The following is a 111,607-nucleotide window of genomic DNA, read 5'->3' on the forward strand; positions in this document are numbered from 1 at the left end:
CCAACCTCGAGTACCTCCCCCCCCACGCCGTGCTGCCGTGACAAAAAAAGAGACAAAAGAAAACATACCGACCTAATTCAACCAATACAATGACAGTATCCCCATTTTTTTTTAATTATTTTTTTTTAATAATTTCCTTGACTTCACCTATAATCGCCCCAAAGTAACCAAAAAAGGGAGGGTGAGTGGGAGCTTGCTTTCAGTATGGTGGGGGATCTAAAATGGTTACCCCACTGAGATGGCTGTTGTTCCTTATACTGCTCGTCCTTACTCCACCTCCTCTCACTATTACCCCTCCCCCTAGCCAAACCTCATTCCCCAATTCAAACTTGTTAACCCTTCCCTACCCAACTTTCCTTCTTTCCAATGCTCCCTCATGTAGTCTCACTTAACCCTGTCATGGCGTCCTCCCTTTGAAGGCCTGCGGCCCAGTACGGCCTTACTGTATGACCTATGCTTGCACCTTCCAATATGTCACAGCCTTTCTGAACCCACTACCAGCTTACCCATACCACCTATTATTGCTGGTCTCACAGTGATGTTGCCAGAAGATGCCTCCAATCTCATGAACATTTCTTTTGTCTTATATTTCAGATGTTTTTCCCTCTTCTGCTACTGCAGTAAAACAACTGATTGAAAAGTGAGTACCAAATGATAATGTCATTCTTTGCCCCGCATATTCACCTCGAATTTTGATGGAATATGATCACATAAAGAAAAAAAATGTTCAGTGCTGGGGAAAGAAGTCTGAGGACTAGTTTTGAGTAGGGTTGAGCGAAACGGGTCGACCATTTTCAGAAGTCGCCGACTTTTGGCAAAGTCGGGTTTCATGAAACCCGACCCGACCTGTTGTGAATTTGGTTTCTGGGCTCCCCCGGTGGTTTCTGGTGGTACTGCACTTGTGTGCTTCATCTCCTCTGTTCACCTGTTTCCATCAGGATGTGGGAGTTTTCTATTTAACCTTGCTCCTCAGTCATTTCTATGCCGGCCAACAATGTTACCAGAAGCCTTTCTGTTGCATGTTCCTGCTCCTAGACTACTATCAGCTAAGTTGGACTTGTAGTCCTAAGTTTGTTTTGCATTTTTGTTCCAGTTCTCTGCGATTGATTATTTTTGAGGCTGGAAGCTCTTGTGAGCTGAAATTGCCACTCTGGTGTCATGAGTTGATATTAGAGTCTTAAAGTAATTTCAGGATGGTGTTTTGAAAGGGTTTTCAGCTGACTGTGAAGTTCCCTTTTCTGTCTTCCTACTATCTAGTAAGCGGACCTCAATTTGCTAAACCTATCTTCATACTTCGTATGTCAATTTCCTCTGAAATCACCGACAATATATGTGGGGGCTACTGTCTGCCTTTTGGGGAAAATTTCTCTAGAGGTAAGCCAGGTCTGTATTTTCCTCTGCTAGGGTCAGTCAGTTCTCCGGCTGGCGCTGGGCGTCTAGGGATAAAACGTAGGCACGCTACCCGGCCACTGTTAGTTGTGCGGTAGGTTTAGCTCACAGTCAGCTCGAGTTCCCATCTTCCAAGAGCTAGTCCTTTTTGTATGCTTTACTATGTTCTCTTGCCATAGAGAACCATGACACCGACCCCTGTGTGGGGTCGGCCATGAGGTCGGCGATCTTCTGAATCTGGTATCGGAATTCCGATACCGAGTTCCGATATGTTTGCGATATCGGAAATCGGTATCGGAATCCACATTTAAGTGTAAAATAAAGAATTAAAATAAAAAATATTGATATACTCACCTCTCCGACGCAGCCTGGACATCGCCGCTGGTAACCGGCATCTTCCGTTCCTAAGATTGGCGCTTGAAAGACCTTTCGATGACGCCACGGCTTGTGATTGGTCGCGGCGGCCCACGTGACCGCTCAGCGACCAATCACAACAAGCCGTGACGTAATTCTCAGGTCCTAAATTCCTCATTCTAGGAATTTAGGACATGAGAATTACGTCACGGCTTGTGATTGGTCGCTGAGCGGTCACGTGGGCCGCCGCGACCAATCACAAAGCCGTGACGTCATCTAAGGTCCTTCACGCGCTCATTCTTAAGAAGGAAGGCTGCCGGAAAGAAGCAGGGCGCGTCCGAGAGTGAGTATATACCTAATAGGAATATACTCACCCTCGGCTTCTTTCCGGCAGCCTTCCTTCTTAAGAATGAGCGCGTGAAGGACCTTAGATGACGTCACGGCTTTGTGATTGGTCGCGGCGGCCCACGTGACCGCTCAGCGACCAATCACAAGCCGTGACGTAATTCTCATGTCCTAAATTCCTAGAATGAGGAATTTAGGACCTGAGAATTACGTCACGGCTTGTTGTGATTGGTCACTGAGCCGTCACGTGGGCCGCCATGACGTCATCGAAAGGTCTTTCAAGCGCCATTCTTAGGACCGGAAGATGCCGGTTACCAGCGGCGATGTCCAGGCTGCTTCGGAGAGGTGAGTATATCAATATTTTTTATTTTAATTCTTTATTTTACACTTAAATATGGATCCCAGGGCCTGAAGGAGAGTTTCCTCTCCTTCAGACCCTGGGAACCATAGTATCCCATTGCACTGCATTGGGTTTCGCGTTTCGGCCGACCCCGACTTTTTTATAGAATCGGCCGATTTCACTCGACCCGACTTTTGAGAAAGTCAGGTTTTGTGAAACCCGACCCGATCCTATAAAAATAAAAGTCGCTCAACCCTAGTGTTGAGCATTCCGATACCGCAAGTATCAGGTATCGGCCGATACTTGCGGTATCGGAATTCCGATACCGAGTTCTGATACTTTTGTGGTATCGGAAATCGGAATCGGAAGTTCCCAGTGTATGGTTTCCAGGGTCTGAAGGAGAGGAAACTCTCCTTCAGGCCCTGGGATCCATATCCATGTAAAAAATAAAGAAATAAAATTAAAAATAGGGATATACTCACCCTCTGACGCGCCCTGGTTGTAACCGGCAGCCTTTGTTCCTAAGAATGAGCAGTTTAGGACCCTTGATGACGTCACGGCTTCTGATTGGTCGCGTGCCGCTCATGTGACCGCTCACGCGACCAATCACAGGCCGCGATGTCATCGCAGGCCCTAAACTCCTCAATGAGGAGTTTAGGACCTGCGAAGACGTCGCGGCTTGTGATTGGTCGCGTGAGCGGTCACATGAGCGGCACGCGACCAATCAGAAGCCGTGACGTCATCGAGGGTCCTAAACTGCTCATTCTTAGGAACGGAGTCTGCCGGTTACAACCAGGGCGCGTCAGAGGGTGAGTATATCCCTATTTTTTATTTTAATTCTTTATTTTTTACATGGATATGGATCCCAGGGCCTGAAGGAGAGTTTCCTCTCCTTCAGACCCTGGGAACCATCAGGATACCTTCCGATACTTGGTGTCCCATTGACTTGTATGGGTATCGGGTATCGGTATCGGCGATATCCAATACTTTTCGGGTATCGGCCAATACTATCCGATACCGATACTTTCAAGTATCGGATGGTATCGCTCAACACTACTGAGGACAGCTGGGTGAGTTTCTGGATCAACTGAGGAGTATGTGAAGGAGATATAAGTGGAAGTGCTCCCAGTGAGTAATTGAGTGTCATGAGCAGGTTTTCTTAGAGGTGACAGAACAGAGTGACTTATACTGAGTAAACATTCTGGATTTCAGAGCTCTGTTATACTTGTCGTTCATGGTTGATAGCCATAATGTTCAATTGCCAATAGCCAGTCAATGTCGGCTGTGATTTGTGGCTTGATTCATTCTTCTAATAATGGGTTGCATATCTGTCATTTGGAATGATTGACTTTTCAATTATAGCACCCAACAATGAGCAAAACAATTTCACAACTTTTACACATATTTTTTCATTTAGTTGAATTTAGTGATGAGCGAAAGTGCTCCCTACCTGAGTTTGCTTCGAGTGCTCACATACACACCGAGTATCGTTGGTGCTCGAGTGACATGCTTGAGTTCCTGCCACGCATGTTTCGTGGCTGTTAGCCAGCCAAAAAGCATGCGGAAATTGCCCGTGTATGGCAGGCAATCCCTGCATGTTTTTTGGCTCTCTAGCAGCCTCGAAACATGTGGGGCGGGGATTCAAGCATGTCACTTGAGCACTCGAGATACTTGATGCGTACCCAGGCACCCAATGCAAACTCGAATAGCGAGCACTTTCGCTCATCACTAGTTGGAATCTGTCATGGTCATTCATATCAAGAAAAGGCAGATGATCAGAAGATGGTCAAAATCAACCCTCTTTTAAAGCAAACCTGTCAGCAGGATTTTACTAATTAAACTACAGGCATTGTCAGATTGGCAGTGTTAAAGTGATTAAAATGATAACTGGGGTGAAGAAATCTGTTTTGTTGTTTCTGTTGTAATCACTGTTAGAAGTTTTCAGCTAATGAGATGCCCATGCTCCGAGACTTATCTCCCTGCTCTAGGCCAGAGAAACCAAGGAAAGACCTGCCCACAGGCCGCCCAAAGAACAAACATGTTCCTCATTATAGAGACAGACTCTTTGTGCTTGGGGCAGCCTGTATCCATGTTTTTTCTTGGTTTCTCTGATGTAAAGCAGAATGATAAGACTCTGCCTACAGTCCCGCCCTGCCTGAAGCAACAGAATCTCATTAACTGAAAACTTCCTTCACTGATTGCACAAGAACCACAAGATGGATTTCTTCATCCCAAATATAATTTTAATCAGTTTAACACTGCCAACATGACAGGATCTATTTAACCACGTAAAATATCTAGTACATGGCCAGCTTAACTCAAGTTTGGAAAAATAATTGAGGTGCACCCTCTAGATAGTGAAGGTGGTTTTCTCCCAGACTGCTGCTCATCCTGTCTTTAATATTTAGTTTGTGAGGCTGTGGCCTCTGATACAGCTAGGGGGCGCTGTTTGTTCTCCCCAGAATGTGCATGCAGACGGATGAAGTCCATAGGTGTGCATGAGAGTCACGGATTTCCGGTCCGGGTTTTCCATGTGGCTGAAGGCCACAGGTTTGTGTGTGTTTAAAAACCCTGCAGTAAGGGGTATGGGTGTGTCAGGCCCTGCAGGCCGTGTCAGGCGTCTGGCCAGGTGTGTGAGGTGCACGTCAGTGTCAGTCTGGTGTGTGCTGGTCTGCAGAGTGCATGGAGGCCAGCAGAGCCAGCACCCAGGGCAGCTGAATAGCCTGGCACCCACAGCGTACACAGAGATGCAAGTCGTCCATGGTACTGGTCTCGGATGTGGACAGTCCTGTGCCCGGAGGTGGACAGTCCTGTGCCCGGAGGTGGATGTCCTGTGCCCGTAGGAGTCGGATGTGGACAATCCTGTTCCCAGAGGTGGATGTTCTGTGCCCAAAGGTGGATGTCCTGTGCCCAAAAGAGGACTAGCATGTGCAACGATTGCAAACAGGTGGATATGGTGCCCGGCTGCTATCCGGAGGATATCCTGAACTGTGTACGACTGTGTGAGTAAAGAGTCTGTAAGAGACTGTGACACAGCGATGCAGGACACCCACGAGAACTAGTCAGAGGAGGGCTGGCGTGAGTAGTGTCTGCAACATATGAGGCTGTGTGTATGGAGACGTATAGAGACTGAGATGGCGTGCGGTCGCCCAGGGAAACTGGACAAGGGAAGTCTGGCCTGTTTAGGGACCGCAAATCTAAAGCCATGTGAAATGTATTGCATTGAACTGGTGTAAACTGATCACTGAAGTTATATGCATTTATGTGTACTGGACTTTAATGCTGTGAAGAAACACATTAAAAGAGACTTTTGTTTTTGAATTTGTGGGTCACTGCTTCTTCACTGCGTACGAAGCTACTACAGCTTTACAGTTTTATGTAATAAAAGTTATACCTATTGCTGTTTTTAGACACATTTTTGCTTAACAATACAGCTGACATTGCTACACACTTAAGCACATACATCCCAGTGCATTTTCTGTTTGTTCTGGCACAGATAGAGGCTGGGTTATTGGCTCGTGTATCAGTATTTTTTTGTCCACACTGTTCCCACATGTGGCCATTCACGTACAAAAATCAGCACTTTGTACCTTCTGTTGCATTCCTTTAATTCCCCTAGTGTTATAAACACCTGTGGTAGTGATGCACTATAGTGGGTGCAAATGTTGGCGCAAAATGACAGCATTAAAACATAAAAAGAAAAATTGCGTAATAATTTATTACGCAATTTTCCTTTTTACGTTTTAATAAATAGCAATTTTTGATTGGAGAGCGCGGTTACACTTGAGGCCAAGGAAATCAAATTGTAACTCGATTTTACAAGGTTTCCCTCTTAAACTCTGCTTTGCGGTAACTTTATACTAATTTGCATATGGGTGAGGAACAGTGGTTGAGACCTTACTTGGCCTTTATTTTTTAGATATAAAAGTTGTCTTGCAAAGTAAAGTCAAAACCAAATTTCACTCATCTCACCAACACACAAGTTCTTATTTCCCCAGGATTTATATTCAAATTGAGGTTATGAGTAGTGATGAGCAAGTATACTCGTTGCTCGGGTTTTCCCGAGCACGCTCGGGTTGTCTCTGAGTATTTGTTAGTGCTCGGAGATTTAGTTTTCATTGCGACAGTGAGGAACGCCTGTTTGTTAGGGAATTCCAACATGTGTTCAGGCTGCCCAGCAGCCGTAAATCATGCAGCTGAGGCGACAAAAACTAAATCTCCGAGCACTAATAAATACCCGGAGATCACCCGAGAGTGCTCGGGAAAACCCAAGCAACAAGTATACTCGCTCATCACTAGTTATGAGTAAGGAAAATAAGGACCAAAAAATCGTTGGACACTGGTGGCCTATGCAGCTACATCAATGTGTAATATCTCACAAAACCCTTTCACTCAAGTGGTCCCTCAGGTTACAATGGAGTCAGGTTAACATACTGTGTAAACAACATACAATGGTCTCTTTGAGGCCTTTTTACCATGAAACCACATTTATCATGTAACACTACAGAACTGTGGATCTGTGACGCCTGTGATCTGTAAGAAGATGAACGCTATCATCAGCAAGGCCATTACCCTGGCAAATCACCAGTATTAGTGACCTACATGCCCTGGTTGGCATCTAGCAGTGCCTCTCTACAGTACAGTGCTACATGTTCCACTGACATGTGTTTCGCCACCTGTGCTGAACCCTCAGTCGTTCCTCTGCAGATAAACATCTGGCAAACAGAGTTTCAAATTGGCAGAACTCTGTTGATGTCACATGAAAGAATAAAAATGTCTTTGAACAAAATAAAACATACTCTATCAACAAAAAAGTGACAGAGGTGAGTGGGTCTTGTTGGGAAACATCTGTGTAAATAACACAAGGACATCTGATCTGCTCACTCAGCCGCCCCCTTATCAATAGAAAGCGAGTTTATAACAGGCAAAGAGCAGCTGGATGAGACGTTCTTCGTATGCTGCCTAGTAAGAAATGAAGATGACTCTCCGAGTGCTGCTATGTCTCTGCCTGTGGGGTAAGTATGTGTCCATACAAGCTCATGATGGAATATGTCAATTTGCATATTTAAAATGTTGTTTTTGCCACTGGTTCCCAGCACTGATAACCTCCGCAATCTGCTGTTATTGCTGATCCTGTCACTGTACAGTTATTCATGTAGAGACCTAAATCCTGCAAAGATATACATGAGCGTTAGTGATGAGTAAGTCTGACTATGATTGAATTCGACAGTTTGCTTGAATTTGGCAAGAAAATAAAATCCAGATTTAGTTATATTTGAAGCTAATGAAATGTATATTATTGTGCCCTGAGGTTTCTCCAGAACATAATAAACATATGTAAAAATAATTATACTTGGTGTCCCGCTGTGCAGCCGCACTCTGGCCCAATCCTTCTCTCCAGTCCATTCTTCACTGGGCTATCTTCGACATCTTCTAGCACACAGTATCTTTGGCATCTTCCGCCCACACTATTGATCGTACCTGATGAGTATTAATTTTCTTAAATGTTTTTTTAATCCCTACACTTCCTTTCCAGCTAGTAGCAATTTTGCTGGATTCGCATAAATGAAATTGCCAAAAAAAAATTCAGATTCTGACAAATCTGATATTTTTAAAAGACTCAAGACAAATTGACTTCACCTTAAAGTGATTTTCTCATTTCTATAATTATATTTTTTATGAATAATATTATCTTTACAGAGTAAAACAAAAATATATATTTTCCTCTGCATGTGACGTCACGTGTTTTAGAAAAAATATTTTATTTCTAACAATACAATTCAGGGCCTCACACTCTTGAATGATCATGATCCTCTGTACTTCTGTTGAGCACTCTGTAGCCTCTGATTAGATTCTTCTCTGGACAGTGAGCTGGCAAATACCTGATAGCAATAGATTGATCTCAACATGGGCAATTTTAATTTGTTTCTGTGGATGAGGTGATCATTGATAGTTTTGAATGTATCAACTGTGACTCACTATTTAACCAATATTCATTACTTTATGAATTCCACATTTCATTGGTAGCTCATGGGGATCTTCAGAGCACGACCACCCTTTCCCCAGCATGCATAACAGAGCTGCACATAGAATATCTGAGCTGTGCTGCAACCCACTTATCCGGGAAATAACAATATTACAGAAGGGTCTGGGGGATATTATTTTTTGTTTAATGGCTCATTCCTGCATTTGTTTTTATGAAGTAGATATGGTCATTAGGTGTAAATGTAGCTGGTATCAGAGGGATTTTCAGCATACCATAGCTGAGCTTTGCTTACAACCCAGATGTTAGATATTTTATTAGAGTAAAATAACAGGGCCCATACAACTTTAGTATTAATGTACAGATGCACAAATACACTAGGTGGCCAATATACAAAACATAAACCTACACTATGCGTAGTCCCAGATTGGCCATCTTCCTGACCTAGCAGATACCCGGTGGGCTGCAGCTCTGAAGTAAAAAGTGGGCCAGGGCCCTGTTTTGTGGCCGCTGGCCCTTTAAATGTTCTCCATGTCACACACTCTGCACAGAATTTACGGGCTAGCCCGATGCGTGTCCAAAATAGGGATGGCAGAGTTCGGGGCAGTCTAAGCTGCAGGAGGTGTGGAGAGCACGTGACCAAGCACGTGGTCACCGGGGGGGGAGTGGCCAATGGCGGAGACTGCACCCAGAAACCTGGAGAGCAAAGCTCCGGTGGAGGGAGCAGTAGAGATGTCAGGCAGGCTCAGGTCATGACCAGAGGATGGCACAGGTATCAGAGGGGACAGACAGAGATGTGTTATGAACTGGTGGTTTAGGAGCGACATGCGACGAGCTCTGAGCAGGTGGTAACTATACTGACCGCAGTTCCTGATCTTAACACAACACTAGAAGTAGCCGTGGGATGTTCCTGTCACTCCCTAGACACCTCGTCACAGCCGGAGAACTAACTACCCCTAAAGGTAGAAACAGAAAAGCTATCTTGCCTCAGAGAAAATCCCCAAAGGGTAGGCAGCCCCCCACAAATAATGACTGTGAGTGGAGAGAGAAATGACATACGTAGAATGAAACAAGATGTAGTAAAGGAGGCCACTTCTAGCTAGATAGATAGTACAGGACAGAATACTGTGCGGTCAGTAATAAAAACTAGAAAAAGTCCACCGCAGAGAATGCAAAAATCTCCACACTTGACTAAATGTGTGGAGGGCAAATCTGCTGCCCAGAGCTTCCAGCTTAGCTGAATAGATCCATACTGATAAGCTGGACTAGAAAGAAAAACATAGAATGTGCTGAACAATTAAGTCCACAACAAGTGACAAGCAAGGACTTATCTTTGCTGAACTGGTCAGAGTGTCAGGGAAATCCAAAAGAGATGTGACTCCAAGCAGGAACCATTGACAACTGGCACTGACTGAGGGATAAGGCCAGACTAAAATAGCCGAGCAGAAAGACAATCAGTGGAAGCAGCTGCTGATGCTAAATCCAAGGAGCAGCCATTCCACTTAAAACCACCGGAGGGAGCCCAAGAGCAGGACTCACAAAAGTGCCACTTACAACCACCGGAGGGAGCCCAAGAGCGGAATTCACAACAGTACCCCCCTTGAGGAGGGGTCACCGAACCCTCACCAGAGCCCCGAGGCTGATCAGGACGAGCCAAGTGAAAAGCATGAACCAAATCGGCGGCATGGACATCGGAGGCAACAACCCAAGAATTATCCTCCTGGCCATAACCCTTCCACTTGACAAGATACTGAAGCCTCCGCCTCGAAAAACGAGAATCCAAAATTTTCTCAACCACATATTCCAACTCCCCCTCAACCAACACCGGGGCGGGAGGATCAACAGAGGGAACAACGGGTACCACATATCTCCGCAACAAAGATCTATGGAAAACATTGTGGATGGCAAAAGAGGCTGGAAGGGCCAAACGAAAAGACACTGGATTGATAATCTCAGAAAACTTATAAGGACCAATAAACCGAGGCTTGAACTTAGGGGAAGAAACCTTCATAGGAACATGACGAGAAGATAACCAGACTAAATCCCCCACCCGAAGCTGGGGACCAACACACCGACGGCGGTTAGCAAAACGTTGAGCCTTTTCCTGAGACGTCAAATTGTCTACCACATGAGTCCAAATCTGCTGTAACCTGTCCATCACAGAATCCACACCAGGACAATCAGAAGGCTCAACCTGCCCCGAAGAAAAACGAGGATGGAAACTAAAATTACAAAAGAAAGGCGAAACCAAAGTAGCCGAACTGGCCCGATTATTAAGGGCAAACTCAGCCAACGGCAAGAAAGCCACTAGTGTTGAGCGATACCGTTCGGAAAGTATCGGCCGATACCGGCAAAGTATCGGATCCAATCCGATACCGATACCCGATACCAATACAAGTCAATGGGACTCAAGTATCGGACGGTATTCCTGATGGTTCTCAGGGTCTGAAGGAGAGGAAACTCTCCTTCAGGCCCTGGGATCCATATTAATGTGTAAAAGAAAGAATTAAAATAAAAAATATTGCTATACTCACCTCTCCGACGCAGCCTGCACCTTACCGAGGGAAGCGGCAGCGTTCTTTGTTTAAAATTCGCTCTTTTCTTTCCTTACGTGAAGTCCCGGCTTGTGATTGGTCGCATGCCGCCCATGTGGCGGCGATGCAACCAATCACAGCAAGCCGTGACGTAATTTCAGGTCATTCAGTATTTTAAAATTACGCTCCGGCTTTGTGATTGGTTGCGTCGCAGTCACATGGGCGACGCAACCAATCACAGCAAGCCGTGACGTAATTTCAGGTCCTTAAGGATTTTAAAATTACGTCCCGGCTTTGTGATTGGTTGCGTCGCAGTCATATGGGCGCCGCAACCAATCACAAGCCGTGACGTCACGGGAGGCTGGACACGCGCGCATTTTAAAATGGGCGCGTGTCCAGCCTCCCGTGACGTCCCGGCTTGTGATTGGTTGCGGCGCGGTCAACCAATCACAAGCCGGGAGGCTGGACACGCGCGCATTTTAAAATGCGCGCGTGTCCAGCCTCCCGGCTTGTGATTGGTTGACCGCGCCGCAACCAATCACAAGCCGGGACGTCACGGGAGGCTGGACACGCGCCCATTTTAAAATGCGCGCGTGTCCAGCCTCCCGGCTTGTGATTGGTTGACCGCGCCGCAACCAATCACAAGCCGGGACGTCACGGGAGGCTGGACACGCGCCCATTTTAAAATGCGCGCGTGTCCAGCCTCCTGGCTTGTGATTGGTTGACCGCGCCGCAACCAATCACAAGCCGGGACGTCACGGGAGGCTGGACACGCGCCCATTTTAAAATGCGCGCGTGTCCAGCCTCCCGTGACGTCACGGCTTGTGATTGGTTGTGGCGCCCATGTGACTGCGACGCAACCAATCACAAAGCCGGGACGTAAGTTTAAAATCCTTAAGGACCTGAAATTACTTCACGGCTTGCTGTGATTGGTTGCGTCGCCCATGTGACTGCGAAGCAACCAATCACAAAGCCGGAGCGTAATTTTAAAATACTGAATGACCTGAAATTATGTCACGGCTTGCTGTGATTGGTTGCGTCGCCGCCACATGGGCGGCATGCGACCAATCACAAGCCGGGACTTCACGTAAGGAAAGAAAAGCGCGAATTTTAAACAAAGAACGCTGCCGCTTCCCTTGGTAAGGTGCAGGCTGCGTCGGAGAGGTGAGTATAGCAATATTTTTTATTTTAATTCTCTCTTTTACACATTTTTACATTAATGTTGTTTCGATACCGATACCCGATACCACAAAAGTATCGGATCTCGGTATCGGAATTCCGATACCCGCAAGTATCGGCCGATACCCGATACTTGCGGTATCGGAATGCTCAACACTAAAAGCCACCCAATCATCCTGATCAGCAGACACAAAGCATCTCAAATAGGTTTCCAAGGTTTGATTAGTTCGCTCAGTTTGGCCATTTGTCTGAGGATGGAACGCCGAAGAAAAAGACAAATTAATGCTCATCCTAGAACAAAAGGCCCGCCAAAACCTAGAAACAAACTGGGAACCTCTGTCAGACACAATATTCTCCGGAATGCAATGCAAACGAACCACATGCTGAAAAAACAATGGAACCAAATCAGAGGAGGAAGGCAATTTATGCAAAGGTACCAAATGGACCATTTTAGAGAACCGGTCACAAACCACCCAGATAACAGACATCTTCTGGGACACAGGAAGATCCGAAATAAAATCCATGGAAATATGCATCCAGGGCCTCTCAGGGACCGGCAAAGGCGAAAGCAACCCACTAGCGCGGGAACAGCAGGGCTTAGCCCGGGCACAAGTCCCACAGGACTGCACAAAAGAACACACATCCCGCGACAAGGAAGGCCACCAAAAGGACCTAGCAACCAAATCTCTGGTACCAAAAATCCCAGGATGACCGGCCAACACCGAACAATGAACCTCAGAAACTACCTTACTTGTCCATCTATCAGGAACAAACAGCTTCCCCATTGGACAGCGGTCAGGTTTATCAGCCTGAAATTCCTGAAGCACCCGCCGTAAATCAGGGGAGATGGCAGAAAGAATCACCCCTTCCTTAAGAATGCCAACCGGCTCAAGGACTCCAGGAGAATAAGGCAAAAAACTCCTAGAGAGGGCATCCGCCTTAACATTCTTAGATCCCGGAAGATACGAGACCACAAAATCGAAACGGGAGAAAAACAGGGACCATCGAGCCTGTCTAGGGTTCAGCCGCTTGGCAGACTCAAGGTAAATCAGATTCTTATGATCGGTCAAGACCACAACACGGTGCTTGGCTCCCTCAAGCCAATGTCTCCACTCCTCAAATGCCCACTTCATAGCCAACAATTCCCAATTGCCGACATCATAATTGCGTTCCGCAGGTAAAAGCTTTCGGGAAAAGAAGGCACACGGTTTCATCAAGGAACCATCAGAATTCCTCTGTGACAAAACGGCCCCTGCCCCAATCTCAGAAGCGTCAACCTCAACCTGAAAAGGAAGAGAAACATCCGGCTGACGCAACACAGGGGCAGAAGTAAATCAGCGTTTAAGCTCCTGAAAGGCCTCAACAGCCGCAGAGGACCAATTCGTCACATCAGCGCCTTTCTTCATCAAATCGGTCAGGGGCTTAACCACACTGGAAAAGTTGGCAATGAAACGGCGATAAAAATTAGCAAAGCCCAAAAATTTCTGAAGGCTCTTCACAGATGTGGGTTGAATCCAGTCATGAATGGCTTGGACCTTAACAGGATCCATTTCTATAGACGAGGGAGAAAAAATAAAACCCAAAATAGAGACCTTCTGAACTCCAAATAGGCACTTAGACCCCTTCACAAATAAAGCATTATCACGAAGGATCTGGAATACCATCCTGACCTGCTTCACATGAGACTCCCAATCATCGGAAAAAATCTAAATATCATCCAAATACACAATCAAGAATTCATCAAGATAATTGCGGAAAATATCATGCATGAAGGACTGAAATACAGAAGGAGCATTAGAAAGCCCGAAAGGCATCACAAGGTATTCAAAATGGCCTTCGGGCGTATTAAATGCAGTTTTCCATTCGTCACCCTGTTTAACCCCTTCCCGACATGTGACGGAATAGTACGTCACATGTCGGGACCCCCGCTTTGATGTGCGCTCCGGCGGTGAGCGCACATCAAAGTCGCGACATGTCAGCTGTTTTTTACAGCTGACATGTGCGCGCAATAGCGGCGGGTGAAATCGCGATCAGACTCAGACAGCGGCATTTAACTACCGCATCCGGCCGTGCGGCCGGATATGAGCGCATCGCCGACCCCCGTCACATGATCAGGGGTCGGCGATGTGTCAGGAAGGTAACCATAGAGGTCCTTGAGACCTCTATGGTTACTGATTGCCGGTGGCTGTGAGCGCCCCCCTGTGGTCGGCGCTCACAGCACACCTGCAAATCTGCTGTGTAGCAGCGATCTTATGATCACTGCTGCATAGCAGAGCCGATCGGGCTGTGCCTGCTTCTAGCCTCCCATGGAGGCTATAGAAGCATGGCAAAAGTAAAAAAAAAAAGTTTTTAAAAATGTGAAAAAAATAAAAAAAATATAAAAGTTTAAATCACCCCCCTTTCGCCCCAATCAAAATAAATCAATAAAAAAAACCCCCAACCTACACATATTTGGTATCGCCGCGTTCAGAATCGCCCGATCTATCAATAAAAAAAAAGCATTAACCTGATCGCTAAATGGCGTAATGAGAAAAAAATTCGAAACGCCAGATTTACGTTTTTTTGGTCGCCACGACATTGCATTAAAATGCAATAACGGGCGATCAAAAGAACGTATCTACACCAAAATGCTATCATTAAAAACGCCAGCTCGGCACGCAAAAAATAAGCCCTCACCTGACCCCAGATCACGAAAAATGGAGACGCTACGAGTATCGGAAAATGGCGCAATTTTGTTTTGTTTTGTTTTTTGCAAAGTTTGGAATTTTTTTTCACCACTTAGGTGAAAAATAACCTAGTCATGTTAGGTGTCTATAAACTCGTAGTGACCTGGAGAATCATAATGGCAGGTCAGTTTTAGCATTTAGTGAACCTAGCAAAATAGGCAAGCAAAAAACAAGTGTGGGATTGCACTTTTTTTGCAATTTCACTGCACTTGGAATTTTTTTCCCGTTTTCTAGTACACGACATGCTAAAACCAATGATGTCGTTCAAAAGTACAACTCGTCCCGCAAAAAATAAGCCCTCACATGGCCAAATTGACGGAAAAATAAAAAAGTTATGGCTCTGGGAAGGAGGGTAGCGAAAAACGAAAATGGAAAAACGGAAAAAGCTCCGGGGGTGAAGGGGTTAATACGAACACGATTATATGCCCCTCGAAGGTCAATCTTAGTAAACCAACTAGCCCCCTTAATCCGAGCATACAAATCAGAAAGCAAAGGTAAAGGGTATTGGAATTTGACCGTGATCTTATTAAGAAGGCGATAATCAATACAGGGTCTCAAGGAGCCATCCTTCTTGGCAACAAAAAAGAATCCCGCTCCCAATGGTGACGAAGACGGCCGAATATGCCCCTTCTCCAAAGACTCCTTAACGTAACTCCGCATGGCGGCATGCTCTGGCACAGACAGATTGAAAAGTCGGCCCTTAGGGAACTTACAGCCAGGAATCAAGTCAATAGCACAATCACAGTCCCTATGTGGAGGAAGGGAACTGGACTTGGGCTCATCAAATACATCCTGGAAATCCGACAAAAACTCAGGAACATCAGAAGAGGGGGAAGAGGAAATTGACATCAAAGGAACGTCACTATGTACCCCTTGACAACCCCAACTAGTCACAGACATAGATTTCCAATCCAGCACTGGATTATGTACTTGTAACCATGGAAAACCCAGTACAACAACATCATGTAAATTATGCAACACCAGAAAACGGCAATCTTCCTGATGTGCTGGAGTCATGCACATAGTCAGCTGAGTCCAATACTGAGGTTTATTCTTGGCCAATGGTGTAGCATCAATGCCCCTCAAAGGAATAGGGCTCTGCAAAGGCTGCAAAGAAAAACCACAGCGCCTGGCGAATTCCAAGTCCATTAAGTTCAGGGCAGCGCCTGAATCCACAAATGCCATGACAGAAAAGGATGATAATGAGCAAATCAGGGTCACAGATAGGAGAAATTTAGGCTGTACAGTACTGATGGTAACAGACCTAGCGACACTCTTAGTACGCTTAGGGCAATCAGAAATAGCATGAGCAGAATCACCACAGTAAAAACACAGCCTATTCTGACGTCTGTATCTGCCGTTCTGCTCTAGTCAAAATCCTATCACATTGCATAGGCTCAGGACTCTGTTCAGAGGACACTGCCATATGGTGCACAACTTTGCGCTCGCGCTCTCGCAGGCGCCGATCAATCTGAATGGCTAGAGACATAGATTCGCTCAAACCAACAGGCGTGGGGAACCCCACCATAACATCTTTAACTGCTTCAGAAAGACCCTTTCTGAAAATTGCTGCCAGAGCATCCTCATTCCATTTAGTGAGCACAGACCATTTTCTAAATTTCTGGCAGTATAATTCTGCCACTTCCTGACCCTGACACAGGGCCAACAAGGTTTTTTCTGCATGATCCACAGAGTTAGGTTCGTCATACAATAATCCGAGCGATTGAAAAAATGCATCTACATTAAGCAATGCCGGATCCCCTGACTCAAGGGAGAATGCCCAGTCTTGAGGGTCGCAGCAGAGAAATGACTATTTTAACCTGCTGAATGGGATCACCAGAGGAACGGGGTTTCAGAGCAAAAAACAATTTGCAGTTATTTTTAAAGTTCAAAAACTTGGATCTGTCCCCATAAAACAAATCTGGAGTAGGAATTCTAGGCTCTAAAGCCGGAGTCTGGACAACATAATCTTGTATACTCTGCACTCTTGCAGCAAGTTGATCCACACGAGAAAACAAACCCTGAACATCCATGCCTGCGCCAAAATCCTGAACCACCCAGAGATTAAGAGGAAAAAAAAAGACAAAACAAACTACAGAAAAAAAAATGTCTCAGAATTTTTTTTTTCCTTCTTTTGAGATGCATTTAACTCATTTGTGGCCAGTTGTACTGTTATGAACTGGTGGTTTAGGAGCGACATGCGACGAGCTCTGAGCAGGTGGTAACTATACTGACCGCAGTTCCTGATCTTAACACAACACTGAAAGTAGCCGTGGGATGTTCCTGTCACTCCCTAGACACCTCGTCACAGCCGGAGAACTAACTACCCCTAAAGGTAGAAACAGGAAAGCTATCTTGCCTCAGAGAAAATCCCCAAAGGGTAGGCAGCCCCCCACAAATAATGACTGTGAGTGGAGAGGGAAATGACATACGTAGAATGAAACAAGATGTAGCAAAGGAGGCCACTTCTAGCTAGATAGATAGTACAGGACAGAATACTGTGCTGTCAGTAATAAAAACTAGAAAAAGTCCACCGTAGAGAATGCAAAAATCTCCACATCTGACTAAATGTGTGGAGGGCAAATCTGCTGCCCAGAGCTTCCAGCTTAGCTGAATAGATCCATACTGATAAGCTTGACTAGAAAGAAAAACATAGAATGTGCTGAACAATTAAGTCCACAACAAGTGAACTGCAAAAGAACAAGCAAGGACTTATCTTTGCTGAACTGGTCAGAGTGTCAGGGAAATCCAAAAGAGATGTGACTCCAAGCAGGAACCATTGACAACTGGCACTGACTGAGGGATAAGGCCAGACTAAAATAGCCGAGCAGAAAGACAATCAGTGGAAGCAGCTGCTGATGCTAAATCCAAGGAGCAGCCATTCCACTTAAAACCACCGGAGGGAGCCCAAGAGCAGAACTCACAAAAGTGCCACTTACAACCACCGGAGGGAGCCCAAGAGCGGAATTCACAACAGAGATGTAGTCAGGGCCAGGTCAGGGTCAGAACCAGAGAGATAGGTGCGGTACCAAAGGGGTCTGACAGAATGGGTATTCAGAAATCCAAGGGGAAGTCAAAACTAATCAAGCCAGCAAACAGTACCAAGACAGTATACGAACTCACAACACAGGGACCAACCGGGTCAGAACCAAGAGCTCAAGCATGATAACAGGCAGAAGGCACAGGCACACAAGGGTCAACCAACTCAGCCAAGAACACAAGTATAACTGACACCGGACATAGGTAGATTGGCAACTAAATAGCTGCCCACTGCCAGAGAGAGGCAGATACAATTAACCCCTGTCTGACCAGAATGGGATAAAGACAAAACCCTGTTCTGGATCATGACACTTTATATTGTCAAGGTGTACATGTGCACACACAAAGCTACTGTGGTACATGAGGCTGATTCTAAGCCTTTCCTTCTCTGTGCAAGGCAATGGATGCACTGAAGCCTTTCATCTGCCTTCATCTCCACGATCTGGGAAAGTCCTGAGATGGAGCCTTTTTATGTATACTTCTGTCCTAATGTCTCATTTATGTGTACACCAACCCCAGTGTCTCCTATATATTGTATATACACCAATCTCAGTGTCTTCTATGTAATGTATATACAAGAGTCTCCTAAATAATGTATTTATAGCAGTTGCAGTCTCCTATGTGATGTACAGTATATAGAGCAGTCACAGTGTATTCTGTATGATGTGACTTTTTGTTAAAAAATATTAACTAAGTACTTTATGTTTTTAATAGCTGAGTTCATGTATTCATTAATCACAGTGTGCTGATGTATAATGTATGCTTAGGGTCATTAGGGTCCTCTGAGCATGCTTGAATGACAGCACTATTGTTGGATGGATTCAGTAACAACAGGGTTTTTGAAGCTCCGGGGGATCATCATAAAGAGGGTAATAGCTGCAAATCAGTGCAGAATAAAATGTAGGTTTTATTGTCCCACCTAACATGGCTTACTCTGCATACATTGGGTACGGAAAGTATTCAGATCTCTTTAAAATTTTCACTCTTTGTTTCATTGCAGCCATTTGGTAAATTCAAAAAGTTCATTTTTTTCTCATTAATATACACTCTGCACCCCATCTTGACTGAAAAAAAACAGAAATGTAGAAATTTTTGCAAATGTATTAAAAAACTAAAACTGAAATATCACATGGTCATAAGTATTCAGACCCTTTGCTCAAACACTCATATTTAAGTCACATGCTGTCCATTTCCTTGTGATCCTCCTTGTGATGGTTCTCCTTCATTGGAGACCAGCTGTGTTTAATTAAACTGATAGGACTTGATTTGGAAAGGCACACACCTGTCTATATAAGACCTCACAGCTCACAGTGCATGTCACACCAAATGAGAATCATGAGGTCAAAGGAACTGGCCAAGAAGCTCAGAGACAGAATTGTGGCAAGGCTATGAAACAAAGAGTGAAAAATTTAAAGGGATCTGAATACTTTTCGTACCCACTGTATATAGAAAACTGGGAATAACCATATAGGTCATTGCCATTTTATGAAAATCAGCTCTTTTGAGACAAAAATAAAGGCTTGTTTATTAGAAATATACATTTTATGAATAATATGTCATTTCCTTGATTAATCTTTATTCTGACATTTTTCAGCTCTGAGCTCTGCAGCTCCCAATACAAGAAACCTACGTTGGTGTGTGACGTCAGATACTGAAGAACAAAAGTGCAATGATCTGGTGACCTCTTGTCATGTGGATGAGATTCTACTCACATGTGTGAAAAAATCCAGCACCGAGGACTGTGTGAGAGCGATCAGTGTGAGTACATCATCATGGAAGTCCACTTGGTAGAAGTGTCCATTGATGTTAAGCTGATCACATAGTGTCTCGCCTGCAGGGGCCAATGACTTTTGGGTGTAAACCTTGGGAAAATGAAGCATTACACAAAGCCCACTAAAATCAATGGCTTGTGTGATGCAGTACAGCATATGTCCTCCCAGGTGTGAGACCATCTTTGTAGGTACTATCCATTCTGGCGAATGGATGAAATTGGGTATATGAAACTGGAAAGTCTAACTGATTCTTTCCAACTCTCCTAAAATATCTGAAAAATAGACCTCAAGCATTTGGTTCCGGAATTGGCAAATCTCCTCTCGAAACTTTGCAGCATAAGGTTTCATTGAGTGGAGACCTGCCTCACAGTAAAGTATAACTATGGTATTAGCTTTTAATATTGATTAAAATAAATTTGAAAATGAGTAGAAATAAACCATTTAACACTGAAAGCGTGAAGATCTGGTGTATTCACTGTCTAGTCAAAGAAGCATTCCATCAAGGTTTTTATCTTCTTAATATATTGGAAAGTGAGAAGGACGGCACTCCTGTGAAGTTATATAGGGTAGGGTCCCAACCCGTTACGTATAAACAGTTCAAGAATCCAGCACCCAATCTGGTGAATTTATTTACAATGTGTGGAAGGTGTACAACATGTTTTGGTCATTAGACCTTCATCAATTTTTATACTAAATTGTTCAAATAGATTCAGAGAGATTCAAATATATAGCACATGCGTATCCAGCTCTTTTTTATTTCAAGCAAAAGCTTGTTTTAAAGATATGGTAAGCCTATGGTAGCCTGCCGCCTGGCGACTCCTGATGCTGCAGTGACCATTGCTCATTTTGCCTTTCTACCCAGCTAATTCTTCTCTTTTCCATTAGGTCTATGATATCAATTGATTAAAAAAGACTAGCTGAATCCATCTAAGCTCTATGTAGAAACAGGAAGTCTCTTTTCCCTGTATGAGCCATGAGTCACAGCAAAAGTCCCTGGCAGGAGGAAAGGACGGAGCAGCTGGGTCAGGAATTGAAGAGGATTTTTCCAGGGAAAAGAAACTCGCTGTTTCTATATAAAGCAGAGAAAATAGATGAATTTATTGGATAGAAAGGCGAAATGAGCGATTATGAGTACACTGTGCATTATACTGTAATATGATAATTGCAATGTATTAAGAGGATAAAAATTTTGATGAGAGTACTTCTTTAATGATGACCAAGAAATAAACATTTTTTTTCTGGTGTAAATATTACAAAATATTACAATAGAGCGGATTCCCTGATCAGGAATTTATTAACCAAAGCACATTATGGCTACAAAGGGTACCGCTCGCTCTAATGACTATGTAATATTTAATCTATCCTCTTGGGGCACTGCAGAAAATCAAGTAGTTTATTGGTATATTCACCTGATCGTTGCAGATTGTTGTGGTCATCTCATAGTCGGAGACCCTCTTAACAAAAGCAAATCATTATCACTGATGAGTCATGACCCTTTTGCTTTTTAGAATGGAGAAGCAGATGCTATTTCTCTGGATAGTAAAGACGTTTACAAAGCTTCATTACATCCTTTTAATTTGAAGCCCATCATGACTGAAGCTTATTCTGAGAGCGGTGAGTGCTAACCTTAGTAGTAACCTCTTATCTCTTCAGTGACAGAACTAAATTATTTTCCTTATCTAGAATCAACCCTCAACAATCAGAAATAAACATTATTTCTATGGTCGTATCCTAACCAAGATATTGGATTTATTAAACACAATAAAGTCAGTTCACCACTGCTAAGAAATTACAAAGAAGGTACACGCACGAAAAAGAAGACACGATAAAAGTCAGCAGAATTTCTATGGCTTGAACGGTTATATAAAACTTTCAACTTTATTTTGCATTTTTCTTTTTTTATGCTCAGCTATCCTTCAGGACTCCCGAATTTTAGTTTTTTTTCTACATTTAAAACTCCATTGCTCCTGATTCTGGAGTAATAGAGTTTTAAATATAGAAAAAATACAATTTTTCTGTAATTAAACCTTAGCTATTGATGAGTGGCACTATGTCATGAGTATGGTTTAATTGCCGAAACATAATAGCTTCATCAGAGGCTCCTGTTCTGTTTTCACGTTTTTACTGCAACAGGGAATGAAAGTGATGTTTGATAGGAAACGCCTTCATTGCTGGATTTTCTAATTTTTTTTTACCTCATATTATTAAAGCTGTAAAAATATTATGATTCATTTACTGTGTATAATGCATGGTAAGTATCCTAAAAGAAGTGTAAATTAAAAATGCCAGAATAGTGATTTTCTTGTGTCTTAAGGCAATGTTCATATTGTGTGCAGTCCACGTGTCAGTGTTTCTGTTGGGGCTTCTGTCTGAAGCCCTGGAAAACAGGATTCGGACAGAACCTCTGATGGAGCCATTCGCTGTGAGGCAGACATAGTCAGGTGACAGCTCTCATCTGTCTCTGTAATACTTTGGAGGAATTTACTTTTTATGTCAGTATCATGACAACTTATTATCTAGATCCTAAAAATCATGTAATCTTCAATTTGCCATGAAACATCATCTCTATTATGTGAATAGTTTTTCTTGTCTGATAATTTGTTTTATTTGGATAGAACATACCCCTTGTATGAGGCATCGGCAGAGTGTGCTCGGAGGAAAAATAATGAAAATAGGGGCATTTGTACCAGAATGTGAGGAAAAGGGAAACTACGCTCCAAAGCAGTGTCATGGCGGCACCGGTTACTGTTGGTGTCTTAACGAAAATGGTGAAGAGATCGAGGGAACAAGAACTCCACCAGGAAATCCGGGCCTAACATGTGAAGATAAAGGTACTAATCCATTCTATCAGTGTTCTCACCTCAGTCTCTACATTGGGTTAGTTATGCCCTTACTTACTATAGGTCATTCTTTCCAATTAGGAGTCAGTTAAATCATCTACAGTGGTTAGAGAAATACATTTCCTAAGGTTAGGGATGAAACATTCCACATAATAAATAATTAGTGGGGGTGAGTAGTGTTCTCTATAATGTATGCTACCACAGGGCTATAGGGTGGGACACCGGGGACCATCTGAAAACATTTATTCTGAATACCTACAGTATAAGTGATCTAATAAGTAAATGGCTCTCCTAGCCAAAATATATAACCTACTAAAAAGAGGAGTACTAAGCCAATGTAAAATATTTAATCTTTATTAATTACATAGTTAAAGAGAAATATGCAAACAAAATCATTTGAAAAGTACCATAGTACATCAGCAATATTCATCTCTAAAAGTGAGTACTAAGGCCGGGTTCACATTTGCGTCTGTGTGCCCAACCTACGATCCGATATGCGTACATATCTTTAACATTATGTACACAGTGACATGTTTTTGCATGCGTTCGCTTACGGATGCGTACGCATGGGTCATTTCGCGGTGTGCGGCGAGGTCCAGCGAACACATCATGCTGCATTTTTTGAGGCGTCAAATTTTTCGCAATCGTCCGCATGCGCCAAAAAACACATTACTGTCTATGGGAACGCATTGGGACTCAAGGACATGCGTAAGCATCCGTTCGATGCGCATGTGTACTTTAGACTGCGCATGTCCAGAAAATGATGTAATCGCCCCCACCATGCGCATAAGAAACGCAACTGCATGCCAAAACGCATTTAAATGTATGCAGCGTTTTGGTTTGCGTCATGTGCATGCAGACGATATGCTGCAGACACATATGCAAATGTGAACTTAGCCTAAGTCCAGTTCCCATATGGATGCAACCAAAAATATGTAGTGTCACCTAACGAACAGTGTAGGCCTATGCACATACACCGGTAATCAAAATATGTCCTTTGCCCAGAACAAAATACAGCTCTGATGTTACAATATTTTGGATAACAAAGTGTATATGACTACATGACAGTGGACTTTTTCTCGTTTTTAAATGATTTTATGTGCATATTTCCATTTAACTATGCAGTTAGTTAAGATTAAATATTTTATATTGGCTTAGTACTCCTCCTTTTTTGTAAGTTAAACATTTATTCTGAGTTGGTCAGTGTAGTTATCCCAGGTGAAGGAGAGAGGGTGAGGTTTGCCAACACTGAAGGGAGTAGGAGTGAAGATTGTATCCACCACGAGGGTAATGATTAGCTGCCCTCATAGGGAATATAAGGGGTACCACACCAGACGTGGCAGGATGACTGGTATATGTGTGAGGCGTACAGTGCAGCCTTCTAGTCATCCTGTGTCCAGAACTAAAAATCTTACTGTATTTTCCTTTTCCTTTGGGGTCTTATCTCTTCTCTGTACCACAATGATTCTATGTAACTGCTTTAAAGGAAATTCTCATTCGGACTCCTCTGCTGTGCCTTCGTATGCCTCTGATCTCACATCACATTTTCATGTATGGTTCCATATTAAGCATTGTTTTTTTTAGAAAGAAAACACATTGATTCGCCATACATACTGACTGTACTCCTTTGGGCTAAGGCCTCTTTCACACTTCCGTCGTTCGGGGTGCGTCATAATGCAGTGAAGTGACGTATCGACGGATGTTGTGAAAATAGTGGAAAACGTGTGCAACGCATCCAGTGTTATGACGGATGCGTCGAAGGAGTTCTTGCCTGCATTTTCAGGTATAAGATGAGAGAGAGAGATATTTCCCCTGACTTGAACATTCATTCCGGGCATGCTCAGAATAAAAAAACGGGATACGTCGCTGGATTCCTGTGTTTGACGGTAACGGATCCTGCGTCCATAGTCTTCCATTATAGCCAATGACGGACAGCGCAGGACCCGTCGCTGATGGTTATTCTGACATGCAGAAAAAACGTTCCTCTGAACGTTTTCTCCGCACGACGGACCTCTATTTTCCGACTGATCCAGTGCACGATGGATGAAACGGATGGCCAACCATCACAATCCGTCACTAATACAAGTCTATGGGAAAAAACAGGATCCTGCAGAAAAATTTGCAGGATCCTGTTTTTTCAAATCTCGACTGATTTAAACGGGAGGAAAAAGATGGAAGTGTGAAAGAGGCCTAAATCTTTACATTATATTAAAAGTAGCCATCAAAACAGAAACTGCAACTTTAAAGGGAACCTGTCACCCCCAAAATCGATGGTGAGGTAAGTTCACCGTCATTAGGGGCTTATCTACAGCATTCTGTAATGCTGTAGATAAGCCCCCGATGTTACCTGAAAGAGGAGAAAGAGACGTTAGATTATACTCACCCAGGGGCGGTCCCGCTCCGATGGGTGTCTCAGGTCCGGTACAGCGCCTCCCATCTTCATTCCATGACGTCCTCTTCTGGTCTCCACGCCGCGGCTCCGGCGCAGGCGTACTCTGTCTGCCCTGTTGAGGGCAGAGCAAAGTACTGCAGTGCACAGGTGCCGGGAAAGGTCAGAGAGGCCCGGCACCTGCGCACTGCAGTACTTTGCTCTGCCCTCAACAGGGCAGACAAAGTACGCCTGCGCCGGAGCCGCGGTGTGAAGACCAGAAGGGGACGTCATGGAATGAAGAAAGGAGGCGCCGGAGGGGACCTCAGACACCCATCGGACCAGACCGCAGTGGGACCGCCCCTGGGTGAATATAATCTAACCTCTTTTTCTCCTCTTTCAGGTAACAACGGGAGCTTATCTACAGCATTACAGAATGCTGTAGATAAGCCCCTGATGATGGTGGGCTTACCTCACCATCGATTTTGGGGGTGACAGGTTCCCTTTAATCTCTATTTTAGAAAAAAAAAACATGCAATGCTTCAGGACCTTCGTTCCCAAAGTTAAGATTATATGATACCACATACATAGCAAAAAACAGCTTCATAAACTCTTGGTTATATCCATTTTTAGCAAACAAACCTCCCTGCTTGAAGGAACGTCAGAAACTGCTCAGTGCTAAACCTTCACCAGCAGTTTTTGTACCGGAATGTGATGAAAAGGGCAACTATCGACCTCAGCAGTCCCATGTCTACTCCTGGTGCGTGGATGAATATGGGGAAGAGGTTTTTGGTTCCAGAAGTTTCCCTGGAAAACCACCAAAACCATGTGAAGCTTCTGGTAAGGATCTACTTTACCCTTCCATCCTCTCCCTGTGCATCGATGTTATTACAGGCAGTGATTACAGATATATCACTACACGGAGTCACTATAATGATTTATCACTGATACATTGTGACTATATAATTGTGTAAAATCATTGTTGGGCTCATTGTTATTATATGCTGAAGTGATAGAGAAGAAGGTGGATCTAAGCTCGGCCTACATCAGCTCTGATGGGCTGAGAAATATTTGATGAAAGTATGGTTTGAAGGTCATCCTACAATATAGTCAGGAATATACAGATAATAACACCAATTCTTCTATATTTGTCTTATCAGGTGAAACGCTCTGCATAAAAGAACGTAATAAAGTGCTCAGCGCAACAGAACCTTTACGAGGAGCCTTTGTACCGGACTGTGATGAAAAAGGCTACTTTAGTCCATTGCAGTTCCACGGCAGCACCGGATACAGTTGGTGTGTTACCAAGAATGGTGACGAGATAAAGGGTACAAGGACTGGACCGGGGCAGACACCCCCTACGTGTGCGGTCCCAGGTGAGGAACTACAGAGTATGCCAGGCATTACATTTGTAGGACACCGGCTGACCAAGGCCACTTTTCTAAGCCCCAACACAATTACTAAATGTACAATAGACAAAACGGCGGTCCGACACAAAGTCACAAAAAATACTACTTTTTGCTCTAATATACCATATTTTGCAACTTCTTAACACTATAAATCTGTCATAAAGATTTAATAAATTCTCTTCTTAAAGTTCAATTCAATATGAAAGATCACAAAAAATCTTTGCCCTGATTTTTATGCCCTCTTTTTGGACCTTTGCTAGCCACGCCCATCCATTTTTTAAATCAGAAAATCTTTTTATTAAAATGTTTTGTTACACAAACAGAAAAACACAAAACCCCCAATCCCGCCCTACGCTCAGCCATTTGGTGCTACAGTGAAGCATCATACCGCTTAACTGTAAAGTGCTGCGGAATATGTTGGCGCTGCAAAAATAAGTATTTTATACTGTGGTTATCTACTTGAACATTGTGCATGCCACCTTTGTCTATGCCATCTTAACCACTTTACCTGCCTAAGTGGATCAAGAAAGATAAGTACTAGTCATATCTATATATACTTACCTTGTAATGTCTTCACATCCTGTTCCATCCAGATGTGTCCTCTTCCCAGAATTCCAAGCGGCGTTAGTTCGCCGACCTCCATATTGGGACACCCAAGTGATGGATGTCTCAATATGGAAACTGCTGGAGGTACCAGCCTCTTGAGCGGTACCACCAGCTGCACACCGTAAACACCACACACACACATTGTATATGCCGTACGCACCACACACACACACACACACACACACACACACACACACACACAGTCTATGTCATATGCACCACACACACACACACACTGTATACACCTCTTGTGTGGTACCACCAGTGGAACACCGTCGCGAATACGTTGCTGCCGGGATCAGCCAAATGTTTCACTGACCGCCACCATCTTTGTACAGGAGGAGCGCAGAGCACATGGGGTAGAGAGGTAAAAAAAGAGACGAAAGACGGGAGAAGCCACAAATGGGGAAAGAGAGAGTGGATAGGTGGTTGAGCACATGGGGGGGGAGAGAATCTCAACGCTGCAAAGCCTGCCCTCATCGTGACATTACCGCCCTCCCGAAGCGATAGCATCAGGCCTCCATCAAGTTCTCAATATTTGCTTATCTTTTAGTTTTTGTTTTTATTAATGTAAGATGAACATAGCTCTTAGCTTTTGCCTGACTGTTCCAATTGAAACAATGATTACAGAGAAGCCTCATTCATACAACTGTGTTGCATGTCCGTGTTCTACCAGTGTTTTCCACGGATACAGCACCTACCCATTACAGTCTATGGGGCTGTTCACAAGTTCGTTTTTTACAGCAACACATATGAAAAAGGCCAATACAAGTCTATTAATATTGTAAAGTATGTGCTAGAAGCTTGATAATCTATTTATTTATCCATACGTGAAAAATACTTAAGAAACACTGAAGATACACTAACCAAATACTGATGACACATGTATTGAAACACTGATGGAACACAAAACCAAACACAGATGGCACACTGTGAACACTGATGATACACTGACTAAACACTGCTGACACACAAAACCCACTGATGAAACACTAACATAAACACTGATGACACAAAAGACCAAACACTGATGATAGACTTACCAAACACTAAGGGCATGTAAGCAGGTTGAACGGATGCAGTACGCAGGGATTGCAGAGCAGTACGGTATAATAATATTATTTATTTTAACAGTAAAGGTAAGGTAATCTCCTCGCAGGGAGTTAATGAGCAGTGAAGAAAATGATTTATAGAACAACAAGAAATAAATGAAATTATCAGAATGAGTGCGACAGTCTGAGTTTCAAATAACACTTATCGTAGCTCCTGATGGGGTCCATAGGCCATAGTCCGATGGGGGTAGTAGTGCCGGCAATGGCTGGTTTAGGGTCCTCAGATGAGGTCCATAGTTAACTATCCATCTTATGGCAGAAGTGGGCGGTCTCCGGTTTTACCCGTTGAGCCCCTAGTCCATTTATCTGCGGAGCAAAAGAGTAAAGCTCTCCACAAGGTTCCTCGTGGCACGTGTCTCTCTGAGCAGCTGCCGTCACCTGAATGGCTGCTCTGCACAGCTCTGCTCGGCGTGCGCTCCTCTATGTGCCAGCCGAAGTGAGGATTGCTGTCTTAGTCTCTGTCCCACATGGGTGTCGCTGTGCGTCTGACAGCAATGGGGGAGGCATCTCAGGGTTCTGCACCTGGCCCTCGCTCCTCCACATGAGCGCTGCACTCTGCTTAGCTGGGCGCTGTCTCTCATATTGCAAAGCGCGCCGCACGCATGCCTCTGCTCTCACTGCTGGCGGGAAACTAACTGTTTCTTTACGAGCTTTCTCCTCACTGCCTGGCTTAGTCACGCCCCCTCTTTCCGGGTCATGGAATCTGTCCTGTCCCCTATTCTTTTCCCCAGGCAACATGGGATGCAGACCCAGCATGATGCAGGCACACGCAGCCCGGTCTTCCTCCTTACAGTCCCTCTCTCCTTACCATACCACGAGTGAGGATTCTTTGTGTCGATTTTTTTCGGAGATGGGCCAGATGCCTACAGTTTTCGCACCCATTTCTGCCTCTCTTGCACTTCGTTTTGTCAAAGAAAATTGTTCTGCGTATATTGCATGGGCGGAACAGTATTTTGAGGCAAGTCTTGAATTTTCTCGTCATGAGTACTCAGAACTTCAGGTATCTCATACAGAATTTCGACATCGGGCTCTTCTCCATGGCATTCAATGTTCACCTCCACTAAGTCATCTGACTGCACTTCCTCAGCAGGCCGCAGCTCTCGGTTTTCTCCAGCCTCACAGCCATCCAGAACATGGAGTGACACCCGTATACTTGGTTCCTCCTTCAAGAGTGCAGTTCCCAACACCTGACTGTGCACTAGGTGTGAGTTCTACCTCCGCCTCTTCACTGGGGTCGCCGTCATCTTCAACTTCCATGCTCTTGGGTAATGCAGAAATCTTGCTGCAGGCAAATGACACCGTCTCCCTCACTTCTCTTCATCTGGGGCCATGGCTCTGCCTTGTTCTGGGTGAGGCTCCCCTCTGCTCACTGTACCATTTCTTCCAGTTACAGCATTCTCTCCAGTGAGCATGACCTTTGGTGGGGTGAGCGAATCTTCGCTGTTGGCTGTCTCGTGTAGGGCAACTCCTTGACATGTGTCCCATTTTTCCACAAGTCCAACACTCACTTCTGCACCTGTCTGGTGGGCGCGTCGGTCTAGTTCGCCATCCTCCAAGAGAGGCATACCCACTCTGTAAGCACTCTTCATGCCGGGATATAGGATTAGACTGCTGCTGGAGTTTCTCTTACACTTCGTATCTCTCCTCTAATTTCTCTTATCTCTTGCTGTAAGTTACACCGAGGTATGGGACTGGACTCCAAGGTAGCAGCAAAGGCTTCCATTAGCCTCCCTATTTCTGCCCTAATGTTTTGCATTTCCTGCCATAATTCATGGGACCACTCCGGCTCAGCCTCAGCAGTTCCGGACCCAGCATGATGCAGGCACCTGCAGCCCGGTCTCCCTCCTTGCAGACACATGGATCGAAATTACTGATCACACACTGACCTAACACTGATATGTGACCCATAATACTGTATGCAGCAGTATATGGGGCCCATAATACTGTATGGAAGACTATAAGGTGCACATAATAATGTATGGAGGACTATATGGGACCCATAAAAATGTATGGAGGACTATATGGTACCAATAATACTGTATGGAGGACTATATGGGGCCCATAATAATGTTCTGAGTCTGAGGATGATATAGGGATATAGGACCCATAATACAGTATTGAGGACTATATGTGGCCCATAAAAATGTTATAAGGATTGTATGGGACCCATAATTCTGTATGGAGGACTATATGGGGCCCATAATACTATACGGAGGACTATATGGGGCTCCTAATACTGAATGAAGGACTATATTGGGCCCATAATACTGTATGGAGGATTATGTGAGGCTTCTAATACTTTATGGAGGAATATGTGGGACCCATTATACTGTATGTAGGACTATGTGGGGCCCATTATACGGTTTTCATAACTATATGGGGTCATTATGCTGTTTGCAGGTATATGTGAAGGGGCCTTTATACTTTTTGCCTATCTATGTGTGGGACTATGTGAAGGCCATTATACTGTTTGCATGTCTATGAGGGGCTGCTATTATACTGTTTTCTATATGAAGGCACATTATGCCGTGTGGCGATCACAGTTGGGGGATCATACTGTATTAGGGTCAACATACTTTACCGAGTTTGCTACAGTAGGGTCTTCATGCCATGTGGAAGAATTGAGGGTACTGTGGAAGAATTCACTGTGGGTGTATCATACTGTGTTTCAGGGAGACACTATTCTTAGCATCATTGGGGGGTGCCCAATTAGAACTGATATAGTGATTTGTATGTATGTTCCTGTTCACGTGAATCAATTAGTGGATGTACTCGCAGCATGCTGGTATTGTTTTCTCATGCTACATCGGCATGAGAAAAAAAGCGTTGTTCAGCACCGCGCCATAGTATAACAGAGTATATTCTCTAATGCGAGAGAATCAGATCGATTATGCTTATGAGTGAGAGTTTGACACGAGTGTCATCTTACTGTTATCCATTTCTCGCGCATGATAGAATCACAGCACAGGTGTGGAGAAGATGGAGAACCTAATTTCTCCATCTTCTCCATTGTCTCTGTGCACAAACATCGGACTGCAATGATATTTTAAATGCAACCAGCTTGTTGTGATTGTCTTCTCTTGCTGATTGGCAGGAGAAAAATTGGGGCGAGTGCTATCCGATAAGATATCAGATAGGACTTGGCAATGTTATACATTAGTATGAGCAAGAGGCAGTAATGGCCGATATATCAGTATTTGAAAAAAGGCTGGATGCTTTTCTCTCAACAAATAGCATTGTGGGATATACAGTAGATAATCTAGAGATAGAGGTGAACCTGATGGGCCTGTGTCTTTTTTCAATATATGTAATTATATGTTGTTGTTTCAAAGCCTAAAAGGTGTTTCCTTTCTATGCTATTGAAGGTGTAGTCATGTAATCAAATTTTTTTTGTCCATTTTTTTCATGAAAAATAATTATTAAATGTTTATAACATTCTTATACATTATTGCCTCATTATGTATTTCAGCTCCTGTTACGCTGCACTATGCCGTCGCTGTGGTTAAAAAATCGAGTAGCTTCCATCTTGATCAATTGAAAGGCAAGAGATCTTGTCATTCTGCGGTGGGAGAGGCAGCAGGTTGGGTCGCTCCTTTGAATGTACTCCTTAAGAAGAAATTACTGTTGTGGGAAGAACCGGAACAAAAAACAATTGAAAAAGGTACAAGCGGGTACGGGTACAAGGGAGTATGAGGGAGAGATTAGGCTAACTTCATATCAGCGCTTACAAGATGAACGCCAATCAGCTTGCAAGTGCTATATCCTTCCCTATATCCTTTCCTCTGAGGTGGCCGGTAGACTAGGCAATGTGCAGTAAAATATAGAAGTAAAAATCCCTTCATTCTTGAGAACAAAAATATTTTGTCAAGTAAAAGCAAAGTAGCTTGTTTTTACAAGGAATTTGCAAATTCATCCATTTTAGAAAATAAGAAAATACTTTTAAGGATACCTTTCACACATGCAAAATTTGCAATCCATAGAAATGTATTGGCCCAGACTGCACACATGTGCATGGAGAATATACACTTCTCCACAGGGCACCAGACCGTCTCCTGGACCCTCTGCATGTCTAATGTATGGTTTCTTACACACCATATTATCATGTTGCGTGAATAGGAAAATTTGATTAGTAAATATCTCTGAAACTCCATTTGGAAATACGATATCTGTTAGGGTTAGCGGAACGCACCAAATAATTAGAATAGAGAGAGTAAAGTGCGTTCGCAGCCCGGGGTCCACCGTGCAGAGATGGAACCTGCTGCTAAGTAATGACGGACTATATGGCGGTACAATGTAGATACACACATGGGTTAACCTCACCCTGTGTGAAGGAAGCGAACCCTGTTACGTCACAGGGCCGTGGTACCGCACCTAGAGCGCAAGCAAGGAGTCTCAGAACTCAATCCCAAGACACAGGATTTGAGTTCATATAGACCTCTTGCGCTCGACATCGCAACTGAGGTGTCAGAGTGAAGGAAACAATGTTAATAAAGATGCACGAGAGTGCATGCGGTGCCGCACTGGCGGACGCCACTAACCACCCAGGCTTGGGACAGGAAAGCGCTGTGAAAGCACACGGCGCCGCACTGGCGGTCACAGCAATAGACGCTGCTTTGTGTGTTACGTGCTGATGGCTAAGTCGGGCGCTAGAACGCAAACATCCACCTTACGCGAGCAGTCATACCATAAGGATGGGATATTTAAGGACAACTTGCACTCATCAACACACACTCATATACAAATGTACACTAGCGCATCGCCGTGCGGTCATGCGAACCTTTTATAGCTGCAGCAAGTACAGGACCTTCCCAGAAGGACCAATGGGAAGCTGCCACAGAAGTTGAGCACCTTCAGGACCTTCCTGGAGGACCAATGGAATCTACTGCAGTATCTGAGCATGTGACCCTCGATCTCCAATGGGAGATCTTACCCTGGGCATGCTCAGGAGGGGAAAAGCAGGACTTAGTCCCGAAAGCGTCTGCTCGCCGCTGCCCAGCACCGGCTTCAATGGCAGAAGCTGGAAAAGCAGCAGTAACCCTATACACAGAGTGAGATTGAGCAAGACACTGGGACCGACGTCTCCGCTGAACAGACTCCACTGTGGCTGGAGAAGAGTGGGAGACCGCAGCGGAGATGGTTCGAGATTCCCCCTGTGCAGAGGCGGGAACTCGACACCTAACAATATCTTTACTGAAACAATAAATATAGAAATACACTTCAAATTCCTGCAGATGGAAAATTATCTGCTGCTGATTTCCAGTCTATTGACTAATGATTAGAGAGGAGCCGATCAGGCAATTAATTTTTCCCGGTAAATTAAATTTTTAGTTAAGATTTTCTCCACTAATTTACGGTAATCTTCTTTATTATATTCTGGGATCTAGAGAGACCCCAGTGCATAGTAAACATAAGATGTAAAAATACTTATACTCACCTTAGCTTTCCCCTCTCCGGCTCCTCCACTTGTCTCCATCACCTGTTCGGTCCTGACCGCATCTTCTTATCACCGCTGAATCACCTAGCTAACTTACAATAGGGTTTTGCGTGATCTCATATAAGGTCACGCTCACGACGTTGCACCGTGACCTTGCATGTGCAGGTGCTGAACTGTCCTGGGTCTCTCACTAAGCTGCGACTTCCAGCTCTGATTCAGCCCAGGACAAATCTGTGCAATCAGCTTGAGAAGAGCCCTAGCGTGAGGAGACCCTGGGATTTCAGCGCTCGTGGCGGTGGTAAGAAGCTGTAACGAGGAGTGGAAAGGTGATGTTGAGGAAAGAGGGTCCAGAAAGGTGAGCAATAAAGGGAGCATAAGTATTTTTCTCATATTCTTATGACCTTTTATGGTGAAGAAAAACAGAGGCCAGAGATCACCATATTATTGGATTATCGCCGAAGCAATTTACAAAAATGTGTAAAATTCCACTCCACTCGAACATATTTATTCATCTCTATTAATAATTTATTCCTAATTAAACTTTATTTTAGTTGCAATGTAGTATCAGGTCCTATTCAGGTTGTCTTTTAATACCAAATAACAGATGTTGTTTACATTTTTTACCGGTATTCAAGTAAAAAATAGATAGTTCTCAACGATCTGTATTGGTGACATAATTTCTAGAAATTGACTACACTCTATTTCCACCATAGTTGCCTCAGAGATCTTCTCAGCGAGCTGTGCCCCAGGGGCCCAAGAGGCGAACCTGTGTGAGCAGTGTGCAGGTCAGGAAGATAAGTGCACACGTGGTCCTGGAGAGCCGTACTATGGGGATGAAGGCGCCTTTAGGTGAGCTACAATGCAACTTTTAAGGTTGTGTTTCTATGAGGAGTTTTTAGTAGGTTTTTGATACTACTTACTTTTGCTGCATCACAATTTAATGTAGTCTAACTTTTGAAATTTACCATTTGACTCTTACTATCCTCTGAGACTTTATTCTCGCACTTTGTCTGACAATACAAATACAACCAGGTTCAAGGCAGCATGACAGCATAATTCCATTCTAAACAAACAACAGAACTAAGTAAAGAATTTTTTCCTAAGAAAAATCAGGCACACCTTTAGACTACACATCTGTTGTTGAGATTAATAGAGAATAAAAAAATCAAGTCAATTTATTGGGAGGAAATCTGTTCTGTAGTAAAGACTGCAGCAAATCAGCAACCATTGGTGGGTGAAGAGGTCACGTGACACCAATGTCAAGTGACTCCTGGGAATTGTAGCACCAACATCATCATCATTGCAATGGCACTGCTCTGTGAGGTCACCATCAAGTGTTTTTACATTATGAGGGGCACTGGAACAATTAAGGAGCGATTGTCTAGCAGTATTCAGCCTCTTCAATGAACCCATGTACATTAGATTAAAGTAGTCCAAATGTTCGGATTTTGATGGCATCGATCCATGATGTGTAATGCACTGTTTCCAAACTCCGGTCCTCAAGATCTGCCATCTGGTCATATTTTCAAAATTTCCTTAGCATTGCACAGGTGATTATTGCATTCCAGTACCTGTGCAATACTAAGGAAATCTTGAAAACATGACCTGGTGGTGGGCCTTGAGGAAGGAAGTTGGGAAGCACTGATCTAATGTGTATGAAGCCCTTCCGACTCCACCCTGATAGATAAAGTTCAAGAAGAAATCAATGCCAAAACAAGACTTACTCATTATCATGGGAGACTTGAATGCTAAATTGGGCAAACATGGAACCAGTTTTGGAAACTTTGGATTTGTTGAACGAAACAAAGCTAAAGGAAGAGTCATTGACTTTTGTATGACAAATTAACTAGCCATCATGAACACCTTCTTCCAAAATCACAAAAGGAGAATCTACACATTAACATTACCGAATGGGCCCTATAAGAATCAGATTGACTACATATGTATCATTCCTATTAAAATAAGGCCAGGAGCTGACTGTGGAAATGATAATTGACATCAGAGATTATAGTTAAGCTGCACGAATGGACTAGACAACAGGTCGTTTCTAACTTTGAGTTGATCAACAATAAACAACAGGCAGAAGACACCACCTTTCAGCCATGGTTAACAGAAGAGACCCTAAAGATCATCAATGACTGACTGCCAAAAGCAAAAGGTGAAAAGCAGGATACAGACAACATCAGTAAAAGGCTAAAGAGTAAAGACAGCTATTCAAGCAAACAAAGAACTTTATTACCAAAAGATATTTACAGAGATAAAAAGTGAACATCAGAAGGGCAACACAAGGAAGGCATACCTAAAGATCAAAGAGATACATCAAAGAGATACAACCAAAGTTTCAACCAAGAGTGGGCATATTGAAAGACGCCAACAGCAACAACTGAGATAGAACAGATCAAAGAAAGATGGAAAGAGTACACCTCCACAAGAACTACTCAGTGATATGAGAAGAATATGAGCCAGGAAATGATAGAGTCGAACATCCTGAAAGATGTTGCTTTGATCAAGCTTCTGTCAAGCAAAAAAGCACCTAGATGTGACAATATTCAAATAGAACTAATAAAGTCTTCTGATGCAGCAGTTGATGTCATCACTTACCTGTGTCGACAGATATGGACAACTCGTAAATGCCCCAAGGACTGCACAAAATGCTATTGACTGTGGAATCTATCAGACTATTTCGCTCATACATCTTGGCAGCAAAACACTACTGAATAACCTACAAAGACGGATACAGCTTTACTTTGAGAAAGAGCTGGCAGAAGAACAAGCAGGATTCATAAAAGGCAGAGGAACAAGAGATGTAATAATTGCTAATATTAGATGGATAAGGGAAAAGGCCAAAGAAGACAACAAGGAGATCTATTTTTGCTTCATCGACTACAGAAAAATACCATGAAGGATGTGTGTGTGCCAAACCATCTGATTATCTTCAGGAATCTTTAATTTTGCAAAGAAGCAACAGTCCGAATGGAACATGGTAAATGCCATGGTTCAAAGTAGAGCAAGGTGTCAGACAAGGCTGCATCCTGTACCATTTCTTTTTAATTTATGTGCAGAAGGAAGGCTGAACTTACAGAAAAAAGGAATCAAAATTGCTGGACAAATCATCAACAATCTTAAATACGCAGACAATACAACACTGATAACAACAAATGAAGATGGAATGAAGGACATACTGTATTACGGAGAAAGTTCGAACATGGGAGTGCTACTGAATACAAAGAAGTAGGGTTGAGCAAAACGGGTCGGCCATTTTCAGAAGTCGCCGACTTTTGGCAAAGTTGGGTTTCATGAAACCCGACCCGACCCCAGTGTGGGGTCGGCCATGAGGTCGGCGATCTTCTGAATCTGGTATCGGAATTCCGATACTGAGTTTCGATATGTTTGCGATATCGGAACTCGGTATCGGAATCCACATTTAAGTGTAAAATAAAGAATTAAAATAGAAAATATTGATATACTCACCCTCTGACGCACCCTGGTACTAACCGGCATCTTCCGTTCCTAAGAACGGCGCTTGAAAGACCTTTCGAATGCTTCACGGCTTGTGATTGGTTGCAGCGGCCCACGTGACCGCTGAGCGACCAATCACAACAAGCCGTGACATAATTCTCAGGTCCTAAATTCCTCATTCTAGGAATTTAGGCCATGAAAATTACGTCACGGCTTTTGATTGGTCGCTGAGCGGTCACGTGGGCCGCCGCGACCAATCACAAAGCCGTGACGTCATCTAAGGCCCTTCACGCGCTAATTCTTAAGAAGGAAGGCTGCCGGAAAGAAGCCGAGGGTGAGTATATTCCTATTAGGTATATACTCACCCTCGGACGCACCCTGCTTCTTTCCAGCAGCCTTCCTTTTTAAGAATTAGCGCGTGAAGGGCCTTAAAAAGGAAGGCTGCTGGAAAGAAGCAGGGTGCGTCCGAGGGTGAGTATATACCTAATAGGAATATACTCACCCTCGGCTTCTTTCCGGCAGCCTTCCTTCTTAAGAATTAGCGCGTGAAGGGCCTTAGATGACGTCACGGCTTTGTGATTGGTCGCGGCGGCCCACGTGACCGCTCAGCGACCAATCACAAGCCGTGACGTAATTCTCATCGCCTAAATTCCTAGAATGAGGAATTTAGGACCTGAGAATTACGTCACGGCTTGTTGTGATTGGTCGCTCAGCGGTCACGTGGGCCGCCGCGACCAATCACAAGCCGTGAAGCATTCGAAAGGTCTTTCAAGCGACATTCTTAGGAACGGAAGATGCCGGTTAGTACCAGGGTGTGTCAGAGTGTGAGTATATCAATATTTTTTAGTTTAATTCTTTATTTTACACTTAAATATGGATCCCAGGGCCTGAAGGAGAGTTTCCTCTCCTTCAGACCCTGGGAACCATAGTATCCCATTGCACTGCATTGGGTTTCGCGTTTCGGCCGACCCCGACCCCGACTTTTCTATAGGATCGGCCGATTTCACTCGACCCGACTTTTGAGAAAGTCGGGTTTCGTGAAACCCGACCCGATCCTATAAAAATAAAAGTCGCTCAACCCTACAAAGAAGAAAAAAAATCAAAGAGTTGTAAATCCAGGTAGCAGTAAGGTGTCTCAAGAGGCAGTGGAAGCCATAGCAATGCTTTGTCAGGCATTTGTAAACCGCGTGTTGGGTGTTTAGTGGGTATTTTTACTAGTTATTATACTATGTATCTGATATTGTCTGCTGTGCTTATCCATAGGATGTACTGTTTACAACTCCTTAATGGCCGCTTGTATATGGTCATAGTGATTGGGTGACTCTATGTTAAAATTGTTAATATATACTATGTACTTTATTTAATATTATATATATATATATATATATATATATATATATATATATATATATATATATATATATATATATATATATCACGTTGCAATTGAGAATTTGCATATTACTGTGGTTCCTACAGTCCGTCCTTGTGTCTGCACTTTGGGAGTTTAACTAAATATTTTTTATATACTGCATTCAATAAAGTTCATTAATTTTTAATCAATTAATGTTATTACTTTAGTTTTGGCACTTTTTTTGCTTTTGGTGTTTCAATACAAAGAAGACAAAGAATTTGACTGCTGACAGGTATGAACGGGACTCATTTGAGATGGACATTGCCAAACTGAAAGTTGTATAAGACTTCAACCTATTCAGGATCAATGATCACCCAAGATGCAGCGATGACACTGAATGTTAATAGGAGAGTAGCTATGGGAAAATCAACAATGACGTCACTTTACAAGGTCTTCAAATCAAGGAACATTTTGCTGTGGAATGAAGGCACAGCTCATACATAGTCCGGTCAATTCTGTAGTAACATATGGGTGTGAAACCTGTACAATAGAGAAACAAGACAAAAGAATCGAAATGTGGTGCTGGAGATTTATGTTACCAATACCACAGATGGCAAGAACAAACAAATCAATTTTGGAACTAATCAAGCCAGACATGACACGTGAAGCCAGGATCAACAAGCTATGACTTTCCTACCCTGGTTACATCATATGCAGAGAACAATCACTGGAGAACGGCATCACGGTATAGAAGGAACAAAGCAAAGAGGAAAACCAGCAATATGATGGCTTGATACAATCAAAATAACGACGTAGAAGACCCTGATGGACCTATCTAGGCTTGCACAATATCAATCTTCCTACAGATTATTCATACACCAAGTGACCATGTCTCGAGATTGAGCAAAAGGCCATTAAATAAGTAAATAATGATTGAAATCAGAGAACCTAACACCCCTTGCCTGTGTCTCCTTTTCTCACTTCCACAGCAACTGTGGTCACTGAATTAATGCATTATACATAACATAATTGCTAAAAACTTAGTGTAGCTAAAAGTAAATTATCTTTTTAGCAAATACCTCCGCACTGGGATAATCTATAAGCATCAAACTTCTGTCGCCTAAAGCTGGCCATCTACTAGTCTAATATAATTGCAATGTTTTGGAACAAACTGCCTATAAAGACAGTATCTTTTTTAAAAAAAATAAACACTCAAAAGGCATGTTCCAAATTATTATGCACTGCAGAGTTTTCAACCTTTTTTTATTTTATTTTGAACAAAAAATGGCCAATTGTGAAGTTATAAGCATTATCAGCTTATTACAAAATGAAATCAAACAGTTTTCAAGTGAAAACTTTATTCTAGGTGATGTTACATTTTGTAAGAGTCATGTCGGTCTGGTAGTCGGGGGCAGGTATATCTCGCCCAGGTATTTGTCCTATGTGAATTAGACCGCTCAGTATCTTCAGGATACTGATGGGTTAATAACTGCAGGAATAAAAGATGACCAGCTGGGGGTTGTGGGCGTCAGCCTGGGGCACACAGAATGCCTGTCTGTGTGAGACAAACGTGAGTGAGAGCTGTGCTCATGAACTGTGTAATGTTAGCTGGGTGGGAGAAGCCCCCCCAGTTGTTAGATAGCAACGTATTTGTTTAGTTAGTGCCGGACAGGCTAGGATTTATTTTTATGTTTTGTTTTCTTGATTGCTTTCACGTTAATAAATCTGACCTACGGTCAGCCTACTCAGAACCCTGCTGTTCGCCTCAGAGTTTAATGCACAAACCACGTGACCTTTGACCCTAGCAAAGGCGATCCCGGAGTGTTTTGTCACATTGTGGTGAACGCGGGCACTCCGTGGCACAGGCGACAGTATGGAAGACGTGGTGAAAGCCCTAGCACAGTCCGCTGCCGTACAGCAGGAAGCTAATCGCTTGATGGCCGCACAGCTGAAGGAGTTAGTGGACAAGACGGCTGCAGACCGCCAGCTTCTCCAACAGGTGGCGCAGCGCTTGGTGAGCATGCCTGAGATGGACCCGGAAGCAGAGTCCTGGAGTATCCATGTGAGTCGATACTGGCAAAAGCTGACCACAGAAGATGACGTCGAGGCGTACCTGACAACGTTTGAGTGGACGGCATTGAGAGAGAAGTGGCCGAAGGCACGGTGGGCCGATCTGATTGCCCCATTTCTCTCCGGCGAGGCCCAAAAAGCTTACCATGACTTGGACCCGGAAGTCGCTCAGGACTTTGAGAAGCTGAAAGCAGAGGTCCTGGCCCGGCTCAGTGTGACGACGGCTGTCCGTGCACAGAGGGTACACCAGTGGACATACCAGCAAGATAAACCGGCGCGGTCCCAGATGTTTGACCTGATCTATTTAACAAAGAAATGGCTGCAACCCGAGGTACTGACAACACCAGAGATAATCCAGCGGGTAGTCCTGGACAAGTACCTGAGAGCCCTACCACCAGCGCTGAAAAGGTGGGTAAGCCAAGGAAATCCCACGACAGCGGATCAACTTGTGGAGTTGGTGGAGCGTTATGCCGTGGCAGAAGGACTTCCCGACGATACCACTACCACCCGGTCGGTGCCTTCTCCTCGTGGAACCGGTAAGACTGTTCCAGGGACTACGGGTGAAGGAAAGTCGCCTAAAACTGTGGGGGAGGAACATGGGACTGCTCGCACTCCGAGACCGAGAGTGTCGGACTATGGTCTCAATAGGGGGCCTGTGAGGTGTTTTCGCTGCCATGAGAAGGGCCATGTTTCTGCGAACTGTCCTGTTACCACTGAACCCATGCAGTGCGACGTTACAGACTCTAAAAAATGCATGTCTTTGGTTACACGGCTAGTGAGTGTGAATGCGGGTCAAAATGATACAGCGAAACATCTGTGTGAATTATCTGTTGATGGGAAAAATGTTGTGGCATTACTAGACTCTGGAAGTGTGGTGACTCTGGTGAAAGCCAGCCTGGTGGCACTTCCATCTGGTCCGTCTGACAAGTTTTCTGTAACGTGTGTGCATGGTGACACCTGCTCGTACCCTACAGCGGTCATTTGTATTTCCACTCCCTATGGGTCTGTGCAACACAAAGTGGGACTCGTTCCCGCATTGTTACAGGATATAATCTTGGGCAGAGATTTTCCTCATTTCTGGCAGTTGTGGGAGAATCAGTTGCTCCTTCACGGTAGTTATACCCGAGAATCTTTTCCCATGCCATCTGGAGGTCCCGAGCTCCTTGAGGAGGCCCCACAGGCAGATGCTGCTGAGGAGGTTGGTGAATCTAACCTTCAGTACCCCTTCTCAGTTATGGCGGGGGAGACTGAGGAAACTGAGGAAACTCAGCGAGAGGTGGTGGCAGGCAGCCATCCGGCACCCTGCCTGCCAGACTTGGGAGTCCAGTTGGATGACTTCCACAGCGAGCAGATGAAAGATCCTACCCTGACTTCAGCTAGGAAAAATGTAAAAATGATAGATGGGGTACCCGTAGAACCTGACACTAGGCTAGCGTACCCGTACATGATTCTTGAAAATGATTTGCTCTACCAGGCAGAGAAAAAAGGAGAGGACACTGTGCAACGCTTAGTGGTACCCAAACCTTATCGGCGGAAGGTACTGGACCTGGCCCACGGACATATAATGGGGGGACATCTGGGGGTGCAGAAAACCACAGAAAGGATATCCCATTGTTTTGTGTGGCCCGGCATACATAGTGATGTGCGTAACTATTGTGAGTCCTGTCCAGAGTGCCAAATCTCCGCGCCTAAACCTCGGTTCCGTACCCCTTTGGTACCTCTCCCTATCATTGGAGTCCTATTTGAGAGAATTGGGATGGATTTGGTTGGGCCCCTTCCCCGGTCCGCACGTGGACACCAACATATCCTCGTCATCGTGGACTATGCCACTCGTTACCCGGAAGCCATCCCTTTACTTAACACGGCTACCAAAACGATCGCCAAGGAGTTGGTACAGGTGTTTAGTCGGGTGGGAATTCCAAAACAGATACTCACCGACCAGGGGACTCCCTTTATGTCAAGGGTATGAAGGAGCTCTGCAGACTCTTACAAATAGACCCGTTACGTACATCTGTCTATCACCCTCAAACAGATGGGTTGGTGGAGCGGTTCAATAAAACCTTAAAACAGATGCTCCGAAAGGCGATAGACAAAGATGGGAAGAACTGGGATTACTTGTTACCCTATTTGCTATTTGCCATCAGGGAGGTTCCCCAGTCTTCCACGAGGTTCTCACCTTTCGAGCTATTGTACGCCCGTCGTCCCCGGGGACTATTGGACGTTGCAAAAGAAACCTGGGAAGGTCAAGTCACTCCCTTTAAAACAGTGATAGACCATGTAACGCAAATGCAGGACCGTATTGCCGCTGTAATGCCTATGGTTAAGGAACATATGTTACAGGCCCAGGGGGCCCAAAGGCAAAGTTATGATAGAGGCGCCAAGGTCCGCACATTTGCACCCGGGGAGAGGGTGTTGATCCTGATCCCTACGGTCGATAGTAAATTCCTGGCGAAATGGCAGGGCCCCTTTGAGGTCATGGAAAGAGTTGGTGAAGTAAACTATAAAGTGTACCAGCATGGTAAAAGAAAACCAGAACAGATTTATCATGTGAATCTGATAAAACCCTGGAAAGACCGCTCTGCCCTAACAGCGGATCTGTCTCGTCCAGTTTGCTCACCTACCGTACCGGAGGTGCAGATTGCTGAGACTCTCTCTGAACAGCAAAAGTCTGAAGTTAAGCAGTTTTTGTTACAGAACCGACAGTTTTTCTCGGAAAAACCGGGCCAGACTAAGCTGGTGAAACATGAGATTGTCACAGAGCCTGGTGTCACAGTTCATGTGAAGCCCTACCGGATTCCGGAAGCACGCTGTGAAGCCGTCTCCCGGGAAGTAAGGGCAATGTTGGACTTAGGAGTCATTGAGGAGTCGCACAGCGCCTGGTCCAGTCCAATCGTGTTGATACCTAAGCCGGATGGCTCCATACGGTTTTGTAATGACTTTAGGAAATTGAATTCGGTTTCCAAATTTGATGCGTACCCTATGCCCCAGGTCGATGAGTTAATCGACCGACTTGGCAAAGCCCGGTACATTACGACCCTGGCTCTAACAAAGGGGCACTGGCAGATCCCTCTGACAGAGGCGGCCAGAGAGAAGACGGCGTTTGCTACACCGGAAGGACTGTTCCAGTATTTCTACATGCCGTTTGGACTTCACGGAGCACCAGCAACGTTCCAGAGACTGATGGATCGTGTCTTGACGCCCCACAGGCAGTACGCTTCTGCCTACCTGGATGACATCGTAATTTATAGCATGGACTGGGAGACTCACCTCCGGAAGGTGCAGGCGGTGATTGATGACTTGCGAGACGCAGGCCTAACGGCGAACCCCAAGAAATGTCACATCGGGCTTGAAGAAGCCCGATATTTGGGCTACGTGATTGGCAGAGGAGTTGTTAAACCCCAGATCGATAAAATACAGGCAATTCAGGGTTGGCCGCAGCCAGTAAACAAGAAACAAGTACAAGCTTTCCTGGGAATTGCCGGCTATTATCGCCGGTTCATACCCAATTTTGCAGCCACTGCTACCCCCTTGACGGATCTTACCAAAGGGAAGGGTTCCGTCATGGTAAAATGGTCCTCAGCTGCCGAAGAGGCCTTCCATAGCCTGAAACGGGCTTTGTGCTCTCAGCTTGTGCTGGTGACTCCGGATTTCAGCAGCGAGTTTGTGGTGCAAACTGATGCCTCTGATACTGGTGTCGGAGCTGTACTTTCCCAGGTGAGGGACGGAGTGGAACACCCGGTCCTCTACCTCAGCCGGAAACTGAATATACATGAGCAGAGGTATGCCGTGGTTGAAAAAGAGTGCCTAGCCATTAAATGGGCTCTCGACTCCCTCAAGTATTACCTGGCAGGTAGGAAGTTTAGGCTGGTCACGGACCATGCCCCTCTCAAGTGGATGCACCTCCACAAGGACCACAATAGTCGGGTAACCCGGTGGTTCCTTGCCCTGCAGGCTTACTCTTTCACGGTGGACCACCGACCCGGAGTGCAGATGGGGAATGCTGATGCCCTGTCCCGAGTGCACTGTTTCGAGGGTGTTCTTGCTTGACCGGAGTGGTCTGAGCAGGGGGGGAGGATATGTAAGAGTCATGTCGGTCTGGTAGTCGGGGGCAGGTATATCTTGCCCAGGTATTTGTCCTATGTAAATTAGACCGCTCAGTATCTTCAGGATACTGATGGGTTAATAACTGCTGGAATAAAAGATGACCAGCTGGGGGTTGTGGGCGTCAGCCTGGGGCACACAGAATGCCTGTCTGTGTGAGACAAACGTGAGTGAGAGCTGTGCTCATGAACTGTGTAATGTTAGCTGGGTGGGAGAAGCCCCCCCAGTTGTTAGTATTTGTTTAGTTAGTGCCGGACAGGCTAGGATTTATTTTTATGTTTTGTTTTCTTGATTGCTTTCACGTTAATAAATCTGACCTACGGTCAGCCTACTCAGAACCCTGCTGTTCGCCTCAGAGTTTAATGCACAAACCACGTGACATTTGACCTCAGCAAAGGCGATCCCGGAGTGTTTTGTCACAATTTGCACATAGGACCCCTTGTTCGAAAGAAGCTTCTGAACTCTCTCGTCCATTGAATTTGTCAGTTTTTGGATGGTTTCTGCTTCAATTGTTTTGCATGTGGACAGAATACCTTCCCAGAGCTGTTGCTTAGATGTGAACTGCCTCCCGCCATCATAGACACTCCTTTTGATGATGCTCCAGAGTTTCTCAATGGGGTTGAGGTCAGGGGAACATGGTGGCCACACCATAAGTTAGTTCTCTTTTATGCCCATACCAGCCAGAGATGCAGATGTGTTTTTTGCAGCATGAGACGGTGCATTATCATGCATGAAAATGATCTTGCTGCGGAAAGCACGGTTCTTAATCTTGAACCATGGCAGGAAGTGTTGTTTTAGAAACTCCACATAGATTATGGAGTTCATCTTTACCCCTTCAGGGATCATAAAGGGGCTGACAATCTCTCTCCCCATGATTCCAGCCCAAAACATTACTCCACCCACTTGTTGGCGCCTTAGCCATGTTTTCATGGGGTGTCCATCAACTAGCCATCCTCCACTCCATCCATCTGGACCATCGAGCGTTGCACGGCACTCAGCAGTGAACAGAACAGTTTGGAAGTCAGTCTTCATGTATCGTTTGGCCCACTGAAGCCGTTTCTGCTTGTGTGCAGTGGATAGAGGTGGCCGGCAGGATGGCTTATGCACCTCTGAAGGACCCTGCATCTTGTTGTTCTGGGGACGTTGGAGGCACCAGCAGCTTCAAAAACTTGTCTGCTGCTATGACAAGGCTTTTTTGCAGCTGCTCTTTTAACCTTACGCAATTGCCTGTTGGAAAGAGTCCTCAATTTTTCCTTATCAGCACGCACATGTGTGTACTGGGAATCAGCTACATACTTCTTGATTGTGCGATGATCACGATGAAGTGTCTTGGCAATGTTGATTGCAGTCATGCTTTGACCTAAATACTCCACAATTTGTTGCTTCTCAGCAGCCGACACATCCTTTTTCTTTCCCATTTAGGCAAAAAATGTAGGCTGCTTAATAATGTGGAACAGCCTTCTTAAGTAGTCTTGTCTTTACTTGGACACACCTGCCAAACTAATTTGCACAGGTATCTGCAATTGCTTTCAGTGATATAAAGAGCCCTGACACACATCACCATCAATGAGTTTAAATGACACAAAAAAATTCTAACCTTATCACTCCTAAACTCTTTGTGCATAATAATTTGGAACACTGTGTAGATGGCTGTCTGACGAACAGTGTTTCTCAGCCCATATTCCCATAGTTCCTTGGCTGAATGATCATTCCTGTGTTCTCTATAATAAATCTGCTGGCTGACACCTTGGTACCCCCACTCACATTAGACAGTCGGCTGAACCTGTTGATATCGGTGGTTTTGGCAGACATTAGGCTAATGTGTATGGGAGCTTTTAAGGTGAATCTAGCTCTGGCAGGCACTAAGTCATATATTTATTATAGATACATTTTTTTTGTAATGGGGAGTATAAAATAATGACTTATGAATGCATGCTTTTTTTCTTTGGTCAGGTGTTTGAGAGAGGATAAAGGAGATGTGGCTTTTGTAGAAGACACAGCATTAACAGGTAATGTTATGTAGGTGTCATTTTTATGGTTGTACTAGGACCTATGCAGCCATATCACTAGGGCACTGCAAAGTGACAAGAGCAAAACTACAGAATTCTAGCACAACATCTCCAGTGCGTTTCACTTTTATAATGTTTGATTGCTATTGTACAGTATGCAGATATAAACCATCAGCGGGTTGTCTGTCTATTGGTAGAGTATAAATACACAGTCTATGTATGTATGTCTATGTCTATGTATCGTTTAGTGTGACGGTACCTTAATACATATGCTGTGACAACGGCAGCAAATGTATGCTCAATGTATATTTACAATAGCTCCAAATAAATAAACAATGATGAAAGGATCTTATCAAGGCAGATAAGATCGTGTGGATCGCCTTTGGAAATGTCATTATTATTCATGCTTGGTTTGACTCTGGTTAAGGTGATAGGGCACTTAATCTTTTAAACTCTTCCTGAGGCCGGTTTCACACGTCAGTGGCTCCAGTACGTGTGGCCACAGTTTTCTCACGTACCGGAGACACTGACTCACGTAGACACATTAAAATAAATGTGTCTCTGCACATGTCAGCGTGTTTTCACGGACCGTGTGTGAAAAACATGGAGACATGTCAGTGTTCTTGGGAGCGCACGGATCACACGGACCCACTAAAGTTAATGGGTCCGTGTAAACATGTACCGCACACGGATGCTGTCCGTGTGCCGCCCGTGTGCCGACTGACTACCACACGGACCGTGCAGGAGACAGCGCTATAGTAAGCGCTGTCCCCCCAGCATGTGGTTCTGAAGCCGCCTTTCATTCCTTCTCTCCAGCAGTGTTCGCTGGAGAGAAGGAATGAAAAATCAATTTTTTTTATTATTTTTGTGTTTAAAATAAAGATCCTTGTCACCTGCCGCCTCCCACCCCCTGTGCGCCCACCCGCTGGCATTAAAATACTCACCCAGCTCCCTCGATGCTTCCTGTCAGCGCCGCAGCTTGTACTGTATGAGCGGTCACATGGTGCCGCTCATTACAGTGATGAATATGCGGCTCCACATCCCATAGGGGACTGCGGACTGGGAGTTACCGGCTCCTCCATCAGTAGTCATTTTATATCTAACAAGAGAGGGGACTATATGATAAAAGATGGTGCTGTGAATAACAAAAATAACAAGAATACACTATGTAAGAGTCAGAGCTGTATATAACAGCAGAGGAAGCTATATAATAAGGGAGGGCATCATATATAACTAGAGAGGATGGTACGTAATAAGGGATGGTGTTATACATACCAAAAGAGAAAACTATGTAACTAAGGATGATGTTATACATAATAAGTGAGTACACTATACACTAAGGGACTGTGCTATACATAATAAGTGAGTACACTTTATACTAAAGGACTGTTTTAGACATAATAATTGAGAATAACGTCTTCCTCCACCTCCCCCAGTTCCTAAATCCATTATAAATCCTCCTTCCTCCCATTCCAATCCCCCACACCCCTCATTGTCCTCCACCCCCCTGCATCCCATTATTGCCTTCTCCCCCACCCCCATGATTGCCCTCTTCTCCACCTCCATCATTGTTCTTTCCACTGCTGCCATCATTGCCTTCTCCCCACCACCCCATCATTATCCATTCCACGACCTCCATCATTTCCCCCTCTCCACCATCCCGATCATTACCCATTCCACTGCCTCCATCATTGCCTCCTCCTCACCACCCCATCACTGTCCTTTCCCCTGCCATCATCATTGTCTGCTCCCCCATAATTACCCATTCCACAACCTCTATCATTTCCTCCTCCGCCACCATCCTCATCATTGCCCTTTCCACCACCATCATTGTCTTTTCCCCCACCTCCCCCATCAGTGCCCATTATACCGCCTCCATCATTTCCTCCTCCCCACCACCCCATTATTGCCAATTCACCACCTCCATCATTTCCTCCTCCCCCACCACCCCCATTATTGCCCTTTCCACCACCCCATCATTGCTTTCTCCCCCACCACCCCTATCATTGTCCTCTCCGTCAACCAAATCATTGCCTTCTGCCCCATCCCCCATCATTGCCCTCTCTGTCAACCCAATCATTGCCTTCTGCCCCATCACCCCATCATTGCCATCTCCATCAACCCAATCATTGCCTTCTGCCCTATCACCCCTATCATTGCTCTCTCCTCCACCTACACACACACAGACACACACAGCACCATTCACCTCTCTGCATACACACACACAGACACACACAGCACCATTCACCTCTCTGCACACAGACACACACAGCACCATTCCCCTCTCTGCATACACACAAACACACACAGACACACACAGCACCATTCGCCTCTCTGCATACACACACAGGCACACACAGCACCATTCACCTCTCTGCACACACACACACACCACCTCACCTCTGAGCACGGCATCCTGAAGCCGCACCATCGCCGGCAGCTTCTTGTCTCGCACAGCCGGGACGCTGAATGTTGATGACATTCACACGTTGCTGTGTGAGACAGGAAGTGCGGGCAGGAAGCAGGATGGATATATTCAATGCAGTTCCGCTCCGCTGCCATTTTCTCTTGCAGGCAGCACACATGAGGACAATCTGGCCTCAGGGGCGGATAAACTGGCCAGATTGCCCTCATTATTAGCCACCCTGCTGGGCCCCCCAGAGCCTTCGGGCCCCGATGCAGAAGCATCGGTTGAACCAGCGGTATGTCCACCCATGAACAAGGCTTCTCCAAAATCTATAAAGCTGAAACACTTGTACGTTTATTTCACCATACATCAGATTTCAGTTACAGATTTAATATACTGTATATCTTCTTCTCATATAAATTCCATGTATTGTTCTTCAGGGCAATACTCGGACAATTTTGAGCTGCTGTGTCCAGACAATACTAGAAGACCACTAAGCCAATACAAAATCTGTAACTTTGGAAGAATCCCCAGACATGCTGTGGTGACCAGAAGCACCGGAGACAAGATGAAGGATATCATCGAGTATCTTCTTCAGGCCCAGGTAACATTATAAGCATCATCTGAAATTAATAATATAGTCATACAAGGCGCATGTGATTAACGGGTAGGCAGGTGGTGAATTTGCATATACACATCTCTGAAGAATTGTCAGATTAGGGACAGAAATAGAGTTAACTTAGGTAATTTTCAGCTTTTGGCTGGAGTCACACTAGCGATTTTAAAATTGGTCCATTTTGGTTCCTGCAAAGTCGGATGAATGTAATACAAATGTCATGCGTTTTTCATGCGAGTATAATTCGATTTTTCACATCTAGCATCCGATTTACATCCGAATGCAATGTGATTGCTTTCCAATTGCAGTGCGATTTCAACATGAGCTTTTACATGACATTCTCTATGTCATTTACACATCAATTTGAAAGGAAATATTGGTCCAAACATATATATACAGTGGGTACGGAAAGTATTCAAACCCCTATAAAATTTTTCACTCTGTTTCATTGAAGCCATTTGCTAAATTAAAAAAAATTCATTCATTTTTTATCCACATTAATGTACATTCCGCACCCAATCTTGACTGAAAAAAAACAGAAATGAAGAAATTTTTGCAAATTTAATAAAAAAGAAAAACTGAAATATCACATGGCCATAAGTATTCATACCCTTTACTCAGACCCTCATATTTAACTCACATGCTGTCAATTTGTGATCCTACTTCATATGGTTCTACTCCTTCATTGGAGTCCAGCTGTGCTTCTTTAAACTGATAGGACTTGATTTGGAAAGGCACACACTTGTCTATATAAGACCTCACAGTTCACAGTGCATGTCAGACCAAATGAGAATCAAGAGGTCAAAAGGAACTGGCCAAGGAGCTCAGAGACAGAACTGTGGCAAGGCACAGATCTTGCCATGGTTACAACAGAATTCTGCAGTTCTCAAGGTTCCTAAGAACACAGTGGCCTCCATAATCCTTAAATAGAAGAAGTTTGGGACCACCAGAAGTCTTCCTAGACCTTGCCGTCCAGCCAAACTGTGCAATCATGGGAGAAGAGCCTTGGCGAGAGAGGTAAAAAAGAACCCTAAGATCACTGTGGCTGAGCTCCAGAGATGCAGTAGGGAGATGGGAGAAAGTTCCACAAAGTCAACTATCACTGCTGCCCTCCACCAGTTGGGCCTTTATGGCCGAGTGGCCCAACGGAAGCCTCTCCTCAGTGCAAGACATGTGAAAGCCAGCATAGAGTTTGCTAAAAAATTCACAAAGGACTCCCAGACTATGAGAAATTAGATTCTCTGGTCTGATGAGACGAAGATAGACCTTTTTGGTGATAATTCTAAGCGGTATGTGTGGGAAAACCAAGCAATGCTCATCACCTGCCCAATACAAGCCCAACAGTAAAACATGGTGGTGGCAGTATCATGCTATGGGGGTGTTTTTCAGGTGCAGGAACAGGACGACGGGATGTCATTGAAGGAAACATGAATGTGGCCAAGTACATGGGCCGCAGACTTGGCCGAAGGTTCACCTTCCAGCAAGACAAAGACCCTAAGCACACAGCTAAAATAACAAAGGAGTAGCTTCAGAAAAACTCTGTGACCATTCTTGACTTGCCCAGCCAGAGCCCTGACCTAAACCCAAATGAGCATTTCTGGAGAGACTCAAAAATGGCTGTCCTCCAAGATTCACCATCCAACCTGATGAAACTGGAGAGGATCTCCAAGGAAGAATGGCAGAGGATCTGCAAGGAAGAATGGCAGAGGATCTGCAAGGAAGAATGGCAGAGGATCCCCAAATTCAGGTGTGAAAAGCTTGTTGCATCATTCCCAAGAAGACTCATTGCTGTACTAGCTCAAAAGGGTGCTTCTACTCAATACTAAGCAATACTGAATTAGTGATGAGCGAGTGTGCGCTTTACTCGAGTTTTCTGAGCATGCTCGGGTGTTCTCCGAGTTTCTTGGGTATGCTCATAGATTTTGTTTATGTCCCCGCAGTTTCATGATTTGCGGCTGTTAGACAACCTGAACACATGCGGCGATTGTCTGTTAGGGAATCCCTACATGCATTCAGGCTGTCTAGCAGCCGCAAATCATGCAGCTGCGGGGACACAAACATAATCTACGAGCACACCCAAGATACCTGGAGAACACCCAAGAATCCTCAGAAAACTCGAGTAGCGAGCACACTCGCTCATCACTAGTCTGAATACTTATGACCATGTGATATTTAAATTTTTCTTTTTTAATAGATTTGCAAAAATTACTACATTTCTGTTTTTTCAGTCAATATGGGGTGCAGAGTGTATATTAACCCCTTAAGCCCCGAGGGTGGTTTGCACGTTAATGACCAGGCCAATTTTTACAATTCTGACCACTGTCCCTTTATGAGGTTATAACTCTGGAACTCTTCAACGGATCTTGGCGATTCTGACATTGTTTTCTCGTGACATATTGTACTTCATGTTAGTGGTAAAATTTCTTCGATATAACTTGCGTTTATTTGTGAAAAAACGAATATTTGGCGAAAATTTTGAAAATTTCGCAATTTTCCAACTTTGAATTTTTATGCCCTTAAATCACAGACATATGTCACACAAAATACTTAATAAATAACATTTCCCACATGTCTACTTTACATCAGCACAATTTTGGAACCAAAATTTTTTTTTGTGACGGAGTTATAAGGGTTAAAAGTTGACCAGCAATTTCTCATTTTTACAACACCATTTTTTTTTAGGGACCACATCTCATTTGAAGTCATTTTCACGGGTCTATATGATAGAAAATACCCAAGTGTGACACCATTCTAAAAACTGCACCCCTCAAGGTACTCAAAACCACTTTCAAGAAGTTTATTAACCCTTCAGGCGTTTCACAGGAATTTTTGGAATGTTTAAATAAAAATGAACATTTAACTTTTTTTCACACAAAATTTATTTCAGCTCCAATTTGTTTTATTTTACCAAGGGTAACAGGAGAAAATAGACCCCAAAAGTTGTTGTGCAATTTGTCCTGAGTACGCTGATACCCCATATGTGGGGGTAAACCACAGTTTGGGCGCATGGCAGAGCTTGGAAGCAAAGGAGCGCCATTTGACTTTTCAATGCAAAATTGACTGGAATTGAGATGGGACGCCATGTTGCATTTGGAGAGCCCCTGATGTGCCTAAACATTGAAACCCCTAACAAGTGACACCATTTTGGAAAGTAGACCCCCTAAGGAACTTATCTAGATGTGTGGTGAGCACTTTGACCCAACAAGTGCTTTACAGAAGTTTATAATGCAGAGCCGTAAAAATAAAAAATCATATTTTTTCACAAAAATGATCTTTTCACCCCCAATTTTTTATTTTCCCAAGGGTGAGAGAAGAAATTGGACCCCAAAAATTGTTTTGCAATTTGTCCTGAGTACGCTGATACCCCATATGTGGGTGTAAACCATTGTTTGGGCGCAGGGCAGAGCTCGGAAGGGAAGGAGCGCCATTTGACTTTTCAATGCAAAATTGACTGGAATTGAGATGGGACGCCATGTTGCATTTAGAGAGCCCTTAATGTGCCTAAACATTGAAACCCCTAACAAGTGACACCATTTTGGAAAGTAGACCCCCTAAGGAACTTATCTAGATGTGTGGTGAGCACTTTGACCCAACAAGTGCTTTACAGAAGTTTATAATGCAGAGCCGTAAAAATAAAAAATCATATTTTTTCACAAAAATGATTTTTCACCCCCAATTTTTTATTTTCCCAAGGGTAAGAGAAGAAATTGGACCCCAAAAACTGTTGTGCAATTTGTCCTGAGTACACTGATACCCCATATGTGGGTGTAAACCATTGTTTGGGCGCAGGGCAGAGCTCAGAAGGGAAGGAGCGCCATTTGACTTTTCAATGCAAAATTGACTGGAATTGAGATGGGACGCCATGTTGCGTTTGGAGAGCCCCTAATGTGCCTAAACATTAAAACCCCCCACGAGTGACACCATTTTGGAAAGTAGACCCCTTAAGGAACTTATCTAGATGTGTGTTGAGCACTTTGACCCAACAAGTGTTTCACAGAAGTTTATAATGCAGAGCCGTAAAAATAAAAAATCATATTTTTTCACAAAAATGATCTTTTCACCCCCATTTTTTTATTTCCCCAAGGGTAAGAGAAGAAATTAGACCACAAAAGTTGTTGTGCAATTTGTCCTGAGTACGACGATACCCCATATGTGGGTGTAAACCATTGTTTGGGCGCATAGCAGAGCTCAGAAGGGAAGAAGCGCTATTTTACTTTTCAATGCAAAATTGACTGGAATTAAGATGGGATGCCATGTTGCGTTTGGAGAGCCCCTGATGTGCCTAAACATTAAACCCCCCCACAAGTGACACCATTTTGGAAAGTAGACCCCCTAAGGAACTTATCTAGATGTGTTTTGAGAGCTTTGAACCCCCAAGTGTTTCACTACAGTTTATAACGCAGAGCCGTGAAAATAAAAATTATTTTTTTTTTCACAATAATGATTTTTTAGCCCCCAGTTTTGTATTTTCACAAGGGTATCAGGATAAATTGGACCCCAAAAGTTGTTGTCCAATTTGTCTGGAGTACGCTGATACCCCATTTGTGGGGGGGACCACTGTTTGGGCGCATGACAGAGCTCGGAAGGGAAGGAGCGCCATTTGGAATGCAGACTTAAATGGATTGGTCTGCAGGCGTCACGTTGCATTTGCAGAGCCCCTGATGTACCCAAACAGTACAAACCCCCCACAAGTGACCCCATATTGGAAACTAGACCCCCCAAGGAACTTATCTAGATGTGTTGTGAGAACTTTGAACCCCCAAGTGTTTCACTACAGTTTATAACGCAGAGCCGTGAAAATAATTTTTTTTTTTTTTTCACAAAAATGAAATTTAGCCCCCAGTTTTGTATTTTCACAAGGGTATCAGGATAAATTGGACCCTAAAAGTTGTTGTCCAATTTGTCCTGAGTACGCTGATACCCCCTATGTGGGGGGGAACCACTGTTTGGGCGCATGACAGAGCTCGGAAGGGAAGGAGCGCCATTTGGAATGCAGACTTAAATGGATTGGTCTGCAGGCGTCACGTTGCATTTGCAGAGCCCCTGATGTACCCAAATAGTACAAACCCCCCACAAGTGACCCCATATTGGAAACTAGACCTCCCAAGGAACTTATCTAGATGTGTTGTGAGAACTTTGAACCCCCAAGTGTTTCACTACAGTTTATAACGCAGAGCCGTGAAAATAAAAATTATTTTTTTTTTCACAAAAATGATTTTTTAGCCCCCAGTTTTGTATTTTCACAAGGGTGTCAGGATAAATTGGACCCTAAAAGTTGTTGTCCAATTTGTCCTGAGTACGCTGATACCCCCTATGTGGGGGGGAACCACTGTTTGGGCACATGACAGAGCTCGGAAGGGAAGGAGCGCCATTTGGAATGCAGACTTAAATGGATTGGTCTGCAGGCGTCACGTTGCATTTGCAGAGCCCCTGATGTACCCAAATAGTACAAACCCCCCACAAGTGACCCCATATTGGAAACTAGACCTCCCAAGGAACTTATCTAGATGTGTTGTGAGAACTTTGAACCCCCAAGTGTTTCACTACAGTTTACAACGCAGAGCCGTGAAAATAAAACATATTTTTTTTCCCACAAAAATGATTTTTAGCCCCCCAAATTTTTATTTTCCCAAGGATAACAAGAGAACTTGGACCCCAGAAGTTGTTGTTCAATTTGTCCCTAGTACGCTGATACCCCATATGTTGGGGTAAACCCCTTTTTGGACGCACGGGAGAGCTCGGAAGGGAAGGAGCACTGTTTTACTTTTTCAACGCAGAATTGGCTGGAATTGAGATTGGACGCCATGTCGCGTTTGGAGAGCCCCTGATGTGCCTGAACAGTGGAAACTCCCCAATTCTACCTGAAACCCTACCCCTAACCTCACCCCTAACCGTTTACTGAACATTTTCTGACAGTCATAAGTGCCACGTATATAAGTGCCACGTATATAAGTGCCACGTATTTAAGAGCCACGTATTTAAGAGCCACGTATTTAAGAGCCACGTATTTAAGTGCCACGTATTTAAGTGCCACGTATTTCAGTGCCACGATATTTCAGTGCCACGTATTTCAGTGCCACGTATTTCAGTGCCACGTATTTCAGTGCCACGTATTTCAGGCACTGAAAAATACGTGGCACGTAAATACTTCAGTGCCACGATATTTCAGTGCCACGATATTTCAGTGCCACGATATTTCAGTGCCACGTATTTCAGTGCCACGTATTTCAGGCACTGAAAAATACGTGGCACGTAAATACGTGGCACGTAAATACGTGGCACTGAAATACGTGGCACTGAAATACGTGGCACTTAAATACGTGGCACTTATATACGTGGCCACTGAAATATCGTGGCACTTATATACGTATATACGTATATAAACGTATATTTCAGTGCCACGTATTTCAGTGCCACGTATTTCAGGTTAGGGGTAGGGTTAGGGGTAGGGTTAGGGTTTTTTGTTTTTTTCTTGTTTTCTTGTGTTTTTCTATAAAAACGCATGCGTTTTACCGCGTTTACATGCATTTTTTCACACATGCGGTTTTTTTAAAAAACGCATGCAGATAAAAACGCAAGTGTGAAACCAGACTAAAAGACGCTTTTTATAGCAAAAAAGTTTTTGCGTCTCCACATTTTGAGACCTATAATTTTTCCACATTTTGGTCCACAGAGTCATGTGAGGTCTTGTTTTTTGCGGGACGAGTTGACGTTTTTATTGGTAACATTTTCGGACACGTGACCATTTTTTATCACTTTTTATTCCGATTTTTGTGAGGCAGAATAACCAAAAACCAGCTATTCATGAATTTCTTTTGGGAGAGGCGTTTATACCGTTCTGCGCTTGGTAAAATTGATAAAGCAGTTTTATTCGTCGGGTCAGTACGATTACAGCGATACCTCATTTATATCATTTTTTTATGTTTTGACGCTTTTATACGATAAAAACTATTTTATAGAAAAAATTATTATTTTGGCATCGCTTTATTCTGAGGACTATAACTTTTTTATTTTTTTGCTGATGATGCTGTATGGCGGCTCCTTTTTTGCGGGACAAGATGACGTTTTCAGCGGTAACATGGTTATTTATATACGTCTTTTTGATCGCGTGTTATTCCACTTTTTGTTCGGCGGTATGGTAATAAAGCGTTGTTTTTTGCCTCGCTTTGTTTTTTTTTTCTTACGGTGTTTACTGAAGGGGTTAACTAGTGGGCCAGTTTTATAGGTTGGGTCGTTACGGACGCGGCGATACTAAATATGTGTACTTTTATTGTTTTTGTTTGTTTTTTTTAGATAAAGAAATGTATTTATGGGAATAATATTTTTTTTTTTATTATTATTTATTTAGGAATTTTTTATTTTTTTTTTTACACATGTGGAAATTTTTTTTTTTACTTTTTTACTTTGTCCCAGAGGGGGACATCACAGATCGCAGATCTGATAGTGTGCACAGCACTCTATCAGATCGGCGATCATACTTTCATCGGAGCAGGCTGCAGCTTTCATCTGCAGCCTGCTCCGACCCGGAAGTGCTCCCTGCAGGACCCGGATACAGCCCCTCGGCCATTTTGGATCCGGGGCCTGCAGGGAGAAGACGTTCGGTACGAGGTGAGTACATCACCTTGTACCGATCGTCTCAGGGAAGCCCGCAGGGAGCCCCCTCCCTGAGCGATGCTTCCCTGTACCGCCGGTACACCGCGATCATGTTTGATCGCGGTGTGCCGGGGGTTAATGTGCCGGGGGCGGTCCGTGACCGCTCCTGGCACATAGTGCCGGATGTCAGCTGCGATATGCAGCCGACACCCGGCCGCGATCGGCCGCGCTCCCCCCGTGAGCGCGGCCGATCGCGTATGACGTACTATCCCGTCACCGGGAATTAAGGCCCACCCCACCTCGACGGTATAGTACGTCATACGGGCTTAAGGGGTTAATGAGAAAGAAAAATAACTTTTTTGAATTTACCAAATGGCTGCAATGAAACAAAGAGTGAAAAATTTAAGGGGTATGAATACTATTCGTACCCACTGTATACACAGCTCTGGCAAAAATTTAGAGACCACTGCACAGTTTTCTAAAAATTACCATCTCTAAATGTCTGACGGCCATTCCATTCCAGTGTCAGTTGAATTCCAAACAAAGTACATCTCATTCTACTTAATGTGCTTCTGATTAGGTGATCACCTGAGCCAAATCTTAATTAACAAGGGAAAGTATAAAAAACACTGCTGTGGTCTTCACAATCCTCTTGTATTAGGAGAAGCTGGATGGCCAAACAAGTACTAGGAATAGCCCAAAATTAATTTGAATGAAAAAATAACTTTTAACCATGTCAAAGTCTTGAGTGAGGAAAAGAAGGACTCAATTCTGGCTTTACTAGCAGAGGGATACAGGGACCGTCCAACCTTAACATTTTGAAGACCACAGTCCATTACAACAAGGTCAAGCAGCAGAAATTGTGGACAACAAAGCTACAGACCAGCAGAGGGAAACAGCAACTCTCCACTGACCAGACTGACCGTCATCTTATTCGAATGTAGCTCAGCAACCGCAGGATGACATCAAGTGACCTACAGAAGGAATGGCAAATGGCAGCTGGGGTGAAGTGCATGGCAAGAACAGTTCATAACAGGCTCCTAGAGGCAGGATTCAAGTCATGTAAAGCATGAAAAAAGCCTTTCATCAATGAGAAGCAAAGGAGAGCCAGGCTGAAGTTTGCCAAAGACCATAAGGATTGGACCATAGAGGACTGGAGTAAGGTAATATTCTCTGATGGGTCTAATTTTCAGCTTTGTCCAACACCTGGTCATCTGATAGTTAGACAGAGACCTGGAGAGGCGTACAAGCCACAGTGTCTTGCACCCACTGTGAAATTTGGTGGAGGATCGGTGATGATCTGGGGATGCTTCAGCATGGCTGGAATTGGGCAGGTTGTTCGTTGCGAAGGACTATGAATCAAGCCGTATGCAAGGTTATCCTTGAAAAACACTTGCTTCCTTCTGCTTAGACAATGTTCCCCAACTCTGAGGACAGTTTTTTTTCCAGCAGGACAACGCCCCATTCCACACAGCTAGGTTAATCAATGTCTGGATGAAGACCCTGTCATGCCAGCCCAATCTCCAGACCTGAACCCCATTGAAAACCTCTGGAATGTAATCAAGAGGAAGATGGATAGTCACAAGCCATCAAACAAAGAACTGCTTACATTTTTGTACCAGGAGTGGCATAAGGTCACCCAAAGGCAGTGTGGAAGACTCGTGGAAAGCATGCCAAGACGCATGAAAGCTGTGATTAAAAATCATGATTATTCCACAAAATATTGATTTCTTAACTCTTCCTGAGTTAAAACATTAATATTGTTGTTTCTACATGAACAAGAACTTGTTTTCTTTGCATTATTTGAGGTCTGAAAGCACTGTTTCTTTTTTATTATTTTGTCTTTTTCTCATTTGCTGCAAATAAATAGAAATTTTTTAGCTTAAAATTTTGGAGACATGTCCGTAGTTTATAGAATAAAACAACAATGTGCATTTTAACCTCTTTCTGACCTCGGACATGATAGTACGTCCGAGGTCAGATACCGCGCTTTGATGCAGGGCTCCGGCGGTGAGCCCCCATCAAAGCCGGGACATGTCAGCTGACATGTGCCCGCAATAGCGGCGGGTGAAATCGCGATTCACCCACCGCTATTAACTAGTTAAATGCCGCTGTCAAACGCAGACAGCAGCATTTAACCGGCGCTTCCGGCCGGGCGGCTGGAAATGAGCGCATCGCCGACCCCGTCACATGATCGGAGACCTTGAGACCTCTATACTTACTGATGCTGGCCTGCTTTGAGTGCCCCCCCGGTGGTCGGCGCTCATAGCGTTGGAGTGGTGTGTGCGGGGCAGAGGCATTCGTTACTGGTCAGTATATCAAAAACTTTTGTTTACATGAGGCATTGGCACAATTTTGCAGCGCTGTGATAGTTATATACAATTATTTTGGTGCTGGATCTCTCCTTCTTCCTTTTCACTGAGTTTTTCATATATTGTTGCATACAATTTGATTTATTTATTTTTTTGCACTATGCACTTCATCATATTCTAATATAGAATTGTTGCACAGAAGGGTGGTTTTTATGTGCATTATTCACGTATATATTATTTTTATTATATTTTTGTATAATTTTATGGTTTATTTTTCACATTTTTACTGGATTTATTATTATATATAATTTTTATCACATAATATATTATTAGCTGCATTATATTTATTTATTAAATTAAATTTTTTGTACTGATCAGTTTGGAATTGCCTTGTCCTGCACATACGGGATTAGTAAAAAATAATATGAAATATTATTAAATCCCTATGTTACCTCGATGGGAGGAGTTTTATAGAATTGTTTATGTACACATTTTATATTCTTAAATACAAATAAAAATAAAAATATTGTTTAAAATTGATTTTTTAACAGTTAGTCTTGCAATAAAATTTCCATATATTTTGGTCATATATGTTTGTGATTGCAATTGATTTTTAATAAAAATAGTTTTTTATTTTAAAATATTTTTGTCTGATGGAATTTTTTAAGGGTTAATCATTTAGTGTTTTTTCATTGGTCTATAAAAGTTGTTATTTCTGGCATTTCTTTCTGTATAGGTTTTTGTTTGGCGCTCATAGCAAACCTGCATTTCTGCTGCATAGCAGCGATCTAATGATCGCTACAATGTAGCAGAGCCGATCAGGCTATGCCAGCTTCTAGCCTCCCATGGAGACTATTGAAGCATGGCAAAAGTAAAAAAAAAAAAAAGTTAAAACACTGTGAAAAAAATAAAAAAAATATAAAAGTTTAAATCACCCCGCTTTCGCCCCATTCAAAATAAATCAATTAAAAAAAAAATCAAACCTACACATATTTGGTATCGCCACGTTCAGAATCGCCCGATCTATCAGTAAAAAAAGGATTAACTTGATCGCTCAGCGGCGTAGCGAGAAAAAAATTCGAAACGCCAGAATTACGTTTTTTTGGTCGCCGCAACATTGCATTAAAATGCAATAACGGGCGATCAAAAGAACGCATCTGCACCAAAATGCTATCATTAAAAACGCCAGCTCGGCTCACAAAAAACATGCCCTCAAACGACCCCAGATCATGAAAAATGGAGACGCTGGTATCGGAAAATGGCGCAATTTTCTTTTTTTTTTTTAGCAAAGTTTGGAATTATTTTTTCACCACTTTGATAAAAAATAACCTAGACATGTTAGATGTCTATGAACTCGTACTGACCTGTAGAATCATAATGGCAGGTCAGCTTTAGCATTTAGTGAACCTAGCAAATATGCCAAACAAAAAACAAGTGCAGGATTGCACTTTTTTTGCAATTTCACTGCACTTGGAATTTTTTTTCCTGTTTTCTAGTACACAACTTGCTAAAACCAATGATGTCGTTCAAAAGTACAACTTGTTTTGCAAAAAATAAGCCCTCACATGGCCATATTAACGGAAAAATAAAAAAGTTATGGCTCTGGGAAGGAGGGGAGCGAAAAATGAACACGGAAAAACGGAAAATCCCAAGGTCATGAAGGGATTAATTAAAAATATACCTATAAAGAGAAAAATCAGAGAAACTCAAAAGTTTGCAGTGGTCCCTTAATTTTTGCCAGAGATGTATATGTGTGTCACTGACATCTATATATCTACTTATGCTATGTGTATATATCTATTCTATCTATTCTATTGTAACTTGTCACACTGTGATTTTACAGTACACGGCTGCTGAATTGTCAGCTTATCTTCTGTCTATCTATCTATGTAATATATATACTGTACATATATATGTGTGTGTCACTGACATCTTGATATCTATCTATTCTGTGTATCTATTCTATTTTATTGTAGCCTGTCTCTCTGTGATTTTACTGTACGCAGCACATGAATTACCGGCTTTTTAAATGCGATCAGTGAGTAAAAATCGGACAACACTCGCATGGTCCGAGTGCTGTGTGATTTTTTTCTCGCACCCATTGACTTCTATTGTGGGATGCGATATTCGATTTCTGATTACAATCGCAGCACGCAGATGAACACAATGATAGAATAACATTGGTCTGAATGCAATCCGATTTTTTTTTTTATTGCATTTGTCCGATTTCATCGCAAGTGAGAATGAGCCCTTTCAAGGAGGAATTCATCAGAAATAAACTGAAGCTAATTTATTTCCAGTGATGGTATAAAAAATTCCTGCAAAATTTCCAATACAAGTGAAAAGGTTTTGCAAACTCTGTTTACATGTATAAGATGTAGATTGTCATCATGTAAAGATGGAGAAGTCTTTTACACACACTCAGATGACTTCTTATGTTTGTTGCCTGACCTGCTCCTTTAATGTGTTTGATTTCATGTGAGCTGCAATTTTTGTGGACATTTAGCCCAGGTGGGGACGCTTTAATTGGGCATTTTAGGAACTGAGTTCTTGTTTCCAAACTTTGTTAAAACTAAAAAGAGAAGTAACCTCAAAAACCAAAGAGTGGCAGAAGTTCTTACATACAGTAGGCAAGTACAGTGTCTATAGTTATAGGCCTCTCTGACCTTTCCCGGCGCCTGCGCACTGCAGTACTTTGCTCTGCCCTCAGCAGGGCAGACAAAGTACGCCTGCGTCAGAGCCGCAGCGTGAAGACAAGAAGAGGACGTCATCGTAAGAAGATGGGAGGCCCGGGACCGGACCTCGACGCCCATTGGATCGAACTGCCCGCCCAGGTGAGTATAATCTAACCTCTTTTTCTCATCTTTCAGGATACATTGGGGGGGCTTATCTACAGCATTACAGAATGCTGTAGATAAGCCACTGATACCGCTGGGCTTGGCTCACCTTCGATTTCGGGGGTGACAGGTTCTCTTTAACAAGCAGAAATGAGCTTCCTATGTGGTCACTTAACTCCTCCCAACCTAAGCTGGCACTAACTGTTAACCCTATCCAAGCTAATTACACTGTTGCAAAACACAGTATATACAACCACATATAAAACAGAATAATGAATCACATTCATAGACATGTTTTTCAGCAGATTTTCAGAAGTGGTGCCAACACTTCTTCCACATCTTTACAATCAGACAGGACGCTGATTTGAGGATAAACCTAGGCCTAGGCCTAAACCTAGGCCACTTGCAATAAATACTATGAAGTGCAAAGGCCTTCAATCATGAACAACAAAGGGAAGGATTGTGTCAGTCACCTTTCTAATGAAGCTTGGTAGTTTGTAGTAACTTGTGGTTTATGTTATTTTTTTTAAATCCCAGAAAAAAGAGTGCAAACTATTCAGCTCCACTCATGGCAAGGATTTGCTATTTGAAGACACCACCAGCGCTCTGATAGCTCTTCCATCAGCAATGGACACTTTCCTCTTTTTGGGACCAGACTTGTTTAACGGCATGAAAACACTTAACGGTAGGAAACATGTTGGGTAATTCTGGTATGCATGACCTTAATAGTCTCTCTAATTCATCAGTTTCAATTTTCTTTTTTTCCATTAGGCGCTCGTCCTCCTCAAGTTAACCAGCAAATTCGGTGGTGTACACAGAGCAAGAATGAGAAGAAAAAATGTGATGACTGGTCCTCAGTTAGTGGTGGAGCCATTAAATGCACAGAGCCGGCGTCTGGTCTGGAGTGCATCAAAATGATTCTGGTAGGTGATGTTTACCAGCAGAAAGAAGCACCATGTGTGGTCACTCAGAGATGGCGAGTAGATGGGGTGAGGACTAAGGGCATCAGTAACATGACTTTTTTCTATAATTTGCAGAAAGGTGAAGCGGAAGCAGTAAATCTTGATATAGAACACTCATACACAGCACTGAAATGTGGACTGCTCCCATCGGTTGACGAGTACCGCAACAAGGGTAACTTCAATTAGACCCAAAATATTTTCAATTTAGCTCATTATGTGCATCTTAGTTTTGACAATTCAAGGGAACATTTGCACATCTCATACTTCACAATTGATAACGAGGGACATAGGGCCGGCACCAACATCTGGTGAACATAGGCAAGTGCCAGGGCTCAATTCTTTCGGGTGGCCTACTCAATGCTGTGGGCACTGCATGTATGGAATAGGCTCAGGGGCAAAGTCTGCTCCATTCAGTACGGATGTCAACTGTTTTGTACAGCCTGAAATGCATGATTGAGAATTAAAAAAAAGAACTTTTTTTGTTACAATACACATCTCAACTAGAGATAAGCGAATATTTCAATAGTCGATTCGGATTACGTTTGCCGAATTTGCAATATTTGTCAATTAATTCACCAAATATTTGCCGTACATAGCAGGACGCCATTCACGTAAATGGGAGGCAAAAACAAACGCATGCACAACACCTTAGAATGGCCCCAAATGCTGCAAAAGCACATCAAATAAGGGACAGACACCAGGAAAGTGGCCTCAATTCACCCACAGTACAAATTACAGCATGAAACTGCAGCAATCAGCAAGACATGAGGTATCGAGGTCTGGGACAGCATTTATAGCTTTCCAATGAATGCTACAGTAAGACAAGGTGGGTGAGGGATTGGTGTACGACCCCTTTGCTGTGAGCCCTGACACCACATGGAACACCTCTACCTGCTTTCATGCTGAGCCACACTCAGGTGGCACAAATATCAGTTTTCTAGACTACCATTGGCAGAAAAATATAAGGATAGTAACACGGGTAGTTGAGTCCAAGGAGGTGGAGGCCTTATGGTATCGGAGGCCTACTGCTACAGGCAACACGCATGAAGGAGACCCAAACAGGAGTCTACACATTTACAAAAATTAGTGGCAGACACTACTAAAGTGGCATCACTTTCACCACAGTATAAATAGTATAATAAGGACCGACAGGTCTTCCACTACACCTAATCCAGCAGATGGACACTCCAACCATCAGTGTTCACATTTCCAAAATTTATTGGCAGACACCATCAAAGTGGTATCAATTTCACCACAGTAGAAATAGTAGAATAGGGACTGACAGGTATTTCACTGCACCCAATACAGTAGATGGACACCCTACAAGGAGTGTTCACATTTAAAGAAATGAGGGCCTTACACCATAGAAGTGGCATCAATTTCACCACAGTAGAAAAAGTCTAATAGGGACCAACAGATCTTTCTCTACACCCAATCCAGCAGATGGACACTACAACCATGAGTGTGCACATTTCCAAAAATTATTGGCAGACACCACAGAAGTGGCATCAATTTCACCACAGTAGAAATACTAGAATAGGGACCGACAAGTCTTTCACTACACCCAATCCAGCAGCTAGACACCAAACTTGGAGTGTTCACACTTTAAAAAATGAGGGCCTGACACCACCGAAATGGAATAACTTTCACGAGAATAGAAATAGAATAATTGGGACCAACACGTCTTCCACTACAGCTAACACAGCACATGTAGACCAACCATGACTGTTCATATTTCAACAAATTTGTGTTAACAGCAGCAGCAGCAGCCACAGAAGCGACAAAAAAGATATCACAGAGTGCAGTTACGTGACATTAATGCATCACACTAAAAAATGCAATATCACCTAGTTTGTACACTCTGCAATTGGGGTGCAAAAGTCCTTTGAGATCCATGACTTGTTCATTTTAATGAAAGTTAGGCATTCAACACTTTCAGGGGACAGCTGTATGCGCTTATCCATCAGGATACCACCAGCAGCGCTGAAGACACGATCTGAGAGAACGCTGGCTGCTGGGCACGATAAAACCTCCAAGGCATGTGAGGCGAGCTCAGGTCACTCATCCATTTTGGAAGAACAAAATGTGAAAGGGTCCAAACACTCCCTGATGGTATTGATATTTAGTTCTTGATACTCCTGCACCATCCTGTCAATTCAGTCACCAAGCACAAGACTTGGACTCTGTTGTGCTGATGCACGAGTTGGTCTAAAAAAAGTGTCAAAGGACTCATACAAATTGCTTCTTCCACTTCCACCACTGCTGCTGCTGTTGCTGCCAATGTTTTGGTATTGACGAATTGACAGGCCAGAGTTTGTAAGTCTACAGCTGTGACACGAACTGTGTGCTTCACTGTTGTCTTGGGGAAAAGCTCTCTTAAGGCTGTATAAAAGCATGTTTCAATACTCCAGCATTCGCAGGTTCCTTTCTAGGGTGGGAATCATCTGACAAAATTTGGTTTTATAACGTGGATCTAATAAAGTGGCAACCCAGTAGTCAGCATTATGCTTAATCATTACTATACAGGGATCATGTTGCAGATAGGGCAGCAAGAAGTCACTCATATGTCGGCCTCTACCGTGAGGTCCGAGCCCATGCTGTATTGGTGGCTGGGTAACAATGAGGCTCGTTTCTTCTGTCCCCTCCCGCCAACCCCGAATAACAGAGAGGGAAAGATTATCTTCTTCGTCTGACAGTTGTTCCCCCATCACCTTTTCTTCCTCCATTTGTTCCTCGGATCTTGCACGTTTGATATCAGTTTGTCTGTTATCATTACCAGCCCCACCTTGATCGCAGAAATCCACCTTCCTTTGGCACCTGCCTGTGTGACGACAGTCTTGAACTTTTAGAGAATGTTATCCCTTCCACAGCCTCCTCTGCTTCCTCCTTTTCTTCTGGGACCACCATCTCCTCCCGCAGGCTATTCAAAGTCTGCTCCAGCATATAAATGATGGGAATAGTTATGTTGATGACGGTGTCACCAGCTCTAACCATCTTAGTAGCCATGTAAATGTGATATGCTGTAAATGTAATATGCGTCACCTCCATACTGCGTTGGCCCAGGCTATACGACATGACAAACTGCATCAGGGCTCATTGCTGCTGCCACAGTTACTGCAACATGTGCAGAGTGGAATTCCACCATGTCAGCACATCGCATATCAACCTGTTAATTGGCATGGACAAAGACCACTGTATCGATGCAAGTCAATGAGCAGAGTAGTGCAAATGGTGGAAATGAGCACACAGCGTACGTGCTTTCTGGAGCAGGTCACCCAGGCCAGGATAGTGGCTGAGAAAACTGTTGTGATTTTGCTTTTTGCTCCCTCTAGTGGTCATTAGTGATTTGACTCTGGAGCTTCTGTCTTTTCCTATATCCTCACCTGGGCCGTTAGTTCAGGGGCGTTGCTATATAAGCTCCCTGGACCTTCAGTTCAATGCCTGGCATCGTTGAAATCAGAGCTAATCTGTTGTGCTCTTGTCCTATGATCCGGGTTCCTGTATTTCAAGCTAAGTCTGCTTTCTTGCTTTTTGCTTTTGTTTTGTTTGGTATTTTTGTCCAGCTTGTTCCAATCTGTATCCTGACCTTTGCTGGAAGCTCTAGGGGGCTGGTGTTCTCCCCCCGGACCGTTAGACGGTTCGGGGGTTCTTGAATCTCCAGCGTGGATTTTTATAGGGTTTTTGTTGACCAGATAAGTTATCTTGCTATATTCTGCTATTAGTAAGCTGGCCTCTCTTTGCTGAACCTGGTTCATTTCTGTGTTTGTCATTTCCTCTTACCTCACCGTTATTATTTGTGGGGGGCTTGTATCTTGCTTTGGGGTCCCTTTCTCTGGAGGCAAGAGAGGTCTTTGTTTTCTTCTCCTAGGGGTAGTTAGATTCTCCGGCTGGCGCGAGTCATCTAGCGATCACCGTAGGCATGATCCCCGGCTACTTCTAGTGTTGGCGTTAGGAGTAGCTATTTGGTCAACCCAGTTACCACAGCCCTATGAGCTGGATTTTTGAATCTCGCAGACTTACACGTTCCTCTGAGACCCTGTCCACTGGGGTCATAACAGTATGCCAGGCCAGTATTAAATGTCTAATGCATTGCAGAAGTGGGATTATAAGAAAGAAAATTTTGAGGTTTTTTTTTCCCTCTCTCATTTTTTTTTTTTTTTTTTTCTTTTCCCCTTTACCTCAGAGTGGCTTAAGCTTGCTGCAGACATGAATGTCCAGACCTTGATTACAAGTGTGGACCAGCTTGCCGCTCGTGTGCAGGGTATACAAGATTATGTTACCAGAAATCCTAGGTCTGAACCCAAGATTCCAATTCCTGAACTGTTTTCAGGAGACCGATTTAAGTTTAGGAATTTCAGGAATAATTGTAAATTGTTTTTGTCCCTGAAACCTTGTACGTCTGGAGACTCTGCTCAACAAGTAAAAATTGTTATTTCATTCTTACGGGGTGACCCTCAAGATTGGGCTTTTTCGTTGGCGCCAGGAGATCCGGCATTGGCTGATATTGATGCGTTTTTTCTGGCGCTCGGTTTACTTTATGAGGAACCCAATCTTGAGACTCAGGCAGAGAAAGCCTTGCTGGCTATGTCTCAGGGCCAGGACGAGGCTGAGGTGTATTGCCAAAAATTTCGGAAATGGTCCGTGCTGACACATTGGAACGAGTGTGCACTGGCCGCTAATTTTAGAAATGGCCTTTCTGAGGCCATTAAGAATGTTATGGTGGGTTTTCCCATTCCCACAGGTCTGAATGATACCATGTCCCTGGCTATTCAAATTGACCGGCGGTTGCGGGAGCGCAAAACCGCAAATTCCCTCATGTTGTTGTCTGAACAGACACCTGATGTGATGCAATGTGATAGAAAAACCGCAAATTCCCTCATGGTGTTGTCTGAACGGACACCTGATTTGATGCAATGTGATAGAATCCTGACTAGAAATGAGAGGAAAATTCATAGACGCCGGAATGGCTTGTGCTACTACTGTGGTGATTCTACACATGTTATCTCAGCATGCTCTAAACGTATATCTAAGGTTGTTAGTCCTGTCACCGTTGGTAATTTGCATCCTAAGTTTATTCTGTCTGTAACTTTGATTTGCTCACTGTCATCTTATCCTGTCATGGCGTTTGTAGATTCAGGTGCTGCCCTGAGTCTTATGGATCTCTCATTTGCTAAGCGCTGTGGTTTTATTCTTGAACCATTAGAAAATCCTATCCCTCTTAGGGGTATTGATGCTACGCCATTAGCAGAAAATAAACCGCAGTATTGGACACAGGTTACCATGTGCATGACTCCTGAACACCGCGAGGTGATACGTTTTCTCGTTCTACATAAAATGCATGATTTGGTTGTTTTGGGGCTGCCATGGTTACAGACCCATAATCCAGTCCTTGACTGGAAGGCTATGTCAGTGTCTAGTTGGGGCTGTCGTGGTATTCATGAGGATTCCCTGCCTGTGTCTATTGCTTCTTCTACGCCTTCGGAAGTTCCTGAGTATTTGTCTGATTATCAGGATGTCTTTAGCGAGTCCAGGTCCAGTGCATTGCCTCCTCATAGGGAATGTGACTGTGCAATAGATTTGATTCCAGGCAGTACATTTCCTAAGGGAAGACTGTTTAATCTGTCGATACCTGAACATACCGCTATGCGTTCATATATCAAGGAGTCTCTGGAGAAAGGACACATCCGTCCGTCTTCTTCCCCTCTTGGTGCGGGATTCTTTTTTGTGGCTAAAAAGGACGGATCTTTGAGGCCTTGTATTGACTATCGGCTTTTAAATAAGATCACTGTCAAATTTCAGTATCCTTTGCCGCTGTTGTCTGACTTGTTTGCCCGGATTAAAGGTGCCAAGTGGTTTACCAAGATAGACCTTCGTGGTGCGTACAACCTTGTGCGCATTAAGCAAGGGGATGAATGGAAAACCGCATTCAATACGCCCGAAGGTCATTTTGAGTACTTGGTGATGCCTTTTGGGCTCTCTAATGCCCCTTCAGTTTTTCAGTCCTTTATGCATGACATTTTCCGGAACTATCTGGATAAATTTTTGATCGTTTATCTGGATGATATTCTGTTTTTTTCTGATAATTGGGACTCGCATGTGGAGCAGGTCAGGATGGTCTTTAAAATTTTGCGTGAAAATTCTTTGTTTGTCAAGGGCTCAAAGTGTCTTTTTGGTGTACAGAAGGTTCCCTTTTTGGGGTTCATTTTTTCCCCTTCTGCTGTGGAGATGGACCCAGTCAAGGTCCGAGCTATTCTTGATTGGACTCAGCCCTCGTCAGTTAAGAGTCTTCAGAAGTTCTTGGGTTTCGCTAACTTCTACCGTCGTTTTATCGCTAACTTTTCTAGCATTGTGAAACCTTTGACGGATATGACCAAGAAGGGCTCCGATGTGGTTAATTGGGCTCCTGCTGCCGTGGAGGCTTTCCAGGAGTTGAAACGTCGGTTTACTTCGGCGCCTGTTTTGTGCCAGCCTGATGTCTCGCTTCCCTTTCAGGTTGAGGTGGATGCTTCAGAGATTGGAGCAGGGGCCGTTTTGTCGCAGAGAGGCCCTGGTTGCTCTGTTATGAGACCTTGCGCCTTTTTCTCTAGGAAGTTTTCGCCTGCGGAGCGAAATTATGATGTGGGCAATCGGGAGTTGTTGGCCATGAAATGGGCATTTGAGGAGTGGCGTCATTGGCTCGAGGGTGCTAAGCATCGTGTGGTGGTCTTGACTGATCACAAAAATCTGATGTATCTCGAGTCTGCTAAACGCCTGAATCCTAGACAGGCCCGCTGGTCATTGTTTTTCTCCCGTTTTGACTTTGTTGTCTCGTATTTACCAGGTTCAAAAAATGTGAAGGCCGATGCTCTTTCCAGGAGCTTTGTGCCTGATGCTCCTGGAGTCGCTGAACCTGTTGGTATTCTTAAGGATGGTATTATCTTGTCAGCTATTTCTCCAGATCTGCGACGTGTGTTGCAGAGATTTCAGGCTGATAGGCCTGATTCTTGTCCACCTGACAGACTGTTTGTGCCTGATAAGTGGACCAGCAGAGTCATTTCCGAGGTTCATTCCTCGGTGTTGGCAGGTCACCCAGGAATTTTTGGCACCAGAGATCTGGTGGCCAGATCCTTTTGGTGGCCTTCCTTGTCTAGGGATGTGCGGTCATTTGTACAGTCCTGTGGGACTTGTGCTCGAGCTAAGCCTTGCTGTTCTCGTGCCAGCGGGTTGCTCTTGCCCTTGCCTGTCCCTAAGAGACCTTGGACACATATCTCCATGGATTTCATTTCTGATCTTCCGGTGTCTCAAGGCATGTCTGTTATCTGGGTGATATGTGATCGCTTCTCCAAGATGGTCCATTTGGTTCCTTTGCCTAAGCTGCCTTCCTCTTCCGATCTGGTTCCTGTGTTTTTCCAGAACGTGGTTCGTTTGCACGGCATCCCTGAGAATATTGTGTCAGACAGAGGATCCCAGTTCGTTTCCAGATTCTGGCGATCCTTTTGTAGTAGGATGGGCATTGACTTGTCGTTTTCGTCTGCTTTCCATCCTCAGACTAATGGACAGACGGAGCGAACTAATCAGACTTTGGAGGCTTATTTGAGGTGTTTTGTCTCTGCTGATCAGGACGATTGGGTGACCTTCTTGCCGTTGGCTGAGTTTGCCCTTAATAATCGGGCTAGTTCCGCCACCTTGGTTTCGCCGTTTTTCTGCAACTCTGGTTTCCACCCTCGTTTTTCTTCGGGTCATGTGGAACCTTCTGACTGCCCTGGGGTGGATTCTGTGGTGGATAGGTTGCAGCGGATCTGGAATCTTATGGTGGACAACTTGAAGTTGTCACAGGAGAGGGCTCAGCGCTTTGCCAACCGCCGCCGCGGTGTGGGTCCCCGACTACGTGTTGGGGATTTGGTGTGGCTTTCTTCCCGCTTTGTTCCTATGAAGGTTTCCTCTCCCAAATTTAAACCTCGTTTTATTGGTCCTTACAAGATATTGGAAATCCTTAATCCTGTATCCTTTCGCCTGGATCTTCCTGTGTCGTTTGCTATCCACAACGTGTTTCATAGGTCCTTGTTGCGGCGGTACGTTGTGCCTGTGGTTCCTTCTGCTGAGCCTCCTGCTCCGGTGTTGGTTGAGGGCGAGTTGGAGTACGTGGTGGAGAAGATCTTGGATTCTCGTCTCTCCAGGCGGAGGCTTCAGTACCTGGTCAAGTGGAAGGGCTATGGTCAGGAAGATAATTCCTGGGTGGTCGCCTCTGATGTTCATGCGGCCGATTTAGTTCGTGCCTTTCACGCCGCTCGTCCTGATCGCCCTGGTGGTCGTGGTGAGGGTTCGGTGACCCCTCACTAAGGGGGGGGTACTGTTGTGATTTTGCTTTTTGCTCCCTCTAGTGGTCATTAGTGATTTGACTCTGGAGCTTCTGTCTTTTCCTATATCCTCACCTGGGCCGTTAGTTCAGGGGCGTTGCTATATAAGCTCCCTGGACCTTCAGTTCAATGCCTGGCATCGTTGAAATCAGAGCTAATCTGTTGTGCTCTTGTCCTATGATCCGGGTTCCTGTATTTCAAGCTAAGTCTGCTTTCTTGCTTTTTGCTTTTGTTTTGTTTGGTATTTTTGTCCAGCTTGTTCCAATCTGTATCCTGACCTTTGCTGGAAGCTCTAGGGGGCTGGTGTTCTCCCCCCGGACCGTTAGACGGTTCGGGGGTTCTTGAATCTCCAGCGTGGATTTTTATAGGGTTTTTGTTGACCAGATAAGTTATCTTGCTATATTCTGCTATTAGTAAGCTGGCCTCTCTTTGCTGAACCTGGTTCATTTCTGTGTTTGTCATTTCCTCTTACCTCACCGTTATTATTTGTGGGGGGCTTGTATCTTGCTTTGGGGTCCCTTTCTCTGGAGGCAAGAGAGGTCTTTGTTTTCTTCTCCTAGGGGTAGTTAGATTCTCCGGCTGGCGCGAGTCATCTAGCGATCACCGTAGGCATGATCCCCGGCTACTTCTAGTGTTGGTGTTAGGAGTAGCTATTTGGTCAACCCAGTTACCACAGCCCTATGAGCTGGATTTTTGAATCTCGCAGACTTACACGTTCCTCTGAGACCCTGTCCACTGGGGTCATAACAGAAAACGCTGTACTACCAGGTTGTGGATACGAGCCATGCAGGCACATGTGTGAGCTTGCCTCACCGTAGGGCCACCACCAGGTTCGCACTGTTATCAGACACGGCTTTCCCTAAATGCAGGTTCAGCGGAGACAGCCATTGGTCATATTCAGCCTGGAGAGTTGTCCACAACTCTTCAGCTGTATGACAGCGACCTTCAAGGCATAGCAATTTTAAGAATGCCATAGCTGCGCAGTATGGAGGTGGTGTGGGTTCGCTATGCACTGTTGGAATGCATGTCTCATGAAGGCAGAGGTTGAGGGTGTAGGTGGAGGCCCTAGAGGAGATAGTGGAGGCAGAAGCAGTGGAGGAAGTGTTAAATGTAGAGGTTTGGGCTGCAAGCCTTGGGGATTCCAAAACTTGTGAAGCAGCACTTGTCCCCACAGCCACCAAAGTCACCCAGTGCCCTGTCAGCAAGATGTAACGCCCTTGGCCATGCTTACTCGTCCAAGTGCCTGTGGTGAAATGCACCCTGGCAGACAGATTTTGTCAAAGAACGGGTGATGTTGTCTGCTACATGATGGTGTAGCTCAGACACAGCTTTCTTATAAAAGTAATGGTGACTGGGTAATTAGTACTGGGGGACTGCGAAGGCCATCAGCTTTTGGAAACTGCTGGTATCAACCAGGGGGAAAGGCAGCATTTCCATGGCCAACAAATTGGAGATTGTGGAGTTCAACCTCTTAGCTTTGTCATGCATAGGAGGAAACAATCTTTTCCGTGACCACAACTGCGGATCCATGGGCTGGCTGCAGTGCTGTGAGAGGGCTGAGTACGATGAACTGGAGAAACTGCTGGACCGTGAGAGAGGGGCCGGCTGGCGATGTTACTGTGGATTGAGAAACTTGTGGTGTGATCATTCTCTGAGATCGGTCAAAAATAGCAGGCATGTCCGCTTTTGTTACAGCTGAAGGCGGCCTCTCAGTCAGCGTGACTCGATCATGTAAAGAACCCGATGTTCTGCGGTCAAAGACCTGGGTCTCAATAGTTGGCACGGTAACAGAGGAGGAAGAAGCAGCAGATGCGATTGATGGTGTGGCTGATGGTGGTTGATGTCCACTGGTCCACATTTTTGGGCAGTAGGATTCCCACACTAAAGCATGTTGATTGCGCATGTGAAGGTTCATACATGTATTAGTTAAATTATTGCACTTTTTATCTTGACTTTTTTTGGCAAAGTTGGCAGGTTATGTGAGTGGGCTCATTCTTTGCAGTGTCAAAAAAGGCCCAGGCTAGGCAACCCTTGCCATTCCTGCAAGCTGCAGACCCGCAGATGATGCTGGTCAGAGGCACAGTTGTGGCTGACGATGTATCGCTCCTCGTGGCTGCATCACTACGTGTCTGCGACATAGCGCAACGTAACCTCCTTGTTAACCTCCTCAGATGACCTACTCAGCTGTGTGCCTCTATGTTCACCCAACTGGGACCTAACACCTCATCATCATCCTCTGTGTTATCACATTCCTCGCCATTGGAGTCACCCTCCTCCTATTCTTGCCCTGACAGTATAGTGCGTGAGCTTCAGATAGCTGAATCTCATCAGGATCACCTCCCCCAGGGTTTAACATCTGATAATTAGGGTCAGGATGCTGTTGGGAACATACTTCTTCCTGCATCGGATCCAAGCTAAAAAAAATTTGGGGCATTAGTGCAGATTTCCTCTTTTTGACTCTGAGAAGCTTTTGTGTACACTTCTGATGAACATGGCATAGAACAGTTGTTCAGACTCACCGATCTGTGGTTTCGTACAGTCAGTTCAAAGTTTGGAGAGGTGGTTCGCGGGAGGAAGCAGGGAAATTTGGGTGCCACATCTGTGGACTGTACAGGGTGAGATGTTGAGGTGGAGGAAGAGGAGGAGAGGCCACTTGAAGCTGCACTTGCCATCCACTCGAGTATGTGCTCTTTCTGGGCCTCATCGACAAGGTGTACCACAAACATTACCACCTACCCCATGTACACCTTGAACACCAAGCCTAATTCCCCTTCCACCATGGCCTCACTTTTTCCCAGTCATGTTGCTCAGATACTGTGGTAGGAGCACAGTATTAACAACCAAAATTTTGATTTTAAACTTTGCACCACCTCTGCAAACAGCAGAATTGCAGCGACAGTAAATTCAAAGTTCAAATATGGCGTGCTGTATCATCTTAGTCACAGAAAAAAAATGTTTAAATGTTTTTGAACCGAGGATCAGGCCTCTATAACACACTAGATGCTACCTACAAACTATTTTTCAAGTCAGGTCCTGTACTGTATGACGTTAATAACAGAAGAATATTTTTTGAACCAAGGATCTGGCCTCTATAACACACTCTATAACAGGCCTCTACAGCTTAAGTTCAATCCAAACAAATGACAAAGTGTGATACAGCGGGATATCTAGCTTTTTGCAACTGAAAAATTATAATTTTTTTTTAATGTGCCTTAGGTCTGCAGATAGGTTGATATCACTGCCATAAAATGACTATGTGGGATACAGCATGCTGTTTCACACTTATCAACAGAAAAAAATATACAATTTTTAATGTGCCTTAGGTCTACAGACTGTTTTAGTTCACTACAGCACTAAACTAGAAAGTGGGATACAGCAGGCTGTTTAATTTTTTTCACAAGCTACATGTTAATTAGAATGCTATACTCGTGCATCGATCACAATAGAAGCAGTGCTGGATTTGTTTGTGCACCTTAGTATGGCCATAAAAGAAAAAAGTGCTGGAAGGTAAATTTAACAGCCACATAGGACACTAGCTACCTACATTATCTGACTGATATACAACCACCTATCTTACTAGCTAAAATGTGGGATACAGCAATCTTTTCCACATTTAGCTACAGAAATAATATCATTTAGAATGCTATACTACTGCATGGAACACTGTAGAATTAGTGCACAACACACTTGTTGGACATGTGCCCTGCCTGCTTTGTCTGAGATTCATCAGAAATGCCACACAAAATAAAAATCCAGATGGTAAATTTTACAGCCAAACTGGACACTATCTAGCTACACTATCTGGCTGATACAGCCGCCTAACTAAATGGCTGAAATCTTGTTAGCAACAGTCGCAGCGTCAAGAGCAGCCTCTCTGCGCTGTATCAGTGTCAAAATGGCGTGAAAACCACATGTCAAATATTTATAGAGAGGGACATGTGATTTCACCTCGGAGCTCTGAACATCCCATCCGCTTCATCAAACACGTGCCAAATGCTCATGATACACCACAACTATTGCTGCCAAAAAGCTGAAAATATTTTTGAGGCAACATAAATATTTTCCCGCACTTTTACCAATTTTTATCGATTGTATAAAATTTTGCTGGGATTTCCGATCACGAATCCGAATGTGCCATATTCGTGCAGAATTTATGTTTGGCGATCTTTTCCGATCAAATTCGCTCATCTCTAATCTCAACAGTGAGTCTAAGGCCTCTTTCACACTTCAGTCTTTTGACGTCAGTTTGAATCCTCCGTTTTCATCAAATAGCGGATCCGCCATTTTTTTGGCGGATCCGCTATTTTCCCATAGACTTGCATTAGCGACGGATTGTGACGGATGATCGTCCGTTCCATCCGCCATGTGACGGATCCGTCGAAATTTGGCAGACGTCATTTAGACATAGACGGACATTATAACTTTTTTTGTCTGCTCCGAAATGGCGGTTCGCGACGGATCGTCGCGTCCGCCATTCCATAGAATGGGCGCCTATGGGCGACGGATCCGTCACGACCGTCATTTGGCGGATCCGTCGCCCCAATCCGCTTTTTCAATTGCGCATGCTCCAAAAAGTAGATACTTTTCCCAGACAACCCCCAAGTAACGGATCCGTCAAAAAAACGGATCCGTTAGAACCGTTTTCCCAACAATTGTGACAGATCCGTCGATCCGTCACTATGTCGGAGCAGACTGCCACCAAACAACTGAAGTGTGAAAGAAGCCTAACACAACGTTGATAATATATTAGGCTATCCAGAAGTGCTGAAGCACTATATTTTCTCCAAAACCATACATTTATTTATGCATTATGGATGCATCACTGGCCATATTAGTCCTTGACTAGCGATACCAGCCATATTAGTCCTTGACTAGCGATACGAGCCATATTAGTCCATGACTAGGGATACCAGCCATATTAGTCCTTGACTAGCGATACCAGCCATATTAGTCCTAGTGGAACTTTTTTTTTCAATGTATACCATAAAAAAATAAATTACGTTTTCTTCACCATTTCACCAAACATGGAACTTTTTTCTCATTTTTCAGTGCATTTTATGTTAAAACTATTTCAAAATTACAACTCAACCAGCTAAAAAAACAAGCCCAGATATGGCTATGTCAAGGGAAAAATAAAAATGTTATAGAAGATGGCAAGAAAGTAGCAAAAGTCAAAAAGTGAAAATTGCATATTCATATCTATGTATTTACAGTGGGGAAAAAAAGTATTTAGTCAGTGACCAATTGTGCAAGTTCTCCCAGTAAAAAGATGAGAGAGGCCTGTAATTGACATCATAGGTAGACCACAACTATGAGAGTCAAAATGAAAAAACAAATCCAGAAAATCACCTTGTCTGATTTGGCAAGATTTATTTTGTAAATTATGTTGGAAAATTAGTATTTGGTCATTAGCAAAAGTTCATCTCAATATTGTGTTATATATCCTTTGTTGCAAATGACAGTGGTTTTCTGTAATTCTTCACAAGGTTGGCACACACTGTTGGTGGTATGTTGGCCCATTCCTCCATGCAGATCTCCTCTAGAGCAGTGATGTTTTGTGCATGTCACTGGGCAACACGGACTTTCAACTGCCTCCAAAGGTTTTCTATGGGGTTGAGATCTGGGGACTGGCAGGGCCACTCCAGGACCTTCATATGCTTCTTACGAAACCACTCCTTTGTTGCCTTGCCGGTGTGCTTGGGATCAATATCATGCTGAAAGACCCATCCACGTTTCATCTTCAATGCCCTTGCTGATGGAAGGAGGTTTGATCTTAAAATCTCATGATACATGGCCCCATTCATTCTTTCATGTACATGAATAAGTCGTCCTGGTCCTTTTGCAGAGAAACAGCCCCAAAGCATGATGTTGTCACTCCCATGCTTCACAGTAGGTATGGTGTTCTTTGGATGCAACTCAGCATTCCGTCTCCTCCAAACACGACGAGTTTTGCTTCTACCAAACAGTTCTACTTTGGCTTCATCAGACCATATGACATTCTCCCAATAGTCTTCTGGATAATCCAAATGCTCTCTAGCAAACTTCAGATGGGCCTGGACATGTACTGGCTGAAGCAGGGGGACATGTCTGGCACTGCAGGATCTAAGTACCTGGCGAGGTAGTGTGTTACTGATGTGTTGTGAACTCTGTTTTCAGGCTCCCTCTTGTGGTCACAGGTGGTATGGTTTGACTTTTGCTTTGGGCTCCCCCTGGTGGCCTTATTTGTTATCCTGCTGGTCAGCTGTCTCGTTATCCTCTGGGAGGTGCCTATATAGCTCTGTTTTACTTTCACTTGTTGCTGGCTGTCAATGTAATCAGTGCTACTCAGTTTCCTTCTGACTACCTTGCTCCCAGTCCATCCAAGACAAGCTAAGTTTTGTTTGCTCATTTTTTGATCAGCAGTGTTTATCATGTTTTCTTGTCCAGCTTGCTAAAATGTGATTTCCTCGCTTGCTGGTTGCTCTAGTGGACTGAGTTTCTCCCCACACACCGTTAGTTGGTGCGTGGGTTCTTGAAATCTCAGGATGGATATTTTGTAAGGGTTTTTTATTGATCGCATAGACCCCTGCTCTATTTTCTGCTTTCTAGTCCTAGTGGGCCTCTTTTGCTGAATCTGATTTCATCCCTATGTGTGTGCCTTCCTCTTACTTCACCGTTAATATTTGTTGGGGGCTTCTATATCTTTGGGGATTATTTCTCTGGAGGCAAGCGAGGTCTTTCTTTCTCTTTAGGGGTAGCTAGTTCCTCAGGCTGGCTCGAGACGTCTAGGATTTTTTTAGGCACATTCACCGGCTACCTCTAGTTGTGTTGGATAGGTTCAGGTTTGCGATCAGTCCAGTTACCATCTCCCTAGAGCTTGTCCTAAGTTAAATCACTTGCTGGTCTATTTGTGATCCTCTACCATTAAAGGATCATAACACTGATGGTAGTCTTTGTTACGGTGGTCCCAGCTCTATGCAGGTCATTCACTAGGTCCCCCGTGTGGTTCTGGGATTTTTGCTCACCGTTCTTGTGATCATTTTTACCCCACAGGGTGAGATATTGCCTGGAGCCCCCGATCAAGGGAGATTATCAGTGGTCTTGTATGTCTTCCATTTTCTTATTATTGCTCCCACAGTTGATTTCATCACACCAGACTGCTTGCCTATTGCATATTCAGTCTTCCCAGCCTGGTGCAGGGCTACAATTTTGTTTCTGGTGTCCTTCTACAGCTCTTTGGTCTTCACCATAGTGGAGTTTGTTGTGTGACTGAGGTTGTGGACAGGTGTCTTTTATACTGATAACAAGTTCAAACAGGTGCCATTACTACATGTAATAAGTGGAAGACAGAGGAGCCTCTTAAAGAAGCAGTTACAGGTTTGTGACAGCCAGGAATCTTGCATGTTTGTAGGTGACCAAATGCTTATTTTCCAACATAATTTGCAAATTAAATCTTGCCAAATCAGATAAGGTGATTTTCTGTATTTGTTTTCTCAATTTTGACTCTCATAGTTGTGGTCTACCTATGATGTCAATTACAGGCCTCTCTCATCTTTTTACATGGGAGAACTTGCACAATTGGTGGCTGACTAAATACTTTTTTTCCCCACTGTATAGAGAATGAACCTTTCAGTTTAGGAGAACAAGGCAAGAAAAGGCTGCCAGGAACCTACATGTCGGACTAGACAGCCACAGGTTTTTCAAAGGATATTTTCTCTGAAACACTGCAGCATTTTGGAGTAAAGCATACATGGCAGCATGAATCTCCTGAGAGGTTAATTTTAAAACATATCGTACATACTGTTTTAAAAACGTTATATGTAAAAAATGGTTTCTGTTTCTTTTTTTTCGGCAGATGACTTGATCCCGTGCCAGATACCTGGGTCAGAATATTCAGGTAACATGCAGTATACATAATATAGGTACAGGCTCTAGTGAATACTGTAGTTATAGATCTGCTGATATCACTGACAAAAAACCTTATACTTTACACCAGAACATCACTTCCAGATTTATCAGCGTGCCCCGAGCATTACCTACAGGTCTCTGTGAGGTAGTTATGTATATGGGGGATCTCTATTACTAAATCTGTCTATTATTTGTGCTGAATTAATTACAGATTTTACCCTTCATATTAATATGAATACTTTTCTGCCCAATGATGACAAAAGTATTCTAGGAGTGATACCTTTATTGGCCAACCAGAAAATAATATGTTTGCAAGCTTTCAGAGCACAGTGGCTCCTTCTTCAGGCAAGATTACAAATGTAATCTTTGTAATCCTGCCTGAAGAAGGAGCCACTGTGCTCTGAAAGCTTGCAAACATATTATTTACTGGTTAGCCAATAAAGGTATCACTCCTAGAATACTTTTGTCATCATTGGGCAGAAAAGTATTCATATCGATTTTCTGGCTAACACGGTACCACAATACAATTTGTTATTGTACATCACCCTTCATATTACATAGAGGAAAAGCCACTCCAAATTTTACATGTAAAACATATGAATTGTGTCACTGATTTGCCTCTGTTTTCCCTCCATATGAAATATCCAGCTCATTACTGAGGCATTTTAGAGGTGTCCTGTATTTACTGTGACATTTATTTTTATGGTGCAGAGTTTGGATCATACAGGGTTGTGGCCTTAGTGAAGAAGACGGATAAAGATCTCACATGGAACAATCTTCAAGGCAAAAAGTCCTGTCACACCAGCGTTGGTGACATGATGGGATGGAATATCCCTGTCTATCTAATTTCTAAGAAGACCAAAAATTGTGACCTTGGTAAGTATCAGCTGTATATACTGAATATCTGTATCAGTTGTATATACCGTACATCTGTGTCAGCTGTATATACCGTACATCTGTATCAGCTGTATATACCGTACATCTGTATCAGCTGTATATACCGTACATCTGTGTCAGCTGTATATAGTGTACATCTGTGTCAGCTGTATATAGTGTACATCTGTATCAGCTGTATCAGTTGTATATAGTGTACATCTGTGTCAGCTGTATATACCGTACATCTGTATCAGCTGTATATACCGTACATCTGTGTCAGCTGTATATAGTGTACATCTGTGTCAGCTGTATATAGTGTACATCTGTATCAGCTGTATCAGTTGTATATAGTGTACATGTGTATCAGTCGTATATACTGTACATCTGTATCAGCAGTATATACCATATATCTGTATCAGCTGTATATACCGTACATCTGTATCAGCTGTATAAGGTACGTCTGTATCAGCAGTATATACCATACATCTGTATCAGCTGTATATACCGCACATCTGTATCAGCTGCATATAGCGTACATCTGTATCAGCTGTATATACCGCACATCTGTATCAGCTGCATATAGCGTACATCTGTATCAGCTGTATATTCCTTACATCTGTCTCAGCTGTATATACTGTACGTCTGTTTCAGCTGTCATATACCATACATCTGTATCAGCTGTATATACTGTACATTTGTAGCAGCTGTATATACTGTACATCTCTATCAATTGTATATACCGTACATCTGTACAAGCTGTATATACTATACATCTGTATCAGCTGTACATACTGTAAACCACTATCAGCTGCATATTCTGTATACCGGTATCAGCTGTATATAATGTATATCTCTTGACTTTTGGATATGGGATGGACCCCACTCCTTCTTAAAACCACCATAACTACTGTAAACCTAGGTACTAAAATAAATACACAAAACACATTATTTTGGTTGTCAAAATGGCCACAGCTTTTATTCAAATCACAGGATTAAATAATCACAGTAGGAGTCAGGTGGGGTGCTAGTACATTGGAATTCACAAGTACTGCGATATCCCCAGCTGTCTGACATACAGCACCAGGACAGACAACCATAAAGGGGCAGCATGCACTGGCTTGCCATTCAAGCAGAGCCAGTAAACTTTCAGGGCACCAATGACCCTATTATCCTCACTCCTGTGCTTAACCACTGTGCCCGCCCCTGATGGATGTTACCATTACAACGTCCTTGAGGCTGGCCACCAAAGCCAAGCCTGCTCACCACCATGAGGTTTTACATCCTCTATTAGTTAAAATGAGTCCATCTTAACTTGTCTGCAACATCCACCTGACTCCTAAACCGCAAAGCCGTGACGGGTTATAAATTCCAAGTCTCATTTGACTTTTTTTTTTAAATAATTAAATAATTTTTGTAAACTTAAAAACTAGAAGTCCCTGCAAAAGCATTAATGGGATTAAACTTGGCAAACCCCCGACTCACAAAGAGTCATCCTACAGCGCTCAGGAGAGGAAAAACCCCCTGTGGAGGAAACCTCCAGGGAACCATGGCTGAAGGATTGCCCTTCCCTTGGGTTATTGCAAATAATAACTCTTTGTAGCCAATATACAATTGAACCTGGTACAAGATATACAATGACAAATTAAAAAATACAATAAAGCATTTATCATTATAAAAGCAATAATTAAAAAGTTTAAGGACAGAGATTATAAACAGGGCGGGAGGGTGGGTAATGTTTCCTCCTGTCCATCCTGTGAGAGAAAGAGGGAGAGCCAGAGTTGCCTCCGTATATAAGCCCCACTCTCCTCACAGTAATACACTAGGCACAAACATCTAAACTTCCTCTTAAAGCAACAACACTCTTGTTTAAAATCTATACCGCAATACAAACAAAAGTTGCAGGAGTTCTCGGTCCACCCATCCCCAAGTCATGTCCACCTCCGTCTAGTCTCAGGTGGTTTCTATCAACTTGTGGTAGGTTGACTAACTCGGCTGCTTTCAAAGGTAGACACAGGAACACTTCTTGGTTCAAACACCTTCTGGTTTATTAACCACAATATAAACCATGAAAGGATTTAACAAAATAAACATGGCCTTTCTGGCATAACGTCAAAACAAAAGATAAATTATAGCAAAGTCCAAATATCTAAGGGTTTTGCCCACTGAGGATCCAGTACACTTCAGCTCCTACTGGAGCTATAACCTGGAGACATTTCTGTCTCCAAACAGACATCAGACAAAGAAAAAACAGAAAAAGCACAAAAATTGAGCTTGGTTTGAGTTGGTATACATGCAACACATAAAAGCATGTTCACATTGGCCATAAACCAAAAAGACTACAAAAAACAAAATGAGCAAAAACCCTGCTGTAACTTAATAAGTAAAAAGAGTTATTAGTAATACTGTTTTTGGTCAAAAATAGCACAAAAGCTGTCTAATATTAAAAACCTTATAATGCGTCAAAGTTGACCTCAGTGTGTGAATAAGTGCAGACAAACGGACCCGGTCCCAACCACTGTACACCAGTCTGAGGAATCCTTTGAGTGTAATTTCCAGCTCAGGAAAGGGAGGCCAAATCCCGGCTTGCACAGAATGCAAAAATACAAAAAGAAAAATTACTGCTGAAAGTAAAGACTCCCACACACATTCTCTGGTTCACCAATTTATCTATATATATAATTGTCTAAGGGGTACTTTCATTTGTCTGTCTGTCTCGGAAATCCCGCGTTGCTGATTGGTCGCGGCCAGCAGGCCAGCTTTTAACCCCTAGCTCGTCCCCTCCCATATTCGCCACCACCACCTCTGGGTTGGAGTGAATTCTCCTCCCTTGACCTCCTAGCTGAAATAACTTCCAATATCTAGGATGGGTCATATTTTCCTAGCCGGAGGTCCAAACAGGACGATTCACGTTTCAACGGGTTCGTTGGGCTCGACTGATACGGAGAGTCCCAACTTGGGTCAGCTAAGTGATTCCAGAGAGCCAGTCTTGATAGTTCAGTATCTGGGACAGCTAGAGAAATATGAGACACTGGGGTGTGTGCTTAGGGCTCCAAGGGGTCTGGTGGTATATTGGACTTAACCCTGAGATGCACGGTACTCTCATAATTCATCTCTAGATGTTGCTGATGCTCGGTCTAGAGCTTTCCCTTTGTGTGGGCCGCCTTGCACAAAAGAGAAGAGGGGGTCCCAGCTCTGTTCCTCCTTGCCTTCATTAACACGTGACCTCTAATTCTCTGGCCATATTGTAAAGTTCTGTTCTTTTGGAAATTGTGTACTTATCCCAAGGGTGGGGTGCCACTTCAGGAGTGGAGGAAGATCTCTGGATAATCTACGGGGCCTGAATTAAAAATCCAAAATGGAGTCTATTTTGTCCCTCACTACATTTTTTTTAAAATCAAATCTGTGTTACAAAAAAATAGAATTCTTCCAATTTTCACACTGACCACATTGTAGAGTCATAACTTCTGTTCTTCACAGAAGGCTTTTCTGAGATCTCATTATCATCAGAGGCAAGTCTATAATGCCAGGTAACACCTCCATGCAGATCTGATACCTCAGAAACTACCAATCACAATAGGTGATGTAACTCCCTTTATAATGACCTTTGCACACAATCATTAGATTATTTGATACAAAAGATCTGAGTTAAGGTACCTTCACACGAAACGACTTTGTAACGATATCGCTAGCGATCCGTGACGTTGCAGCATCCTCGCTAGCGATATCGTTTAGTTTGACACGCAGCAGCGATCAGGATCCTGCTGTGATGTCGCTGGTCGCTGAATAAAGTTCAGAACTTTATTTGGTCGTCCGATCGCCGTGTATCGTTGTGTTTGACAGCAAAAGCAACGATACCAGCGATGTTTTACACTGGTAACCAGGGTAAACATCGGGTTACTAAGTGCAGGGCCGCGCTTAGTAACCCGATGTTTACCCTGGTTACCAGCGTAAAAGTAAAAAAAACAAACACTACATACTCACCTGCGCGTCCCCCAGCGTCTGCTTCCTGACACTTACTGAGCGCCGGCCCTAAAGTGAAAGTGAAAGCACAGCGGTGACGTCACCGCTCTGCTGTTAGGGCCGGAGCTCAGTCAGTGTCAGGAAGCAGACGCTGGGGGACGCGCAGGTGAGTATGTAGTGTTTGCTTTTTTTACTTTTACGCTGGTAACCAGGGTAAACATCGGGTTACTAAGCGCGGCCCTGCGCTTAGCAACCCGATGTTTACCCTGGTTACCCGGGGACCTCGGCATCGTTGGTCGCTGGAGAGCTGTCTGTGTGACAGCTCTCCAGCGACCAAACAGCGACGCTGCAGCGATCGGCATCGTTGTCGCTATCGCTGCAGCGTCGCTTCGTGTGAAGGTACCTTTAGTCTATTACTGCTAATGTACATGTACATTTCCTAAACAAACAGAAAGTATGAGTTCAGAATAGCCCCAGTAGCCACTCTGAAAACTGCACAATTTCTTTATTTTTTTAATACAGATCGTATTATAAAAAATAAACATTGAGAAAAAGTACGTTTAACATAAACAGTAGGTCATATTCTAATGACACATTCCTTTTCACCCCTTCACGACTCAGCGATTTTCCATTTTTGCACCCCTCTTTCGAGAGTCATAACCTTATTTTTGCCTTTTTATAGCCATTCGAGGGATTGTTGCATAACGTAGTTACTGGAATTGTAGCTTTGTAAGACACCATTCAGTTTGCCATACAATTTTCTGAAAAACGAAGAAAAGATTCCAATTGTTTTGAAATAAGAAAAAATGCTGTTCTGCCATTGTTTGTTTTATTGGAGGTTTTTTTTTTTACTGTGTTCAATGTGCAGTGTAAATGGCTTAGACCAGTCAACATGATTTTCCAAGTCAGTATAATTATAGTGATACAAAAATAGTAAAGTTTTCTTATGTGGCAAAAAAATCTGTCTGAAAAAGTGGTTTGTGTCTTTGTTATCTGAAGCCCACAAAAGTTCACGATGGAGCAATATAGGGCTGGAATAACATTTTTACTTAGAATTTTTTTATTTCAGATTTTTTTTTTTACATTTTTAATTAGCTTTTTTTTAGTCCCTTAGTGGACTTGAACCTGCGATTACTTGTTCTATTGCAGTATTTAAGTAAATTGAAGGTGTGGTTTGGGTGCCCGAAACATCGCAACAACTCAATTGGCACCACTCCTGACAGAAGCACTGACAGACTGAAAGAAGCACTTAAGAGGTTCAAAGTAACAAACACAGCTAGCATAACTCAGCCGGATATACACTCTATAGAAAAAATATTAAAACAACACTTTGATATTTAAGAATAAATAATACAAATTATATGTTAAAATCGGGGTACTGTATAACACACAGAGTATCAGCCCACCCAGAGGTCTTTCTCAAAGGCACACGATAAAGGCCTCTGTGAGGATCTATACTTGGTGTGTTATACATGTTAGGATTCCAATAAAGATGCCAGGCCAACGTATTGCTTTTTACTGATTCCCATTAAAGAAAGTGATTGACTACAGCAATCAAGTAACTTTGTTCTTAGAGATTAAAAGACAGACCTAGACCACCAGAGCATGGTCACTTGAGTAGGTGGCCGGTACCTTCTACTATAAACAATTGTTGACATGTCACATTAACATATGGAGTTGATCGGTGACGATGAGACTGCTTAGACTTCCACCAGTTGCTAAAATGAAAGCTATAAGCTCTCAGTTGAGCATTTTACCCTTTCAATTCTACTTTGCTCAGCTCATTTTCACATGGGGAAATCCATACAATGGATCCACAGATGGCCTTAAACCCCCACTGATCAAGACTTCTGAAATATCGATGATATATGACATTATGAGATATCGCAAACAGGTAACTACTGTTTATTTTATGGATAAATTAGGCACCAAGATATTCATAATGCAAAGAGTGAAATCAGCTGCAAAATTTACAACAAAATTTATTGCAAATTCTGTAATGCACGACAATTAGTACCGTGAATTCTAAGCAGGAAATCTGCTCTTAGGTTCCCCTAACGCTCATCATATTCCCACACAAACATTATTGGAAGTACACGTTTTTCCAATGGTGATAAAAATCATGGACTCATCAATATTTTATATAAATGTATCTATCTGCGCTGTAGATCACAAGGTAAAATAATTGATAAAATTATCTGCATGCGTTGTCCACCATAAAGTATATCCACAACTGCCTAGTCCAAAATGAATGAATTAATACGTTTTCGATACTTAATATATAATATATGAAAGATTTTACTATTTACCGGATGTTTCACGCTGAAGTTCTCCTGGATCTGCCCCCAGCTTTCGGGTGTATTGCCGTAGGAGTCTTCTGGATGAGTGCAGGCGATGATATAAAAACTGATTCCTTTTCAAAATGTATATGAGAAAAAGGTGGAGAACTGTCCCGGCCGGTGACAGTCCCCCCTTAACTCACCGATAATGTTGCTAGGTTTACAGCGTGAGCCTGTGCTTCCACACGCTAGTTGCCGACGAGGTGCAGCAGAGCCGCAGGACCTCGTGTGACGTCACTTGCACGTGATGTGACACGTGAACGGCCAACGAATTGCACTCAGTACCTAAACGAATCTATCCAACGCGTTTCAAAGTCCACGGACTTCTTCTTCAGGTCCCTGGTTGGCCGTTCACGTGTCACATCACGTGCAAGTGACGTCACACGAGGTCCTGCGGCTCTGCTGCACCTCGTCGGCAACTAGCGTGTGGAAGCACAGGCTCACGCTGTAAACCTAGCAACATTATCGGTGAGTTAAGGGGGGACTGTCACCGGCCGGGACAGTTCTCCACCTTTTTCTCATATACATTTTGAAAAGGAATCAGTTTTTATATCATCGCCTGCACTCATCCAGAAGACTCCTACGGCAATACACCCGAAAGCTGGGGGCAGATCCAGGAGAACTTCAGCGTGAAACATCCGGTAAATAGTAAAATCTTTCATATATTATATATTAAGTATCGAAAACGTATTAATTCATTCATTTTGGACTAGGCAGTTGTGGATATACTTTATGGTGGACAACGCATGCAGATAATTTTATCAATTATTTTACCTTGTGATCTACAGCGCAGATAGATACATTTATATACTTTACGGCTGGAATCTTCCATCCTATATCGGGCATTTTTGGTAGTTAGGTCCGTTTATCTGCAGCAGTAGAACCACTAATGCAAACATATTGTGTGCAGCGCCTATAGTTGTTTTTAGATTGTGGAGTTCATCAATATTTTATTCTGATTTGTAGCCAAAAGTTCCCTATTTTTACGGACTGTCTGTAATTTATGATCGGTTGGTACTGATAACCCTGCTGAGAAAATAAATGACCATGCTGATATGTCTCTGTCCCCAATAGGATCCTACTTCAGTCAGAGCTGCGCTCCGGGATCCGCCATTGATTCCAATCTCTGCAAACTGTGTATTGGTGATCCACAAAACCCTGAGGCAAATACAAAATGTTCTCTAAGCGACAAAGAGGCGTATTACGGCAATGAAGGGGCCATCAGGTAAAGTAGTCTAGTAAGATCATTCCTAGCCATCCTGGTTTTGTCATTTTACATGTAGTGAAGGCCGATTCTTGGGTTTGTATTATATGGAGATAGAAAATTCATAGGATGCAGCAAATTCCACATTCTGTTAAAAAAAATTGGTTTGGATATCTCAAAAATTATTTGACCCACAATATAAAGTAAAATAATAGCAGACAAAATGGATGTGATGAGTGTATTTACCGTAAGTTAATGGATTTAATCCTTTAGTTTAGGATAGGGGCGATAAGCTATGAATATAATGAGCGGTCCGGAGCTTTGCTCACTCTGTACAGCGAGGGTGCTGGCTGTATTACATACCCGGCAGTAACTGATGCAATCAAAGCTAACTTTAATTGCCTCAGTTTAATCTCTTAACTGCCACTGTGTGTCAAAAGCATATAATAAATGCCATTATACCAATCAAGGCAAAAATGGAAGCTGGCAGGTTTAGGCAGGTTGCGATGGGGGAAAGAAGAGCCTTGGGATTCCAAAACGTTTTTTTTATTAATATCAACGCGTTTTTGTGTCAGATCAGTGCCTTTATCAAGGAATAAAACCAAGTGTCGCTTTTTGATTTCTCAATTAACTAATGCGCTCTTATTACTTTTGCAGAATGTACCAAACTGTTGATTTGGCCACTCCTAACATTTCTGCTATCGTTTTGATGGATTTCCTCTTTTTTTCAGCCTAATGATGGTTTGTTTTCCTTCTATTGAGAGCTCCTTTGACCGCATGTTGTGGGTTCGTAGCAACAGCTTATGTAAATGCCACACCTGGAATCAGTTCCAGACCTCTTATCTACTTAATGGATGATAGCTTAATGAGGGAATAGCCCATGCAACCCCTTAGGCCATGTGCACACGTTCAGTATTTTTCGCGTTTTTTTCGCGTTTTTTCGCTATAAAAACGTGATAAAAACGCGAAAAAAACGCTTACATATGCCTCCTATTATTTTAAGTGTATTCCGCATTTTTTGTGCAAATGTAGCCTTTTTTTCCGCGAAAAAATCGCATCGCGGAAAAAAAAGCAACATGTTCATTAAAATGCGGAATTGCAGGGGATTCCGCACACCTAGGGGTCCATTGATCTGCTTACTTCCCGCACGGGGCTGTGCCCACCATGCGGGAAGTAAGCAGATTATGTGCGGTTGGTACCCAGGGTGGAGGAGAGGAGACTCTCCTCCACGGACTGGGCACCATATAAGTGGTCAAAAAATAAGAATTAAAATAAAAAACAGTCCTATACTCACCCTCGATGTCTTCCCGCCTCCACTGCACGCTGCCGTTCGGTTCCTGTAGCTGATGTGCGGTGGAGGACCTTGCCGATGACGTCACTGTCCTGTGATTGGTCGTGAACGGTCATGTGACCGCTCACGTGACCGTGACGTCACGGAAGGTCCTGTGCGCACAGACCAGCTATAGGAAGAGGAGCCGGACGCCGCTGAGGAGATGTCTGGGTGAGTATAAGCATTTTTTTATTTTTTTTATTATTTTTAAACATTCTATCTTTTACTATGGATGCGGCATAAGCAGCATCTATAGTAAAAAGTTGGTCACACTTGTCAAACGCTATGTTTGACAAGTGTGACCAACCTGTCAGTCAGTTTTCCAAGCGATGCTACAGATCGCTTGGAAAACTTTAGCATTCTGCAAGCTAATTACGCTTGCAGAATGCTAAAAAAACGGAAAAAAACCGCAAAAAAAACGCAAAAAAAAAAATGAGGATTTCTTGCAGAAAATTTCCGGTTTTCTTCAGGAAATTTCTGCAAGAAATCCGCAACGTGTGCACATACCCTTAATGGACTTTTGAGATAATTGTCAAATTAAAGAGCTTTAATTCCTAACCCTTAGGGTATGTGCACACGTTGCGGATTTCTTGCAGAAATTTCCTGAAGAAAACCGGAAATTTTCTGCAAGAAATCCTCATTTTTTTTTTTGCGTTTTTTTTGCGGTTTTATTCCGTTTTTTTCGCGTTTTTTTAGCATTCTGCAAGCGTAATTAGCTTGCAGAATGCTAAAGTTTTCCAAGCGATCTGTAGCATCGCTTGGAAAACTGACTGACAGGTTGGTCACACTTGTCAAACATAGCGTTTGACAAGTGTGACCAACTTTTTACTATAGATGCTGCTTATGCCGCATCCATAGTAAAAGATAGAATGTTTAAAAATAATAAAAAAAATAAAAAAATGCTTATACTCACCCAGACATCTCCTCAGCGGCGTCCGGCTCCTCTTCCTATAGCTGGTCTGTGCGCACAGGACCTTCCGTGACGTCACGGTCACGTGAGCGGTCACATGACCGTTCACGACCAATCACAGGACAGTGACGTCATCGGCAAGGTCCTCCACCGCACATCAGCTACAGGAACCGAACGGCAGCGTGCAGTGGAGGCGGGAAGACATCGAGGGTGAGTATAGGACTGTTTTTTATTTTAATTCTTATTTTTTGACCACTTATATGGTGCCCAGTCCGTGGAGGAGAGTCTCCTCTCCTCCACCCTGGGTACCAACCGCACATAATCTGCTTACTTCCCGCATGGTGGGCACAGCCCCGTGCGGGAAGTAAGCAGATCAATGGACCCCTAGGTGTGCGGAATCCCCTGCAATTCCGCATTTTAATGAACATGTTGCTTTTTTTTCCGCGATGCGATTTTTTCGCGGAAAAAAAGGCTACATTTGCACAAAAAATGCGGAATACACTTAAAATAATAGGAGGCATATGTAAGCGTTTTTTTAGCGTTTTTATCACGTTTTTATAGCGAAAAAACGCGAAAAAAACGCGAAAAATACTGAACGTGTGCACATGGCCTCAAGGCCCCGTCTCACATAGCGAGATCGCTAGCGATATCGCTGCTGAGTCACAAGTTTTGTGACGCAACAGCGACCTCAGTAGCGATCTCGCTATGTGTGACACGTACCAGCGATCAGGCCCCTGCTGTGAGATCGCTGGTCGTGTCGGAATGGCCTGGACCTTTTTTTGGTCGTTGAGGTCCCGCTGACATCGCTGAATCGGTGTGTGTGACACCGATCCAGCGATGTCTTCACTGGTAACCAGGGTAAACATTGGGTTACTAAGCGCAGGGCCACGCTTAGTAACCCGATGTTTACCCTGGTTACAAGCGTAAATGTAAAAAAAAAACAAACAGTACATACTCACCATCTGATGTCCGTCAGGTCCCTTGCCGTCTGCTTCCTGCTCTGACTGAGATCCGGCCGTACAGTGAGAGCACAGCACAGCAGTGACGTCACCGCTGCGCTCTGCTCTCACTGTACGGCCGGCACTGTCAGAGCAGGAAGCAGACGGCAAGGGACCTGACGGACATCAGATGGTGAGTATGTAGTGTTTGTTTTTTTTGGTAACCAGGGTAAACATCGGGTTACTAAGCGCGGCCCTGCGCTTAGTAACCCGATGTTTACCCTGGTTACCCGGGTGCTGCAGGGGGACTTCGGCATCGTTGAAGACAGTTTCAACGATGCCGAAGTCGTTCCCCTGATCATTGGTCGCTGGAGAGAGCTGTCTGTGTGACAGCTCCCCAGCGACCACACAACGACTTACCAACGATCACGGCCAGGTCGTATCGCTGGTCGTGATCGTTGGTAAATCGCTATGTGAGACGGGGCCTTTACTCCTGTTAGCATGCGAATACCCTCAAATTAAAGCTGAGAGTCTGCAGTTTAAGCCCATATATTGATCATATAACTGTATCTTGAATATGTTTTGGTAAACATCTAAAATGACAAAACTCGTGTTGCTGTCCAAATATTTCTGGACCTAACTGTACATGATGTAAGATAACGCTTACTGCGTGTCTTGGGGGACACTCGCTTGGCAACGGGATAAACGCACTCAGGCATGATTTTCTTACAACAGCAGTCTATTTGGTTTATTTCCACCTCAGCATAAACTGCAAACTCAAGAACTTGGTAGTATGCAACAGCCTGAACTGTTGTGAAATTGGATTTTGGGCTCCCCCGGTGGCCACTGGTGGAATTGAACTGGTGTGCTTCATCCCCTCTGTTCACCTGTTTCCATCAGGATGTGGGAGTCGCTATTTAACCTTGCTCCTCTGTCACTTCCATGCCGGTCAACATTGTAATCAGAAGCCTTTCTGTGCATGTTCCTGCTGCTAGACAACTCCCAGCTAAGTTGGACTTTAGTCCTCGTTTGTTTTTGCATTTTGTTCCAGTTCACAGCTGTAGTTTCGTTTCTGTGTCTGGAAAGCTCTTGTGATCTGAAATTGCCACTCTGATGTTATGAGTTAATACTAGAGTCTTAAAGTAATTTCAGGATGGTATTTTGATAGGGTTTTCAGCTGACCATGAAAGTGCCCTTTCTGTCTTCCTGCTATCTAGTAAGCGGACCTCAATTTTGCTAAACCTATTTTCACACTACGTTTGTCATTTCATCTAAAATCACCGCCAATATATGTGGGGGCCTCTGTCTGCCTATCGGGGAAATTTCTCTAGAGGTGAGCCAGGACAATATTTTCCTCTGCCAGGATTAGTTAGTCCTCCGGCCGGCGCTGGGCGTCTAGGGATAAAAAACGTAGGCAACGCTACCCAGCTACTGTTAGTTGTGCGGCAGGTTTAGTTCATGGTCAGTTTAGTTTCCATCCTTCCAAGAGCTAGTACTTATGTTTGCTGGGCTATGTTCTCTTGCCATTGAGAACCATAACAGTTTGACCGGCCACAAAGGGTTAAATTAATTGACAGAGAAAGGAGAGAAAAGAGAAGTCTGCTGAAGATTTTTTTTTTTTTTTTTTTTTTCCCCTTCCCTTCAGTTCAGTTCTGAGTGTGCTTGTAATTGAATCTCTTGCAAGTCTGCCTATATTGCAGCCTTTCTCTCTCTCTCTCTCCTTCTAATCCTGGAATGGCTCTGTGTTCACCTGTTTAAAATGGATATTCAGAGTTTAGCTGCAGGTTTGAATAATCTCACCACGAAAGTTCAAAATTTACAAGATTTTGTTGTTCATGTTCCTATATCTGAACCTAGAATTCCTTTGCCTGAATTTTTCTCGGGGAATAGATCTTGCTTTCAAAATTTTAAAAATAATTGCAAGTTGTTTTTGTCCCTGAAATCTCGCTCTGCTGGAGATCCTGCTCAGCAGGTCAGGATTGTGATTTCCTTGCTCCGGGGCGACCCTCAGGATTGGGCTTTTGCATTGGCTCCAGGGGATCCTGCGTTGCTCAATGTGGATGCGTTTTTTCTGGCCTTGGGGTTGCTTTATGAGGAACCTCAGTTAGAGCTTCAGGCGGAAAAGGCCTTGATGTCCCTATCTCAGGGGCAAGACGAAGCTGAAATATACTGCCAGAAATTCCGTAAATGGGCTGTGCTTACTCAGTGGAATGAGTGCGCCCTGGCGGCGAATTTCAGAGAGGGTCTCTCTGATGCCATTAAGGATGTTATGGTGGGGTTCCCTGTGCCTGCGGGTCTGAATGAGTCCATGACAATGGCTATCCAGATCGATAGGCGTCTGCGGGAGCGCAAACCTGTGCACCATTTGGCGGTGTCTACTGAGAAGACGCCAGAGAATATGCAATGTGATAGAATTCTGTCCAGAAGTGAACGGCAGAATTTAAGACGAAAAAATGGGTTGTGCTTCTATTGCGGTGATTCAACTCATGTTATATCAGCATGCTCTAAGCGTACTAAGAAGCTTGATAAGTCTGTTTCAATTGGCACTTTACAGTCTAAGTTTATTCTATCTGTGACCCTGATTTGTTCTTTATCATCTATTACCGCGGATGCCTATGTCGACTCTGGCGCCGCTTTGAGTCTTATGGATTGGTCCTTTGCCAAACGCTGTGGGTATGATTTGGAGCCTCTTGAAACTCCTATACCCCTGAAGGGGATTGACTCCACCCCATTGGCTAGTAATAAACCACAATACTGGACACAAGTAACTATGCGGATTAATCCGGATCATCAGGAGATTATTCGCTTTCTTGTGCTGTATAACCTACATGATGTGTTGGTGCTTGGATTACCATGGCTGCAATCTCATAACCCAGTCCTTGACTGGAAAGCTATGTCTGTGTTAAGCTGGGGATGTAAGGGGACGCATGGGGACGTACCTGTGGTTTCCATTTCATCATCTATTCCCTTTGAGATTCCTGAATTCTTCACTGAATTTCGTGACGTTTTTGAAGAACCTAAGCTTGGTTCATTACCTCCGCACCGGGAGTGCGATTGTGCCATAGATTTGATTCCGGGTAGTAAATACCCTAAGGGTCGTTTATTTAATCTGTCTGTGCCTGAACATGCTGCTATGCGAGAATATATAAAGGAGTCCTTGGAAAAGGGACATATTCGTCCTTCGTCATCTCCCTTAGGAGCCGGTTTTTTCTTTGTGGCTAAGAAAGATGGCTCTTTGAGACCGTGTATTGATTATCGGCTTTTGAATAAAATCACGGTTAAATATCAATATCCGTTGCCACTGCTGACTGATTTGTTTGCTCGCATAAAGGGGGCCAAGTGGTTCTCTAAGATAGATCTCCGTGGGGCGTATAATTTGGTGCGAATTAAGCAGGGGGATGAGTGGAAGACCGCATTTAATACGCCCGAGGGCCACTTTGAGTATTTGGTGATGCCTTTTGGTCTTTCAAATGCCCCTTCAGTCTTTCAGTCCTTTATGCATGACATTTTCCGTGATTATTTGGATAAATTTATGATTGTGTATCTGGATGATATTTTGATTTTTTCAGATGACTGGGACTCTCATGTCCAGCAGGTCAGGAGGGTTTTTCAGGTTTTGCGGTCTAATTCCTTGTGTGTGAAGGGTTCTAAGTGCGTTTTTGGGGTTCAAAAGATTTCCTTTTTGGGATATATTTTTTCCCCCTCTTCCATCGAGATGGATCCTGTCAAGGTTCAGGCTATTTGTGATTGGACGCAACCCTCTTCTCTTAAGAGTCTTCAGAAATTTTTAGGCTTTGCTAACTTTTATCGTCGATTTATTGCTGGTTTTTCTGATGTTGTTAAACCATTGACTGATTTGACTAAGAAGGGTGCTGATGTTGCTGATTGGTCCCCTGCTGCTGTGGAGGCCTTTCGGGAGCTTAAGCGCTGCTTTTCTTCCGCCCCTGTGTTGCGTCAGCCTGATGTTGCTCTTCCTTTTCAGGTTGAGGTCGACGCTTCTGAAATCGGAGCTGGGGCAGTTTTGTCGCAGAGAAGTTCCGATTGTTCCGTGATGAGACCTTGTGCCTTTTTCTCGCGTAAATTTTCGCCCGCCGAGCGGAATTATGATGTTGGGAATCGGGAGCTTTTGGCCATGAAGTGGGCTTTTGAGGAGTGGCGTCATTGGCTTGAGGGGGCTAGACATCAGGTGGTGATATTGACTGACCACAAAAATCTAATTTATCTTGAGTCCGCCAGACGCCTGAATCCTAGACAGGCGCGCTGGTCGTTGTTTTTCTCTCGGTTTAATTTTGTGGTGTCCTACCTGTCGGGTTCTAAGAATGTTAAGGCGGATGCCCTTTCTAGGAGTTTTGAGCCTGACTCCCCTGGTAACTCTGAACCTACAGGTATCCTTAAGGATGGAGTGATATTGTCTGCCGTTTCTCCAGACCTGCGGCGGGCCTTGCAGGAGTTTCAGGCGGATAGACCTGATCGTTGCCCACCTGGTAGACTGTTTGTTCCTGATGATTGGACCAGTAAAGTCATTTCTGAGGTTCATTCTTCTGCGTTGACAGGTCATCCTGGAATCTTTGGTACCAGGGATTTGGTGGCAAGGTCCTTCTGGTGGCCTTCCCTGTCTCGAGATGTGCGAGGCTTTGTGCAGTCTTGTGACGTGTGTGCTCGGGCCAAGCCTTGTTGTTCTCGGGCTAGTGGATTGTTGTTGCCCTTGCCTATCCCGAAGAGGCCCTGGACGCACATCTCGATGGATTTTATTTCGGATCTTCCTGTTTCTCAGAAGATGTCTGTCATCTGGGTGGTGTGTGACCGTTTCTCTAAGATGGTCCATTTGGTTCCCCTGCCTAAGTTGCCTTCTTCTTCCGAGTTGGTTCCTCTGTTTTTTCAAAAAGTGGTCCGTTTGCATGGTATTCCGGAGAATATCGTTTCTGACAGAGGAACCCAGTTCGTGTCTAGATTTTGGCGAGCATTCTGTGCTAGGATGGGCATAGATTTGTCTTTCTCGTCTGCTTTCCATCCTCAGACTAATGGCCAGACCGAGCGGACGAATCAGACCTTGGAGACATATTTGAGCTGTTTTGTGTCTGCAGATCAGGATGATTGGGTTGCTTTTTTGCCTTTAGCGGAGTTTGCCCTCAATAATCGGGCCAGCTCTGCCACCTTGGTGTCTCCTTTTTTCTGTAATTCGGGGTTTCATCCTCGATTTTCTTCTGGTCAGGTGGAATCTTCGGATTGTCCTGGAGTGGATGCTGTGGTGGAGAGGTTGCATCAGATTTGGGGGCAGGTAGTGGACAATTTGAAGTTGTCCCAGGAGAAGACTCAGCTTTTTGCCAACCGCCGGCGTCGGGTTGGTCCTCGGCTTTGTGTTGGGGACTTGGTGTGGTTGTCTTCTCGTTTTGTCCCTATGAGGGTTTCTTCTCCTAAGTTTAAGCCTCGGTTCATCGGCCCGTACAAGATATTGGAGATTCTTAACCCTGTGTCCTTCCGTTTGGACCTCCCTGCATCTTTTTCTATTCATAATGTTTTTCATCGGTCATTGTTGCGCAGGTATGAGGTACCGGTTGTGCCTTCCGTTGAGCCTCCTGCTCCGGTGTTGGTTGAGGGCGAGTTGGAGTACGTTGTGGAAAAAATCTTGGACTCCCGTGTTTCCAGACGGAAACTCCAGTATCTGGTCAAATGGAAGGGATACGGTCAGGAGGATAATTCTTGGGTGACTGCCTCTGATGTTCATGCCTCCGATCTGGTCCGTGCCTTTCATAGGGCTCATCCTGATCGCCCTGGTGGTTCTGGTGAGGGTTCGGTGCCCCCTCCTTGAGGGGGGGGTACTGTTGTGAAATTGGATTTTGGGCTCCCCCGGTGGCCACTGGTGGAATTGAACTGGTGTGCTTCATCCCCTCTGTTCACCTGTTTCCATCAGGATGTGGGAGTCGCTATTTAACCTTGCTCCTCTGTCACTTCCATGCCGGTCAACATTGTAATCAGAAGCCTTTCTGTGCATGTTCCTGCTGCTAGACAACTCCCAGCTAAGTTGGACTTTAGTCCTCGTTTGTTTTTGCATTTTGTTCCAGTTCACAGCTGTAGTTTCGTTTCTGTGTCTGGAAAGCTCTTGTGATCTGAAATTGCCACTCTGATGTTATGAGTTAATACTAGAGTCTTAAAGTAATTTCAGGATGGTATTTTGATAGGGTTTTCAGCTGACCATGAAAGTGCCCTTTCTGTCTTCCTGCTATCTAGTAAGCGGACCTCAATTTTGCTAAACCTATTTTCACACTACGTTTGTCATTTCATCTAAAATCACCGCCAATATATGTGGGGGCCTCTGTCTGCCTATCGGGGAAATTTCTCTAGAGGTGAGCCAGGACTATATTTTCCTCTGCCAGGATTAGTTAGTCCTCCGGCCGGCGCTGGGCGTCTAGGGATAAAAAACGTAGGCAACGCTACCCGGCTACTGTTAGTTGTGCGGCAGGTTTAGTTCATGGTCAGTTTAGTTTCCATCCTTCCAAGAGCTAGTACTTATGTTTGCTGGGCTATGTTCTCTTGCCATTGAGAACCATAACACTGAACACTGTCTGTACACAGTCAGCTTTACAATGGAACTATAGTTCCTCACTGACCCCGGTCAGCATAACACGGATTACAGTCCGTTACCTGTTGGCATGTTGGCATCCGTCACACTGGTTCCCAGATGCCTCTTATCCTCAGAGGTATCCCATAGAGTAAACACAGTGTTAGGTTTCGAGTTCCCCTCACTGCACAGGGGGAATCTCGAACCATGTCTGCTGCGGTTTCCCATTCTCCTCCAGCTGCAGTGGAACCTGCTCAGCAGAGACGTCGGTCCCAGCGTCTGGCTCAGCCTGATACTGTGTGAATGGTTACTGCTGCCTTTCCAGGCTCTGCCTTTGTAGCCAGCACTGGTCAGCGGCGAGCAGGCTTTTCTGGGACTAAGTCCTGCTTTTCATGCACTGAGCATGCCCACGGGAGGACCTCTCATTGGAGGTTGGGGGTCACATGCTCAGTCCCTGTAGCAGCTCTTATTGGTCCACCAGGAAGGTCCTTAAGAGCTGCAACTATAAAAGGTTTGCATGGCCGCACGGCCATGCTCTAGTATCAAATGTTTTTGGCTTATGCCAGTGGATACTATACCACACTATTCATATGTGGTGTAAGGCTGTAGCTTTGGGACTATACACTCAGGCTGGCAGCTAGCATAAGTGAGGGCAATTAGTCGCTTGGCTTAGCATCTGTCTCCTTCATGTGTGCGGTTAGCACAGAAGAGTTCCAGAGCAAGCACAACCCTTAGTTAGGGAAATAGTTTTGTGTACAGCGTGACTCTGTGAGGCAACAGAGATCGCTTCCAGTTCACACGGGGTGAAGCTTAACTTACGTGTGAGCTCAGAGGTTATCTGCCATTACTTTGCAGCAGATATCTCTGCACGGTGGACCCTGGGCTGCGAACGCACCTTGTTGCTACCTATCTATACTCGGTGCACTCCACTAGCCCTAACACACAGTGTCTCACTCTTTCTCTCTCTTTCTGACCCCGGTCAGTATAACACGGATCCCTGTCCGTTACCTGTTGGTGCCGATTACACAGGTTCCCAGATACCTCTTATCTTCAGAGGTATCCCACAGACATCTCTCACTGACACTGGTCAGTATCCCTCATGGTTATCAGACTGTCCGCTCCGGAGGCATCTCACAGTCCTCCTTGCTCTGGCTCAGACTAGCCAGCACTTGCTCCCATGTGCCAAACACACCTCCATTACATAGGTATAACCACACCCAGGTACCTATCACATGGCTAGTCAGGTGACCGTGACATCACTGCAGGTCCTCAAACACATAATCATATACAGGCTTCATCTTGGGTATTCAGACACATCCCTTTGGATGGGTTTATAGGTGACTGGACACACCCATCTATCCAATCACCTGGAGGCCTTCCCAATATAAAACAAATCCCTCAGCAGTAGATCTGCTGAGCAAAACATACCCAGGCTGCCATCACAGGGCCACCCACCTCTGCTATACATACCGCCCATTAATCACATGACCAGTCACTATGCCACAATAAGTATATGGAAAAAAAAGCCTACTGAGTTCAATGTCTGTGTAATTTTTTTTAATGTGATTTTTAGCTAAGATCCGTTCCCCTGCTGAGGCCGTGGAGCAGCAGGATGGAGGAGTGGGCTGTAGACCAGATGTCGAGCTGATGTAGTAGACTTGAAACAATAACCGTTTTAGCACAACTGGATCAGCAATTTCTAATGAGTTGGTACAATAATACAGCACAGTTGTCATCATGATATAGCAGAGTTGGAAATGTGATGTAGCAGAGAGGACACAACAATGTAAAAGTGTCATTACTGAGTTATAGCAGAGTTGTACTTGAATGTAGCAGTGCTGGAACAACAATGTAGCAGAATTGAGGCATAGAGGTGATTCACAGCACGAAGTTGTGACAGAACTCCAAGCTCCAGAACACTCAGGCAGCATCCTGACCCGATAGATGGAGTCATAGGCGTGAGCTTTAATTCCACAATAACCCAACATGCAGAAGAGAAGGATGAACCAGTCGAAGAAAAGAAGAGAGGCAGCACTTTCCACTGGAACCATGACAGAGGAGTAGTGTTGAGCATTCCGATACCGCAAGTATCGGGTATCGGCCGATACTTGCCGTATCGGAATTCCGATACCGAGATCCGATACTTTTGTGGTATCGGGAATCGGTATCGGGATTAATATCAATGTGTAAAAGAAAGAATTAAAATAAAAAATAGGGATATACTCACCTCTCCGACGCAGCCTGGACTTTACCGCCGTAACCGGGAGCCGTTGTACCTAAGAATGCGCGCTTGAAAGACCTTAGGTGACGTCACGGCTTTGTGATTGGTCGCGTAGCGGTCACGCGACCGCTACGTGACCAATCAGAAGCTGCGAACGTCTTCTAAGGTATTTCAAGCGCTTGAAAGACCTTAGGTGATGTCACGGCTTTGTGATTGGTCGCGTAGCGGTCACGCGACCGCTACGGACCAATCAGAGCGCCGTGACGTCATCTAAGGCCCTTCAAGCGCGCATTCTTAGGTACAACGGCTCCCGGTTACGGCGGTAAAGTCCAGGGCGCGTCAGAGGGTGAGTATATCCCTATTTTTTATTTTAATTCTTTCTTTTACACATTGATATGGATCCCAGGGCCTGAAGGAGAGTTTCTTCTCCTTCAGACCCTGGGAACCATACAGGATACCGTCCGATACTTGGTGTCCCATTGACTTGTATTGGTATCGGGTATCGGTACCGGATTAGATCCGATACTTTGCCGGTATCGGACGATACTTTCCGATACCGATACTTTTAAGTATCGGACGGTATCGCTCAACACTACAGAGGAGTAATATCAGTATAAAAACTGTGTGCATTCAAATATCTTCACCTGAATATGAACACAGTGTCAGTAATGGAAGAGTTAAAGGGTACCTGTCCTGTCCCCAAATGCTATTGAAAACACAGCTATCGGGAGGAAATTAACTTTATTCCTCCTGGCAGCCTCCGGCTTTCTGTCTTAGAGGCGCGGCTGACGCAGCTTCAGTCACCGCTCAGTATACAGTGAGTGGCCACTGTAAGCACACCCGGCACTGATTGACAGCTGTCTTTGCAATTTAAAGGTGCAGATTTGTTTATGACTGTATCCAAATGGATTTGGTCATAAATAGCAATTTGTACAACATCATATCTATGAAGTCTGGTTTAATATCTCAATGCGTGTTGACTTCCCAGAACACAGCCATGTACATGGACATCCTCCAGCATTTTTACGTATAGGTAACTGATCCTGAGTGTGAGTATTGTTTCTTTCACCAACATGGTTGCTGACCATATATCGTGCATGTCCCTGTGCAGAGTTCATGCGACTTAACTTGTTCCTTGATCATGACAATGCGTTATTGACATTTAGACTCATGGAATATTTATCAAAATTTTCACTCAGAAAAATCATGAAATATAATTAAAACGAGCAGAGTAGCAATCAAAGTTATGAAACAACGCAATCACGTAATGAAAACATATAAACACACATATATATTTTTTATGTGTATATATATATACACATTTTACATTTTATATATATGTTTTCTCACTTGTTTGCCCTGCGTCATAACTTTGATCGGTACTTTGCTAACTTTAATTATATTTCATTTTTCCTACTGACAGTTTTGGTAAAGAATCCTCATATCGATATGTCAATAACGTATTGTCACAATCAAGGAACAAGTTTTCATATATGAACCTTTAGGCCGTGTGCACACGTAGCAGATTTTTGGCGTTTTTTTCGCGGTTTTTCGCTATAAAATGCTATAAAACCGCGAAAAAAACGCTAACATTAAGCATCCTATGTAACAGAATGCAATCCGCATTTTTTGTGCACATGCTGCATTTTTTTCCTGAGCGGAATCGCAATCCAGAAAAAAACGCAGCATGTTCATTAAAATTGCGGAATCGCGGCAATTCTGCACACATAGGGGTGCATTGATCTGCTTACTTCCAGCACGGGGCTGTGCACACCATGCGGGAAGTAAGCAGATCAAGTGCGGTTGGTACCCAGGGTGGAGGAGAGGAGACTCTCCTCCACGGACTGGGCACCATATAATTGGTTAAAAAAAAAGAATTAAAATAAAAAATAGCGATATACTCACCTTCTGGCGGCCCGACCTTCTTAGCGGCTTCCGTGGTGTGTGTGAAGGACCTGCGATGACGTCGCGGTCACGTGACCGCTACATCAATGGAAGGTCGTGAACACAGCATTAGGAACAGACGCCGCTGAGGTGAGTATAACCTTTTTTTTAATTTTTTTATTATTTTTAAACATTCTATCTTTTACTATAGATGCTGCATAGGCTGCATCTATAGTAAAAAGTTGGTCACACTTGTCAAACAGTATGTTTGACAAGTGTGACCAACCTGTCAGTCAGTTTTCCAAGCGATGCTACAGATCGCTTGGAAAACGCTAGCATTCTGCAAGCTAATTATGCTTGCAAAACGCTAGTTTTCTGCGGGTATATGCATGCAAATTCTGCATGCGATATACCCGCGGCTGGAGGAGCAGAATTGCCGCGGAAATTTCCGCGGCAATTCTGCTACGTGTGAACTCAGCCTTACCTTTATAAGTAAAGCGTCATCACTTCTACTTCTACTGTGTGCAACCTGTAGAGTGCTGTGGAATATGTTAGCGCTATATAAAAATAAAGATTATTATTATTACTTCACCAACTGCGTGTGCAGTGAACATTTCATTTTGAGTTTACAAATTTACTCCGCAAATTGAAAAATTAAAATAAATTTAAAAAAGTAAATATCGAATGTCTGATGTTCTAGAACGTGAACATGAAGAGGTGGAAGCAACTGTGAGTAACCACTGACGAAAACCACTTCCAGCCTTCCTGAAATAGGTCATTCCTCCATTATCTGTTACCGTGTACAAACCACACAAGGGAAGCAGGGATCTATTGTTCACGGACCACCAAGTAACTTACATCTATTTTACTTCCAGTCAGTTAAACTTTTCCCTTTGATTTTAGGTGTCTGGTGGAGAAGGGAGATGTGGCATTTGTGCCGCACACGGCTATATTTGAAAACACTGACGGTAAGAAAAGAAGTATCTGACAGCGCTCCTCACGGTCATGTTAAGCAATGGGGTCAGTAGAGCTGCCCTTATCCACAAGATCAGATTGCTGGAAGACCCCCCCTCTCATCCCCAACCACAAAATTACCAAAAATTAAAGGTCTGCATATAATATCTCTACCAGTGATATTTAATTTTATTGATTGTTTAATTAAAGTGTTTGCAGCATTCATGCTCACTCTATATTTTAATTTCTCGTCATCACATTTAAAGATTTCTGATAGCTGTGAATGAATGAAACATTATTATTTACATTTAGAATGCAAACCCCTATCCTAAGTTGATAAATGAATGTTCTAATATTCTATTCCCTGACAGCTAGCAGAAATTCTGTATATAGTGAGAAACAGAAAACAACGGTCATTAGCAGGTTCCTTTGTGAATTATGTATTTCAAAGGTAAAGGATGACTTCTTATACAATGGATAAATATCTAAATTTCCCTGATGTCTTTATTGTAAGGTCATACAGTATGTCCCAATATCAGTGTCTCCATGGAGCGCTCAATGGGTTTGTGTTATATTCAAATAATATATACCCAATTCTGAGCCTGACTAATGAGGGTGGCTCTGATTATTACTGGATAGTGTATACAAATGATGTTATTTGTCCTTCAGGTAAAAATCCGGCACTTTGGGCGAAGGATTTAAAATCTACAGATTTTGAGTTGTTATGTCCTGATGGCTCTCGTGCTCCTGTCAACGACTACAAAAAATGTAAACTTTCAGGCATCGCCAATCAAATTGCCGTCACCAGACCGGAGAGTGTCAAAGATGTTGTAAGAATTATACAAAATCAGCAAGTAAGTGACTTATATGGCATTGTTTTCTCTCACAAACATAATTATTATTATTATCATTATTTATTGTTATAGCGCCATTTATTCCATGGCGCTTTACATGTGAGGAGGAATATACATAATAAAAACAAGTACAATAATCTTAAACAATACAAGTCATAACTGGTACAGGAGGAGGGAGGACCCTGCCCGTGGAGGTTCACAATCTACAAGGGATGGGTGTGAATACAGTAGGTGAGGATAGAGCTGGTCATGCAGCGGTTTGGTTGATCGGTGGTTACTGCAGGTTGTAGGCTTGTCGGAAGAGGTGGGTCTTCAGATCCTTTTTGAAGGTTTCGATGGTAGGTGAGAGTCTGATGTGTTGTGGTAGAGGGTTCCAGAGTAGGGATGATACGCGAGAGAAATCTTGTATACGATTGTGGGAAGAGGAGATAAGAGGGGAGAAGAGAAGGAGATCTTGTGAGGATCGGAGGTTGCATGTAGGTAAGTACCGGGAGACGAGGTCACAGATGTATGGAGGAGACAGGTTGTGGATGGCTTTGTACGTCATGGTTAGGGTTTTGTAGTGGAGTCTCTGGGCAATGGGGAGCCAGTGAAGGGATTGACAGAGGGGAGAGGCCGGGCAATAGCGGGGGGACAGGTGGATTAGTCGGGCAGCAGAGTTTAGAATAGATTGGAGGGGTGCGAGAGTGTTAGAGGGGAGGCCACAGAGCAGGAGGTTGCAGTAGTCAAGGCGAGAGATGATAAGTGCATGGACTAGGGTTTTTGCAGATTCTTGGTTGAGGAATGTACGGATTTGTGAAATATTTTTGAGTTGAAGTCAGCAGGAAGTGGAAAGGGCTTGGATATGTGGTTTGAAGGAGAGATCAGCATCAAGGATTACCCCGAGGCAGCGAGCTTGTGGGACTGGGGAGAGTGGGCAGCCATGTACTGTAATGGATAGGTTCATTGGGGGGGTCGCATGAGATGGGGGAAAGATGATGAATTCTGTTTTGTCCATGTTGAGTTTCAGAAATCTAGCAGAGAAGAAGGATGAAATAGTGGACAGACATTGAGGGATTCTGGTTAGTAGGGAGGTGATATCTGGTCCAGAGATGTAGATCTGTGTGTCATCAGCATAGATGTGATACTGAAAGCCATGAGATTCTATGAGCTGTCCCAGGCCAAAGGTGTAAATGGAGAAGAGCAGGGGCCCAAGGACTGAACCTTGTGGGACTCCGACAGATAGGGGGCAAGGTGAGGAGGTGGTGTGTGATTGGGAGACGCTGAATGTCCGGTCTGTTAGGTATGATGAGATCCAGGATAGGGCCAAGTCTGTGATGCCAAGGGATGAGAGGGTCTGTAATAACAGGGAACGGTCAACTGTGTCAAAGGCAGCCGACAGGTCGAGGAGGACAGAGTAGTGTCGCTTGCTCTTGGTAGTTAAGAGGTCATTGGTGACCTTAGTTAAGGCAGTTTCAGTGGAATGGTGTGACCGGAAGCCAGATTGTAAGCGGTCAAAGAGGGAGCAAGAAGAGAGATGGGAGGACAGTTCAAGGTAGACGTGTTGTTCCAGTAGTTTGGAGGAATAAGGGAGAAGTGATACAGGGCAATAGCTAGATACAGAGGATGGGTCAAGAGAGGGTTTTTTGAGGATAGGTGTTATGGAGGTATGTTTAAAGCTTGAGGGGAAAACACCAGTTGTTAGTGATAGGTTGAAGAGATGGGTTAGGGTTGGTATGAAGACTGTGGTGAGGTTTGGGATGAAGTGGGATGGGAGCGGGTCAGGTGCACAGGTGGTGAGATGCGATCTTGAGAGTAGAGTGGAGAGCTGATCTTCTGTAACGGTGGAGAAGTTGGTTTTGAAGGTAGAGGGCTGGGAAGTCGGGAGGAAGGGCTCTGGGGGTTGTTGACCAAAACTGTCTCTGATGTTATCAATCTTCTGCTTGAAAAATGAGGCAAAGTCTTCAGCTGAGATAAGTGGGGAGGGAGGAGGTGCTGGGGGACGGAGGAGAGAATTGAAGGTGTTGAATAACTGTTTAGGGTTGTGAGACAGGGAGGATATGAGAGATGAGAAGTAGGTTTGTTTAGCTGTGGCGAGTGTGGTCTTGAAAGTAGTGAGGGATTGTTTGAATGCGATGAAGTGTTCGTTGGAGTGGGATCTTTTCCATCTGCGCTCAGCAGCCCTGGAAGCTCGCCTCAGTTCTTTGGTCAGGCTGGTGTGCCAGGGCTGTCTGTTGATTTTGCGAGCTTTGGTATGTGTAAGTGGGGCAGCAGATTCCAAAGCTACAGCTATTGTGGTTTTATATAGAGCGGCAGCGTCATCCGCATTGTGTAAGGAACTTATGTCTGTGAGAGAGAGGAGGGATTCAGAGAATGAATGTAGGTCAAGATGTTTAAGTTTTCTGCGAGGGTGTGAAAGTTTGTGGGGTGGGGATTATAGACATGGAGTGGAGAGGGAAGAGAATGTGAGAAGGTTGTGGTCAGAGAGAGGAAGAGGTGAGTTAGAGAGGTTAGAAAGGGAGCAGAGGCAGGTGAAGATGAGGTCCAATGTGTGACCATCTTTGTGAGTGGCTGCAGAAGACCATTGAGTGAGGCCGAAGGAGGAAGTGAGAGATAGAAGTTTAGTGGCAGCTGAGAGGGAAGTGTCAATGGGGATGTTGAAGTCGCCCATGATGATAGTGGGGATGTCCGCGGAAAGGAAATGAAGTAGCCAGGTGGTGAAGTGGTCAAAGAAGGTGGTGGCTGGCCCTGGGGGGCAGTAAATGACAGCTAGTTGGAGGTTGGAGGGGGAGTAGATGCGCATAGAGTGCACCTCAAAGGAAGGGAGGGTAACAGAGGGTGGCAGTGGGATTGGGGTGAAGGAGCAGTTATCTGACAGGAGAAAACCAACTCCTCCGCCATCTTTGCTGCTGGGGCGGGGTGTATGAGAAAGGTGGAAGCCACCATAAGAGAGTGCAGCAGGGGAGGCTGTGTCAGAAGGGGTGAGCCAGGTTTCGGTGATGGTGAGGAATGAAAGTTTGGTAGTAACAGAAAGATCATGGATGTAGGAAAGCTTGTTGCAGACAGAGCGAGCGTTCCAGCAGAGCTCCTGTTAGTGGGACTGGGGAAGCGGGGACCGGGTGAATGGGTATAAGGTTAGAGAGGTTACGGAAGTTTGTGATAGAGCTTGGATGACTGTGGGAATGTGGTGAGGAGGACCAGGATTTGGATAAGATAAGGCTTCTTTCACACGTCAGTGTCGCCAGTACGTGTGGTGAGTTTTTACCCGTACCTGAGACACTGACACACGTAAACCCATTCAAATGAATGGGTCTGTGCACATATCTGTGTTTTTTCATGGACTGTGTGTCGAAGTGATCCACACATCGACGTGTCCATTTTTGTGCAGCTGCACGGATCACATGGACCCATTCAAGTCAATGGGTCCTTGTAAACACGTACTGCACCTGAATGCCATCCATGTGCCATATTAGTTCCTCATGGACGGCCACCAGGGAAGAAGCGTTGCAGTAAGTGCTGATCCCCACCACCAGGTGCTGAAGACCAGTGTGAGCAGAAGAGAATGATGAGAGTTACAATATATTAAAGTCAGAACATTCACAGCATGTGGGGTCTTTTCGGACTCTTACTCCCATCATCTGACACTTGCTGCCACTAATAACAGTGAGAGCAGGAGCGGATGATCTGGGTATCCCTCAGCCGTCGCCTGCGATATAATAAAATAAATGAATGAAAATCCTGGTGTTGGTTCCCCCCTATTTTCTTTAACCAGCCAGGCAAAACTCACAGCTGGGGGCTGCAACCTTCAGCTGTCAGCATCTGCAAGGTTGGTTATCAAGACTATTGGGGTCCCCACGCTATTTTTTTTAATTATTTAAATATTTTTAAAAAACGGCATGGGGTTCCCCCGATTTTTGACAACCAGCCTTGCTAAAGCTCACAGCTGGAGGCTGATATTCTGAAGCTGGTAAGGGGCTATTAATAAAGACCCCCAGCCTAAAAACATCAGCCCGCTGCTGCCCAGAAAAGGCGCATCTATTAGATGCACCAATTCTGGAGCTTTGCCCGGCTCTTCCCACTTGTCCAGTAGTGGTGGCAAGTGGGGTTCATATTTGTGGAGTTGATGTCACCTTTGTATTGTCAGGTGACATCAAGCCCACGGCTTAGTAATGGAGAGGTGTCTATAAGACATCTATCCATTACTAATCGTATAGTTATATGTAAATAAAGACACAGCCAGAATAAAGTCCTTTAATTGAAAATACCAGCCTCCAGCTGTGAGCTTTAGCTAGATTGGTTGTCAAAAATCGGGGGAACCCCACGCCGTTTTTTTAAATTATTTATTTAAATGATTAAAAAACAGCATTGGGACCCCTGTATTCTCGATAACCAGGCTGGTAAAGGGCCATTGATGTAGCCACCCCCAGCCTAAAAACAGCAGCCCACAGCTGCCCAGAAAAGGCGCATCTATAAATTCTGGCGCTTTGCCCGGCTCTTCCCACTTGCCCTGCAGTGGTGACAAGTGGGGTTCATATTTGTAGGATTGATGTCACCTTTGTATTGTCAGGTGACATCAAGCCTACAGCATAGTAATGGAGAAGTGTCTAAAAGATTTTATTTTGTTATATTGCAGGCGGCGGCTGAGGGATACCCCGATCATCTGCTCCTGCTGTCACTGTTATTAGTGGCAGCAAGTGTCAGATGATGGGAGTAAGAGTCCCAAAAACCCCCACCTGCTGTCATCATTCTGACTTTAAAATAACTCATCATTCTCCTCTGCTTGCGGCAATCGCCGGCAGAGCAAGGGAGAATAATGAGAGCTGTCTTCAGCACCTGCTGCTGGGGAACAGCGCTTACTGTAATGTTTCTTCCCCTGTGGCTGTCGGTGTGGTACTGATGCGGCACACGGGTGGCGCATGTTTACCTGACGTGTACTGCATGTGTTACACACACGGACACGGATATCTCCAGTACCGGTTATTCTGGTACTGGAAATATCAGGACGTGTGAAACTGGACTAAGACACATTGGCCCTGATTCAGCAAAGCAATTATGTCAAAAACGCTTTGAAAGATCACAAAATTTGTGTTGAGTTGGGCAAAATTTTAGCTACTACTGAAGTTTTATCACCAGTTTCACCTGACTCCTCCAAAATGTTGAGCTGTTGTGTTACTTACACCAGAAATCTTACTTCAGTCCATAACTAGAGTAAGATTTGTGAAGAGGCGCAAGACCAATGTGAACATTGCGAATCTTAATGTATTGGTGACATTTTAGTGTTATATCATTATACTTTTTTTCTGTATAAACAGTTTACACAAACCACAAATATTTCTATCTACTGTATATATTGTGTGACATTGCAGTGTTATAGGCTGTGGCCTGTTGTTATGCTGCACAATAGTTTGTCTAGTTAGAGGTCAGAAACGCTATAACAAGGCCTAATACTACCTCTGCTTTTGTGTCCTAGTAACCTTTGGTCTGCCTAGGCACTTGAGCCTGCATGTGACTGTACTATCTATAGTTATACCCCTTTATAGGTGGTTTTACAAGGTGCAGTCAGTGGTATGTGCATATTAACAGGTTGCTGTGTTGTCTGATTAAAGGGGTTGTCTACTACCTGGACAACTGCTTTTTAAATAAAGCAGTCTCCCGTATAAAATAAAAACAACATATACTCACCACCAATCCCAGGGCAGTTGCAGTGATGTTTGCACCGGAGGAAGAGTGACATTCTTGTGCCACGTGAGCCCTGCAGCCAATCAGTGGCAGCTAATGGCTGCTGCACTCTCACTTCTTACGTTTGTCTGAGATTCACACTTTTGGACAAACCTCGGAAAAATGGAAGAAGTGGTACAAGGAAGGTGAAAGGGTAAACCAGGAAGAGGGTTCTTGGAGCCATAAACCACAGGAGACCTTCATTTGTCTTATGCAGTTCACTGTTTGTGTGGAACAGTGGGGACCAACACAATGTTAGGCAAGTGGTTTTTAATATCATTGTCTATCATCATTATTTATTTATTATGATTTGCTTATATAGCGCTATATTATTCTGCAGCGCTTTACAGATACTATCGGCACTGTCCCCAGTGGGACTCACAATCTAGATTCCCTATCACTATGTCTTTGGAGTGTGGGAGGAAACTCACCCAAACACGGGGAGAACATACGATCTCCTTACAGATGTTGTACTTAGTGGGATTTGAACCCAGGACCCCAGATCTGCAAATCAACAGTGCTAACCACTGAGCCACCGTGCTGCCCATGTCTACATGTCCTGTCTATGACTAGTTGGGATGCAATATACAGATTTAGGCCGGTGTCACACGAGCATATGTTTTCTCGTGCAAGAAAATCTGGCAGATTATGTTAATCACACTCAGATCAAACTCTGTCAGATTTGGATCCAAGTGTCACTTTAGTGTGATCCGATTCTCTCGGCAAAGGTCTGATGAAGATGAAGAAATTCATTTCTCCATTTTCCCCATTGCATGACAATCAGACTGCACTCAGATAACATGTTTTACACGCACCCATAGACTTGAATGGGAGAGTGAATGAGAGAGTGCGATCCAAAAACCATATGTACTCCAAGCGTGCTACAATTGTTCTCTCATGCCAAATTAGCATGAGAATATAATGACAGATCTGAGCTGCCCCACGGAATAACACTGGTCCAAGTGCTATCCGATAAAACATCGCATAGCGCTCGGCCGTTTTATATGCTCGTGTGAGCCCTACTACAGATATATGTGCAAAAGTTGGATTTCTAATCCCAATATTTACTTTCCTTTAGTCTCTCTATGGACCGACAGGATCCCAGAAGGACATATTTCAGATGTTTTCCTCCAGTTATGGCCAGAACCTCCTCTTCAATGATCGCACACAATGCTTGGTTGAGTTTGACCGGATGCTGGATAGAGATGTTATGGATGATTATTTCGGCAAACCCTTTCACAAACATTTGCTCAGAGACAACGACTGCTTACCAAAATCAGGTACATATTCTGAATCAGGTACTTTACTTCCTCTTATATGGAAATAGTAAAAGGTCTGAACAACCATGTATGAGACATGATGAATTTACAGTTCCCCGTAAGGAAGTCGCCACTTTCTATCATAGTGAGTAAAAAATGGAAACGGCTGAGGACCTCACTGGGCTGGCTCCATATATCATACTCCATAAATATCCCTCTAATCACATACCTATGGCATATGCAATAGATACTGCAGATGTAGGGAAAATGGGAAGGACAATTCGTAAGATCTCTTTGGATCTGTCTGAAACCATAAATCAGCAGTCCTGGGAAGGTACAGAAGGGGAGGTCATCTTTTGTATTTCTACTACTGTACATTTAGCTGTTTTATATAAAATAGAAAAATATTTAGAATTGAGAGTCCTCAGTGTTTGATACCTTTTAATGGCTAACTGAAAAGATGGTAACAATTCATAGACTGTCCCAATATTTATGGACATAACTGTTAATCACTCACATAATGGTGGTTCTGCTTCACGTCACCTGTATTATCTAAGGCATTTTTCTGTGCCCTGTTGTGCATAAATATGTGATTCTTCAGAATTTCTATTAGTCTATGCCTGATAAAAAGGACCTGAGTAGTCTGGAAAGCTTGCAATTTGTTACCATCTTTTCAGCTAGCAATTAAAAGGTATCAACCACTGAGGACTCTCAATTCTAATATTATTCTATCCACTGGCTAACACGGTACCAAGATATATATCTTTCCTGTTCTATAAAATAGTAATTTTCATTTTCTTTTGTATCTACAGCTTTGGCCTCTGCTTGCTCGTTCCATCACTGATGAGAAGACTTAGTAATGGGCACCTGGTCATTGAGCTGCCATTATTCTTGTTACGTTTGCTGATTTTATCTCTCCATTTTACTATTTTCAGTTTTTGCAGTCATAATACAATAATTATCAAAAAAGATTTATAGTTTGCTTTATTCAGAACATATTTCATTAAAACAGATGAAAAAACAGGCATCCACCAATGACTGATTGCTGAGACCACAGAGTTGCAAAACAAGGTGCAGTGCAAATAAATCAGATATATTACAGGGCTTAAAATAGTCAAAACATGCACAGAATAAGAATGTAAGTACCAAGTAGAAAAAAGAAGAATTTCCATAAATCCGAAACTAACATTTATTTTAATCTTAAATGTCTGTCTATTTAATGGCATAATCTAATCATATTTTCTGATAT

General features: G+C 43.9%; 1 protein-coding gene across 1 annotated transcript; it reads left to right on the plus strand.

Annotated features, from left to right (window-relative positions):
• Window positions 1–7,302: 7,302 nt before the first annotated feature.
• Window positions 7,303–111,329, plus strand: LOC143808513 (saxiphilin-like). The gene is made up of 20 exons (XM_077291263.1): window positions 7,303–7,443; window positions 19,484–19,647; window positions 21,170–21,275; window positions 22,277–22,492; window positions 25,503–25,709; window positions 26,030–26,245; window positions 31,466–31,657; window positions 34,144–34,279; window positions 46,368–46,423; window positions 49,271–49,434; window positions 62,726–62,873; window positions 62,960–63,111; window positions 63,226–63,322; window positions 79,321–79,362; window positions 80,085–80,249; window positions 87,623–87,773; window positions 102,498–102,562; window positions 103,218–103,402; window positions 110,178–110,379; window positions 111,171–111,329. The coding sequence occupies exons 1-20, from the start codon at window positions 7,401–7,403 to the stop codon at window positions 111,200–111,202; spliced, it is 2,739 nt and encodes a 912-aa protein (XP_077147378.1). The 5' UTR covers window positions 7,303–7,400; the 3' UTR covers window positions 111,203–111,329.
• The last annotated feature ends 278 nt before the right edge of the window (window positions 111,330–111,607 follow it).

The sequence above is a fragment of the Ranitomeya variabilis genome, chromosome 2 (assembly GCF_051348905.1).
Source record: "Ranitomeya variabilis isolate aRanVar5 chromosome 2, aRanVar5.hap1, whole genome shotgun sequence".
Taxonomy (NCBI): Eukaryota; Metazoa; Chordata; class Amphibia; order Anura; family Dendrobatidae; genus Ranitomeya; species Ranitomeya variabilis.

Bases quoted from the DNA above. Each gene is read 5' to 3' on its own strand.
- LOC143808513 (XM_077291263.1), top strand. From the start codon at position 7,401: ATGAAGATGACTCTCCGAGTGCTGCTATGTCTCTGCCTGTGGG. The intron at 7,444-19,483 runs GTAAGTATGTGT...GACATTTTTCAG, and splicing joins GCTATGTCTCTGCCTGTGGG to CTCTGAGCTCTGCAGCTCCC. The intron at 19,648-21,169 runs GTGAGTACATCA...TTTGCTTTTTAG, and splicing joins ACTGTGTGAGAGCGATCAGT to AATGGAGAAGCAGATGCTAT.